We start from the raw sequence: 130,511 nt of genomic DNA on the forward strand, positions 1-130,511 counted from the left end.
ATTCAGGAGAATCATCCAATGTGAAGGTTTGATTCTTCATTTTCATCTTCATATTCATTCAGACACGACCACTCCTTATGACATGACTGAAAGTTCATGTTCAGCTTTGTGCCAAAGTTGGTTTGTTGTTTTCAGAAATGATTCCAGTCTTGGCACTGATCTGGGTTTAATCTGTAAACTGGACCTTGACTCTGTCTCATAGTGGAAACCCTTTTATATTACTATTTTTGTAAATTCATCCAACCTGACTAATGGACTTAAAAAGACTTGCTGTGGTTTTAATGCTGATCAACGAAGTGACAAGCTTGTTTTAAAGGAGCAGGAAATCATCCTATACATATATTTTTTGTTCACAGCCCTGAAATCTTCCTTTTTGTGTTGTTCATGATTTGTTTGTGCAGCAGAGCTTTTACAAACACATAGGGGAGAGCGGGGTAATGTGAGACGCCATGAAAGAGAAGTTGGTGCTGGCGCTGTGGTAATTATGTTTTTTCACAAAAATGTGTTTTTTGCATTTAAAAGTTTTTTTTTTGCTTCGAACCTAATCAACTGTTGTGTCAAAACAAATTGTTTCAGGTAGAAAAACTTATATCATACATATTAAACCGTGTTATTGATGCTAGCTGAAGATTATCCTGAATTGCTAAGAGATGTTGTTTTTTCTAAAATGATGGCTGTCGGGTAAAGTAAGACAAATGCTGTGGGGTAAAATGAGACATGAAGCACAAGTTAAGTTTAGTCTTAAACATATTTTAGTGTAATATTACATCACATATGTTTTATTTTTAATGTCATAAACATTGTAGAAAAGCCATCATGCCAAGATACTACACCAGGAAGACAACCTGGGACCAAACACCCCTCGCAGAGATGGAGAGTGCATCCGCTGAGGTCATGCAAGGAAAGAAGTCCTTAAGAAAAGCTGGAAGGGATAGAAATATTGATAAAACAACCCTAAAAAGATTCATAAAGAAAAAAGAGAAAGTAAAATCAGTAGCCTGGGCTGCAGTAGCTGAGGCAAAGAGAATATTCACAGATGAGATGGAGGAGGAACTTGCCAAACACTTGAAACAGGGACATTGTAAAATAATCATATTTTCACTGCTCTTTGTCCTGAAGACATTCTGATAATTTCCATTGCTAGGAAACATCCTGAATTAATGGGAAATGTGTACATTTTACTGATATATCATTTAGCTAGCCTAGAGGGGAGCAATGTAAATGTGCTCTCCCCTATTGACCCTATATGAAGCAACTTTGTCAACAATACAGTGTAAATAAGAGTGCTCTCCAGTCTCGACTCTGGGAGAAGAGATGATTTGAGACGGAGAGAGTCGGACGTCTGTGACACTGTGACGATCCGTCTGCAGAAAACAAGCTCGACTGAGTCTTCATGTGGCCCCGAGGAGCAACTGGTTAATAAAACCAGTCGGACAGACTGTAACTCTGTGCGGCCCCATGGGGACGAGCTGGCTCCACACACACACAAACACACACACACACACACACACACACACACACACACACACACACACACACATACACACACACCCATACTTACACATTTATAAGCACATATAGCCACAGGCATGAGGGCAAACACATGGGTAAAGCCTTCTCTCTCTCTCTCTCTCTCTCTCTCTCTCTATCTCTCTCTCTCACTCTCTCTCTCTCACAAAGGACCACACACACACACATACAGACACACACACAAAAACTTAGAGCATCTCAGGCCGAGTGAAGATTTTCATTTCTATCACACAAAGGGACACAAACCTGTTTATATGATATATAGGGAACAGGATACCTGTGAAGGATTTTAACTGTGAAATCTGAGAGTTCAACTCTTTTAAGACTCCTCTGTGCTCATGAGAAACAACTGTGAGGTGTTTTTAGACAAAACATAAATCGTGCATGGTTGTCCACTGTCTTCTTTAGCTCCTTCAGACTCTTAATCTGGGTTTTTCCTCCCTAATATATTGAAGATTGCCCAGATATGACATTTACTATCAAGACTATGTCTAAGTGGCTTCAGTCAAGTGTAATTCACTCTATAAAACGTTGTCTCCCTGTTGCTGCGTGGGAATTTTTACAGGGTAGTGCCGTCCCAAATCCAACACAGCCATTGAGCGATCACCAGAACGACCTTCATAGCACATGACACATAATCGACATTCACCAACATATGTGACGGCTGCTTCGGTAACTAGACTCAAATATAATTCTTGTATTTTCACATGTTTCACATTGTGTGGAAATCAGTGCAGACAAAAGACTGTTCAGCCGTCATTTGCACAAGTTTAAAATGCGTTGGTAGCCCCTCACACCCTCCATCACATACAGTAGGCTAGATTAATGCATTAATTATTGCATTTAATTTATAATAATTGTGCAATGCAATCAATAATAAAATTGAGTTTGGAAGTGTGCTCAATGGTAATATTAATATTGAGATCAAGATACATTTATGCACATGCACAGACATGCACAGGCACACCAATGCAATTGTAGGGAAATTTAACCTCTGCTTTTAACCCATCTGGTGCAGGATGCACAGAGCAGTGAGTGCCTTGCTCAGGAGCACTAGTAGTTGGGAGAATCCTCTTGGATTTTTGGACAGATCAATCCAGATTCGTCTTTTTGTTTTTCCTCCGTGGAGTCGAACCAGAGACGAACCAGAGACCTTTTCTGCCCATAGACCAAATTTCTGCCAGTAGTCCACCGCCTCTCCTACTATGTTTCGTGTTCATCGTTTTCCTGTTAGCATTCAAACCTGTATAAACACTAAACACATTTTTGGATTACATTTTATGTCATGGGACTCTCTTATTTTCTCATATTTTTCTGGATACTTACCATAATAATTTCTTTAAAAAGCTGGTACTGGCTGAAATGACCTCAACATAAGCCTTGTGTAGATATATCCTTCTAAATATTAATGTAGAACTGTAAATATAAGCTGGAGATAATGATATTGATATTTTAGTTGTCGTCATAAGCAAAGATATATTTTTGACCTGATGATGGCACATCATGAAAATTGAATGAGTCACCAAAAATATTAGAGTTACAATTTTCAATTTTGCGACATCCAGCAGTGAGCTTAATGTTATATGACTGGCAGTCACACACGCACACACACACACACACACAGAAACATACACACACACAAGCACTCACGCACACTTTACACACTTTACAGTTCACATATTTAATTTAACTCAGCTACGAGCAGGAACACAGACTTCCTGACTCACTTTTTTTTGTGCAAAGAGGGCAACAGAGGCCTACAGGTTTAAAAAAGGGCTTGTGATGGAGATTTATATACCAACTGGCAAACGCAGAGGGAGTGTATGAATGAGTAATGGGCTACTCTCCCGTACTGAATATCACTGTGGTGCCTTTGAGCAAGTCACGCAACAGTGGAGCCCTGTGATGTTGCCGGGCATCTCCCATTGGGCGAATGTTTGTAACTGACCTTAATTTTTTCGTGGTTTCATTTGATTTCCGTGTCATTGCTGTTTTCCACCATCTGTGGCACAATAATGCTCATTGACTTGCCCGTCTGAAACCATTCCTTGGGTTGTTTGTGCAGAGCCAGCAATCCATCTACCCATTGATTTAGTACTGAAACAACTATTCACTCTTCCCTTTTCACTGCCTGGAAACCAGCCGTCACAAACATAAATCGCTCACCTGTACTCGAGCATTAAGTGTGTGTTGTAGCCTGATTATGTGCGTGGGTCTGGGGTCGGCTCACTAGGTGGGTCCACCCCACTGGATGAACGTACAGTATGTCACACACATTCATGGTTCCATCATAAAGATGAAGACTCATGGAGATGATGAATCCCACTGACTTTGATGATCCGCTGACTTTTCATCGAGCAGCTTTGGGGTTTGACTGATGTGTCCTGCAGCTGTTTGATGAACTGCAATGAAAACAACATTCCAGCATTCATGTCCCCCACAGGATGAATCATTGTGACTTTAGAGATACCTTTACTTTTCATCTAGCCCCACCATCAGTCCACTTTGTGCTTCTTGTCATCACCAAATTTCTGCTGCATGGACGAGCCACCCAACCCTGTCTGCTGCAAATTACATTAAAAAACGTTAACATATTTTGACAGAATATACTGGTGAAATGGTCACTGACAACATCCTGTTCCTTAATATTCACTTGTATTAAATATAGCATATTCTTATAGTATATACAGTAAGGTATATACTCATAGTGTTTTAGTACTTGTAGTGTTATTGTTTAAATATTGATATTGATTATTAAACACTGCCGATAGACGCACTTCACCAAATCGAGAGTCAGTCTCAGCTGTCAGTCATGACGTCTCACCCTGTTTTCCTGGTATCAAATGGCTAATCATGTCATTCATCTTTATTTACAGTCTAGTGCCTGGAAACAGCCCATGGAGCTGCAAGCTTCGTCTTGTTACTACTGCACTACTTTGCAATATGGATTAACTATTTAAAAGTGAACTATTTATAGACACAGACATGGAGGTTAACATGAGGCTGCTCTAGGTTTTAAAAAAGAATAATTGGTTTGATGTGTTTTGTACGATTGTACTGCTCAAAAAAAAATTCTTCAAGTATTCTCCGATTTATGAGCTCATCAGCCGAGATATGAAAATGAGAGTGAACAGGACATCCAGTGGTCAGTGGGTCACTGCTGTTTCACCCACTTAGTTGAAGTGACAGAAAATCCCCTCATTGTTGCTGAGTGTATGTCCAGCAGCTCCAGCAGTGACAGATATATAAATATTTCCGTGCTGTAGTTGAAAGATTCACCATCTGGAGACCACCACGAGCTCTCCAGCTGTGATGACACAGAACTGGAGACCGTGACACAGAAAGAAGCTTGCAGAGATTGTATCCTAATGGGTTAGTGTTCCAGTAGTGTGCCTTCGTGCACCAGGACTCATGTGATGTGAGCTCCACTTTCAGCCGGGGGTATCATCGTGCCCTGGTCATCGCTCATGCACTGATAACAGTCCCCTTGCATATTCATGCGCCGAGGAAAAAGGATTTTGTTGCTCTGAGAAAGTAGTAAAAGTCTGCTGGTTAATGTTTGATGGCCGCTGCTGTGCTGAACTTTCAGGATGAAGAGCAGGATGGAAGAGAGACAGAGTGGAAGTTTCCTCTGAGGTTTTATTTCTTAAAATGTGAGAGCAGAGGGAATCGTGACGTTATACATGTGAATCTTCTTGTTTGAAGTGCTTCCTGAAGATTGTGGTCTGATGTCATCCTACGTGATTTCTGGGTAGATTAGTATTAATTGCATGTGCTGTTTTCTGGAATTGTATTGTATTTGAATCAAAAGTGTCAGGAAAAAAGTTTTATGTATTGTATAGGTGGCAAAACCTTCCAGTAAACAATATACACGGACCATGTGAACCATCAGACACATTCGGTTTCTCTTGGAAATTATGTTTGCCCTAAATGTTTCACTTCCTGGTTCCCTGGTGTGTGACTCTGTCCGTACCCGGTCCCTGACCCTGACCGTGAGCTGCTGACCGGTTGTGTTTTCTGGATTTCTGTTTTCTGCCTTTCCATCCACACACCGCAGCATCATCGGAACAACCCCACAACTAGTTGATGTATATAAGAACCAGTTATTTCCCCGTTGTGTTGGATTTTACATTACATTTCTCATCCCAGTCATTCCATCCTATAATATGTTTTGAAAGGTCGGTTTGAAAGGTTGTTCTTACAGTATATGTGAGCTGGTAAAATGACCTTTTGACCCCAGCTCTGAAACAACAAGCATCAAGATGCAGCTTCCTCTCAGCAGGGAGGGTCACCGCGGCCCGACGGTGATATTTTGAGGGTCCTCGTCAGCTGCATTCCTCTCTTACTTTAGTCTCGGCTTCACCACACTGGGTTTGTTCTGGCTCGAATTGGAAGTGCCCTCTAATCGCCAGGCCGCAACAGCTGCACCGGCTCTGGGCTGGGCCGAGCCAGGCCGAGCCGCTCCAGCGGGGGTTAAAGTTGAAGGCAGCATCTTTAATTAGGGATGAATCTGGGGGAGTTAATCACAGAGCGGAGAAAAGCTGAGGTCAACTAAGGACCAGTTATTACCCACAGACACACACACACTAACACACACACACAGGCTGTATGTGTGTGCATACATATACACTATCTAACACATGCGTAGGTTTTCACTTCAGTAGAAAAACATGTGTGTTCAGTTTTAGTTTGAGAAGTTATTTCATTGATGTTCATGAGATTTAAAATATTTAGGTTTCACACACACACACACATCCAGTGACACAATCCATTTCTCATCATGCGTCTCCAGTACTGCTGCTGCTCCTCAGGGGCCGTAGTGACTGTCTCATCTCATCCCATCATCCTCTTCCTCTTCCCCCTTCGTATTCAGACTGAAATAAAGGGTCTCATCCTCCTCTTTCGCTCCTCACCGAGGAAAAGGACAGAAGGAGTTAAAAAACAACACCAACCTGGGAGTCATGTCTAAAGTTTGTGGCATTATTGCAAAGGATTTCTCCTCTTCTGAGCTGATGTAACACAGAGGCTGCGGTCGCAATACGTCAAACATCCCCAGAGCGTCTGCACACAGTGATTATTAGAGTGGGATGTTCTTCAGAGTGGAATAAATCAGAGGATGCAACATAAAGTTAAATGGTTCTTTACTATTCCAACACCCACATTTTAGAGAGCTGAGGTTAACTGATGTGTATAACTGATAATTATGGTTTTAAACAATATGAGTCTTAAAAGAGCTAGAGAATTAACTTTAAAACTCAATATATAAAGGACTAGAGTACATTACTCGGTACCCAATTAGACAGTTCCTCCCTCTGTTGCACAGACAGATACTGAGGCACTGTCTCTCCTCCGTGACTCTTTCCCTCCTTTTCGTGACACTTCTCCTCCTTCCCCCTGCAGCTGTCCCACAGTCTGCAGGCAAATCAGCCTCACTGGAGTTAATGTTATTCCAAAAGTCTTCTCCTTCCTCCTTCTGCAGTGAATTGATTTTGTCTGTCGGAAACTCCAGCCAGGATTTAACAGGTTTTAACAGGTTCTAAATTTTTATCAGTGTTTTTAGTGGACACCCAATTACCCAGGGACCAGTTCGCACAGAGCGTGAGGGTACGGCAACAAAAGCAGAATCAGGTCACACGTCAGGTTGCACTGAGCTCATCCGAGTCAATCAGAGGTGAACACATTTTTATTAATAGAATATGCAACATTTCTTCACTGATGTTAATGAGTTTGTGCAATTTGGTGCAGATCCAAATTCATGAGGGGAATGTTGGGCCTTGGCAGAGATTTGCACTCTAGGTGACCGTATATTTCACCATAAAATATCCCTGTTCCCAGCTGAACTTAAACAATTATAATCAATCTGCAAGTTACAGGAACAAACTTCAACAAACAAATAATGTAATTCAATTATCAGCATATTAATAAACTCATTTTTTATAGCTGCTCCCCTGACAGACAACAAAAGAAACTATCTATTTTTATTTCACCAATGTGCATTCATCAGCGTTTGCAGACAGAAGCTTCAGCCCCATGCAGCCTTAAACATGCAGAATTATGCTCCTTGGGAATATAATATTTTCTGCAGTTCCCACTTAGCTATTCTAATTTAGTGCATCATCATTTGCATGAAAATACTTGGATGTAATAGACCAAGAACTTGACACGGCAAAGCTCTCACTTCACTTTGCAGCAGAGCGTTGATGCTCATGTTCATGCTCCACTCACTGTGGAGTGTGGAGGAATAGATGTGAGTTTCGCAGCAGGCTACTCGTGACCTTTAAGCTGTGACTATCAGTTCTCATCAGACTGCAGTGCACACATTTTGTGCTTTTTGCTTTGACTCGCGGCGGTTGTGTTGCCAGGCACAATGGGTCTGGCACAGCGATGCAGAACCGAGGAGAAAGGGAAGCAAAGATGGAGAGGACAATCAGAGAGGAGAAGTATGGCAGGAGGGAGGGAGGGGACTGTGAGAGGAAATTGGAGGATGTGGAGATAAAGGGGAAGGAGGAGAAAGTAAATGATGGGTGGTGAAGGAACTGAGGCGAGGGAGTATAGGTCAGCAGCAGGGTTTCAAATCAGGGAAAAGGTGAATAATAAAGCAAAAGAGGAGAAGAATATTTTGTCTCAGGGTGCTTTTAAATCATGCTCACCTTCTTCCACCTCTATGAATTTTTAACAGTGCATTTGGCTCAGGGAGGGAGGGAGGACACTGAGAAAGAAAAAGGGGAGGATCAGGGTCATTGGGAATCTGCTTAATCAGGCAGATGACTTGAGGAGAGACTAAATATTGAGATATGTGATATAAAGAAGCACAGCTCAGTCAGACCCTGACCTCCTGGAAGAGGAAAACGTATGCTGTGCATTCTGTATCTTACCTGCTGTGTTTCAACGCACACTATCCACCATTGTTCACTGGTTTGATTCCGAGGATCACCGAGTAATCCGTCAAGAAGCTCTTCATCCCTCCCTCTCCGTTCCTCGTCCCTCTCTCTGTGGAGACTCACTGATGCAGAGCCGATGCTCCAGTTTGCATGATGAGCAGGACTTTTGGTTGCATTTATTTTTTGGGCCACTCATCTACAGAGAATAAGCTGCAAATTGTGATACCAGAGGGAATTGGGGCCATGATTGTTGAGTCAGTCCCTCGAGGCAGAGGCCTGGATGGGGGGGGGGGGGGGGGGGGGGGGGGGGGGAGGGGGCAGTTCAACTCTGTCGGATACAGATTAAGTTCATCTGTAACTATTCTGCATTAGTAAGTTACAGTTCAAAGTGTGTCCCGTGCAGGTGGACACATTGTCTTTTTTGTACCAAACGTCAACAACCTGACCTTATGCAACATTTATTTTAGTTCTATTTGCAAGATTAAGTGCATATTTTGGGCCTCAGGTCAGCCTGTATATTCTGTCTGTCATCTCCTCTTTACTGTGAGCATGTGTTTTCTTTAACAATGGAAGGAAGGGAAACACTGCTCACGATGTTCACTGCCCTGATGTTTTCTCTTACTTTGCTTGTATAATGATGTTCTATTTTAACTTTGGGCTCCTTCTTTGCCCCGGCTTATTTATCTTTCGGTTGTTTTTCATGTCGCAGTGAGTATTAATGCTGTCATGCTGTTGATTTAAACACTGGTGACGCATGAATACTAATATATTTGTGCACAGGCTGAATTGTGGGCTGATGTTGAGTTGGTCACACTGTGAAGCTTTATATTAGAGGCTGGTATTTATAATTAACTTCAAGGTTTCACAGCATCACTGTTGTCTTGCACTTTGTTAATTTTTCATGTAATATTTGCCTCAGGAGACACTGTCCCATTTTTATACCATCTTGACACACTTAATATTCGTCAAGCGTTTTAGATCATATGCATGAGGCAGCATCCTTTATTATCTAAATTCCATTTCAAGAACTGAAATAACGTTTCTGTTGGTAGCCCATAGCCTGGATCTGCGCAGGCATCTCCCAAAACTATATGTTCATGAAATGTGTTACAGGAAAGATGGTAGTTCAGGTATAGGAACCAAAACTGAAGATATTCTGATAAGGACCTGCTTTTTGAAAGTCACTATTTAACCATGCAACATAAGAAAAGGCAGAGGATTAGTTTACTGCCTATAGTGGTTGAGGAAGTGCTCAAATCCTTTAATTAGTAAAAGTACAAAAGATGGTTCTCCTGTAAAATGTCCCAAGTGAATGAAGTATTTCTATATGACTTTATCAAAGGTTTTATCCTGATTCTGTGATACATGTTTTAAAGCCGGTTGAGTTCGTACTTTATCGTACAGGAAATTCTACAAAGACCTTAAGGTTAATGCATTTTCAGCTGCAAAGCAAAAGGGTCATGACCTGGTGCTGTATATCAGACACAACTCTCAGTCCATTTGTTGAGAGGAAGCGCTCGCCTGAAGAATATCTCTCTGTCCATCCATTATCAAATATGTATATTGAGAAGAGCAAACTCCAACCTTATAACCCGATTAAGAATTCATTCGGCAGATGTTGTAATTGATACAGCCGAGGGAAGCTGCCTCCTCTGTCTTGAGCTGTGCTTTAGCTTCAGCCTGGAAATACATTCAGTGGAGTCTCTCACTCCCACACCATACATTCCTCCTCTGATAAATCTCTCCTGGCATCGGGACGGACGTGAAGGAAAATGTGTGGAGACAGCGAGTGCAGTCTGCGTAGTCCATTTTCAAGAGGCCGTTTTAGCAAAAATCAACTTTAGAGTGGCTTCATAAGAACAGACGTTGAAAAACCAAGGGTGAATTTTTCATTTTATTTTATTAACATGCCCCCAGTAACAGACAAACAAAATGGCTGTGGATGACGAATTATGTTGAGTAACAGGATGCAGCATTAAATAACTGTCAGTGGGTGTGAGTCAGAACTGGAGATTTGGCTTTAATCGGGATTAATGATGACGCCGCGCCCTGATTGGCCCTCAGTTTATGATTTAATGAAAGTAGGGAGGAGGCGGACCCCCTGTGGCGGCGTGTGCATGTGTGTGTGTGTGTGTGTGTGTGTGTGTGTGTGTGTGTGTGTGCTGGAATGAACGGAGAGGGAGAAATGAATAGCAGTGGTGGAGGGAGTAGGGATCTCTACTTAATGTGTGTGTGTGTGTGTGCGTGCATGTGTGTGCATGTGGGTTGTGTGTGTGTGTGTATTGTGTTTATTGTGTGTAGCACATACACTGGTGTTTAAAAGAGAGCAAGTGCAAACAGCTCCTTCATGAGAGCAGCACCCTGCAGAGATAAGAGCGGCTGAGTACAAGTCTCAATTATTTACTGTTTGAAGGGTTTGGGAGAATTGGAGGGGATTGGAGGGGCTTCGTGCAAATTGATGCTTTTGGCGCTGGGGGGGAGTATAAACGATGGCGGCCGAGCCATTAGCGCAGGTCACTGTGCCTCGGTAACAGAGGAGGAGGAGTCTCTCTGTCTGACTGGCAGAGACAAGGAAACCAGCTCCTGTTGAATGGTGATGAACAATCTTTTGAAGGAATTTGAAGGCTTCACGCTGGGATGTGAAGCAGCATTTAATGACATGATGTCTTACACACTGCTTGTGTGACTAATGTGAAATTAACTGGCTGATAGGGCTGCAGCTGAACATCATTTTCAAATTTATTTCCTTGATATTTATAAAATAGTGTAACTCGTGCTGCAGTTTCTCTTTGAATTCAGCTCAGAGGTGATTTCTTCAAATGACTTATTATGTTTAGTCAACATACATAAACCCAAAGATGTGTGGTTTACTATTTACAAAAAAAAAAGAAATTTAAGTTCTGTTTACTACTTCCTTCATTGGTCAAGTTGCCAGTTCTTTTATTACATAAATCAGCTGATATATCAGTAGTTTCTCCTCTTTTATATCGGTTCTTTATCAGCCCCAAAAAATGTACCGCTTATCAAATCAAAGAGCTTATAGACCAGTGGTTTCCACAGCTTATAGACCAGTGATTTTCACAGCAGAATAAAAATCGACTGTATATTCACCGGGATCAAACCATCACTGTTTCGGATTTGACCCCCCATTAAGATTATGGGCCGAGCACAGCAGGAGCCAGAGCCGACAGCCCTGAAACAACAGAGCAGCAACTCGGCCCTCTGTCTGTGGTGGAGTCAGAGACTCTGGAGCAACATCACACTGCATTTGTACAAATACACGTTGAATTCCTCAGATTTCGCAAAAGACTGGCAGGCAGGACGGGGATCAAAGTGTGGAAACATTCCTGTGTGTTAGGTTCGACTGTCAGAGCGCTTAAAGACATCCATCATGGCTTCAGAGGAGGGTGGTCTGCAGGGAGCTTCATGTTGCAGTCGCACCAGAAAAAGAAAAGAAATATGAGGACGATGAGAAAATGAAAAGGTGTAGTCAGGGTGAAATATGGGTTTCAACATAAGATCCCTGTCCAGAGACACTTCCCCTCTGTTGGAGAACATAAGATAACATTCAATAAATCAACATGAACAACAGCACTGCCTATTTAATGCCTGAATTAAAACTGCAAAGAAGAAGAGAAACCTGTGCACATTACAATATCAGTTTAAGCTGATAATTCAGTATTACCCTAACTGTCTTTCAGCTGATGATTTGATAGTGCTGTCGTTTTTCTAAATTCTGTTTCCATGTCAGTGGTTGAAAGAAAAGTCAACACATTAAATTGGCAATGATCATGAAAGTTAGTTTGTAGAGTAATTAACGATAACTTTTAAAGATTTATCCATCTGACGTACAGAGACTAACAACCTTTTACATTCACACCTACAATTTAGATTCTCCAATTAACCCAAAACCACCATACCACACCTACGCAGGTATGGGGAATCCGTGCCAGAGAGCCCCCCCCCCCACACTGCCGAACCTTCTTCCAAGAGGCGACAAGGCAAACCACTGCACCACCCAGTTCAATTCATTGTAATGAATGTTCAAACATTGTAAAACAAGCGTGTAATATTTTAGCACAACTCAATTATTCTTGTTTCGATTGAGCAACAGTCAAAAGAAGAAACATATTCCGTTAACTCTCTTAAATAACTTAAAGAAGAAATACGTAGTGAGCACTGAACCATTCTGAAGCATTTGTGTGTGATGCTTTGCCCCTTTCACCTCATTACAAGCCTGTTTGATGCAGCGTGGGTTCGTGCCAGTGAAGTCCCACTTTGCATGCATTAGTGGAACAAGGGAGTGTGAGACTTATCCTGTACGATAAGCGTTGCTCTGCAAAGCTGCCACATGTTAAATCTGCAATAATTCGCCCTGGATTTAACTCTTTCATTTATCTCTCTGCCAAATCTGGCTCGGGCTCTGTGGCTTCAAGACGCAGCCTTCCATGTCCAAAAGTAGGGTTTTTTATGTGCTAGTGCAAATGACCCCCTGGTTTGGCTAGCTTTAGCTTTTGTGAGTGTGTGCATGTGAAGACGTCTCGTGTTTCTTGTGGGAACTCCTCGCACAAAGCCACGCTGAGTGACGACTCTGGAATTTTAGATGCTGACGATTATAAAAAGTGAAACGCGAGCGCATTCCTGAGGTCCGAGGTAGAACCGTGTGGCTACAGCTGAGGACTTATTGAAAGACGAGCGCTGTGCAGGAAATCATCCCACAGCGGGATCCAGAGGGGTCACAGAAACAGACATGCACACGCATTAATGCTTCCTCATGAACTTCATAGACGTCCTTGTTCCCTATGCGCCTCCACTCACTCATAAAATGATCCCTTTTATACATGATCCTCTCATTACCCTCGTCACTGTGTCCGGTCAATAAGTCACAGTCGACTGATGAATGGTAACCGGGCCCAGCCTCTGTGTTCAGCCCTGCTACAACTCTGACTTTTAAAGTACTTCGAACCTTGGTGCACTCGGGCTGTGCGTGCCCCAGATTTGGGGAGGGAGTGGTGTTGTGAGGCTGTGAGAGAGCGACAGCTGACTAGCCGGGCCTGGAGAGGAGGGGAGGGAGGGAGGGAGGCGGGGAGGAGAGGGAGGAGGGGGTGGTGATGGTGGTCAGACAGTCAGCGTCCACTGCTGGGATCCCAAGGGAAACTGAGGAAGAAGAACGGGGACTACAGCTGCAGCTGTCATTGCTCTCGCTCTCTCTCTGTCTCTCTCTCTCTCCCCCCCCCCCCCCCCCCCCCCCATGCACACACATGCTCACACTTCTCTCTTAGTGAGGACAAACATTGATGAAATACAGTCTCTTACCCTTTAGTCTAACCTTAACTATAATAATGTAATGACTAACCCCCAGTGCAACAAGTGTGTGTGTGGGGGGGAGGGGTTCCAATTCCAAATCTAAAGCTTATTCTTATTAAAATCGGGTCTCAACCCTCTAACAGGGCCAGAACGTGCACTTTTCCAAAATGTCTTCACTGCCTAGGGTTTATTACTCCAACTGGTCCTTACAAAGATACAAGTACAACTACACACACACGCACACATACACACACACAGACATACACTGATTATTCTTAGCTCACCATTTTTTTAAATCTCAGATAGTCACTGACCTGTGTGTACCGTGTTACTTAAAGTAATAATACAAGATTATCAACTATTAGTGTGAACTTTCATCGGATTCAAACTATGATCAAGTTTTAAAATACAATGTGAATTTTATTTTTAGCTGGGTAATCAAAAGTCCATCTCCTAACCCTCTGACATTGTCTATTTGCAAACTTTTCCAAATCAACACCTTGTTTCCACATAAAAACAGTAATTCTTTACTTTAGATAAGTAGGAACATGGAATAGTTTTGTCAGGACTGATCGATGATTGATTATTTGATTACTCTATGTGAAAGGAAATGTGCTTTCATTATAGTGATCCGGCAAACCTAACGAACCCCAACAGGGAAGACTTTGTTTAAAAAGCATCTTAGATATAATAATTAAGAGCCACAGAATTTGATTTTATAATAACTTGTGGACCACAGAGCGTGTGGTCCTCTGCTGGAGGTATTACTTGCTTTACTTGGACGAAGTGCTCGGGGACAGAAAGATGAACCGACTGATGCTGGTCTGATGTGTGTCTCGTAACAAGCATCTCAGGGATTGAGCCTCGTGAAGCGGTCCTGTTGAGCTGCAGAGTTCAGGCTGCTTTTGTTTATTTATTGAAGACACTGATGGAGGTTGTGCTCCAGATTTAGAATCAATTCAGTGCACATTTATGCACACGCGGCCGGGGAGTGAGTCGCCTGCTTTGCCCTCAGCGAACCCGTCAGTCATGCAGCAGCACTTTGCAGTTGTGAGGATGCAGAGTGGAGACAAATCACACTAAGAGCTGAGCTGAAAGCAAAAGCTGGAAGTCAGCGTTTGTTATGTTTCCTCTCTGTCTGGAAATGATTTTGTTTTTGTGCTAAAATACAAACCAACTAAAAGGTTGAAGAAGCATTTATTAACTTTTTAATTGATTTCAACCCCAAAATTATTTGGTTTGTGCATAGGACATTAAATTGACATGTGAATTTGCATAATTATGCATATCAACAAAATTATTTTATTACCGCTGCAAAAGAAGTGTTGTTTTGGCTGCTGTCTGTTTTTGTTTGTTGGTGTGTTTTTCTGGATTATGCAGGATTACACAAACTAACATTACGTAAACTACTGAACGGCTTTTCCATGAAACTTGGTGGAAGGGTGGGACATTGGCCAAGAAGGAATTCGTTCACTTTTGGAGCAGATGCAGGCACATATAAGCATTTTTGTGTCATTTTCATAGGAAGTAATTCATGGATTTCATGGTTTAAAACTATGTCCAAATGAACATGTTGCCCAGCCTTTTTTTTTTTATCTGGATTCCATTTTCCAGATGCCTGATGTGAAGTTTCAGCTTCACAACAGAACAATTTACATGTTGTTTCACATATAAAGAAACGTTAACACAAGACAAACAGTGACATATCTTTCTGAAAACACATTTAATTAACAAAGAGTCAGATTTACAGTGCACGCGACACAGAATCACTACCGAAGGTTCGCAGAACCCTGGTGAAAAAATATCAACAACAGTTCTGTAAAACACACAAATGTAAATAGGAAGAAATAAATGTCTTGTTTACGTACACATACCGTGTAATAAGTTATCTCAGACTGTGTCTCATGGCACAACTGACCCAGCAGAAACTTTGTGTGTGTGTGTGTTGGACCCTCTGAATATGTGTTATGTATTGACCTGAATACTTAGACGACACCATATGGATCGACCGGCCAAGACACTCGAAAGACCCAAAGCCTAATCCCCTCAGACTAAGTTGATTGGTCCAGCTTCACATTTGAAACTTGAGTGAATTGGACTGTCTGTTTTAAATTACAATATAATGGGGTATCAGATTGTCTTTGCATGGTCCTCAATAAAAACAAGCGTTTTAGAGTGAGAGCGGGCAGTGTCATCTGTAAACCTGAGGGAATCCTGAAATTTGTAACTGTTATGAATCTGCTTGAAATGATAGAAACACTGAAACAGATTATTAAGATACAACAGAATAGAAATTGTAGGTTAGAGAGGAACTTGTCAGTCTGTGGTTTGAGTACAAGTGTGGTGGCTTTGTTCACGTGTCATGTAACAACTGTAATGTAACTGTAACACACATTTATCTGTGCAGAATAATGAGAATCATGCGATCAGATATTTCAGAAAATGTCTGTTATTGCTGCCGGTTGCTTGATGGCAAATATGTACAATGTCTCAACCTCCAGTCTCAACCGTCTCATCACTGTTCTTGCCCTGAAATGTCTTCACCTTTTAATATACAGTTTGTAACACAATCCCTGTAGTTCAGTTCATCTGCAGAGCTTCGGGATTAACTGTAACTGTTCTGTGTCTTCTTCCAGTGTTCGGCGGAACAAGCTTTACATAATGTCCTGGTACCAGATGGCAGTCAGTCGGTACTCGTGGTTGGCTGGGCCATCTTAGCCCCCCCCTCACAGTTAATGTACAATGTACTGCGTCTCCACTGCGGCGAGAATAAATAAAAGTGTTTTCTAAAAATGACAGCGAGCAAAACTCTGCTGATCAAACTCTCCAAGCTGAATGTGCAATCTTTGGACGAGGCATGCACTGCGTTGCTGTTTTACTGGGTTAAATGAAATGAAGGAAGACTCCTCTACACTGTGTATAAACCCCATAGAAAATGTGGCAGCGTCCCAGAGCTTCCTCCTGTGTTGCATTCAAACCCAGAGCAAAGTGAACGAGACCGACAGGATGAGTTTAAACCTGAGTTTCCGAAGTTTGGAAACAAAAGGGAGTGTGTTCAGTGGCAGTGCGTTCAGTAACAGCTGTTTGTAGCATCATCTATAAAAACAGTAACCATGCAATGCGACAGTTGGCGTTTCTATTCATAGATGCAAAGAAGTGAGATATGGGCGTGTGTCCTGTAGCATAGAAGTGAAAGTCTGTGGACGTCTTTTATAAAGAACCGTAATGAGGCGACATTCTGAGAAAGATGTCTTCTCCGCGTACCGTCTTATAAGAACCAGTCATTCATGCATACACACATGATAAACATTGAATAATACAAAACTTGCATAAAAGTCTTTCTCTCTGTTTCAGTCACGCTGCAGCTCACGCTCACATGCTCAGACATACACAGCAAACAAGGTTGAAGTTTTGAGGATTGTCAGACAAAGTGTTGCCCTGATTATCTCTCGTTCGCAGCAGAGTCATGTTGCGGACGTGAAGTTCAAAGGTTTACTTTTGGAAGATAACTGTATCCAAGTTTTGCAGTTGTCCTTTCAGTCATTCATTCATTCCGCTCCCGCTCAGCCAATTTCCCCCAGCACCTGTCACTCACTTGGTCTGGCCTCATTGGCGCTGAGTTGGCCTGAGACTCTCAGACCCACACAGCTGTGTTGTAGTCAAACAAGGGCTGCATTTTGTCCAGACCAGTCTCTGGCTGTCTCCTGTCTAAATAAATCCCTGCAAATGGCTGCTGGCAAAAGTGGGGGAAGTGATGTTGGTGGTTCCTCTCTGCTTCTGCTTGAAGTGGACAGGGCCTGCCTTTGCCCTGCTGTCCATTTGCCCAGAACGGCAGGTAGAAGCTGCCTTTGGAATTCTTAGGAACCACTTTTTTGGGTCTTTTGAAGAGGTCGCCCTCTGGCTGCTCGGGAGCCATCCAGCCCGGCCTCTCCTTGAGCAGCTTGTCCCTGTCCGGCCGAACGCTGCGCAGGAACTTCTTGAAGATGTTCGTGGTTAGCGAGAACTTCCTGCAGATCTCCTGCGAGCGGCTGAGGCGGAGAGGATGAGCTGGGGTGTCCGGTCTGTCTGCCTCACCATCTGCTGTCCTCTCCTCTCTCCTCTTCCTCCTCTCCTCTTCTTCCACCTCCTCCCTCTCCACTTCGGGCAAGTCCAGCCAGTTACCCACAAGGTCGGCGAAGACGTTGTCGCCCAGCACTAGCGGTTGACGGTTGCGGCTACGGCTCATGAGCGAGGAGGTCCAGTCGCTGGGATCATCTTTGCTGTCCTGGGAATAGTCGCTGTCTAGCGAAGGGCCCTCCCTGGAGAGGCTGTACAGGATGCCAGGCAGATCCACCGCCGGAGCCTGAGCCTGAGCCTGAGCATGAGCATGAGCCTGTGGTTGAGGGTAGGGCTCAGGTGGGGGGTTTCCCACCATTGGTCCGTAGAAGTCCACTTGGGGGGCCATGTATCCTGACCAACGTTTGGGTGTTGAATCAAGGTCATTCTCATTTCTTGCTGTTATTGAGTTGCTCTCACCCTCACTCTGCAGACTGGATGCCGAGGAAGACGAGGTTCCCATGCTGCTTCTGCTAGGGCCAGCCCTGCTGAAGGTGTTTCTGCTCTCAAGAGACATCCTTGGACTTGACATTGGACTTGAGCTGGGCTCCACTGGCAGGCTCTGGCTGAAGCAGGACCCGTTAACCGTTTCTGAAGCTGTAGTTGCTGCAGCTGATGCGTTGGGAGCAGCTGATGGAGCTGGATGTGGCATCCCTCGGTTAATAGCCCGACCTGAGATGTCGAGGTTGTCGAGAGCTGTCTGAACCTGGAGGAGCTTGAGTTCCTGGAGGGCTCCCATCATGGAATTCATCTGAGCGTGGAGGCCATCTCCGGCTTCTTTCATGGACAGCTGTGGGGAGACAGAGAGAACAATGATGAGATGAGGGATAGAAATCAGCAAATGTGTACTTGAGCTTAACGATAAAGGAGCTTGTAGAGCTCATCAGTTAAATCATTTGACTCCTGCAGCAGCCATCTCATCCATCAAAGATTCATCCCCACTATTACTCATTGTTTATCTTGGCACCCACACAGATTCTAATCATGCACCATCAACTGACACTATCAGAAGCAATTAAAAATGTGTTAATCAGTAGAAATCACAGTAGATTACATTAATACTTTTTGTCTGTCGTCCTGACTCATGTTTTTCCTGCTGCACCTTGTTTAATTATGGGTCATGTGACCTAGTTTTGGATGACAGGCCAGGGTCCCATATGGCCAGCGCATGAGACAGGATCCAACCCGTGGCAGCTGTAAAACAGACGATCGGGTCGCTTCTTCTCTCCCCACTCTTTCTCTTTCATGTGTTTTTTTCTATCCTTCCACTTGAATTCACTTGATATTTGCTTTCTCCTCCGAGCTTTTTTATGCGTCACTCGTACTTTCCTCCATGCAGCAGTGATCACACACTCTTTTATCTTCCTCCTCCTCCGCCTCCTCTCTTTCCGCTCTCATCTGTTTAAGAGCCCGCGTCATGTGACCTGACTAACCGTCTCCTCTTGAAGGCAGACAGAAAGCCCAGAGGCAACATCCTGACCTGCAACTCGCAGGCCTGAGTCACTGCACACCGTGACCCAGACTTTGACTTGACTGAGTTCTTGATCCAGCAGGTTTATCCTCTAACATTCATGAACTTGCACATTTGTTAAGGTAGCAAATTAATAAAGAATAAACCTGACACGAGGTGAACCCCCTAATTTTCACTTTTCTTAAGCAACTGGAGAAAGACGAGTGAAGAACAGTGTCAGGTTGTGAGAGAAACTTGTAAAGCTCATCTAGAGCGGATTACAATGTCTTTTCCATATAAATCCAGCTGTCAGAACATTCACACCACAGCAACTGTCAACTATATACAAATAATATATATATATATAAACACATTAATGCAAATAAAAGCTGCAACTGTGAAAAGAATAAATAATTTGAATAAAATAAACTTCCTAGGGGAAAAAAAAACTGACCGCCAAGAAATATGAAATTACTCTAAATCAAACCGCCACACCTTACCTTCTATGAAGCAGTGGTATAGAAGTCCCTGTGTGTCTCTCTGTTGTTGTTAGTGTGCACCTCTAAGGGCCTGTCACCATCTCTCACCTTTCAAACAGAGCAGTCTGCCTGCCCCTATATGTATCCCTCTCCAATCGGGGGACACCGCTGGGCGTGACAGCCAATCAGCGTGGGCCGTCTAGAACATAATCCCCAAATGGCGGCAGGAAGGTGGAAGGGGAGGGGGGGGGGCGCAGTTTACTCAAGCGGAACGGGACTGAACAATGAGAGGGGAGATAGTGAGAGGGCTGGTGAGAGTCAGCCGGATGAGCAGGGACGGAGGGAGGGAGGGAGGAAAGGGAGGAGGCGGGGAGGGGGGGATCCCTCGCCATATGTTTAGATGTCGGAGAGAAAACTGTTGATGGATTCAATTATGGATGACACCATAAGAACACATGAGGGGTGAGAGAGATAGGTGTAACACCAGGCTGTGATACTTAATCTTGGGGGAGCAGTGATTGTGTTTTGACCCCCGGGTGGGAAAAGTAGCTCAGTCTGACAACTGGCAGTATAGCATCGCAAACAAAGAGTCCCATAAGCGCCGTGAGAGAAGGTAGGGTTGTTATAGAACAAGTGCTTTCTGGGAAAATAGCCAAATGTTATAGAAAGGTAAATCCTTGAGCTACATATTAAAAAGGCAAATGTCTACAATTTTCAAAGAAATTAAATATCATTGTCCAACCTGTTACTGTTGTTCAGACGCTTTTGGTTAAATGTTGAATCTTCTGAACCATGATTATCATTTCCTAGTTTTAGTTTGGGTCTAAAAAAAACAATAATTTTTCTAATACAATTTTTCTATATCTAAGAGATTTAATCTTAATTGATTTATATTTATATCTTAGGACGCTATATGATCTATTTAATAACAATTGTTCACAGCCCATTGTGATGTCTAAAAACTTCTTTTTTGAACACGCTTAAATTAAAAGTGAATAAAGCACATATACCTTCACTTAGTTTAGGCCCCAGTCCCCTCATGAAATTACATTTAAATTCACTAGATCTGGATTTTCATTTGGAACTGTACCAGATTGAACAAACCCATAACTATCAGTCCCATAAACATGTCCTTTATATTTGGGAAAAGAATCTGCATCCCAATCCAGTTCTGAATGAAAAATAAATGTATTTCTTTCCAAAACAATACAACAGCCTTCCATCAAACCAACAGACAAAAGAAAATGTGTTAAAAACACAACCTTGCTGGCGGAGGTGAATGACAAGAAACAGAAAAGCAGAAAACATTAAATCAAAGAGTCAGGTGTGGGAGAACGTTTGACTTTCTGCTTTGATAAATTGCTTAATTCATCATTTAAATGGTTCACGGCTAATCTTCTTTTTTTCACTTGCAGGCTATTTAACTTGGCCTGTGCAGAACCGTGACACTTTTCCAATACGCTGCACCATCAACAGTAAACCTCAGGGTTAAAACACTTGGCTCATCAGTACCATAAAGCTGAGTAGGTGCTGGGGCGGGCGTCAATAGCCTCTGAGATTAGATAATAAACCTATCAGTGCACATGCTCGGAACAAAAGAGCTTCCCGGTGGCTCTCCAAATTAGCCAGAGAAGGTACGTGTAATTAGCCCAATCAGCCTGTCTCTTGTCGCGGTGCCTTCCAAATATGGCTGACTTCATTAGCTGTAGTTGTCTGCGCCCTGGGAGAGGCCGGGGAAAAAGGGCATAATTATGGTTTTCTTTTCTGCACATCAAAGGTCAACAAGTCTGAAGCCGGGGATGACGAGTGTTATCGACACGTCCTCACACACAGAGATGCACGGCTCCTGTGAAAGTTGCTCCGGGATCATCTGAGGGATTTACCGCACCCTGAGCCGCTGCTGATATCTGCACCATTTAAGTATTAAATTTGTTTTTGTAATAATATCCCCCCAAACAGACCCTATTCATGCAGCCTGAGCCCGCACCTGTTTGCACATGCTAACCCAAAAAACACCCTGATTTAGCACAAGCGCCTCCCCCGGGTTATTTAAAACACACTGAGTTGTTTACTAGCATTTCTATTCTAAGACCACGTTAATAATTCATATTGCCTCCTGGGGGAACAGAGGAACAGTAGTTAACCAAATCCCATTATTGCACCTTTACCCTGCCGTCTGACTCCAGGCGCTGCCATTTCAGGGCTGAACTTTGTGGCCCAGATACGTCAACCTTTTCAACCCTCGCTCTGCCTCACGCTCTCTGTGTTCAAACTGAAACCACGCAGCGGTTTGCAGCTCGGACACAGATTCTGTTCATCCTGAGACGTCTCATTTAATGTGTGAATCAGCTGAGAGCCTCATTAGGACAAAGACGCTGAAGTGACACGAGCACCGAGAGGTCTTAACCAGAAGAAAAGAGGAAAGAAATGTCTGTCTGATCAAATTAAATAAGAGAACAGGGATGACACTGGAACTGCAGGGGAAAGGCTGCATCATTAACCCAGTCTTGTGAAGTTAAACTAAATCTTTTCCTTTTGAACCAAAGCCTTCAAGTTTTATGGCCATTTAATCCATCAAGCGTGTCTTTCTATAAAAAGATGATTTTAACAAAGCGTGCAAAGTGAAAATCTGTTGAATGAATGAAAGAGAGACAAACTGGGACTGTCCAGATTCCCCCCGCCCCCCCCCCCACCTTTTTGCTTTTTCTTCTTCATATGGTTGCGGTGACGCCAGCCAACCAGAAATAATTGCCAATTAAAGAATGAATGCTTCAAAATTGAAGCACAAAGGCCGACAGTCTCGACCTAATGCTGAATGCAGGGTTATTAAAAAGTTCTGGATATTTTAATTAAAAGGAAATAAACGAGTTGATTGTTGATTCTTTATTTTATATCCTCGTGTCAAGATCCATCTTGTGTAAAGATGCATCCACGGCCCGTTCAATATGCAAGCGAGTGAATTAAGTACCTCAAAGTATAAATAAATCAATGCCTCTCCTCCGCTGTCTGGTAGGATCCAGCTCTCTGCGTTGATATCACCTCCCTCGCATTCGCTAGGAAAAATAAAGTCACTGCGCAAACACGCTGCTCTCACACGTCCACACACATGTCCAGACTCGCCTCGCTTCAGTGAAGTCAGTGTGTGTGTGTGTGTGTTTGTGTGTGTGAGCATGTTGTGCTCGCTCATGCAAATTGAATGGCTTATTAGGTGGAAAATAAGAAAATCTAAAACAAGCCGCTGCTCTATTCCGGTGATGAAATGCAGGTTGTTCACTGTTGTTGTTTGCCCGTTGCTAGAGGCGGAGGAAACACTGAGGCCAAGGTTATCAGGCCCAAAAGGTCTTCCTGTTTAGAGGGAGCTGGCCAGCAGCAGCAGCAGCGTGAACTCCACCCTCCCACCACCTCCACCCCTAATTAAAAGTGAATGGTGGGCTGTGTGGGTCAAGGACAGGAACAGGGGTCTCTGTCCGGGGGATACAGAGAGGGTCTCTGTGACTTCAGTGCTGGACACGCCACAGACCGCTGTGCACAGCCAGGGGGTCGTGATCAACAGGCCAATAAAGCTGTGCAGCAGCCACTGAGAGGAATGAATGACTGTGGACGGGGCGGTGAAATGCCTCTTTGATATAAGACCATGAGGACGCTGTCGTCCTCAGGGTCACGTTCAAGAGCTGAACAAGTGGGAATAATGGTCAACCAAAGAAAGTGATCGATACATGTTGAACTGTACAGTATAATGGATCCTCTCAGAGAACTGGATCTAAAGACACCTCACTGAATCCAGCCATTCTACACTTGCTGCCTTGACTGTGATTGGATGGTCCTATGAGGGTCAGGTACAGATCAACTTTCTGTTGATTTAGAAAAGCAAAACTATTTGTAACGCTACACAAACTCGACCCGAACCTCCACTCCCTCACTTTCACTTTCACTTGAGCTGAATCTTGAGAAGCAAACTCCTCCAATATGGATGTACTTCTAGGACTATTGTAAAATATGGTGAACTGTCCCTTTAAAACCATATCTCAGAGATAAAGTGATATATTTGTGTCAGTGACCTACTGCCAGGCTAAAGACTCCCTGATGACCTTTCTCGAGACGGGAGGTGGTTTAATAACTTGTTTCCTGCTAAAGCTCATCTACGCCATCACATACACGATGCTGCTGTGGGAGACGTGGGATGATTAGGATCCATATCGTCATCTTTGGCAGACGATATTTAGAGACAGTCTGGGACTCGCTCTGTGTTCTGCTGTAAATCTTCTCTGGAAGCACTAATTGTAAGATTGTTACTTGATAACGCAGCAGTTGACGTCAGCACCTTGTGTGTGGGCAAAGTGTTCGGCCAGTTCTACAGTTGTAGCGTCTTGTGTGAAATTAATTTAGCAGATACTTGCAGATACTGTAAAATCACAATGTGTGTGATTGCTGTGCAGCATGAGTTAACATATGAATGTGTCTGTGATAGTTATAAAGCATTGTATTGGCAAACTCACGCTATGTGAAAGTTATTTATCAAGTTTAGAATTGAGCTTGTTTTGTAGTTCAGGCTTCATTTATGTACACAATCCTCAATAGTTTCAGAAAACTAGATTGAATAAAATTAAAGGTTGTTTGAAATCTACTCAGCAGTGTATTTGCTTTCGGTTCATTGTTTTGTTTTTCAGCCTTTTTCATTTTCTTCTGTTATTTTTGTGTTTCCAGTCGCTACAGGCACCGAACAATACACTGTTATAAACCAGAGTGGGTGGAGACCAAAGTGGAGGTAAATGGAGAGGGAAAATGATCTTGCATATGCAGGTGGTCAGAAAAAAAACTCCAACCTAAAGTTACTGTGATTACTGAGTAAAACACAATCTTTATAACACGCTCATGACACTAGTTTGGAAATATTCTGTTTACAGCTTGTTCCACTGCCTGAAAGTGAATAAACACTCACTTAACTTTTCCAATATTGGATGTAAAACATTTCCAGATTCTTTCACCCACAGACAAAAGAAAAACCCTTGAAACCAAAGGTAATTTGAAGAACCCTAGGAAGCCACAATATTGACCTAAACCCCAGTGAGAGCAGCACCCATGAGAAATGAATCTCATATTTTACCTCCAGTGAAGCAAACACAGGAGAGGACTCACCAGCAGGGGCCACATGTGTGGTCACAGCCACAGACTAAATCACTCTGCTGTGTTTAGAAACAATACATCTCAAAATAAATCTGCTCTTTGTGTCGTCTTGGGCAGTGATTTCATTTTCCATTGTGAGAACCGCGATACAACAGCTTATGTGCACGTTGCCACAATGAACAAGAAGCTTTGCAAGAGGTCTGTGGCTCCGTCACCCACGCTGAAACCCCACAGCTGCCACTGAGAGTCGGGCCAATTTTAGCCGAGGGGAAGGAAGGGCAGGTTGGAGAACAGGAGACGTGAGGGACCCATGAAACAAATGAGCCTCAAGTCAAACCACCGCTTTGTGTTGTGTACACTTTTCTGATCTCGTGCCATAAATGCACCAAAGGACATTCAACGTTGACTCACTGCCTCTAGCTTCTCTGTGTGTTTTCTCAGATATGCTGACCTCAGGTTTGTCGTCTTCGGTGTTGAATTCCACGATGACAGACGAACCGGCCTCAGGTGTGAAGGGGATAAAAGAGGCCGATGCTTGTAAAATCAGTTTCGTCAGTGACGATATGAAAAGCTCTGATTTATGCTTCAATGTCTGGAATGACGCTGCTGAGCAGGTGTGAAACCTGCATTTAGCGAAGGTGAGTCAGTGTCTGTACCATCGACACGAAGCCGGCAGGAAAGACTTTGTCCGTCTGTCTGTAGGAATAATGAGTCACACCTGCGCTAAGAGGTATTACACTGTGGCCATTATACACATAAACCTAAGGATTTCTGTGGTAAAGGAACCAATGTGGAGGCTAACAGCCTGTTGACAAACTGTCTTCAGTTAAAGGAAGATGAAAAACGATGCAGAATTTCTGACCCTGAAAACGAAACGGTCGGGTTCGAGTTTTAGTGTCACTGCTGCGTCGGATGTGGTCAGCACAAACGAGAAATAGCTTGGAGATCTTGTCAGGTCAAGGGTCAAATGTTCAAGCGTGACCTAACACTGCACCACACACACAGACTAGACCCCCCACCCCCCACTCACACACATATCTCTCCAACCGCTCAGACCCCCTACACACTATTCTCACTTTCATAAAGCACTGCTATTCTTTTGGAGCCGATGCTGCATTTGGTTTTTAGCGGCGTCTAGTGTGAGTTTACAGATGTAATTTACTTTGTGCAGGCTTTGAATGCCACACTCACATCTTCATAATACTATGAACACTATGTAAACTCATGTACACTTTCATTTATCAAACAAAAGACAAGATTTGACACTTTGGATTCAGTAAAAATCCCAGAAAATTATGATAAAAAGTGCCGTTGGTCTGATTTGACCCTCACCACTGATCGGTTCAGGCAATAATAAGAATCCATTCTGAAAGAAAATACCAAATAGAAACATAGCGTCAGGCTTAATAAAAAAAGAAGACAAATGAAGTGGCAGCTCGGGCAGTTAGTCGAGCTGCTTGAGAAATGGACACGAACACCAAGTCCATGTAAATCTCCGTCTCAGTGGCATCGAGGTAACGTAGTGCAGTCGAATCCAGCTACACTCGAGCTGCGTCGTGGTGCACGACGAGGTTAGTTTGACCAAAATTAACGGAGACTTGATATCAAGATCAGTCATTGATTTCCATATAGTAAAAGAACTGAATGTGAAATAATGAATATCTAAAACACATGAATTGCAAATTGATTTCCTGTGTTTTAAGGTTTTGTAATAAGTCTAAATGGTCCAGGATATACATAACAACGGCTCGGGTCCTTTAAAACTACAATACAGTCTTTGAATCATAGCTTTTAGTGACACTGAAGAGCCCCTGGTCTCATCCTCGCAGCTGCAAGCCGGTTATTAGATGTTTGTGATGTCTGTGTTGCAGATGGAGCCGGTTTACCGCTCTCCAGTGAGCACTGGATGAGACTCAGTGCAAAGAAAAGTGACAACCTTGGCTTGCACACCCTTCGTTTTCTGAGCGACAGATTGCATCCCACATGGTCCCGGGCAGGGGGATATGGCCTCGGCTGTTTCAAACCATGGCATCTGCTCACTGCTCCTCCTGATTGATCCCCGGCGTGGCACCACACTCTTTTCTATTATGTTACCAAACTGTGAATTGGCAGCTACGACGCAACACGTCTGCCTGGCATCGTCGTCCGCTCCCCTGAAATCGTCACGAGCGCCACTTCACAGACGTGTGGCTAATTTGGAGCCGTGAATCAAGAAGTCACAGAGAGCAGATTATGTAGCAAAACACACGCCGCCATGCGATGATGCTTTTTACTGTGGCTGTGGATAGAAAGAGGGAGGAAAAAGGAATCTGTGGCCGCTTTGAAGATGGTTCCAAATGAAATCTGTGCCAGTCAAAGGCTCCTTTGAAAAAATGGGTCTATACAACGTGTCCCTGCCAAATGATTTGGGTGCGCGGGTGCAGCAGCAGCAGCCTCCAGACTTAGTTTGTACATTTCAAAGACGGGGATGGGATGAGGAGTGGGAATCTACTTGACCAAATTCATTTGGGGCAGAATAATGTGATGGAACTCTTGAGTGGCTGTTTCCCTCTCCCCCTCCGGTGGCAGCCAAGAGCTCACATCTACTGCAACACATGATTTATATCAACTACAACAAACCCCAACGATATGTGGTTCTACCTTAGGAAGCTGTACAACCAGACTCAAACAGCACAGTTTAGCAGAGGAAGAGCTCATTAAGCTTACACATCTGCCCCAGATGTGTGGAGGAGGAGGAGGAGGAGGCGGATACTGAATGTACACATGTCTCTGGTCCAAAGCTGGAGATTAATGCGATTAAACATCCACATGTAAACCCCCCCAGCTGTAACATTGTTACAGTACAGTCAGGAACATGGAAGAATCTAATGAAAAGGAAAATGCAAAGGAATCGTCTCATCTGAGAGGGAGATGTATATTTAATGATTGAATGCATGTGTGTGTTCGTGCGCCCTGACGCGTGCCAATTTACCCTGAAACATCTGCAGCTCACTTAACAACAGACGTTCATAAAGTGGTTCATCATATTGTTGATATATTAATAAAAGTGGATTCAATAGAAACATACCACTTCTTGCTTCAGTCGCCTCAGACACGCGTCCATGTTTTTGCTCTCTGGCTTGGAGAGCTGCTGCTGCTGCTGTTCCATCGTCCTGATTTCTGCCCTGGTTGAAAACACGAGGATTTCAGAAGAAACGCGTCTACAGCCTCAGCTCGAGCATGACTGGTGTGTGGAAGCCTCCTCCCGGGCAGAAACAAAAACCTGAATAAACCACGAGCCGCAACTGGAGATGCGCAAATCCTGCTAAGGAATGCGCGCTCGGCTCGTAATGACGCAAAAGGCTGGAATAAATAAAAACAAGCCCCTGATGACGAAAACGTGTTTACTCCAAAAAAATAAAATGATAACGCGCTCCTTGTTGTGGCTGCGTCCACAGACTCGCTCCGTGTGTCTGTGTGTGTGTGTGTCAGTGGCTTCTGTCAGTCTGCCTGTGTGTGTGGGTTCCTCTGCTAGTTTCTCATTCAAGACGAGCGCTTACGTTACCCATATCCAATTTCCTCCAATGAGAAGCGCCTCTCGGGACAGACCACACCAGATCCCATTCGAACCTGTACGAAAACGTGGATGCATCATTTTGTGATGAAGGAGCAGATTTTTGCAAACTCAGCTTCTAAAGAGTTCCCCAGAATGTATAAAGAGAAAGTCTGACACAGCTGGAATTAAAAACTCAAACATCAAACAGTTTGAGTTTTTTTTAAAAGAGCATAATGAATTAAAGTAAAATGATCCACTCTGTAAGTCACACAGAAGAAGAATAGTTTCAACACGAGGGAGGACGTTTATGGAGGATGTTTCTAAATGAAGACAGATGTGTCCCGAGCAGAGCCACGGGAACAGTTTCCTTCACTGCTGAGGCCACAGAGGAAACACCTGAGCCACAGGCTTCTGCTGTGTGACCCGGATACAAAACGGTGTCAGCTACGGAAGGAAGCGTTGCATATACAAGATGGAAGATGTTTACTTCTGCCTCACTCAGAAAACAGATTTGAGATTTCCGAGAGTTTTGTGTGTGAAGTTTACAAACACATAAAATGAAGATGTCAGGGAAACTGAAGGAGGCTTTGTTGTTCAGAAACGATCCTGATAAAATGCTCACATTAGAGAAAATGTGATGCTTTGTAGTGTGTTCTTTGCAGTGTGTTATTTGAAGTGTGTCCCTTTATGACATGGAACCATACAACAGCCAAACTTGAGCTAGGTATTGAATTTAAAGACAAAGTACTAATCACAATGTCTCCATATCACATTGTCTACGTTTTTCAAACAAGTGCTTCCTGATTTAAGGGCAAATTTAGCTAATTTAAACCATTTTCTTAAGAGTTTTTGAAATTCTGCATTAGGTAACCATCTGTTAAATGTTAAAAAGTTTTATATTTGATGGCATGGGATGCATCAGTATCATATCAAAGTCGACCCCGGATGACATTGTGGGAAAGAGGCGGGGCCGAACCTGGACAGGTCGCCAGCGAATCACAGAGCCACAGATTAGAAACCAACAACCAGTCACACTCTGTGTGTCAATTTGAAATCTCCAATGAACCCAACTCCACTCTGTGTCTTTGTACCGATGGAGGAGGCAAGAAGGAAACACACACACTCAGAGAACATGAAAACTACACTGGGAGAGACCCCGTCCAAACTGGGATTCGAACCAAAAACTGCTTTGCTGTGAGGCGATAGAGACAGAAAATACATCAGAGAGTTTATATAATATATGAACAGTCCATAGTGCACCAAAATAATCTCTTACTCTTCATCCTCTTCCTTGCTGCCAGACCAGGGAAGACCTCAGTCAGGAAGCCTGTTGCCCTCTGACCTGCTCCTGTCATCTGGAAGTTGTAATATCGGGTCTGTTGTAATATCGGGTCTGTTGTCTGAGAATCATCAGACGTGTGAAGATCAGATCCTTTGTGCCAAATGCAGCTATAATACTCAATGAATTACTTCTTTGGGAGCACAGAGGAAGTTTCATTATCTCAACATTCAATGTCATGCAGGGTTGATACTCAATTGCTTTGGGTTATTTTTTATAACACATGGTAGGAGCATGCACTTAATGTAGCAATGAATCATCAATTTATCTCTTTTGGATTCTTTAGTCAATATCATTTGAAAAAGTAAAAAAAAACATTTCAGTTTCTCAAGTTCTCCTCTTGTTTGGTCCTTGTTTATTATACGGCTGAATAATGTGGCAAAATCTATATCAAGAAAAAGTTAATATATATATATATATAAATACCTATCACATTATTTTTTGATTTAAAGTCATGCAAACAGCAAAACATATTATAAGCGTTATATTGATATATATTGAACTGTTGTGATATTGATAATGATTACATTTCCTCAGTATTTGCTTTAAAAGTTTCACTGGTTCAAAGTGGGCGTGTTCCCATTGAAGAAAGGTGGTTTCATAATGTTCACTGCACCAATCAGGACTCTGCAACATTTGAATCTGACACGTGACAGTTGTGTGGTCGTCGCCTGATGTTGATTATCAAAAGTTTGATGAAAACCACACCCAGAGTATTAAAGTGTTTCATTGTCAGACTATGAACTGATGCAAATTATTATCTTATTCATTTGTTCTGAATTTAGTCATTAACTAATCCTGCAAAACTGAAACATTCAGGATTTGGAACCAGGCCGTGTCAATGTCTCTGCTTGTGTGTGCATTCTGAAACCAACCACAGGAACCCAGTGTTTACACCCTGATAAGTCCAGTTGGAAACCAGCTCTCGTGATGGTGCTGCCTCACGATTTTGTCCCGATTGTAACCTGGACCTGCAGCTGCTTCTCGTGCATGAGTCCTCTTCCTCCCATGCAGCTGTCGGCGTTAACACACTGTGGATTATAACAAATGCCTCCTCAGTTCACCCGGCACTGAATCGTAGGCGTCACATGCAGCAACAGAAACTGTCTTAATCACTGCACACAGAGAGAATCCTAATCCTCTCACTGACTCAGTGTTGTGACTTGTCTGCTCTCACTGAAGTCCAAGAAACTACTACACACAATTGTTCCTGTAATGAAGCCGCTCTTTGTGTGGTGTTGGGACTCGTGCTGTATTTTGGTTGCTGCAGATCCGTCCTGTCACAGAAAAATCAACAATGGAGATTAAACCTCAACCTCTGCTGCTAAAAATGTGCTGCAGGTTAGATTTTTGAGTTTTCCCCTCGGACCCACACATGTGCATCACTTCACTTTTATGAGCCAGAGGTTTGGGGAATAATGAAATTGTTAATTTGAAGTCGAGGATAGAGACGAAAATCATCTGTTTGACATCAGTCCAGTTTCTTTATCAGCAGCCGATATTTCATAAAATGATTCACTGGGAAGGAGAACGTGAAACCTGACGTCTGTGCAAAGTAATTCACACCAGTCAGCCTTGTTTAAAGTTCATTCATATGATGCATCAGTCTTATCGATGCTCCTGCTGTGTCTGTCTCTGTTGTAACTGAATGAGACATCAGGATTTCAGGTTTGAGAAGAAACAGCAGATGATGTAATGTCTGCGTGTCTGCGTGATGACTGTCCTCCCTCGTGTCTGAAATATGAAATAAAACCACATCCGTGTCCTGAGCTTACATTTAACACCATAAAGAAACATCTGTCACTTCATAAACAGAAGCAGATAAAAGAGGGAGGCGTGAGAAGAAGGAAATAACTCAGAATTATTACCCCTTGCTTGTGATAATGTTACCAGTCAAACATTAAATCCTGTCTGAAGCGGCAGTTTTATGTTTTATTCATTATTAGAAACGTTTAATTGATTTGTCAAATGGCAGAAAACTAATCATACAACATTTTGGTGATTGATTTAAAATCATTTAGAAGCAAAACATGACAAATTCACTGTTTTAGCTCCTCATACGTTAATAATTGTGGGTTTTGTTATCGTCTTCTATGTTAAAGATTAAATATGTTTCTAAAAAAAGGGCATTTGAAGAAGTTGTACGAGGTTGTTGAAGGCAATTTTCATGATTATGTGACATTTTATACAGCTTTAGAATATTTTCTATATTAACCCTGAATACATTAGAGTAAAGGAAAATAAAAAACAGAAAGAATGCACATGGGGAATTATAAAACTGTTCATTCTATTCACCTACATCAATGAAGGGATGGAACAACTCATGTTTCCTTTATTCCTCTATTTTCTCAATACGATGAGAGTTCTCCTTGTTTTACCTAAAACCTTAAAACTGTGGGGAATTGGAGGTTAGGTTTATAATTATATTACCATTTTCCATAAGCTGACCACAGCAGTTATACTGGTTTGTTATTGACGTAAAGGACATATGTGGTACCACTGTTAATTTAAATAATTGACCTCTAGTACAAAAATATATGAATAAATAATAATAATCCTGATAGATGAATTAGTCTTTAGGTAGGGAAGGATGTTAGGACAATGCCATCTATAGCCCAAGATGTGTCACTGCAGCCTCATTGTATGTAAATCAAAAATAATAAACTTCAAATGCAGAGTTTAGAGTGAAAATAACGTAAAATGAGACTTTATTAATGTATTTTAGATTGGTGATAGTAATGTTGTGTACATTTTCCTTAATGACTGTATTTAGGCAGATTGTGAAGGTTTTTTTCCTACTAGACTGGCTGGAGGAGGAGGAGGAGGGGGAGGAGGAAGAAGTGGAGGAAGTGGAGGAGGAGGTGGAAGAGGAGGAGGAGGAGGAGGAGGAGGAGGAGGAAGAAGTGGAGGAAGTGGAGGAGGAGGTAGAAGAGGAGGAGGAGGAAGAAGTGGAGGAAGTGGAGGAGGAGGTAGAAGAGGAGGAGGAGGAGAAAGTGGAGGAGGAGGCGGAGGAAGAGGCCATGATTCCAGGTATGAAGTGTTGTGGTTTGGCCCTTGCAGTTGAATTTCATCTTTCCTGCAGTAGCTTGTGAGGCTCACGCATTCTTAATTTTCACTCTACTGGGTTTAAGTTTCTACTGAACATTCGACATGCAGAATATTTAGTAATTAGTCAGATTATTATTCAGAGTGAAAGAGACAAACTAAAGTTTCTGACCCTGAAATAAGAACTACAGTTCAATGAGACAAACAGCAGGATGTGAGGTGAGTAAGGGCAGAGCGAGTGAAAGATAAGAGCTTGTTAAGGTGTCAGTGAGCAGCAGACTGACATGTGACCTTCTCGTCTGATTGAAAGACGTGCTGCTGCACTCAGCATCATCTGAAAGCTTTTCACTGAGCTTTAAAAGAGCTTTGCAGTGGGGGCGGTAGAATAACCCTGAAAGGAAAAGGTGAATGTGTTAATACTCTTTTCAGATTTATGAAAATTCAAGGATGTTAAATTAAATATTTTTTCTGTTCTCAGCTGGTGATGACTTGGTTTCTTGTCCTTTAGGGGATGTCCTCTTGTGTCTTTACAAAATATTTAAACATATTTCTCCCTCAGCTGATAAACACACATAATATTTCACAGTTTCAAGCGTTTCAGTTTCAGTTCTTTATACGATCTGAGATAAATCTGTGATATTTGACAAAAGCAAGAAAATGTTTGAGTCTTTTCTTTACAGTTGGAAAAATATAATTTTGTGAGTTACTGAGTACTGCAAACTACAGAGATGAAAGGTACCTTTGTGGAAAGTTTCTTTACAAATGTCTCTAATTCGCTGTGTGAGTAATTTTCCCTCCAACAATGGAACTAATCTGTGAAGCACTTTGATGCGTGGGTTTGTCTTGGAGTGTTTGAGTCATCCAGCTTTTCTGTGTGATGACATCAAGCAGCAACTAATATCAGCTCGTCAGGTGTGAGGGATCGTCACAAACTTATGAGGCGATCTGATGGTTCAACACACGTGAGGGGAAGGTGTTTAAGAGACACAACCTGCCTCAGACTTTGTGCGTCACATTGTGTTTCAGTGTTTCAATGCTGCTTTTGTTTGATTCTTCAAATTGACTCATTCGTTGGCTGAGGTTTGGCTTTTGTTTCATATTGATGATCATAAAGTTAATAAAGTCAGAAAACAAAATTATATCAAAAGTTAGTAAGTGGGGTTCAACTGATTATAAATTGATATCATAAATCTTTTTGATATCATAACCTAAATTTTTTAGGAGAGCATGAGATAAAAAAACAGAAACAAGGAAATATATTCTCATTTATCTAACTTCTACAGTTATAAACACACATGTTTCGCATACTGAAAGTAACTGAATAAAGTTACTTTCCTAACAAAAAACATGTAATTAGATGAGATAATAAGATATTTAACAATGGTTTGTGGAAAATGTATATTAGTAAGTTTTGCCATATACTGGAAAGTCACATATGCTGCACTATACTGCCATCTAGTGTGGAAAGTGCGCATGTGCAGGCAGGGTTGTGCCTTTAATACTGGGAAGGTGTGAAGAACGTGACATTTAGAGACATTTTTAAATATGGGACATGATGGAGCCACAAAAAAGCAATTTTGTAGGATTGTGAACATCACATGTTTCAGCCACTTGATTTAAAAATAATACCAGGATTACTTTGTTATTGATCAGTTTACAAGCTGCAGTAAACAGAGACAGATTCTAAATTGTTCTCTAAGACTCCTGCTGTGTTTGCAGTCGCTGTCACGCTGCAGAATGAAAGTGGAACCAATCGGACGCCTCTCTGATGGAACCGTAGGATGGATAATAATTTGAATTTGATCGAATGTTATGAATCTAAAAGCTTTGCAACGTTCTCTGTATATAAAGCAAGTTTGAGACTGTAAACTTTTAATAACAGAACACTTGAGTTTCGTGTTGCAGCGTTGAGTTTGAAAATGAATCCGTCAGAGTGATGATTAATGTATAAAATGTTTCTTGTAATCCTTCAACTCTGTGGAAGAGCAGCACAAAATCACTCAGCCCCATTTGGAAGTAATTGTCCTCTGACAGTATTTCCTTGAAATAGATTTCATTTTAACTTCCCTTCTGCCTGACTGATAAAAATGACTAATATGACACAAAGATATCTGCGTTTTCTTTTCCCAATTTGAAGATAGTTACTTTGCAGAGTAGACGACAATGCAGATAGTATGCGGATGAATATCGACATTTTACGTTTACATTTTTTGTTATTCAATTGTATATTTTTGAGTGTATTTGTGTTTTTCCATGTAACTGTAAAACATCAAGACTAATTACATTTCTTTATTTAAGGGGTTAACTACATCACAGACCATTCATTAACGAGTATCGAAATAATATTTATCTCCATTACTTTTGTTATCAGCACCTCCAAATCAATTGGGCTCCAGTTTAAAAGACAATAACTTTTTCTCAGGGTGAAGACATCGATGACACTTTATTTTCTGTGGCAGGTTTTAATTTCCATCTGACACTTGATAGTTGTAACAAACAAACTGACAGAATACTGAACACACAGCAAACAGACAGAAAAGCTCAGATCAACAGGATAAAAAGATAAGAAACAACGAGAACAGCAACGCCAAGACTTTTAAAAAAAGTGATCCCCTGCAATGTCCTTTGAAGTCAAGTCCATTGTGCGATGAAGAGTTATCATCGTATCAAACTGGTGTCAGTGGAATGTCTTCTCCAAAACACCATAGGAGCCTGATGGTGCTCTGTGACCCTGTTGTGCAGATCCATGTTATGAACACCAGGCCTGAGCAGACGCTCTTTATTTTCAGCAATAACATAGAGAGGGTAATTATCTAAAGGGTTGTTCATTTTTTTAAATAGCAGCATAGAAAGTACGACAACTCACAGAGGATGGCACAACACTTTCACCTCGGTTTTCAAACATGACAAAACACAGAAACGCAACACAAAGTTTACGGATACAGCAAAAAACGACTTCACTTTCATGATCCGAGTTCACATGGAGGGAAATTATAGTATTTTTCTTTTTTTAAGGAGAGGACAAATAAACCCATTGTTTATTTGATACAGAGATTCACAGCACACAAACTATCCCATACATCAGGCATCTATCAGCTTCAAATGAGGAACACGTAGCAGGGGTGCAAATAACAGGTTCACGCAGAACTAGGGTTCAGATCGTTTCTAATACGATTTTAATGATAAAGATTCTTGTTTTTCGTCAATTATTTTGAGTGTTTGAGATAAGATCAAATATTTCAAACAAAATATTGTCAAACTGTCTTATTTACACATTTCTACACTTTGGCAATTCTTTACTAATGTCATTTTAAAGATGTGAAAAGCATTTTAAAGTTTGTTTAGCTGTTTCAAACTGTAAAAAACAACTCAGTTAGAGGAAACATGTGTTCGGTCTAAAATGGCACCTCATGCACCTCATTCAGTCTTTTCTTTGAGGATCACATTGAGTTGAGAGACAAAATGGTTCAAATGAAGACAATGTATATAACTGGGCACCGAAGGAAACACCAGAAGATTTTGTTTTGAAACTTGCACGGCTCAGAAAGCTCCTGATCCCCGTGTGTTCAAGGTTAAAATGGCATGAAAAATAAATTGTTTCTAGACAGTGACTGGGCGCCAAGAACTATTTCCACATTTGCATATTTAACCATTTCCCTCCATTTCTATACCAGCTTAAAGTGAAGACTCTCAGTTTCCGTCCAACTTGAACATGAACTGTTTCCTCTGGTGGTTGTTTGATATCACAGTGGTGCTCTGCATTTTGGCTCCCAGGCCCCGACATGTCCACTCACGCTCAAGATAAATACACACAGTGTCATTTTTTTGCGTTTCATTTTCTGTCTCGGCCTTCGATCCTCGCCGAGTGGAGGCAGCATGAGGAGTTGCAGCTTTAGATTTTTCCACAGAACAAACAGCACCAGTTGCATTCACACAAACGGGATCATATAGTAGAAAATACTGCATGTATTTCATTTCTTTAAAAGGAGAAAGGTATCGTGTGTATTTCTTATTGTCAACAAATCCCACGACAAGAACAAAACCAACAAACTGATCCTGAACGTATCAGCTTGATAAACTGATTCTGGGCCAGAGACCTCTTTCCAAAAACTATTATATTGATGATATCTCACTTTGCAAAGGTTTGGTGCTTGAATTGTCCAATGAAGAGTTTGACACAGACACACACTCTTTTAAACATTTGCTGGAGCTTCAACGTTCTGACATGTTCCTCCTTTCTGATAAACATGGACACCGTTTTTCTATTAATCCAGATCTTCAAACGGCCTCAAGCGAATACACGACTTCCTCTTGTTTTTGTAATGTTTGCTAAAAATTGTGGTTCTATCAATTGGTGACGAAATTACAGAAATGTATGATGTGTTGCATGAAGGGGCTGGAATGAGGAAGCAAAAAGATTTGAGGGACCATTGATTTTGGTTATTTTCATGTGATTTGCCGTCCGTAGGAAAAATGTAGAATAATTCTGGATTCATCCTTCAATGAAAACTTCAGACAGTCACTTTTGTCAGGTTGAGAATCACTTTCTTGTTTCTCCTCAGCGTGAACACTTTTTTTTGTTTTAGGTCAGGCTCACTTCATCTGTCAATCTCCAGTCAGGAATTTAAACACGAAAGAATTAAACATTTACTTTAAGCCTTGATGTAATAACCACATATTAATTTCAAACATGACTTAAAAAAGAAACCTTTCAGTCTCACACATTGAATCCAGCGATGTGATGTTGGCATCAGAGTTGTTCAAAGGACGCTGATAAGGAAACTGTTTTTGATTTCAGTTTTTTCGTCAAAAGACAAAAACACAAAACACAACAAGACGGATCAAATTCAAGTAAACACAGTCGCTTCTCTTCTTCTTCCTTCAAGCACATTTAAAAGTCACGATTTCACACTTTGAATTGACTGTTAATCTGTGGAGCGTCTGAATCGTCCTCAGTACCTACAGGGAAACATCCGTCCTGCTGTTAGAAACTATTAGAAATGCAGCGGTCCTGTCTGTATCTACAGTAACTACAGGATGAGAGCGTGATTCTCTGTGCTCATATTTACAATCCTCTGCCACAGTAACATCTCAACATCGTCCGTCCAACCCCTGACGCCTCTGGAGGACAGTTGTTGACCCTGTGAAACGGGACATGATGCGTCCATTGTTGTAGTAGAACCTGCTTCTTCCTCCTCCTCCTCCTCCTCTTCGTCTTCACTGTCCTCCCGCTGTGCACGGTCACAGAGCGGAGACTTTCACGATGTGGCAGCCAGCTGAGCTCGTTGTGGTCTGGATGGTCTGGATGCCCGGGGCCACAGGGTGACCAGGTGGCGGCCTCCTGTGTGAAGGCCCGTGGAGCCCGTCTCCGTCGGGGCTCAGAGCAGGCGGCGTCGGGAGGCTGATGATGGCCGTGGTGATCCGGCCGCTCTTGCAGTTGATCCGGCCTCTGTCGCTGGTTTTCTGGTTGAGGGTTGAACGACTAGAGAGGAAAGAAACTTTACATTGAGTCATGTTGGAGGTGAGGATGCTCATGTGTTATCTTCCCAGGATTTTCCATGGTCGAAACTTATTCAATCTACTAGAGCATTGCTGGTATGTTAATGCCAATGAACTATGAATGATGATGAATGACACATCGCCACTTCCTGTCGTTGTATGAAAACATATCTTAAACATCCCAGGTACAGGTGTGTTCATATATCTTCTATCTTGATGACGACTCAAAGAGCTTTTCAAACAAGACGATGCATGAATGGACGTGCTGAGATGACTGCTGGGCCTCGGCGGATGATTGTGCTGTACTGAGTCATTTTTGCAAGTTGAATGATTTTGAAAGGGCTCTGATTCATGTTCCCTCTTTTCCAAGGCTTCAAATGATTTCAGCTTTTCTTCTTAAGACAGTTCTCTGTTCTTCATGCTGGTTTATCTTTTTTGAAACGACTGGTGTAGACATTCAGAGCCATTTGATGTTCTAACAATGAATTGAAAAGACAACACTTTGGCAACAAGAGACAGCTTTCAGGTCTTATATCCTATTTTTTTAAAGGGGACATATTATAAAAATGCCACTTTTGTAGTGCTTCTACATGTTAATTTGGGTATCCTGCATGTCTACCGTCCCAAAAAATCATGAAAAAAACAAGTCCTGCGATTTGTTGTGGTTCCTCTATGTCAGAAACGATACGCTAGAGGGCAGCGAATGGGATTACGACCGAAATAAAAGTCATAGTCACACCATGCCCATGTAGGGAGTCTCGCTACATGGCCTTGGACGAGCGAGCTAATGCTAGCCGGGGCTGCGCATGGGGCTATCGCAGCCAGGCTTCGGCCCACCTGACTCACGAAGTTCAAAACGAAATGGTTGCAAGATTTTATCTTTGTCTTCAGTAGCCATATTTCTACAGAGGTAATGGATAGCTAAAAATCTGGGCGCTTGTATCTCGTGAAGGAGGGAGGGGGGCGCGGCACTCAAAACAGGTCAATCTGAGCAGGGCTGTTTTAGACAGGGTAAAAAGATGCTGTTTTAAATGATCCTTGTGGTATTTTGACCAAAATATGTTACAGCCATTTCATTAAGACCCCAAGGAGCCATATCAACTGTGGTGAAATGGGCATAATATGTGCAATTTAAGGGAACCGAATGTCATTCACCATATTTAACTGATCCTCAATGTGGAAAATATTGTGGCAGCTCAGCTTTAACCTCCCTCACAATTTCGGTGTCATTAAGTTACCAATCTCCTGATCCTGTGGGTGTTTCTGCTGTTCAACTTCACCTGGCCGGGTGCGACGGAGCGTCACTGCACTGCATGTGGATGGCGCTGAGCTCCTGCAGGGGGCCGTGGCGGGTCATGGGTGTGCTGGCGTTGGGCAGAGCAGTGTTTCTCTTCGCCCTGCGGCCACAGCAGGTGCCGGCCGAGCTGTTGTGGCTGGAGGTGGAGGTGGAAGTGGAGGGGCTGCGTGAGGGGTACGTCTGCAGCGACGTGTCCAAACAGTTCTGCTCGTAGATCAGCTCGTCCACAAACGCATGAGCCTGGAGAGAAGAGACGGATTATGGAGAGAAAAGGAGAGAGGGAGGAAGAAGAGAGGACAACGAGCGGTAAATAAAAGACAGACACAAGGGAGTCGATCCCCGGAGTAATACATCAAATTCTACAAATAAATAGACTGGACCAGATAATTAATAGTGATTATAATAATAATCTAATAGTAGAAGTATCATTTAAATACTGATAAACATTCAAGCCAATTTAATATATTTGACTGCAGGGCAGATTTGGGAGCTGCAGGGTAAGAAAAGTGTGGATGTTATAATTATTTTATCATGGTGCAATTCTTAAATGACGATGACTACATATTTATTATATAACACCATGAATGAATATGTAATTATTTACATACAAACACAAAGTATCAAGGTAAAAGTGTTGTGACTGTAGTAATGTGCACTCACAGTTGTTTTCTCCAGACAGTGCAGCAGGTGGTGGTGTTGGCTCTCTAACAGAGACATGGACTTGGCCAGCTTCTGCTCATCTTCGTCTGTACCCTGACACACACACAGACACACACAGACACAGATTAGTCAGGACACTGTTGGCGTCGGGCCGTCACTGACTGAAGGCACTCAGTAACTTTGTGGACGTGGATAACTCGGTGCATATAAACATGTTGCTGAAACGCCTCTGTGCTACTTCCTGAGGAATCTGAACATCAGTAATGGAAACTCAGTGATTCGATTCTTTCCTTCTCCCCATGTAACTCATTTTCTGCAGAACTCTCTTGCTTCATGCTTGTTGATTTCACTCTCATTCCCATTACGAGCAGGTAGCCAGAGACTCCTGCTGTTGGCTTTCAAATAATTTACTGCCCAATTACTGACATTACAGACCACATCTCTGCTTGGTGTGAATTGATCTCTCGGCCTTGGGCCTGCAGAGGCAAGTGCTTTGTTTACAATACATTTCCTCTGTGGGTCCTCTCTTGTGTCATTAGCTCTGTTATTACCTTTGGTTTGGTAAGCCCGCCCCGATTGACCTCCTCTCACAGTTTATTTAACTTAATATATACATTTTCAAACTGTGATGTTGCCAGCTCTTACTTATCCTCTGAGTAGGTACCACTGAGTGATATTGAATGCTGCAGGCAGCTGAGCAGTTATTGATGTCTGAGCTTCAGAAAGAAGAAAAACAGCCGAGTTGAGGAAAAAACCGAGACATAAACTTATGGAGCCCTTCTTCTTTTTTTCCCTTCCAAATGGGACTTGGTTTCAAAGCTCGGGCTCCGGTAAAGCTTCTTCTCCAAGTAATCACAACTGCCAAATAACATGAAAACTGAAAACAAATTAATTCTCTCCCCGCAGTGCACATCGTCCCTCAAAGGATTCGGGTAGGAGGCGATCCAGCCCAAGGACTCATCATTCAGATTCCGCACACATGAACAATAGAGAGATGTAAGCAGGAGAACACTACGCCCCTCTGATGTCTCAATGTGTGGATTTACCCTCTGGCAAAGACGCCATCAGAGATATTCCCTTCATCTAGAGACTGAGGCTCAGTTCTTCATCATGCGGGAAACAAAGTTGATCTGTAACTTGAGCCTGATCACATAAACGCAATCACAAAGATGTAACCGCTGAGGAGGAGTAATACATTAATGAGGGCAAAGCCAAGTTATGAGAATCTTTATTCTTATGTAAGTGAGAATGGATTCAACCTGTCATGGCACATTTTATAATTCATTATGGACATTTTAAAGTTTCTAATATAGACAAAATATTTAAAAGGCTGGATGTTTGTGTCTCACCCAGTAAAAAAAATCAAAGTAATTCAAATAGTCTGTATCCCAACTAATTCATGCTCCCACATTACCACCTCAGTACCAGATCCACCATCATTACTTTTCTGTTCCTTTTCTTCTGTAAGATCTTTTTGTAGTGAGTTAAACAAAGGACACCTTCCTCTCTCATGATGACTCGTGTCTTTTTAGGCTTCACAGCAGCCTGACAGTTTTAACAAGATATCCAATCATCCAGGGAGGTTTTTCTTTTTCAAAAACAAGTTTCACAGGCAGATCTGTGACTCAGATTAAACGAAACTCCCGGGAGAAATTAAAACTTTGAATCGTAGTATTCAGTCCCGGATCGACGGTGTTCGGCTGACGGATGTTTTAAACGTCAGTGTGCACCTTAAAAATCAAATACTGTCATTCATCTGTCCTGCTCTTTGATTTGTAGAAGTACCCACAGCGAGACAGGCACCTTGATGATGAGACTTTTTCAGTAATAAGAAAAGTCAGAATTTTTTTTTTTTAAATGAGAAATAGGTAATATCGTAGCACAATATCGTGAACTTCATATTGTCCAGCCGTCGCCCTGATGCTGTGGAAAAATGACGCTGTTACAAAAGATGCGAAAATTTCCACTTGACTGAATTTCCATTTCACCACTGATTTCACTGGGTTCACTTTAGGAGTTGTTATTCCTGTAGTTCGACTTGTTATGGGTCGGTACATCATTCCATTTTTCTGTATTGGTGACAAACACTTTCATCAATCAACAGTTTGTCGACCAATCTTCCAGAAAATTATATACTAGAGGATTTTATCCATATGACTCATTCCTACAGCTGTGTTGATTTACTGCCAACATTACTTTTCTGGTTCCTCACAAAGGAACATGCTCCGTCCCGGCAAAGATCTCAATGGTTATCTGCTGCCAGTGAACTCAACACCAGACCTGTTTGAATCACTGTAAACAAATTAGTGAAAGGTGAACATTTTATAAAGAGAACCCAGATAAGAGACATTGGAATTAATGTCCAACCAATCACCCTCTATGATAATGAGCCTGCGATCTGGGCAACAAATGAGGAGCTGTCGAAGGGGCGGGCGGTCGTTCAGCAGGGAAAACTGAGAAAGACCTGCAGTAAACTTCTAATTCAACTATAGGCAATGAGAGGGACACTCACTTTGTCAAATTTACCCACTGCAGACCCACGCAGCGCGAGCGACTGACTGACAGCAGTGACACCGGCATAATTTGATGTGCCAGGACGCTGGCAGCCTCATCACAGGGACGCAGAGGGATGGGGGTCACTCAGCACTCACAGATGGCATTAATATGATAATGCTAACCACTTCCAGACACCCATGAGCCTTCACACTGGACTCGATTAGATCCAAATGGATTTTAGTAACCATCTGCAAGGGGGGGGGGGGGGGGGGACTGAAAGCAGGAGTGATGGAAGGCATGGGAAGGATATAGGCAATTTGCTCATGCATTTCCAAACACATTTTCTCCATCGTGGTGACAAATACAAAAAAAAGAAGAAGAGAGGAGTAAAAGTTGAAGAAGAACAGTGGAGGATGGTTGATGAACATACGGAGAACAACGTGACATTTGAGGTAATAGCTATTTGGAAGCAGAGAGTTGTATTCTAGGATTGACTTTAATGTGTGCTCATAGGATGTAGTTAGCTTAGCCTATAGCGTAAAAACTGAATTAGGGGTAAAACTAGCGTTTACCCCTTTCATCCGACTCAGGTCGGGTTTCAGATGAAAGCAGAATGCCTGTCATGTTCGGGTAAAGCTCGGTTTCATTTCTCTCCGTCGGTCGGGTTCAGACAGAAAAGAGTGGCCTGACCCACATTCTAGTGTTCGTGCCCTGCACTGCCTCACTATTCACTGGTGGAGCTATGCCACTTGGCTCCAGCCTCTTCTATTGCACTTATAGTGTAATTATTACCCAAAGCTTCTCAGCAAGAAAACAACTGTAGAAACGATATCTGGTGTCTGCAATTGCCTCATTCACTGAAGTCTGGGACTGAAAGATTTCCAGGTAAAGTACTTAGTGTGATTACGCTGATAACACCCACACAAAACTCCTTTGCTTTCATCTATGTTTCATCCCTGGCCCGTACAACAACAAGAACGTAATGGCTCCAGCCCCTGCTGCTCTTTTATTGCCTCTAAATAATTTTTTAATTATCCCTCGGTTAATTATTGCAGTATTTGTTAGTTGTTTGTTATGTGTGCGTGTGTGTACAGATGCTGGTGTGTGTGTGCATGCGCTCTGCTGTTGTGATGTTGCCGCTTCCACCGTATTGAGTAGCAGTGAGCTGAAATAATTAGTGGATGGCTGTTTGACAAGGAACAATTTGACAATCTCTCATGCTGGATTTCATGTCAGGTCATTTTTAATGAACACATTTGAAATTACTTCCTGGTAATCATCTCGCCCACTTTGCTGTTGATGGTGGAGAGGGTCAGAGGTCTGTCTCACCGTCAGCTCCAGCAGCTCGTTGATCAGCCCGTTGCGTTTGCTCTGGATGAAGGCGTTGGCGCTGCTGGACTTGGCTACTCTTATCCTGGCCAGCCTGGCTTTCTGGGCGTGGGAAGAAGAAGAAGAAGAGGTCACAGTGTCAGACTGAGTGGGAGGGAGGTCACAGAAGATGTCTAACGCCTTATTTAATGGTGAAAATCTGCCAACTCATCACCCTAGCTGTGTAGTAGTCACCCCAGATACTACTGTACTGCTCTTCCCACCACAAATCATTCTTTAATGCATGAGATTGGAACTACACAGAGCTTTTCCTATCTGATATTGTATTTTGCTTTTTGGTCTATTGTGTTGTGTTGCATCTTTGAACAGGAATCCTCCGTTTGTTGCCTTTCTGAGCTTTCTTCCATTTTTCTGTGTTTTTCATTTGAGTTTCTTTCCTGCATTGAGTGTCTCGGGACAGAGGCTGTTGACTGGATTCGGGCCTGAAATATTACCCGACAACATTCAATAGATGGGCGATAATATGTTGACACCAAAACAGTGAGTCCATATGTGATCGTCAAACACTCAATTCCCCAACCATGGGCATTAATGTGCTGCTGGAACTGCCTCCGCTCTTCTGGGAAATCTTTCCACAAGATTTTGCAACCTGGCTGCAGGCTGCAATTGATCCCATTCAGAGCAGTGGCGGTGTTGTGCGACAGGGTCCGACTCGCAATTTGTGTTCCTGTTTCTCCCAAAGGGGTCGAATTGGGTTCAAGTCTTGGTTTCGTGCAGGTTAGACGGGTTCTTCTACATCAAACTCTTTAATGTATTTCTCCATCAACCTGGATTTGTGTCGTACCGAAACACAAGTTGATCAAATTACCTATAATATCACAGGATTTTGGCTTTTTCTCAAAGGATGAAGAGCCAGAAGTATAAGTAAGAGGTAGAAGACTAAAAATATCAAACATCCTTTTAGCTTTTTGTTCAGAATCACATCTTTAACGCTGGTTTCGATCTTTCGAAGCTTTAGACCGTTGGACAAAAGACGTCTGAGGATTTCACCTTGGAGGAAAGAAACCTGCAGTGGACATTTTTCTATGTGTCTCATACCAAATTGACAAAACAACACTTTGCCAAGTGTCAGATTAGTCAGTGATTAAACTACAATACATGTCTTCAGCAAGGCCAAACAGTCCACTAAGAAAACACATTCTAAGTCACTAGATACATATTTTCATTTATTGCACCTACTCATAAATACCAATCCGCTAAATATGGCAGATTTTTTTCATTACAGATAATTTGCAGCACCAAATTTGATGGGTTATATCCTGACCCACACTGTGTCATCCACCAAGTTTCTCTATATTAATTTATATATTTTTTAATTTTAACTATCATATTCTGTTATGTCTGCATCATCTTGTTCCATTAATGCCATGTTATTTTTACACTGCTATAGTTTTTTTTTTTAATAATTATTTCATATGGACCCAAACAAGACAATAACAAACTCACACCAATGAGGTTCCAATTAAATAATGAAGGATCTTGAAACAAGTTCCCCTCAGTTAAACCTGTCAAACCAATCTCTTTAAAATTAGACACTGAAGTTTTAAACTGAAACATAAATTAATACCCAAATCAAACATAAATTGACAAAAAGAAGAGAAACTACACTGGACATTATAAATCAAATATGATCCAAAGTGAATGAAACCAATGAGGAACACAGCTAATGGTTGGTTTTCTGCATTAGTGCGTATTCTGCCTATTAGAGGCTGAACAGTTTTTTAAATTACCCTTTTAAAACTTCCGGACATAGTGTACATTCTCCTTTCTGAGAAGCAGTAGAAAAATGATAGACCCTTTAATAATACAAATATGAGAACAGAAAGGAGTGAAGGACACAGAGAGAGACAAGCTGGAAATGAAAGAGAAATCTTATTGAGAATTGCGAGAGTGTATGTGATATAGCTCGGCCTCAAGTGCTTCTGGACGCGTAAGATGAGAGACGTCTTTAACCTTGTCCCACCGCTTCCTCTCTCCCTTATAAATGCATTTGAGAAACATGAGACCTGTGGAGCAATATCGACTTCCGAGGCGTGAATCAAAAGTAATGGAATTAGCTCGGATACCTGCGAATGTGTGAAAAGCCCAAGACGGAGATGTAATAATAACGATTGTGGATGGACGTGTGCGGTATGTGAAGTGGAGAGCAGAAGGGGAACCTCTCGGCACAGCTCTCGTTAAAGATTTGAATAAGCTCAAAAGTGAAAGCGCTGTTATGAGCTGCCTGATTTTCGTATTGATCAAAGCCTCCACTCGACCCAAAAACATGACGGGAGAACTAATTGTGCGAGTGCAAGAGCAACTGGTTGCACCGATGATAAGCTCAGGTCTCGTCTCGGAAACCTTCATTTTTAAATGCATTCTGAACTGATGAAACTTTTTCCTGTTTCGAGTCGTGGCCGAGTCAAGTTTAATCACATTCAGAGTATTGAGGCAGGTTTCAAGTCACAATGATTTAAGATCAACTCCCCAATTGGCTCATGAAGGTTTCACAGGAGGATCAATATTAGAAGGGAAAGTTATATATCTCCGACCGAGCTCTACAGTGTCCATTTAAGAGCTGAAATACCATCACGTAGGCTGTCGACCGAAAATCAGGCTGCTCCCTCACAGCTTTTCATGACCTCAAAATACTAATTACCTCCGCCAAGCAGGTTATGGTCCCATCCCAGTCCATTTGTTTGACGGTTAGTAGAGTAAATATGACATTTTGCAGTTTATTTCTTCAACGACACGTTCAATTTGTTAAATGTTTTGTAGGACTATCAGTTATCCAACCAATTTTGTAAACATTTATAACTCCTTAATTGTTTCAGCTTATTAACTCCGCCAAGAAGGTTAGTCTTCAGGAACTTGTTGGAAGGATGCGATATGGGTCGAAATCATTTTCTTTAACATTGCAAGATAAGCCATTTCTAATAGAATATCTAATGGGTGTTGATTATAAAAAAACATCTGCCGTATTATCAGGACTTAAATCTTTTAGTGTGATATTTGGTACAGCTTGATTGAATTAAAGGAGGACCATTGAGCCTCAGTGCAGGTATGTGCTCAACAGTGTGTCATAGTTTTGTCACTTAAAGAAAAAGTTTGACTATAATGACACAAAGATGAGTACCCTTATATTCAATGAAGGCAAATTGCACACACTGATGGATCCAGGGGAATTGGTGTAAATGGCAAAGCAGTTTGCCTTTGCTCTCCCCATCTCTTCCCACTGTGTGGATCTGCGCATCAATTGAAAGAGTTCTTTCTCGGCCCACATCTCGTCTTTCTGACAAATTTCATGGAATCCTTTCAGTAGTTTTTGCGTAGTCGTGCTGATAAAGAGACAGAGAGGGCTGAATACACAACCTCCTTGAAAGAGGTAATGATTTCGATTTTGTCTATTTATGTGAGCATTAGAAGTATGATATTTTTTTACAGAATGATGACAGGAATATGTCAGCATTTTAGTTCAAATTCAAAAAAGAATTTGTCAGAGCTCATATCAAAAAGTAAGAGACGAGCTAATTCATGGTTTGAGAAATTCTCTGATGTAAACTGCTTTTTCTAACTAAAGTTACACTTTGTCCAAAGCCTGGTGATAATGGATTCTCATAATTTTACTTTCTCATCTTTGGTCTCTTGGTTGAATGAGCAAGTCAAGTCATTGTGCTCGAACATTGAACAACCCTCTGTCGTACAGTGAGACAGCCAGTGTGCAGCAGTCCAGGGAAAAAGGCACAAAATGTTCACTCTCCTCAGACAAGTGAGCCTTGAAACTACTTCACATCAAGACCTTTCACTCCTTATTCTTTCTTTCTTTCTTTACCCCAATCAGCCTCTGTCACTTTTCCCTCCTGCGACTGTCTCCTCTGCGTCCTCCTCCTCTCTTTTCCCTCTTGTCTGTCTTTTCGCCTCCTGCTTCCATCGCCCCGGTTTGACCTCAAGTCCAAATTATTTCCCCCCGCTTTTTACCCCCCACTCGTCAAACCTGCCATCTCTCAGTGTGGTTCCACTTGACTTTGCTGTTCCATTACGAGTGTGACCTCAGTCCATTGACTTCCGCAAATCTCCCCGACACCCTGGTGGTGAGTCTGCTGCACCGCTGATTTGTGCGGGAATAAAAAAGAGACCTGTCGTCTCCTTCGGGGGGGGAAGGGGGGCACATTAGATCCGGGGGTTCCTGAGGCTCTGTGGGTGACTGAACATGAAGAGGAGACGCTGTACTCCGGAAGAGGAGACACTGTCCTCCGCTCTGAAGAGACACACACTAGAGGAGTTAGTATAGGGGACGACTATCGCTATACCTTCAATTTAGATTCTCTGTGAAGATGCGACAGGGACATAGGAGGACCGTTTTGTAAACTCAAATCCCCAGATGTCTACGTAAGTGTAATGGGAGCCTGGAGCAGCCTGTTATTAGAAGAGCATGAAGAGGGATGAGACCCAGGGAGGAAGAACATATGAACAGGGTTAAATCTCCTTCTTTCCCTCTTTTCCATGTCTTTCTGTTCTCAGCATCGTTCTGTTGGGAAAAACAAAGACCACATATGGGGATAGTAGCGGGGGTTCTGTGAATCGGTGAATGAAAGTAACTCACACGTGCTGACTTAATAACCTTTTGTATCTGGGGTAATTACTAGATAAATACCCAGTAAGAACAGAAAATTACACAGAGCCCTGGAGCAAAGCAGTTCCTCCTACACACTGAGCGACAGGTTTAATGTGCACCTGTGAAACGTGCCACACTCTCCTGGATGGGAAAAGCTTTCCCTCTGTGCAAGGAGATTATAGTGTTTCCAGTATTTAGAGCGGCAACCAACCATTACATTTCCAATCGCAGCATTAAATGCAACTTTCTATACAGTTGTTTTTTTGTATGAATTCATACTAACATGTGCGGAATTAATTTATGTATTCCACTCATACATTCCGCCTCTTCTGGATCTTCATCAAAAATGTTTAAAAGCAACATCTGTATTGACTGTAGAGCTTGATTGGTCGGCTTTTATGCTTCCTGAAATGCTAGTATACAATGCAGAAAGATGTGCATTCGTGATTACATTTAAAATCTTCCCCGAACAAATTTTAATTTCTACATCCAAGTTCGTCATATCTGGTTGTATTTGTTTACTTTTATATTTATTTCATTTGTAATAAAGTTAATGATTAAACTGTCAAATGAACACAGAGCGAGAACAGAAAGGAAGTAACAGAGGAAGGAAGAACAGAAGAATAGGAGTTATATACATATCGCTTTGTTTCCCTCTTTTCCATTTATATATATATATATATATAGACGGATACATTCTCAGTATCAGATGATGGATTGTGAATGTTAAAATGTCTAAAACGAGTGATGGTTCTTATCCATGTTGGCTTCAATCTGTAAACTTTGAATCTTGGTGTTTATGCCAGGAGAAGTACAACCATCCTTAAAATGCGAAAAAATAAAACATTACAATTAAATTAGATAACAATACAATAAGAAATGGATGATATGATTATAAATTAGAAACGGCTATATTCGCCTTTCTCAGCAACTGTAGTCAGTTTGAGTTAATTCTGTGACCCAGTTACTGCCCAGTCTACTGTCTCTACCTGAGTGAAGGACCAATAGTGGCCTGATGCATGTGTCATGTGAAAGGCTCCTCCATGACCACGGCATAAAAGAAAAAGTTGCATTAAAACGTTTAATTTGTTTTAATTTTCATTGAACAGCTCAACCATGTTTTTGTAAATGATTTCCTCCTCGATAGCTGCTTATGTGTTTCTCCTCTCACTGATTTAATCGGACGGGTAAGCCCCAAGGAGCCTCTAACGCTAAAAGAACTTCATTAGCAGGAGTGTTACGGATGAGTTTTACTGTCCCGTTGTGTTCCGAGACAGGTTTTACAACCACGGCCAAGAATGAGGAACATTTTTAAAAAAGCCTTAAAAATCCATATAAATAACAGTTTGTAGCGAGAACATAATCAATGTCGGACATGGTTTTTTAGATGTTGTATCTGAATGTGAATATTACACCTTTGTGGCTCCTGTAGCCAGTCAACAACTAAATTACATCCTCACATCACTGCATGTTTTATATGGAGGATGAGTCTCAACAGTCTCAGCAGTTTCTTTAGATTCTATGCCTCACAAGCTTCAGCTCCATGTGGGTCAAGTTACCTGGATGAGAACGGGTGCTGCCAGGTTACAGAGACCAACATCCCTAAGGATTCAAATCAAAATGTCCTCCTCAATTCGATATCAGCAGCTGCTCTAATTTAACATCTCTCTTCTCTCGGGTTGCAGAAAGGTCAATCTCACTGGGTGAGTGCTGTGAGTGGATAGCTAACATTTGGTACTTGGATCTGAAATGTGTGTGAGAGCGACAGGGAGTGTGTGTGTGTGCATGTGAACGAGGAGAGTGTGTTAATGTGGGTCTGCAGGGCAACAAATCCTGTCTATGTGTGGTCTGGTGTTAAAATGTGGCTCGATTTTCAGCTCTTACACGTTCCATCTCTAATCAGTATCACCTTTTTTTAAGTTTGTAAATGTGTCGTCTGTACATGTTGTGGTGAAAAAAAGAAAAGTCCTCTGTAACCACAGCCATTATTATAATGATGAATATAAAAAAGGCCATTGAAAGGTCTTTCAGGCAAAACCATTAGCATCCACCCACCCAGAGTTTTCAACACTTCAACCTCCCATTCACTCTCATTAGCTTGATAATGTCTAATAATCCTGCCACTTTGGTGTTTTGAAAAGTGTGCACTCTTAATGGTCAGGTTATTTGCATGAGCACATGCTCAGTGGCGCACACACATATGTGACCTGCACACAACCTTCGACCGGGCCTATGAGCAGGGGACGCAGCCGAAGACTGTTACCTTCTGAGCACGGCGTTTGTCCGCTCTCTGGTTCTGGTGGTAGATCCGGCTGAAGTTGGAGACGATGACCGGGACGGGCAGAGCGATCACCAGCACGCCGCTCAGGGAGCAGATGGAGCCGAAGATCTTCCCGGCGATGGTTTTTGGCACCATGTCCCCGTAACTACGGGTGAGACAGACGAGAAGACACGAGTCGGATTCACAAGGTCTGTTAACATCCACTTATTTTTCAACAAATAAAAAAAGTAGGTGTAAAATCCAGATATAACAAAATACTGCAAACTACAATGTCACCCAGTAGAGTGCAAACCTCAACCAAGGCCCAACGGTGTATTCAATCAAGCTTCATCGCTCAAAGGCCACAGCTACACATCGTGAGTTGGAGGGAAAAAGTAGGCAGCAGCTATTTAGTTATTTTGATGTGAAACATTTTTGATTTAAAGCAGTTTTACAAAATGAACAGAGAACAACAGACCTCTTTAGAAAACACTTCTTCATTACTTAATCTAAGCTTTAATTTGATGTGTAACTTGTTTGATTTGTGCAGTCTTACCAAATCTAGAGCAGGTGGTGTTTGCCAACAAAGAAACATATTGTGTGGTAAATGACAGAAACAGAAACACGAGACTCTCAGAAAGCTTCAAGCCAAAAAAAAACTTCACTCTCTTTAACCAATCAATTACAGAAATATTTTTGTGCATAAAAACAAAGAGTGAAACTTTTAGCCATTGCAAAACAAGGCTCATCATGAACGCAGTGATTGCTGCACATCTTCTTTGTCTTGGAGAAAGGATTCACCATGGCGTAATGTTCTGAAAATGTTACCACTTGTTATTTCTTTGGTTTTGCTGTTACCATACAGTTGATGACAAAAACCTTGACCTCAAAGAAACCTCATTGAAATCTGCCAGATCCAGATTCTTATTTGAATTTGCATAAATTCTCATAGATGTCGGTATCAAAATATGCCTCATCAAGATTCTTTTATTATTTAATGAGAAATTAACTATAACCTTCTTGGTACTTTTTTGGGTTTATTCCTAAGATTTTTTTAAAGACACCATAAATGGAAAAAAAGAGTATCCGTATTTAAATACGCCTCGACAAAGTGGAGCTTGTTTCACAGCCTGTAGACAGAAATGCATTTCATGCTGCCTGCCACTCATCAGAATACAGAGGAACAGTAAGTGCTCTCATTTCAGGAGCAGGCGGGGGTTCATGCTGCAAATCACCTCAGTGAAAAAAAACGCCATCGTGTCACATCCTCTTATCGTCACAGTAAAGTCTTGCACACTTACAGCCAGTTAGCAGGGCTTGTGTTGTTAGCATAGCATGTGTCTAGCTCAAAGACTGTATAAAAAATGATGTGCAGTGGGTAGTGGTGGTGATATATCACAAATCTGCTGAAGCCTTCTATTATATCATTTTAATGACAACATCATAACAGGCTCTACAATCACCACACAAAACCTTTCCCTAATCTTACTTTGGCAGTTTTAGTTCATTGTAGTTACTCCAATACCTGAAGGGTTTCAGCTACAATAACATCAACCATCAAATTCAAAACCACGCACTGGATTTGATACATTTAAAAAGCAGTTGTGCACCACAGCTGTCAGCGAGGACACAAAGTTGTTCCTTTCTAATCCCTGCTCTCCATAGGATCAAACTTGTTTTTTTTATTATAGGGAGAGGACAAACATTAGGATTCATTCAGCTCTGTCAGGGTATAAAAAGGCCCTGGCAGTGGGATCCAGGGCCAGGAAGAAGGTTTGACTCACTGGCTAGTCCTGTGATCCCTGTTGGCGTGAAGTGGAACAAATCGATTTTTAAAAAAGAGAGAAAGAGCGACTTGTATGGCAAGCGTTTGAGTGGGTGGGAAAAGATGGTAAAAGTCGTCTCCTGGAGAGGCTGCGGGCGTCACGTTGGACAAGTGTGATGGGAAGTGATGTTTTCTGGTGCACGATAGGTGCTGGTTTTTAGAGGAAAACACAGCAATTAGAAAAAGGGGTGGAGACGACGAGCGGGTGGAAGAGCGGCTGTTCTACATGCGAGCAATTTCCTCGAGCGCCACTTTAACAACACAGATCGAAAAACAGTGGGTTTGACTTTCATCCTCAAAGTTTGACTAAAACACTTGCTCTTGTCAAAAACACATTTATTTCTCTTCCTCTTCAATGACTTCCCCCCCCCCACATGCTCTGTTGACCCCCCTTTCTGCCCAGACTTGGGGCGTTGCTAGGTTTTACTGTTTTCTGACTGTTTTTTTGGGGCAAACCTTCCCAATCTGGATGGCTGAAAAGCGCAATAATCACCAGACTTACCTACTTCCTGTTTACTACCCACACACCGGAGAGCAGGGGGATCGGCACGAGCCAGGCCTTCTGCTCCGCGAGAATAGACACGTTGGAGAGGGAACGCGATATCTCACGAATCCTCTTTGAAAGAATAGAGACAAACTTTCTCAGTAGAGATGACGCAGACCATAACTAATGACACAAATGAGCTCAACAGAGCGGTTTCTGTTCTTTTTTAATAGAAAAAAGATTGACTGGCTTTGATCACTCACCCTTTCATGCAGAAGATGTATTGATAAATGAACAATTATTATCCAGCCATAGTTTTTTGTATCTTAATTTGGTAGGGACATCTTTGGATTGCGTAAGGCTTGAAAAGGTTGCAGAAAGGTTACGAGTTCTAATCTAAAGAGTTTGAAATCATGAACTAATTAAATCCTGTCAGGACCAGGGAAATTTAGTTTTCTGTCTGATTGAGCTTTGTACTGATCTGGAAAAACTGACACTTAGTCCAGTTGAACCTGAGATCATCTTAAATAATCCAAGCACACCGTCTGGTCTTCATCTCCACAGGTTGCTCTCTCTACCTTTTTGTTTTGCGTGTGTGTTTTTCTTTACAATGATCATCCAATGTTTGTTTCCCATATTAATTAACATATGATCAGCCATGAAGCTTTAATTAGCGGCTATGACCCTATTACAGACATATCGTTAATGTTTAAAGATATGACAACTTTCAAATGTGCAGAGCAGAAAATATGTGCATTTATATTTACATTTTACATTAACGATATGTTTATTTTCTTCAATTAACTTCTATATAGTCAGCTGAATATATGTTATCTTTTTTTCTACCGTTATACATAGTGAGCTTAAACTGTAAAATATCAAGTCTTTCGGTTCTCTCTGCAGTTGCCAACGAGTTCATCTCACAGCCTGGCGTGTCTGCCTGACTCAAAATGTCATATTAAATAAGGACCTCTGACACAAAGTAGTGTGAATTTACCAGCAGGCTGATATTCGGGGGAAATATATTCAGGTTGGGTCAGTTATGTTGACCGGGTTGATGTTTTACATGCATGATTATAATTAGGGGAAATGAGCAATAAGCAAATGTTTGAGGAACATATGCATTATCTGCATCAGTCTCAGGTTGAGTTTGGACTCACAAACTAATCTTTGTTCATCAGAGATATTCAAGATCCATTCAAGGTCAGTCTGCTTGTTTTCTACCTCTGTGTGAAATGAAGGATTTCAACATTGAAATCTTACTCTATTATGACTGTGGACGCTTTGTGTGATGCTGACAGACGTACGAGTGACGAAAGGAGGCTTGAATCCTCTCGAGTTTTTAATAAAGTTTGCAGCAAAAGAGAATCTATTCTTATTTCTCCACCAAACTCCATCTGAAAGTCACTCTTTTTCCCCTGGATAAAACTTTTTTAGCTTATGTCAGGCTGATGTGCACTGTACAGGAGGTACAAAGTCAAAAATAGGAAGGATTATTAACAAGCGATGGAGATTTGACCACAGGGCTTGTTGTTTTTGTGGCTGAGTCCTGCTCCTGGCTGCCACACAATCAGACAAATGATTCCTCAGCCTGCTGCGCTCTCTGTCTGTCGGCTGATGAGACGTGACACTCTCCTGGCTGTGATTGCTTGGTTGTAACAATGTTTGACACTTCACACCCGCTACGACGTCTCAGACATCAACACAACTGCCTCACGGTGTGTGAGCTCACAACGTGGGGTCATATTTAAAGGAGCTCAGCACTAAAACACTAATGAATCATTATGACTCTGATTATTGTGATTACTTTTATATCAGGACAAAAGAAGGTCATTCTTGAGTCGGCCCCTCGTGCGGAGAGGTAATCACCTGTTGTGCCTTTTTCTCATTATAACATTTAAATTGTAATCAAGAGGTCGTCTTAACACAGATCAGATGCTCTTCAGTTTAAAGCTCTGTAAGAGTTTTAATTATTTTTCCATTAACTCAACGTCCAAACTAGAATAGCACTCAGTGGAGCGCAACAGTGTCCTTATGAAACCACAGTTAGATGTGCAAACACTATGGATCTGCACCAAAGTGCCAGAATCTTTTGATGTTAACACATGAATTATTACATGGGGCAAAAAAGTCCCAATCTCACAATAATACAAAATTGTATCCATCCTAATATTTGATTTGATCCCTTCCTTTCTCCAGGTTTCATGGAAGTTTGGATCACACAGAGTAAAACTCATCGCCCACTGACTGAAGCTCTGCAGCATGTGTTACAATCGTACTCTACAACTGTATGTACTATTTATAGTGTAAGAGTTTGCCATTTTGAATGTTGTTCTAAACCAAAATATCAATCTGGAATGGATTCATCTATTTGGAGATATATCGTAAATATTATAAATATAATTATTTTGTGAGGCATTCCAGCTATGGTAAGTATGTAGAGTACTTTGAATAAACAGATATAAATTTGGATCACTTTCTCTCAATTCACTTGTTTACTCTTTAACATGAGCAGCACAGTTTCCCAGATCATCTCACCAAACGCCATTCATTTCTGAATGGCAGTGTTAAAAAGCCTCACTTTCAGTACTGACAAACATACGCTGCCTTACCTGCTTCCCACCAGTCAGTTTGTCTCGTGATGGTGTCAAATGAACTGAATTTCTTGTTACACTTGACATATTAACATAAAAGCTGTGTGAGTCCCCCCACGACAGATACAATCAAACCGTGATGCTACGCAATGATGCAACAAGGTACAAAACACAGCAGTGGGGCCATGTCTCCACTACATGATCTTCGACAGACATTAATTATTTAGCTTTTCCCATCTGCTGCAGTTAATGCAGAGAACTAAATCAGTTGTGAAGGGTTTACTCAGTCGTATGTTTTATCTTTTCCAATCTCCTGCTTGTTGTGCAGCTGCAGTATGTGAATGAGGCTAGTAATAGATCTACGATGGGCAGCAGAACAGAATTGGATTTTTGCATCAAAAAGACAGTGCGACACTTTGAATGGTGGGATGCAAACCTGAAAGAGTCAAACCAAGGTAAACTTCTTTACAGCTGAGATGAAGCTTAAAAACAGCTATAAGACGGAACCAGTTTTTACTTTAGTATAATTCAGGGCCTGTACTATTTGTGTTTGACCGGTGTAAACAACTTTCCCTGTATTCGGTCCGTCCTCATCAGTTCTTGTCTAATCTTCGTTCTCCATGTCTCCGCTACATGATCTTCGACAGACATTCATTATTTAGCTTTTCCCATCTGCTGCAGTTAATGCAGAGGCCCAAATCAGCTGTGAAGGGATTTACTCAGTCGTGTGTTTCATCTTTTCCAATCTCCTGCTTGTTGTGCTGTTGCAGTATGTGAATGAACGACCTGCTCATGATAGATCTACGATGGGCAGCAGAACAGAGTTGGATTTTTGCATCAAAAAGACAGTGGGACACATTGAATTGTTGGCCAGTGTAATACTGTCAGTTACATGACTCATTTAATTTGTTTTACACATTTAAACAGCCATCAGCTTAAAAACAGTTTGATCCTTTCATGTTCTTTGTCTTTTAAGGATTAACTGTAACAGTTTTATACAAATGTCCTTAATAGTTGCTAAGCTTCTGAGTCCTGATTGCTTTTTTGTCAAAGACACATTTGCTGTGTGACGGTGCAGATTATTAGGGGATCTCTTTGCATGATGTTTTTTTAATCTTCCGTGAATGTGAAGGCCTCTTCCTTTACCCTGATTGAAGCAGGATTGGATCATCTCATTGTACAGACTAGTGCAGTTTGAGGACATGACAGAGCGGACTGACATTCTCCACATTCTCCACATGTGTGACCATTTGAAACACGTGGAAATTATCAAAAGTTTCTGATGTTTTAGGCAAGTAAAGACTTGCCTAAAACATCAAAATAAATGAATTCTTATTTTATTTCCCACCAAGGAGGTAATGTTTCACCCCTGTTTATTTATCTGTTTGAAAGCTATTAGTTTTTGTTTGGTTGAATTGTTTCTCTATAATTCTGAGGGTCTCAACCTTACTTTGGAAAGTGCCTTGAGATAACGTATGTTATTATTTGGCGCTAAAACAATACAATTCAACTGAATTGAGAAACTACTGAAGATATTTCCCTTAAACCTGATGGAAGGATGAGAGAACCCATTCAGTTTGGGCACAGATTCGTACAAAGGGGCAGATCCAGGATTCTTTTCCAAAACAGGGCATATTTTGACATTTTCATGGATTTCCGAAGGAATAATTAATGGATCTTGATGAAAAAAAACAGGCGTATTAATGGAACTGATATATATGTGTATGCACTTTGGTGCAGCTTGATTGACTGTCGGGCCTTATTGGCGGTGGTATCCGCTCTAGTGCCTTTAGTTTAATACTTGATTTAGAAAGATGATTTGTTTTTCTTTCCTGACGTAGGTAGGTGAGGAGAACTGGCATTTCTTAAATATCACAAAGATCTCCAAGTTATAATCCTTTCGATTCAAAGCCTTGTTTTGATCGCGCATTTCTGTTTGTATGATTTAACCTCCCTGATATTATCCACCCTCACTCTTCACTGTCTTCACGCTGCACCGGAGCTGTGTTAAGTCACCGTTCATGCCGAACATTTCCCTCCTCTGCTGCTTCACCTTGAAAGGCAGAAAATATTGTTTTGTTTTTTTCACTGGATGAGTTTAAAATATTGCAGCATGAAATCCGATCTCAGCTGGCGGAGATGAAACGTGCTTTGATTCAGCTTCACTATGAAACGGGAACAAAGCTGCTGATTAAAGAGTTGGACCTGTATAGTAAGTTATTAGTTTGTTGTTTTTGTAACATAATGAAAAGATAACTCAAAGTCAAAAAATAGCAAAATAAAATGCTGCAATTCAAATGGTATGAAAACGACACATACAAATTTATTCCAAGTCATTTCACTGTTTAAAAATCAATTGCAAAGTTGCTGGCTGAACTTTAAATTAGTGGACATAAACATACACTTCTCTTTGCCTCCAGGTGAAACAGCGTTCACAGGTCAAACACATCCCTGCGGCCGCAGCGCTTCACCCATCACGACACATTTACACGCTCTCCTCTTGTCTCATCAGCGCAGAGACGACACAGAAACCAATCTGCAGAGAAAGTGAACGTGAGGAGTGGCTGACATGACCATCTATCTCGCGGGACTGAGAGGGTACACACAACCTGCTGTATTGGACATCCACACACACAGTCTCACCTCTGTTTTCTGCTGAATGTAGTAGGAGGGGGGGGGGGGAGACGACGCTGGGATTAAACGGGAGGAAAAGCAAAAGCCTGATGTCTGTTATTACGCTCTGGCCTTTGAGGGATATGGGATATTAGGTTGTGTGACCTGCTGCCACGGGGGAAAAAAAGCACCATCCATCATGACCTTTGTGAGCTCCGGTGTGGATTAGAGGCAGCGTTTTCACAACAAGGAGACTCGACATCAAGGGCAAAGCAGTCTGCCACAGAGGGCTGCAGAAAAAACACCTAAACAACGGCTAGTTTATCTAAAAGCATGAAAAAAAAAACCCGGTTCAACTGAGGTTCATTGTCGGCCAGATGATGATGAATGAGAGAGCAACACCTGCACAGTAGCAGAAAGCAAAAAAACAACTGTGAATAAGGTACCCCCCCCCCCCCCCCCCCAAATACGTGCTCAGGAAAATTTCCCCTGAATAAATAAAGATTAACATTTCAACTCAACTTAATATTCACACAGCTACAGTGTACAGATGCTGCCTGGTAATGTCACTGTCCTCTGGTTTTCCCAGCCAGTTTCCCGCTGATGGTTTGGTTTGTGAATTTTACACATTAACACAACAATCTGATTTGAAATGACAGATATTTGAGTTGATTATTGTTCATAAGCAAAGCCTAATAAAGAAGAACAGTCTAAGATGATATACGTGATGCTTTTTATATAATGGCAAAGGATTAGCAGCTCAATCAATAATGTCCATCATGTCTGACTCTATCTCACCATTAGTTTTTATGTTTTCATTTGAGTCTGGCAACTGAATGTGACTTCATTTTCTGTTTGTTTATTCCCCTGCAAACTCGTATCTGTCTTGAGAATTATAAAATGCCTAAATCTAATTAGATTCATTAAATATTTGGCGTTTAAAATAGCCGATGTTTCTGAAAACCAACTTGATTCAACACTGTTTGTTTTTCTGCTGGGGGGGGATCGGGAGTGGTGGAGGGATTCAGTTGAGAGTATTTTATTTATATATATAAATACTTGGCATCAGAAACCTTCAGAAGCTGTTAGGAAAATTCTCACACACCAGAGATTGCCTGAGGGTTTTTATGCAGGAGCTCTGAATGAATTCTCTCATCCATCTCTGCGACTGTCACGTTACCCCGACCTCCCCCCCATTCACCCGTTTGTTATCTGTTGCCTCGCTGACTAGTTTTGGCATCTGACTTCATATTGTACTTCTCCTCTATTCCTGGGACTGTACGGCTCAGAGAGGACACAACTTCAGCAGCTGTAATATCTTCTCATCTCTGTGCCTCCTTTACTATGACGACTGACCGGGCTGCACTTTGTAATGATATCATTTCCTCATTAGCAGCAGCAGGAGTTTAAGCCATGCAGGCCAAAGTGCTCCTTTTCACTCTTTGTGAACAAAGGTTTCCCACAAATGGAACAGAGCAGGTAACATAAGAGTGTTTACACAGGGAGAGCAGCATGTGAGCTGAACAGCAGCAGCTCTGATGTGTTCAGGTTCAGACACACTGTGGGGTCATCCGTCTTCTGGAAGTACTCAGAGCCCATTACACAATTTTTGATAGGTCATTGAAAAAACACTCTTGGTCGTGTTCAGTTCTGTCAAACGCACGTGAGACGAATAATAGAAAAACTGCTGAAACCTCTATGGATATTCTATAATTAATAAAATGAACTTCTCCTGAACAGGTCGAATCTGACAGTCGTGTGCAAAAAGGTCTCACAGACAAAAGACATTTAGGATAATGGAACTCAGAGCACCAAGCTCCACTAATGCCTCGACACTTCTCTTATGAAACCACATTTAAATTGGCTCAATGCATATTTGTATTTGTATCCGCACCACATTGCACACACCCATATATATCAGTCCCTTATATAAATCAAGTCCATGACTTATTCACTGGAGAAATTGGTGAAAATGTCTCGCAATGTTAAAGAAAGTGTAAACAAACATCCTGGATCCATTCCAAAATTTAATGGGTTCTTTCTTGGAAAGAAGTTTCCTGTAAAAATCGATGAAGTAGTTTTTGTGTAATCCAGCTGACACACAAACAGGACGGAAACATAGAAAACAGCACCTCCCTGGCCGAGGTAATTAGTTTGTGGTTATATCAGTATAATGCTGCATCGATTTTCAATTCCCCCCCTCCCCCATCATGGATTCCATCTCCGAATCGTTGCTGTTTCATCTTTGTTTGTCGACGCTGCCCGGGCGTCTTCATGGATTTTTTCTCTGTGCTGTCAAACAAGCTTCAATGACAATTTCAGCTGCACAATCATCAGAAGTAATGAAGCACATTGTATCGGGGATGTGACAGGAAATTCATATTTGTCTCTGGCTCTGCTGCAGAGATGTAGCAGCGTCCGCAGCTCAGTGAAGTGCCGGGGCAGCAGAACATTCAGGGAACAATCAAGTATCACTGCTGAGCAAGGCAACAGGAGGGTATCGACTCGTTTTTAATGGGATAAAAACTCTAGATTAAAGCTGCTAAACCTCCCTATGGACGCAGACGTTGTCACACTCAATTATAAACACAGCTATAAAGTTCAGTGTCGTTCGATAATAGGATTTGTTCTAAATCACAGTCTCGCCCAACAGAGGATTTACAGTGTTGTACCATCTGTACGCTGTGAATGGTCGACAGAATTATCAAGGCTCAATAATTCAATGTGTTTGAAATGTTTGAAATGAAGAAACATTTGGTAAAATCTGAGCAAATGTTTGCAAAGACTCTGCAAATGTTTTAATCAGGTGTGTATGAGTACAAATCCTTCAAATCCTTTTCTGTGCAAAACTTCTTTACCTTGCTGAATGAGTCAGAGCCTCTGTTCGGAGTTTCCTTTGTTTAAAGCCACTCCATTCAAAGACACACAGCTTTATCCACCACACAAGTCTTAGCTCATAGGGCTCAGTAGCCAAAGATTTGATAGGATTAGGTTTGGCATAGCACAATATTGTTTATACAAATTCTGAACATCTCCTTAAGTATCTGGAATACTAAACTAAATGCCAGGACACTACGCTATGAAGACATGTATTTGCAGGTCCTCAAAGAACAATAAAACAAATGAGGGGATTCAATCTACAGAAACGCAAAAATGCTTTTACTTCGAAATGGGTACAGGAGGTATTGTGACGTATTCAACATTGAAATTGTGGTGCAAATGATGATCCATGTGCTCTATTCCGAGAAAACAGTTAGACCCAGGCTCTTTAGAGCAGCATGACTCACATGCTGGAGATGTGCCTTACACGCAGGACTCAAGTCTGCTGTGGGACTGCTCTATCCTGATAATACAGCCACTCAAATGAAAAGCAAGATGCTCCACGACGCACCAGCAGCGCTCAGGCCTCCAGTGTGGCCCAGGGAGAGTGCAAACCTTCATCAAGACCCAACAGTCGATGAAACTGTATTTATGATCTTTTTATTTATTTGGATCTTCTTTAAATTGCACACGTCCCCTGAATTCAAGATCGATCAATTATTCTCCGATAAATTGACAAAAAAGTGTCTTATCTCACAATGTTAAAGAAAGTGAAAAGAATCTAGGCTCAGCTCCCTGATCCAGGTCCAAATTTGAAAGAGTTTATCCCTGACTCATCCCTCCACCGAACTTCGTGTGAATCCATTTAGTAGTTTTTGTGTCATCGTGCAAAGTAACAGAGAAACAAACGCAGATGAAAACAACCTCCTGCGGGAAAGTAGGTAACAATGAAAATGTAATTTATGTATGCAATCTGATTCACAGTGAACTCACTCAGCTTTATTTTCTCCACGTTTATATGTCCCTAAAATCAGGTACCAAACCTGAGTTATTTGGGACTCTATTGATGTTTCCTTTAAACCGTCCAACAGCAGAGCCTGTGACATCTGGTGAATCTAAAGTTGGACAAGTAGATTCATAATTGCAGCCAACGATTTAACTCACATCCAATTATTTTTTCATCTCTGCTTGAGTTCTGCATCTCTTCCTCCTCTTCCCCTGCGTCACAGGGGTGTATTTAGTGGAAGGAGCTGCAAGGCTCTTGATCAGTTAGACTTGAAGTTTCTCCGCCATGATGTGATGGAATGGAACACAATTAGCGGTGCAACTGGGGAACTTTCCTCCCATGTCGTGTCAGTGGCATGGAAATGAAATGGTTTCAATTAATAAGCAGGAAGTGTCGTTCTATCCTAATGTGCTAATCTGTTAATTTTGTGACTGAGAGCGCTGGAGCGGTGGCGCCCGGGCCAGAGCGAGCTGATCGACCAGTCACTGATCCGCACTTTACATTTATCTTTGATGTATCACGTTGTGGACAGATTAGGATCCACTTTATTCTTTAAGGAGAGTGTCTATCTTTTCAAAAGCAGAGTTACTGATGAGAAAACTCCAAATCAGTTCGAGGCTCCACATCAGACAAGCTCCTTTCAAAGAGTTTATCAGATTCTTGTGGATCGTAAAAACATCAAATCTGATTCCACACTTTTAGCATTGTGAGGCATTTCAAGACTAGCTCTGAAAACCACCAAATCAGTTGGAAAAAAAGGTTCATGGTGAACAGGGAGTAAAAGCTGACACATAGGCCTGAGGCACACGCTACCTTTATATGACTGCAGGGGTGTAATGACCTTGGGGAGATTTTCATACAGTGTTAAGCAGCTGTGGACAACAGATGTGGTCAGAATGAATCATTAGCTTACTTAATAATCAATGCAGATATTTAATAGTATTAAATGTTTTACTAGTTTTTGATTAACAATATTTTAGCATCATCCGGTTATGCTATTTCTGAGCACTCGCTGGTAGCCTGTGTGTCTTTTCAAGCCTGGCCCAATGCATTATATATTAGAGTCTGTGTTATGTGCAAGGCAGGAGCAGAGTGTTGGGGTTTTCTTTGTCCTCCTGTTTCTCCTTCTCTCCTCCTCCACAGGTTCTATCAGCAGGATTGATCTCATGGCCGTACTGCTCCTCCCCTTCTTTTTTGACCTCCACTTTGGATTGCCATCCGTGACTCATTATCTACTCACCACTATGCTGATGTAGGGGTTGGTGAAGGGTTTGAGTTCACAAAACACTTTTGGAATTTCAGGGGTAACAACAGTGTTGCAGCCAAATTCAACACAATTGAAGTAAATTGTGACGAATTCTTCAAACGTCGAAAAACAACACTTGGCTTCATCCAAGTGTCCAAAGCCCGACATTTAAACGGACTCAAAAGTTGTTGTTTTTTTAAGATAAGTGTCTGCTGTCGTCCTCCTCCTAGTTACTGCTGCAGTTCTTGCTAGGGCTCATGAGTAACGTGAGTTCTCGCTGAACTCGACCCCTTCTAGGTGGTGAGTTGATATTCGGTGAATTAAACATTTTGGGTGACCTATCCCTTTAAGTCCTGCTTTGCAGCATATTAAAGGTATGTGGAGGAAGGTTGAGGGCTTTGCGTAAGTTTGAGGTGTTTTTTCAACTCATGTAGTCTGTTCTTTTCTAAACGAACAAGGTTATTGATTGACACCGCCCCCTGCATTTGTTTTGGCTCAGCAATTTTGTGGAGAAGTTAGTTTTTTTAGATAGAAGTAGAGTCAGGCCTGTGATTCTTTGTATTTATTTAATTTTATTTGGCACAAACCCCCTGATCCCATCATTCTCCACATAAGATACAGCTGGTAAATAAAATATTCAATTTAGATGTTAACTCTCTTGTAATATTGATTGCTGCGTGTTACTGTCTCCAGCTACAGCTACATTCTGGGTGCAGAGAGGAGTTTGAATAATGCAGTTTATTGACACCCAGGGCTTTAGAGGATGAGGATGAGAGTAAGAGAGCTGGAGAAGGAGAGAGATACATCTGGAGGGTCTTGTTGGATTTGTGCGGTTGGTTAAGGTGTATTATACTTTTATTATACAACCATTCAAATATCAACGGGAAACGGATTCCTTAAAAGTTTCAGCATAATATTACAACCATCAATCGTTTACGATTTAGGATGCTTGGCGCCCCCTGGCCGCCTAAATGGCTACAGCACTCTACGATTGAATCTTCAAGCCTCTCTTCCAAATATTTTTTTCAGCTTGACGAGGCGTCTGCCAGTCAACCACTGGAGCTGCATCATGACATGACTGATACTGAACAGACGACTCAAAGAGCAGACTCTGGCAGGAGAGAAGAGATAAAGAACGAGATGATGTGAGTCAGAGATGTGAGACCTACACCGACCACAGATGGTCAACCAGACGCAGCTGTTTACCAGTGAGTAAGACGTGTGCTAAGTGGCTCACTGGATTACAGCCACCCTTCTGGAGAAGACTCAAAACAACATTTCGTCTTTAAAGAAATCTGAACATGAACTTTAACGAACCAATGAAAGACTAAAAAACCCAACATTTCTCTCTTTAACCTCAACATTCAACCATTGTTTCTTGATGGACTAAAGGAGCAGGAGAAATCACACATATTAGTTGCAAATGGAAATGTATTAAAATGCCCAGATTCAGACACCACAGGAAGTGAATTATTTTCTTATTGGAAGATGAGACAGAGATGAGATTTTGAAAATTCTGATTATTGACTACTGAGAGTAAAATGAGGCAACACGCTGTTCTTCTTCCACAAGGCAAATTCTCACAATTACCTTCAATTCACACCTCTCTTACAGACCTGTGAGCTGACAAGCTTCATATTTAAACAGATTCCATTTTGTGCATTTACGGTCCTACTGTCCAATCACACAACCGCTCCACCACGTGTCCACCTTCACTTACAGTATGGCCCTCCTCGCATCCAGCCACGAATCAGCCGTCTCTCCATCTGGAGAACGTGAGATGAGAAAATAAATGAAGGGGCTTTCTTTGGGATCCTTTTAAAAAAGCTGTCTAAGTAGGTTACCGGAGAAAGTAGGCTGCCTGAGAGGCTCAGGAGACCCAAGGAGCTACTGATGTATCACTCGAGAGGAGAGGCATCCCACTTCAGAAGTCCACATAAAGAGATGGAGGATGGGGAAGGGGGAGATGTCATGTTTGTGACGCAGCAGGTAGACGGGTTAGAGGCCTCAGATTAAGATTAAGCTGCATTTATTCATCCCAAACACATGCACAGACATGCACAGGCACACTCATGCAGGTAGGGAAATTTAACCTCTGCTTTTGACCCATCTGGTGCAGAACACACAGAGCAGTGAGCGACCATGTACGGCGCCCGGGGAGCAGATGTTGGGGGAATAAGGTGCCTTGCACAGGGGCACAGGGTAGGGAGAATCCTCTTGGATTTTTGGGCAGATCAATCCATGTTCGTCTTTTGTTGTTTCTCCGTGGAGTCGAACCAGAGACAAAACCAGAGACCTTTTCTGCCTATAGTCCAAGTTTCTGCCACTAGACCATCGCCTCTCCCTCAGATGTATCCTTAAACGTCGGGGGGGGGGGGCTTATTTGGCAATTTTCAACCACCATATAGGTCATATAGGCTCCACAGCAGATGGAGATGTGCCTCAGGTGAGTTGACGAGTTACCTTGTGCAAATGCTAGACTTAATTTTGTATTCTGTGTTTTGACTTTTTATTCCCTTCAGATTTATTTTTTTTGGTGCATGACCAGAATCTTGTTTTCATTATTGTAGCTACGATAATAATAATAATAAACATAATTAACACAGCTCTTTTCTTAACAAATTAAGTCCGAAACTTAAAAAGGGGAATTGTAAACAGCAATTGAAACATAATTAAACCAGATTGGTGAAGAATTATTTTTGAACAGAGGTTCCTGGTGAATTTGAAAAGCGAAGACAAATTATGTCGACCCTAAGCGATGTATTTTCTCTTTTCATTTGAGGCACTTCAAGTTGAAGGGCTACTAAAGTTTCCTGGTCCGATTTGTTTTCACTGATTACTAATGCATTAACTTCTGCAATGTTTCCACCATTAGAAGTTACAACAACCTTAATATATATAGTATTTGTTACTATTGAATTTATACTTTGAATTCACAATCTCACTAAAGTCAAACCAGAAAATTTTACATTTTATTTCAATGAAGTTCGTTGGAAACAGTCGAGTCTTGACAGAAGTTCCTTATGTTGTTAAATGATCCAAATTGCTGCAGTCATAAATCGAAAGGTCACTGCCATGGTTAACGGGTAAGTAAGTAGCAAAAGACTAACTCACTCGAGTAAGTATTAATGTTTGTACTTCATTTTTATTTGATTTGTGTGCTCAGCCATGACTGAAACTGTGGCTCCGTTGCTAGAAGCAGAGCAGCGGTAAAGGTTAACTGTGTTATCACTGTGTTTCATCCCCGCTCTGTGACTCTGCTGTAAATGTAGGGCGAGGTACAACAAATCATCTTGTTGAGGGACGACAATAGTAGACAGTGACCAAGCGTCAATTCATCTCTTGTAAAAATGTAATTGAACAGAAATACAATAGAGAAGCTTATAAACACATAGAAAGAAAAAGCCCAGAACTTGCCGACAGAATCATCTTCTTTTGCACTCCACAACAAAATTCAGATTATTGACTTTTTAATTAAAATAAGAAAACTGAGAGATAATCTAATTAAATAATAACTGCATAAGCTGTTTGGAGAAAACTAATTAGAATGAAGAACAATAAAGAACTAAGAGCTACGTGCCTGAACAGCACAACAAACTTCAGCTTTATACAAAAACAAAAGAAATCCCTTCCTCTGGAAATTTGTATTCACACATGGTTCCAGAGGAGTTTAATAAAACTGGAAGGCAACACACTGAACAGACGTGTTATAAACACATCTGGCCTCTGGGTTTGCTAATGCTGCAAGGGGGGGAGGGGGGGGGGGGGGAGAGAGACGGGAAACAGAAGCATTACTTTATCAGGCGTGAATGCAAAATATTACTGAGTGTGTTTCCTCCACAGGGGTCAAATATGCACCAAAAATATTGCTTGAAATTTCATCATAAAGTCGACTTTGAACACACTTTCCAAGATATTTAGCATTTCAGTGCTTTTTCGTTGAATATCAGAGAATTGGTTCACTTCAAACAACATAGAAAATGACTAAATATATTTTTGGGCCATGATAAGACACATATTCTAAATTTGGTCTGGCAGCTTTAATAGAATGAGATATTTGGGCAGTTCGTGTGTGTGTGTGTTTGTGTGTGTGTGTGTGTGGGCGGGTGTGTGTGTGTGTGTGTTGGTGTGGGTGTGTGTGTGTCATTCGACAGAAGATGAACACAAATTAACGAACTAATTCCATTTTTCCCCACCACTGGGGATTAATAAAGACATATAGAGCACCCATGGGCATCCACACAGCTCAATCACAGCAGCCACAGCTTTCTCTCCTCAGATGTTCTTGTTGTAAGAAGTCTGGGCTGCTGGCGCTGTGTTTCGCTGGTTGGTTCAGTAAACCATGGCCCCGGGTTGATGAATTCATACCAAGATGGAAATAATATTAAATAACACAGCAACACAGGGCCTCCTCTCTCCGCATAATTGTTTTTCAACATGAAGGAAAAGGTGGAATCATTTTTTTCCACTCCACCAAGCAGGTTATGTTTTCATCGCCGCTTGTTGGTTTGTCCGTCAGCCAGATTCACGCAAAAGCTACAGAACAGATTTTCTTTCTTTGGGTCAAGGAAAACCCCCGGCACTTTTGGATCAGATTCAATAAAGAGGACGGATCCAGCTTTCCCCCCCACTTTCTTTTACACTGCTGTTTTATTATTGCAAATTTCGAAGAGAATGAAGAGATCTTGACAATAGGGCGTGTGTTGAGTGATAATTAAAAGGTTTGTAAATTTGGTGAATATAATAGCTTTGGATGTATTCAATCTCAATACATGTAAATGGATATATGGTGATGAAGACGCCAATCAGTGAGATCCTCTGGCTGAGCATTCCTAATCATTCCTAAGTCTAAGCTGAAAACCAAGGGAGACAAATCCTTTTCCTTGAGGGCCTGTACACTTTGGAACAATCTGCCGGGCGAGATTAGACCAGCAGAATCGTTTTATCTCACTTTTTAAGACACATCTTTATAAAAAGCTTTTATCATGAGATGTCTGTTGCTTTTATTATCTGTATCTTTATAATTACGTTTTTTTTTATTAGTTTCATATAGTTTGCTGTTAAGCACTTTGTAACTTGTATTGAAAAGTGCCATACAGATGAAGTTATTATTATAATCGATGACAAGCAATATATTGTTTTGTATTATATACAGAGCATAAAGGCTTTAATTTGAGAACTCTAAAGTGGCTATCATCGGTGTTAAAGCGACAATTAATCAAATGTCAAAGTGAGAATAATGTGACAACGTGAAAGGGCTCAGTCATAATGAGGAACTTACAGAGATTTATTAACCAAATCTTACTGACCTTTAGATTCAGCTCATTTTTAAGCTGCAACGTTTCTATTAAAATTCTCTCATGCTGTTCCCTGCTACAGTTTCCATTTCCCCACAGTACCTGCTCAGCAGCAAACAGCAGCAAGAAAGATTTAAAGAAGTTGAGTATTTAGCTGTACAGAGGTATTTCCCTCAGGGGTTGCTGAGACCAGAAAAGAGAGTTATTGGACGTGCATTCATCAGGTGGCCAGAAAAACGACTCCCCATTGTTCCGTTACTGATGATGGTGACAGAATTTTTTTTTAAACCACTGGTCTGGGCAGGGTCTAACATTTACTGCAATCTGTCGATGCACAGGGCACTTAAAATAATGTATTTGTTGCCAACATATACCAGTCTGGATGTCACAAAGATAGATCACAATCGGGGGAAACCGTGTTAACCAATAATGTGTGATGATATCAGAGAATGATATTCAGTAAATGCAGGGACCATCTTCTATTCTCTGAGAACAAACAAAGACCCAATCAGCAGGCAAGTGTCTGCGTCACTGTTTTTCGGTCTTCCTGCTCATCCAGAACAAAACGCTGTGCCGAGACTAATGGGGGGCAGCAGCGTTAGAAACCAAAACGTTGTAGTACAAACTTCAGAGTCAGCTCTATATTCCACGAGGTCTGTCAGCCAGGGTTCAGCTGAGGGGAATATGATGACGGGTAGCGAGAAAGAAGTCTGGCAATAAAGGCAGAGAACTGTTCAGGATTGAGCCTTTGACGCTCTTCCTTATTGTTTCCTTATTGTCATAAATGAGGGCAACCTCAACAAATGTCTTGAGTATAAATAACAGTTTGACTCAAAGAATGAATGAACTCAATTGCTATTTCATTACCAAGCTAAACCAATACAGTCTCATACAAAAAACTCCACTCACATTATATTACTTACATAAATTACTTTGGAGAGGTTTGATTTAACTTTATGGTCATTCTGCACACAGCTCTCTGTGGTGCTGTTGAATTGTAATGTATAATACTGAGAAATGACTCTGCCCCAGTAATATGAGTGAAGGCAGACATAAGTTTTAACATCTGAATAATGATTCGGAACCCATAGGGTACATCTCCACTTCTCGTCTACTTTCTGTTTTTGTTGAGTAGAAGTAAAACTAATGACCAATGTGTTATTCACGCAGTAATAAGTACTTATGGTGTAATTATATATCTCTGGTGTCTGAAGTGTCTGACCTGATGACTTGTGATGACAGCGAGGACAATCAGTGGTACAGATCAGGATTACACACAGTAATCCCCACCTTCTACAGCGGCCCCATTGAAAGCATCCTATTCTACAACCTGACCTCCTGGTTCACAATCTGTGAACAACACCAGCTCAATCGGATAGTGAAGACAGCAGCAGGATCATTGGTGCCCCTCTCCCCTTTCTGATGGAGCTATACCAGCAACGCTGAATCCACAGAGCCACTGGCATAATCAGGAACCCTCATCACCCTTCTCTCGGCCTGTTTCCCTGCCTGCCTCCGGGGATAAGCAGGGGTACAGGAGCATCTGCTCCAGATCCAGCTTAACAGCGTTTCCTCCAAGCGATCAAGCTCATAAATGGACTGGGCCCCCCTCCCACTTCCACCTGCAAGCCCCTCCCCCATAAACACACACACTCTCACACCCTGAAAATCAGTCGCATTGGTCTGGACTGAAATGTACTTACACAAAAAGCACTTTAAATGCAACTAACCAATTGATATGTGAATATGAATGGGATTAAACTTCTTTCAACATTGGTTTTAAATCTATTTTAAATATTAGTTATTGTTGTTCACTTCTTATTTTTTATGAGGGAAATGCTCTGGATAATGTTAATAAATAAATTTAAATCTTGAATTAAAAAGGTAAACATATGGAATTATTTAAATTGAAATGTAACATCTGCTGTACCTTTAACTACAACACAGTCTCTTTTTAAATATGGGCAGGGTTATATTCAACTGGGAGATTTAAGTCTTCATCTAACAATTTCCTAAAGCCAGATCGAGAATGTAGTGTCCTCAAGGCTTCAGGCTTAATGAAACAATACGTTTGTCACTGTGAGAGGGATTGAAGGTCTCATAGATCTGCATTACACAGTGAGTGTTATACTCGAAGGCACAGGTGAAAGAACTCTGCTCAGAGTGTCATGTCAGGGCAGATAAGTGACACACAGACATGTCATATCACTTACTTTAGCCAGCTACATGTGAGGCAGGGTGAGCGACTACACCCCTGACAAACATTTTGTTATGTCAGTTTTAGGCGTATGTTCAGGTAATTCCAAGACTATCATCATTACCACCACACAGTGCCACTCTCCCATTTCCCGGGGCTAACATCTGCTCAGCTGTGATAGGTTTTAAATATGAGGCAGCAAAGCTTCCCCCAGCGACCTGGCAGTCGCAGAATAAATTACATGTGAAATTTTCTATGAGGGTAATAATGCAGGGATTTTTTTTTTTTGCCATTAGGAAAATCTGTTTAGTTTCATTGTTATTTACATACTGGTGAATCTCCTTTTATTTGCTCAGCCATGCATGAGAACTAAATTTTGACTGAACAACCGAAATCAATACAGTGGGTTTTCAGAGTAGGTGTCCCTGTGATTTTCAGCAAATCTCTTGAATTTGTCTCTCAGCTTGTATTTCATTTCCACTCTTCAATCCCTCCAACTGCAAGCAGACCTTGTGTGATAGAAATGTGATCGACCCATCAGGGAGAGAAGATGTAGATCGGACACATAAAGATGGTTTACCCTTTCTGGTTTCACGCTATATACCTGTCTCCTTGAACATAGAGTTTTATTTGAAAATAGCCTTTACTGCTGACATGCTTTGATATATGTATTTAATATGAGCATGTTAACATCCATTCAAGTTATCCTGTTGAGGTTATGTCTGGTCAGCATGAAAACAGACAAACCTATGAAGGTATGAGAGCAAAATGAAATAATATTTTATGTGCAGGTTAAAATGAACTGATGAACTTGACTATACCTCGCTGTTTGTCAAAATCAGAAACACATGTCGCCACAGTAATTTGAGGTTTATTACCATGCACATGTTGGCACAGCTAAAAACACGGCAGAGACTGATGAAGATTGACAAGATGAAAGTTTAAATATAACACTAGAAACAAGAAGTTATTTTGAACAGAAAATACCAAGAGATCACAATTAATGGGAAATAACAACCCAGCCGTTCTATCAGCTTCACCTTTCAGTTATTGGTCCAAGTTATAAATATGTAAGAATAAATCAAGATGATCTAAACAGGTCGGGTCCAGGCTGTTTGTATCACTTTCTTTAAGATTATGAGGTCCCTTGGTGGATTCATGAGCTCCACTGGGCACCATGCTATTGTTGTTCACGTAATATTTAACCTATGAACTCTGAAAGTTTCACCAGTGCCGAAAGACATGTGGGAAACCCTATGCAATACATGTAGTCATGTTTAAACACATCTGATTGAACTTCAAAATCGATTGTAATAGATTGTAGCATGAGTCGATAAGCCCCTAACATTATTCTCTTTTGTTGCACTGTTTTGACACAACAACATTTTGTGGATGTTGTTGGATAACGAAAGTCTATGAAATTTAACAAGAAGATGCATTGTTTCCATTTAAGTACTTCAATACTCACTCTGATTATTTTGAGGTTGTAAGTGGGTTCACACAAGAGAGTCTGCCAACATCAACCTGGATGAGACTCAAAACTGTGAAAAAGTTACCTGTGAAATACTGGACGCTTCTAACGTACAGGCCTTTTCACCCACAGGTTATTTGTATACTACACATGTGCTCATTTGTCTCATTTGACTTGTAGCAAGACCATTGGGGGCAGGACGGGATATGTGTCATACCATCGCCATCTTTACTGTTCTATTAAGTGTTTTGTCTCTTTGTCTATTGAGCAACACAACTCTGCTCTATACAACTGTTGACTGACGGCGGCAGCTCCATGGCAACATAGGCAAAAACAAAGTTGATTTTCAGGGTCGTTAAATCAAATAACTAAAACTTTCCCATCTCAAATGTACCATCGCCATATCTATGATGACCAATGATGTTAAACAACTATAACTATCTGCAGACCGTTACTTTCAAAGCACAGGAACACCACTGCACCAGTTTACTCACACTGCAACAGACAAATGATGATGATCCTTAGGTTGAGATCAGAATGTGAAAACCTACACCTTCGATATTTTGCATACAACTATGGATGGGATGAACACCTCAGAGACAGACTCAAGGCTAGATCTGTAGTTCTGAGAGAGAGAGAATCACTTTTTTGAAGTGATGGAGAATGTCTCTTGAGAAGAGGCGAGATTCCGAAAGGGTCCGGAAACTGGAAGGGAGCTGATTCTAAATGAAAGGCTGAACAAAAAGGCAGCTCTATAGTAGCAGGACGATCAGCCGAAAGAAACTAAAAGCATGTTACAGTATGTATGAAAACATGTTATTGATTCTCCAGAGGGGCTGTGTGTGTGAACGCCAATGTCCCCCTAGCCCCCTTGTATAAAGTCAGCAGAAAGTCCAGAGGAGCCAATGTGAGAACACAGCAAGAGATCCACCACGATGAAACAAATATCTCACGAGGAAAAGGCGGAGCAATACACATAGAAGACAAGAGAATTTGTGGTGATAAGGGCCAACGTCGATGTGCTGTAAACAAAAACATTTGATTTCCATAGCAAAATCTACATCCTGCAAATGATTTGTTGCTGTTGTGAACGTGTGCAGAGATCCCTTTTGTTCGTATGTAAGGCAAACCGCGGAGAAAGTCCAAGCCTCAGTTCTCAGGAGTTCCTGCGGAGGATATGTCTGAATACAGCTCATGACAAAAAAAGGGAAAAGGCTGCACGTGTTTTATGTATGTCCCTGTCCGACTGAAGATATTAATAAAAGAAAATGGTCTGAAATATAATGTTATCGATTCTTCTGATGCTCCCTGCTTCACCCCACGCCACGTCTCTTCCATCATCCCCCTGCTTTCATCTCGTAGAGGCTGGTGAGAGAGCACACAACATCTTTGTGCCTTGCAGAGACCTCAACCTACCATCAACAGAAAGCTTTATACAACCAGCTTCCAGTTTCTCTGTGTTTCCAAAAAAGCTTCTTGCATCAAGCTTTACTCTAGTGTGTTGTAGGTTTCTTATTTATGTAAAACAGAAATACAAAAAAACCTAGCCCATGTTTGCATTACACACACACACAGGCTTACAAACCCTCTAAAACAGTTAAAGTGATAGCAGAGGCCAGAATCATTATAGAGTGGTCCAGCTGGCCAATCAGAGCAGACTGGGCTTAATCGGGGGGTGGGGGGGGTGGGGGGGACCTTAGAGGGAACCTCAAGTACTACCACTAATAAAAATTACAAACCTTAATATGAGGGTAATACATCTCTAACAAAAGTTCCATGTACTCAGTGAGACTGTACTGGGACACATAGGTGCTTTGAACTAAAAGGTTTATTGAGTCTCATTAATATGCGTTTCAACAAAAGGTGCTAACCCACAAGATGGAAATTAACTTGTACATCGTGACTGTGTTTAACAACTTAGTTTAGCTTTCTAAAACTATTTGATTAGCACCAAACAGAAAGTAGCTTACTACTGCAATTGGTTAATGTTTGGTTTTCTGGGTATTTCTTTGGAAAATGAGTGTTGAGGGTTTAGCAGGGACATTAATTATTCAGATAATCTCCCAAAATGAACCTTATGATAGTTATGACAGAGAAGTCAGGGGATCATCAAAATCACAAGGATACATCCTCTGCGATCATAAATATCTGTAGCTAACAGAGAGACAGGAATATCCCTAAGCCGACAGGATTTATCATCTGGGGACCATGAATGTCTGTACAAAATGCATCCAATAGTTGTAGAGATAATTCAGTGGGGACCAAAGTGGGGACTTTATCATTATCTATGACCCAAATGTTAGTGGAAGCAAGATTTTTCTAAATGTAGCTTTTCACAAGTGGAAAATTGCTTTTCAGCAAATAAATAAAACACAAAAAAGGCATCTCAGTCAGTGGTAGTGATACAATACAAAGTACTCGTAACACAGGCTTTGACTTCCAATAAAAGCATTTGAACTTTAAGTTTGTTCTTTTGCACTCCATCGAGTAGCGAGTGGTTCGCCGAAATCAAAAAACTCAACCTTTGCCACCACTCACAGGTCCTCGATGCAATTCACCTACAACAGGGCCCTGTTATTTACAAAATCACCTATGTTTTGCTGTCTGGGGGCGTCTTTGGTGTCCAGCTGTCAGTGACTGAAAGAGACGTTTGTTTACCACAATCAATCAGAGCGAGCAGAGGTAGCGCAGATCCCACAAATTACATTCAACCACTTAGCTCCTTCTCTCTCTCTCTCCTCTGTCTCTGTTTGGCAGGTTGAAAAAAACCCAGCAAAGTGAAACATTGAGTTCACGGCTCTAGTATGGAAACAGAGTATGAACAAATAAATAATTTATTTATGTTATATACCGAGGAAACAGAAATTAATCTCAGGACACACTGTACAACTGAGCAAAAAGTCACAGGGGAAATAAACTTTTTTTTTCTTACCTGCCTATCTCCTCGCAGAATTCAATTCTACTCTTTGGTTCAATACCAGACATGCCCCTGTGGAATGTGCTGGTCAAAATGATTAACTTTTAGTCGAAGCCGCTCGCTCACCAATATCTCTATTTTCCAGTGTTTAAAGTGTGTGTACTGTGTGCCCACAAAAGATCCATAAGGCTCTACATTCAACTCACTAAAAATAAAGACTGCTCTATTATAAACTCATGGAAAACAAAGGTGTTCCTTATTTCTCATTCTATGGAGCAGTTGCACAATAACTCCTGTATGAAGGAGATGTATTTCAGAATTTGATGATGAAATAAAATGACACATTCAGAAAAATGCTCCTGTAACAGATATTGTATAGTAAATTGCTCGATTATGTATACTCCTTCATCAGTATTCAAGAAGAATGTTTGCAATGTAGTTCATTGGGTGGGAAGCCATCTAACTAGCTGTAAAATGTTAGGTAGTTTGGTCCAGTGGTTCTTGTTACAAGATCAGGGTCCAACAGAAAGACAAGTTAGCAAGCAGCTATTTAATGGTTGTAAACTAGCTAAGCAGTTACCTACAGTTTCCAAACTGACACTTAACTTTTTCAAAATCTTTTCACAAGGTAGATTAGATCTGTGATTCTCAAATGAATATGTAACTATATATTATAGAATAAAGCTATAGATATGTTCATTGATCATTAAAGAAGAGCGTGATATTACTTACGTTTTCTTGTTCTACATGAGTGAAGGACCGTTACTGTATTCTCCAGGTTACCGCAAGCTACTTCAAACCAGATGTTCTAGACGTTTTTTTGAAAAGGGTGCAGTGCCAAGTCGTACTTGAAGGGCAGATAAGAGTAGCTGTATTCTCAACTGGCCTTTTGTGTCAATTCCTCACCGAGAGAACTTCATGTACTGATCTACACTACACAATTGCAAGCACCTTCAGATCACATGTTCTATTACCTATTCACAAATTCAGAAAAGGTTTGATAGAGATGCACGTATTAGACGTTTCCAGCTCATGCCTAATGTACAGCGATGGCCTTTTAGTAGTATTTGTCATTAATAAAACACATCAATGACAGAAAATTGTGAACCATAATGCAGTTGACCAAGTTGGCTGGTGAATCATTACACCAGCCAACTCTTTTCAATTGATTTAAGCAGCGGGGCGAGCCACAGTGCAGCCTGCTGTCTGCTCACACATGGGGCAGAAACATTTCAAGTTTCAGAGTCCAGCCGGTAATATTTATTATTCAAAAGCTTGGCATAACTTCCACTGGCCTGCAACGTACAATATATTCCGTATTATATTACACAGCATATTTTAAACTTTCATAGAATCGCTTTTATTTCCAGTCAGATGCATTATCTATCGAGTCCAGTGTGTGCACACATCTCACAGGATCGTTTTGTCTTTATGGTCTTTAGTGCGAGAACAGTTCATAAATCTAATTTCACATTAGCCGTGACCATTATGGAAATCACAAGGAGCCTGTGAGGGATAGAGGGCTAAGAAGTCAAGGAGGAGAGCACATTGCAACTCAGACCACATTGAACTGGGGGGTCCCCGGAGGACCACCTAGCAGCTTGACCAGGTACTCACCTGACTCAGCCTCTGCCTGCAGCTGAGGGAACTGAAGCCTTATGTTAATACCATGATACTGTATGCACACTCCTCCACCTCAGAGTTAAACTCATACTAACAGATGGCCTGTTCGGCTGCTACACTTTAATTAATACCGACGAGACATTTCGGTTTCCATAGAGTGTTATGTTCTATGATCACTCCATTAACTATGCTTTTGCATATTTAGTTGTCAAATGGAAGTTTGTTTTGCACCTGCTTAATATGTCCCGTGAGACGTTCTCTGTGTTTGACCTGATGGAATTCAAGATGAGCTGTGATTGGCTGGGACTGCACACCCATGTTTTTTTGTAAAGATTTAGGCCACATATGGCATTTTCTGTTACATCATTTAGTAAATGACACAGCTGAACACCTACAAGGGAAGAATATGCAGTGTTTGTGTCACTTAAATCTCTACAGGCCTTTACACAGCAGATATTCTGAAATGAAATCTTAGGAAAAGCATTAGCTTCAGTTTTAGAGGGCTGGTGTTTTCCATGCTGGCTCAGTGTCATTTATTTCAGAAAAAGTCAGCCTTCTACAATAAGTCATAACAGCCCAATTCCAAATATCATGTTATAATCGTTGTATTTTTGCATCCAGCCACTGTATTTATTAATTTACTTACTGTATTTTGGCAGTAAACAGATTTATCTACATTCAACTGCCATTTGGAGTTTCACTTTATCTTGAAGCATTCTGCACTGCTATAGAAATCCTAAAACTGCACATTAAGTTGTTTAACTGAAAACCGGGTCTCTCTCAGAACAGAGACCCAATCAATGTGGGGATATGTTTAAAACATATCGGACTTTCACTCTGTGCTGAGGGAGAAACTGTGAAAAACAAACAGGTTCAACCATCCAGCATAAACACTTCAGGTGTTTTTATGCTTTGGCAATGAAACAGCATAAATTCCCGGCTGCATTCGAAAAATAAAGTCAGGAGCTGTGGACTGCCCATCTTGGCTGCTGTTGAATATCTCCCTTCTACGCAGTTTCCAGGTAATTCAGTTATTTCTTACCACTGTATGAAGAAGTCACAGACTGGTAATTGTGATGAAACGTGTAACTTCTGTGCTATAAACACTGCTCTATACTCTATACTATATTACACTTTTTATTATTATTCTTGTATAATAAACCTTGTTTTAGCAAACTCAAAATCAACATAACTGTGACGCATGTCATAACAGTTTGTGAAGAAGCTCTTCCTGGACTCAAAGTGAGATAGTTTGAGTTTAGTTTTTGGAATAGGATACATGTGGGCACTCTCTTTGTAGATATTAAAATGTCTTTATTGTTACAGCATGCTCCTGTGGACTTAAAAAAAAAAAGAAGCTTTGGGTCATTTCGGCATCTAGCTTTCGTCAGGGAGTCACACAGATGACTTAAAACAATGGTTCCTTTTTGTAGTGCTATTCAGCCACCTGACCCTGGCAGGACAATACCAGCCTTTCAACAGCTGCAAAGAGATTGCCTTGGAGTTTTTTGTAATTTTTCATAACTGTGATGCAGTTGGTCTTTGAATGAATGTCCTAAGTTGTGTTTATATTCATTTGTGCGGTTGCCGACTCCATTTAAATGGCTGTTGATGTTGATTTATGATGAGGTTTGTGGGAACATCTAGATCCATCAATGCACACATCCATCAACGTTCACAGGACAGGCCTTTGAAAAACATGCGGTACACACACTGAAATGCAGACGGAATTTTTGTGGGCAGAGGACGTTATTGATGAAGTTGTGATTGCCTGCAGGATGCCACCTGTTTGGACGCGGGTGGACATCCATCACTGACGTTGACATAAAGAATAGCTATCCTCAGTCCTCGAATCCCTCCACTAGAAAATAGTTTTCCTACAGTATAATGACATTAGGCGTTGATATGTGTATCTGTGTGAATTTGCTTTAGGTGGCAGAGCTACAAACTTGACTCAAGGGAGTGGCGGCTCTCTGCACCCCATACTAAATGGTCTGGAAGGGAAACAAATGTACAGCTGGGACTATGAGAGCCCTTGGAGTCAGCTAGCATCACAGATGTTTACTGGTTTGAAACTCGTCCTCTGTTGTTTTCATAAAAGGCTAAATGGCAGAATCAATGTGTTTCTGAGCACCAGCTGCTTCATCTCTCCACCTGTTTGCGACGGTGCGTCTGACTCATCATGTTAGAGATTATGTGAGAGAGTAAATTGGGTCTGATGGCAGAATGGGGAGGGAACGAGTGGGAGTTAGAGGGACAGGCAGGAAGAATAAGATGTGTGGAGAGGTGGAGTTGGTGGGATCAATGAGATCATTTGAAAGCCTGGAACATTCATTGTGCTCAAGTGGTCATCTTGTGGCTCACTTATGAAAAGGCTGAGCCATCGTCAGCCGCTATCAACGTCATCAACCACTCAGTCATCAACACAATGCAGCGCCCCCGCTAGTCATCTCTTGTTTCTGACATTTTACAGTGTGTGAATAAGAGATGTTGACAGAGAAATGATGGGCGGATCGACAACACTAGATTTGTTTGACCACTTAAGCACAAGAAATCGAAGTTGGCTTGTTAACAACCATCTTTTTTCGGCCCTGCTGAATGCCAAAACAATCAACTACTCTGAAAGCAATGGTGAAAGACAACTAAGCACATTCACTCAAGTACTGTATTTAAGTACAATTCAATGGTACTTGTGCTTTGTTTACGGTCGATATCAAAGTCTGTACTTTTGAGGGTACAGACTGAAATACAGTGCATAGGCACCACCCTGTGTCAAAGTTGATAGTCATCTGATTTATGTCGATATTACAGGGTATCGATTCACATTAAATGTAACATTGCCAATTTTTGATCCCAGAAACTTCATCTTGGTAAAAGAGCAACCGAAAACAGAGAGGAGGAGCATTGATGGTAAAGCACCCAAGAGCCAAAGAGCAAGCAGAGACCAACATGACTAGTCAGAGTTATCAAGGGTCAAAATCGATCAGAAGTGTTGTTAAACTTTTCAAAAGTCATTACACACAGCGCTCACTGCAGGATTTCATTCAGACAACTCCCGTCTGAAATGTTTACTGCAGCAGCAGCAGAAATAGTTAGATCTTGGCGTCTAGGCTCCGACTTCATCACCTCCTCAGGTTTAATTACGGAGACATAATGAGGAGTCATGACAAAATACTTTAAACCCCTTATAGGAGCCCACAGGTGGAAGCCCGGGTGTTGGAGAATCAGCAGGCAGCATTACTGACGCAGGCCAGCAGAGGCATTGGCAAGCAAAGGGAGAGATGGGAAACCTTTGCAGCTTAACTAGACCGACAATTTGGTACAGTGTGCGTAGAGGACTGTGGGGAGTGTTGCATGTCACATGATTAGAGCAGTGCTGCTCGAGTTGACTCCCTGAACTACAAGCATCGCTCCATTTGTGATGCAAAATTGAATTCAACTAATACCCAGGGGATTCAAAACCGTCCATCAGTGTAACCCCACTTTTAACAGCTGTAATATTAAAGTGATGCACACATGTAATGCATCAATAATTACCATGCAAATTAGGGAAAGGACCATTCTGCTCAATGAGTGCTTTGACCTCTGCTGAACTGTCAAGTTGTTGTTCTGGTGCAGGACTGCTGTGCTGTGGCTCCTCCTCTAACCAGAAGGTCAACGGTTTGATCCCAGTCTCCCCCATTACCCATGGCAAAGTGTACTTGGGCAAGAGAGTGAACCGCAAATTGGTCCTGTGTTTGAGTGATGTGTAATAAAGTGCAGCACATAGATGCACTGTATGAATGTGTGTGTGAATGGATGAATGGTAAGACTGTAATGTAAAGTGCTTTGAGTGGTCAGACTAAAAAAGTGTTAAAAACAGAGCATTTATGAGTTGTAACTTTTTTTCTACCTTAAGTCCATTGTCACTTTCCATAGTAAAGAGGCAGGGGGATTAGAGGAGGGGTGATATTAAATGTAATACAGGGCCCATGCAGGCGGAGGAACAATGCAGATACTGCTCCACAAAATGTGTCTTTTACGAAGCTTCTGTTTAAAAGTATAAACTTTGGCAGATGGGAACGGTGAATAATTGCTGCATCTTTTTTATCGATGCTGACCACTGTCCAGCAGTGCAAATTAAATACAGCTCATGGAGACATGCAGAGAGAGGGGGGGAGAGAGAGAGAGAGAGAGAGAGAGAGAGAGAGAGAGAGAGAGAGAGAGGAAACAGCGAAAACATTTTCCTACGGAGAGATGTTAAAATCATGTATCATGAAGATCATTTTAGGTCACCAGAACAATGAGTCCTATACAATACAGTAATACTATTGAGTAATCAAAAAATGGACCTTAAAGTCTACAGTTCAGTTCAGTATATTCAATTTACCCTCTACTCACATGATGACCACATGATTTTACTTCCGCAACTGAAAGTGTCCTTACATCATATATTCCAGTTATTCAGATATTCATTTGCAAAAATGCATCAGAAAAACAACAACACTGTTCTATTGAAAAAAACTCCTTGCACCCCTGACAGTAATTCACATCAGGGTTGCTAAATAGTCCCCAGGTGCGTTGCTATCAGCACAAGAAAAATCAAATTGTTCGCTTTCAAACTGACCATATGGTAAAATAAAGATTTAAAAATTTGGACGAGTCCCTCGCCATCAGATTAACCTGATAATTGCCATTTTCTTTGCGAAAAGTGTCGAGGAGAGGATGAGCACGGTCTGACAGAGAATTTCTTATGGCAACAGTGATTCTATATCTGAGCCAAAAGTTTCCACAGCCAAAAGGTTTTCCAGGACGAGCACCAAACAAGACAGTCTGCATATTGTGCTGAGGACAGTAGAGGAACACAATGCTGACAGCTCAAGGGGAAGTTAGCATTGTGCTGCTGCCTCGACTGAAGAGACAATGACAGGAGAGAAAGGGCCACAGGGGACGATTTAGACTGAGCTGGTTCATCTCCATGGTGACTCCTCACTTTGTAGGGTTCCTCCACTCCTCTGTGCCAACTCAATATCTCTAACCAGGTCAAGTTATTGGAAATCTAGACCTGTGCATCTCGATGAATAATACTTAGGCCCCACTCTTCTCAAGGCTTTTTTGGGTGAGCACAATTAAAATGTTTTCAGTTTTGTTTTTCATTTAACTCTCATTCTTAAAAGCTCATTTAGTTTTGTTTCCTCTTGTCAAATATGTTTGCAATGACAAGGTGCCACATTTACTTTTCAAAGAGGAGAAATAATTATTGAAACAGTGGTTTGCTGAATTGAGACAAACAGACAAAGAAGTTTTGTTTCTAGTCATCAACCATGTTGCGTGCTTATTCTAAGAGCCTGACTGATATGGACACAGTTTTTATACGATGTATATCAACCAATAAATATTAGTCGAATCTACCAGAAAGTTGAGAGGCAATATTTGTCCATTGAGATAAATTGCGAATAATGGGCAGTAATTAATCTATTAAAGAGGATTTGCCAAGTCTATAGTGATTAAAGCAGCAGATTAAAGTGCATGAACTCATAGTCAGTTAACAAGTCTTATTCTTTCAGCCACAGTTGAAGGTAAAATACTCAGTAAAACTAACACTGCATTGTAACTTACAACAAACATCACTTAAACTGAAGTAAACAGATAACATTTGTGTGTATGGAGTCCAACATTCAAATACAAAGAAGAGGTTATCTTTGTCTTTGAGTGAATGCCTGTTCAGATGAGTCACATACTTTACTTTCAGGTTTTTCCAGTAGGGACAAGGAGAGTGTCAATGATTACATACACATCAGCTTATGTGCACTTGAAGTTGCATAATGATTACAACTTTGTCTTGGCTCTAGAAACATCTGATGAGTGTGAAAAAAAATGCAGTGTTTTTTTGAAAGTGCAAAGAGAAATTTTCTCTCGATGATGAAGGAAGTTCTGACAAACACAACATAACCAGCTGCTGTACGGTTTCTCATAGCAACTGAAGAGGACAAAGACTTTCCAAGACATGCAGATCTTTCATTGTATTCTTCCTGTGATTGAACAGCATGGCACAATGAGACGTGGCAGAATTTACAGTAGGTTTGTGTACGCAGACGTTTGGGAATTGGAGGAATACATTTCCACAGCATTGGACATGGGCATTCGTCTCTTTAAAATCGATGCACTCTAACTTCTCCTATGATGAAACTAATGCCCTCGGCAGCGGATCTTTCTGCCGCATGTACCACACCTTGAATGAAATGACCCTGAGAAGAAACAGCACATTTTGTTACCTTGCCACTGTGTCCTGGGAGAGTTATTCTCCAGTGAAACTATTCTTGCCTATTGATCGCCATGAAATTTGTTACTAATATCATATTCCCTGTTATTCCCCAACTGCTCAGCAAGTACCACCATGGGGTCAAAAATGGTTCTCTAATATGCAAAACCCAAAACCTTCCCAGGGGCTATTCCTCCTTTGTGGGCTTCATAGACCGCAAAGGTCAAACTGAGATGAGGAGGTCTGGTCTTCAGATGTTTTCTGTGATTTGCATCGTTAGCTAGTCCCGCCCTTACCGCTGTCGCCTAGCAAATCAGCTGCAGTTGGACATGACAAGACAGTTTCAATGCACCTTGGTTTTTAACAATTGTACCATTAGCAGTTTGGTTGAGTTGAAGCCCGATGATACGTTTTGGTCGTGAGTTTGCCTTTGTCATTATCTCTAAAGTTTGTCACTGAAGCACAATGAATCCTGGGATAGGTGGACCTGAGAAGGATCCACCCATTGGAGTTTCCGTTGCTTGAGCATGAATGGACCCATTTGTTGACTGTGTTTAAAGGAGCCTTCGAAAGAGGACATCCAGTTGCGTTCTGAAGGATGCAGCCCCTGGATTTGGAAACCTTCTAAACATTTATCAATCAATTTATCTTAAAGCACTACTGGGCTTACAGAGAGACTAATGTGGCTGCAGACGTGTAAGACTCTCAAGCTCTTATAGAACATGTTCAGTCCACTTATCTGTGCAGTTTGCACAAAGAAGGCACTTTTTGTCCTTGGACGCTCTGCAGTTTGTACACTCCTCATCCCAGAGGTGACATTTTGGTGTTGTCAGTGATGGCCATTTAATCCTATAAATAGGCTCTTTAGAGTGTTTTACAAAGCTAACTCTCAATTCGTATGTGTCTATCTGTAGTAAGACTTAATGTCGGTACAGCTGGAAAAATCCCCTTGGAGATCATGGCACTCCTGAAAAACGCTCCGTATATGTAATTGAATTCTGTCACCCGAATAGATTCGTCATTATGGCATCAGTTAAATATAGAGGTGAGAGAGGCTCTAATGTAACCTCATAAAAAGGATGTCAAGGATTTCCAGGATGGAGGAGTAAAGCGGCTGAGGAGAAAAGGGCTAGGAGGAGAGAGTGACATATTACAAGAAATGAGAAAAAGAAACCACCGCCATGGTCACAAGTGCAACAGGTTGGAATAAGACATGTTGAGAGCACATTTCATCTAGACTTTCTACTATGACATGATTGCTAACTTGAGCAGATTGTTCAGATAACTACATGAAATGAAAATGCTTTTCTCTTATATTAAAAATGAGCAAGTGTTTGATGAGTAAGCTGCTTTTCACCTCCAGTGACTGGTGGTTGTTGTCTTTCTTTTCTTTTTCCCTGTGGGACCATAAACTATGCTGAACAGGATAATCAATCAATCGTTTTTATAGCATACGTTCACTTCATGGATTGACTGTTTAAAACATCAAAATACTGGTTGTCAGACTTTTGTATCAGCACTGAACTGAACGGAATAGTCATAAGTTGATTAGTTTATCACCGCTGCACATGAAGATCTAATACTCCCTGAGAGAGTGCTTTACCTTATTTGCCCAATAAAGGCCATGTGGATTAACTAAGCACTGTGTGTTTTAGACGCACTGTGCTCCTTCTGTGTGTGGTATTCATCAAACTGGCACACCAGCCTGGAAGAACAGTTGGCCTGACATCCTAGGCACACTTTGTGAGCCATCAGTGAAGTGCACAGATCTTTATGCATATGCATAAGGGAGATCACATTATAGCCACGTTGTAGCTCGCATGAATTATTGGCACAGCTTGTGGTTATTTCTTTCACTGAACTGACGTTTGTGAATGATGGCGGTTATTCTACAAGTGAGTTCTTTGAGATTATTCAGAAAAAGAAATAATGAAGGGACACAAAAACGAATATGAAAATTGTGAGGTTTATCGGTCCTTAATTAGTATGGATGGATTGATAAATAGATTTTATAATAATGTGGGGCAGCTAATGCTAACTTCTTCAGGCCCTCCCATCATCCCACCATCATATGATCACACCATCCTGTTTAAGGTGAGACAGATTGTATTGTTGATTTCCCAAAATGGAAAAGATAAGCCATCTGTAACTTAACGCCAACTCTTGCAGATGTCACCACAGTGAAGAAAACAAGTCGCCTGTAATATGCACAAATTACCATTGGGTCTGGAAGTAAGGTCAATGGAAGCTCATTCGATAACAGGCAATTCAATGCACCTCAAGAAATTTAAGGTGGGAGCAGCACTGAACTAGTTTACAGTTCTTAGAGGGAAAATATACATTATCTAAAAATCTTTTTTAAACTTCATGCATTTTAATGTTACTATTCATGATTCTATATGATTAATATAAAGGTGACCTTCAGTGTTCTCGTACAGCTGAATCTGAGATGCATTAACTTTCTGTCAATAGAAACCAAACATGTCTTATTTCTGCTGCTGCTTCTTAATCAATAACAAACAACTCACAAAACCACATGGTTCACTTTACTGCGACAGACTTTAAGAACTCAAAAGTTATTGAACACTGTTTTATATGACTGACATTTGCCCGAAACTGTGAATATTGCTTGTCAGCAAACTTCAGTCTCAAATTATTTAAACAAAACTGGTGCAGATAGCACAAGCGATGAGCTCTCCAGAGGCTGCGACCACGAAGAATCGATAGTGGCAATCACTGTTAGATGTGAGGTGACAACTGTGTAGAAAACTAATCAATGCAATCTCCTCAAGAGTTTTATAAAGAACTGACAAACACGTTGGGGGCACAACATCGACTGTATATAAAGATGGATAAATATATATACATCTTTATGAACAACTTCCTCACTTACTCTCGTGTACTAAAATTAAGCTTAAACATCACAGATACAGTTCCCTCCATTCCGCGCTTTTGACATTATTTGGAGCCAAAGTCTGCACAGTTGTGTTCGTGATGGGGAGCCGGGGAAACGCGGCTCGACCAATCACGAGTCAGTCTCAGCTGTCAATCACAAAGTAGTAAAATTTATGAAAAAATTAACAATTCAATTGAAGAGCTCACTGAAAATCTTCTCAGAAATTGTCTTTGAGAAGAAAAAGAACTTTTGATTTTCATCCATGTTCCATCTTCTAACATGGAGGATGTTTATGACATGTGCTGAAGTCATCCACTAGGGGGCAATCCAAGTGATTTTGACTCGCTGGTTAGTTCCATTTTATGAGCAGCAGCGGGAGACTAGTGTGGCAACGGTTTGAATATAGTGACCAGGCGCTGATGCATTTTACACCACTTAAAAAAACATCTGAAAACACAGATTCAAGAAGAGTCTGTAATATGATGTCAATAATGGCTTTAGGTCCTAAAAGCAAACTCCTAACATGGGAGTCAAATCATCTTTCCGTAAAATGAATCCAGTTCAGTGCTGAACTTCTACTTTTGATGAGAGACAAGTCTACTCTCCAGATATCGCAAAAAGCACAGTGAAACAGTGCAGGTTTAATCTGAGGGAAGAGGCAGGTCAGTGAGTTTTCTCAAAAATCTGACACAGCTTCGGTCAGGGAGTAAAACTTTCTTTTTCTGCTACCTCAGTAGTGTCAAGCCTATCTTTACTGCATGTAAGACATTGACAGCCGCTGTAAATCTTTGCAATATATTTGAAGTGTTCTGTAGAAAAGACAGAAGCAGGGCTGAAATCTAAAGCCACTCCGTGGGAAAGACATAGAACTACTCAACACGTGTTTGAAGGATGAAAGCAAAGTGATGCTTTGTACGTCTCTGAAGATGAACAAATGACCTGGGATCGTGTCCGTGAGCATTAAAAACAGCTCAGTCAAGCTCAAGTAGAGTAGTAGAACAAATTCTAGCATGTGCTGTCAAATAAAACTCACTACGATTTCTCTCAAAACTAGAATTTCTTAATAAATAACACTTGTGCACATAATAAAGTAACAGGGACAAATCTATAAAACAACAAACAACCTCTCTCACAAATTCTTACTTTATATTTTTGAGGTAAATAACAGTGACGTGGAGTAACATAAGTTATAATTTAATCAGTTTAATACGCAAAGTGGACAAACTTTCTGATCAGTAGCATTCAAAAATATTAATATTGGCAGTTTCAGAGGATGCTGATTCGTGAGAAGTCAAGAAGAAAACTACTAATATCAAATTCACAGACATTACAGACCTATACTCAAGTTAGTTTCTCTCTCTGGCCACTGTATGTATTGGTACCTTTGCCAAGGAAGTTATGTTTTTGCCTCAATCAATTTTGTGTGTCTGATGTATGGTTGTTTTTTTGTAGGATTATGCAAGGCAACTTACTAAATGGATTTCAACGAAAGTTGGTTGAAGTTTGGGATATGGGCCAAGAAAGAAACCATATACAATTGTAGATTTGGGAAAAAGAGGCGGATCTAGGTGTTTTATTTCACTTTCTTTAACATTGCGTGGTGTTGTCTTTTGTTTTTTTGCATTTTACATTTTGCACCAATCAGGCCTTGGTTGAGGGACGCACTCTCCATGTACTGTGGAGATGGTCTGTGGATTGACAAGTGGTGTAAGCGGCTTGTCAGATCCCAGTATCATTTCATTAAATTTGCTGATATTAAACTCATCTGTAAATGTCTAAGTAATCTGACTCCTGAGGTGCTCAGTGGTTCCTCTCAGGTTCAAACTACACAGAGTGAGTTCGGGGGGGAATGGTTAGGTTCCCACTCGTAAACCTAACTTGGTCAGGGTTTTTCTTTTTGTTCAGGGCTCAACATGCGGAAGCTGTTATCCACAGAACTCAAACTGGATCAGGACTGGGATCATTTTAAGCAGAATCACTGGGATAAGTCCAGAATGATCTGCTGCTTGCTGTTTTATGGTACTTAATTGCATTGTGTTGTGTACTGCTCTGTGTTTTATACAGTTGGGTTTTATATTTTTTTAAGGATGGACATTAGAACCAGCTTGGACTGCAAATACTGTGGAATTATGCATCGATTCATGCTGCATTCATCATAAATAAATGAGAGCTTTGAAAAACACATCAGACTGAGTGCATTTTAAATCGTTTGAACTATAACTATATGTGAACTATCGTTTGAGACACTTGATACAAAGAAAAGCAGCAATATACAGTTCACAGCTCATTTTGATAGGTTTAATTAATGGTGAGAAATAGTTTTAAAACATTTTGCACAAATTTGCGTCATGTGAACATTGTTTCATTTGTTGTTTTATGAATTTAAAATGAGAGGCTGACTGATTTGGGATTTTGACGAAAACATAAAGTACATCAGTCAATTTAGTACCGTCATACAAATTTTCAGATACATTCTGGATGATATTCAACATGATTTTGCCAAACAGAAGTTCACCATTGTCATGCGGTGTGTGTTGTATTTTATTGTTTGCTTCTAGTGATCAAATTAATGTGCTGGACAGTCCTGGTGTGATTATTCTTTTGCTCACAGAAGAACCAATCTGCCGGCCCAAGCTGCCGTTTGTTACAGACTGCCCAGAAATGGATGGAGCCCTTTGAAATACAGAGCTGATATGCAAATCACTTGGTCAATTTACTCCTCCAGTCAACCGCTCATTTATGTTGTAATGGCTTTGAAAACGTTGCCTCGGTTTCTTATTTTTTCATTTCCCCCCAAATGTATTTAATAATTATGGAGAACATGAACACTTATTTGAAGTTCAGTGGAGAGACTGAGTTTTAGTGGATTCACAAGTTGTTTCTATGCTTGTACAGCAGAAGGAGTGACATCAGAAAAGCAAAAAAAAAAAGGTGTGACAATCATATCAACAGGCCTGACAGCTCAGTGGCGATGTGTAACAATCCTGTTCAAATACACTGCTCTTGCCTCCGTTTCATTTCTCTGAGTTCTGCGACATCTCTTCCCCTGCTAGGATTTTGGCATTCATAAACAAGTTGAGCCCAGCGTGGGAATTCAGTACCGACGAGGAGCGAAGGTGGCTCACTGTGCAGGGTAAAAACATGCACTCTTCTAATGTGCACATCGCTGTTGTGCCACTGTGAAGATGTGCCAGTTGGTTTCATCTGGGGTCCTGTGCCGGGGCAGAACTCTGACTCCCTGTACGAGGTTTGAATCCCATTTGCTTTCCATTTATTTTTCTCTCAGCTATTCTACCTGACTGCTGTTACACAAACTGATGGTTTAATAAAGTTGGCTGAATGCAATAGATGGAATTCAAGTCACCTGATCATCGAAGGAATTTGTAAGCAACACTTTCATTCCCATCCTTTTCCATTTTTTCTCATAACATCTAAACACAATAAGGTCTCACGTTAAACGACTTCCAGATGTCTAGAGTCTAAAGTTTACGTCTTTGTGGTAAATGAAACGCAGAGAAGAAAACAAACTTCGATACGAACAGAGGCAGAATGGAGAACTCCAGCAGCTCCTCCCTAATCGCTGATCTCTGCAGTAATGATAGCTTAGCGCTTCGCTTCACCACCTCCACCTGAACTCAACACATCACAGCAGTCATGAAGACAGTAACTGCACTCATGTGAGAATAACAAGGTTTCAAGATGCTTCGTATTCTGCAAGGACACCGAGAGGTCGTCGTAGCCTCCAGATGTCAAAGTAATTGGAATCCAGGACTGCTGGTTCACTTCAAGAGCCATGTGTCATGCCGTCTCGTTTGACGGCGGGCACAGTTCAAGGTGGAGCCTTTCATCCAGGTCTTGTGTCTGATAGAATAGTAATCTTTGAAATGCTGCTGGTTGTTTATTTCTACTCTGAATTGTGCTGTTGCTGTAAGGTTTTGTACTGAAAGAAAACACCTGGAAAGTTTCTAACTGAAGGCAACATCCTGGGCTTTTTCTCTGACTGAAATTAAAGGAGGCAAATCAATTGTATTTATGGGGTAACCTAATGGTTATGAAGTGCTTTGGAAGTAAATAAATGTAGTGCTTATTTTAATAGACTTAACGAACCTGAAGCGAAGCACTTTTAGGGATTCACAAAAATACTTGTTTCTACCGTTTCCCTTATCCTACAAGGAGCAGATTGTTTTATGCCATGGTTTCAGGTTCATGTACATATGAAATGCTGTTTTCTTTAAGTTAGCTCATCTTATGTTAGGTAGGATGTTTGTAATAATAACATTTCTAATTTCAACTATTTCTTTAATCTTTATTTTTTAAAGGCGATATTATTCTTTTTCAATTTGTCTCATTCCTCTGGTGAGTTGGTATGTATTTTGTGAACGTTAAAGCTCTTCAAAGTAAACGTCTGACTGATGCTTCCTCAACGGGATGTCACATGTCACGTGACATAACATAACGCACGCCTAGCCACGAGTATGGCCCACCAACTAACAAAGCCGAGAAAAGTGGGAGTGGAGGCACAAACTTCCTACAAGCGCTGGAAGCGTCTGACCAATCCAAAAACAGTGAGCCAGTCAGCCAATAAGAGCAGACTGAGCTTTATGAGGACAGGGCCCTTAAAGAGACAGGAAGAAAAAAAGTGTTTCAGACAGAGGCTGAAAAGAGGAGCTGCAGCAGTGGACAGTTCAAATTAAAATTATGAACCTCAGCAAGCTTGTAAAATCTCTCCTTTATATAAATCAATTAATTGTTTTATGTGTGACATTATAAAGATTTGTGCGACTAGACAAAGATATGAACAGATTCTCAAACGGTTCAGACGGAGAGAAACCGCTTGTGACTCTGACATCACACCAACAGCCACTATTTCTATGAATTTCATCAAAGAGGCTGCAGTTCAATCTACTCACTGGTCCAATATCACGGTGAAATTAATCTGTGTTGACCGTCTCTGCCGTCATCGTGTTCAGCAGCAATCTGAGAGACACATCTGTTTCATTTTCATTCTTCACTACCTTTCACTTTTCAGGGGCTCTCATGCAGAAAATCAGTGAATATTGTTCACTCCACTTTTGGCTCACAGTCAGTTGACAAAATACCCCAGATAAACAAATAAACGGCACAGCTGGGGGCACCAAGCTGCAAATCCAGGTCAGGCAGTGGAATTGTCGTCTTACACACCTCTTTATGCCGAATGTAAGTGACCACAGCTCGAGTCAAAAAGCAAAACAGATAAAAAAACAAATGCAGATAAAGATTTAGTCTTATTATGACATCGGATCATTTCAAAACATACTGTGTTATGATGCAAACGTATCACATTATTTATAGTAACAACTACAGTTAGTAGAAATTGTTTCCGTAGCGTGTCATTCACAAAGGATGACACAACATAGCCGTAACACACTCTTGAATATGAATGGACTGTGGGTCTCTATTACAGCGAATCCACCAACACCGATTGCCATTGCTGTCCAATCAGAAAGCTCATTGTGGTTAATGGATGTCATATCTTGCTCGGAGAATGAAAGGCAGCCGCACGGTCACTTTCAATTCTGATACAGAAGAAGAAGAAAAAAAAATACTGGATTCAAATAAATGTGAGAGAACCTGCTTTTCACAACATGTGCCGAACCCTGCGCTGCATATAAATTGATATTTAAAAGGGAGGTGGAACGGGAGGCGTGAAACCATATCCTACAGCTGCATTCAAGACTGTATTGGAAAACATACATAAACATACAGGTATTATTTATAACGTCAGGAAGGCAAGTGCACCCCCGGCTAAGGTGGACAGCACAGGCGGGGAAACATGCACTTACTTGTTATTTGATATCAGTTTTCCTTTTCTTGTAAAAAGTAAGAGACGATCAAAGGTTTCTTGTTTCTTTTTCATTTTACTTGATATGCTTCATTTACTTTCTCTTAGAAACAGTAACTTCTAACTGCACCACTACAGTTTCCTCGTCTTTATCCTCCTCCACAACGCTCTGAAGGTTAGAAGTACATTTTCTTTACCTTTTCCCTGAGCCAAACCTTTGCCGGCTGTGTAGTGAGATAAGGACCAAGCATCTAAAAATAACCCACTCATTCCAGGTACAAAGCATGCTGTGTCATTCAGGGTTCTCCTTTGTGCCCTGATACAAACATCTTGAGATAGCACGTTGGAGCCTGTACTAGATAGTGTCACATCTCCTCTCTTCCTCGCCGCCTTCGCCTTCCTTCCTTTTCCCCTTTAATCCTTCCTCGTGCAACTCTCACGCCTTTCTTTGTTCTTACCTCGTCGCATCTATTTCCACTTGTTCTTCCCAGTGTCACATTGTGAAGATTGTTTTTATACAAATGTAATCACATACATGTTCAATCACATGCCAGCTCTCCCCCTCCACCGTGCTAACCGAGAGCAACACCCCATTGATACAGTCTCTAGTGGTGAGAATATACGGGAGGCTTCAGAAAATTGTCAAGAGCTAAGTTATAAAATTGTAAAGGAGCAAACAAAACATAAATTACAGTTAGTTACTGACAAATTAGAAGATAAAGTCAGGGCCGGCCCTAGCACATTTGGCGCTCTTGGCAAGCTTCACTCCTGGCGCCCCCCCCCACCAAAAATAAAATAACGGCTTTTGCCTCTTCATTATTTCTTTCTTTGTCGAAGTTGCTTGGACACACACACTCTCCATACGCCTCACTGTGCTAGCATGTTATGACAACACCAAGGAGGTACGTACCCCTTCCATTTTCGATTTTCGGCTCATTTTACCCTAATATTAGTTATTTTTTTAATGTGAAAATATTGGTTAGAGATATAGAAGGCTCGCAAAAAACTCTGCTGGCCACAGTTTCATTAGCCTATTTCACCTGTAGGAAAGACCAGCCCTAGATAATGTGGTTTAAAAAGGTGCTAAGTACATCAGTTTGTCTTTCTCGAAAAACAAAAAGTTGCTGTTGCCTCTTGCTAGTTGGCACACACACTCTCTCACACACTCTCTTACACACTCTCTCACACACTCTCACACTCACACACACATGCACGCACACACACACACACATACACACACACACACACACACACACACACACACACACACACACACACACACACACACACACACACACACACACACACACACACACACACACACACACACACACACACAGACATACACACTTTGATTTGGAGACCGAGAAGAACATTGTGAACATGAAATCAAATCCAACCCTGTTGCATTAGACATTAGTATTAGACCACTTGTCCTGCTAATCTCAATTAAAAAGTTACTTTCACGTGTTTATTTTAATATTTTCATACAACCAATCCCAGGTCCTGCTGTCTGGAGGCTGTCATAGTTATTGCAGTGTTCCCACCGTGTGAAGAGAACATGCTGCTGCTACAGCGGCTGGTGTTTACTATAAAGTCTGTAGCACTCTGTGATTTGTTGTTTCAAGTCAAGTATGAAAACAATCATTATACCTTCACTAGCAAATGGAGAGTCCTAAACAAATTGGGCTTGAAGGAGAAAAAGAGATGAGACAAAAAGATGAAAGAAGATCATAAGCAGAGAGAGAACAGTTCGGCCTTTTTGAGATGGATCGCTCGAAGGATGAAAGACTGTTCACTGATGCCAATTGCTCCATCTTAGATAAGCGAGAACAAAATGTTAAAAAAAACAAATGTTGATACACTGATGGTGTTAATGAAACATCAGCTGTTTGGGAGACTGACCAAAATCTTACCAACACCAATTGCAAAATAAATTAACTTTTTATTTCTATTTAATTAAAATTACAGTTTTGAAAACTAACTAATAATATTTTAAAACTAAGAATAAATTGTGTGACAATGTGCAGTTTATCTGAGCACTGGAAAAAGCATATTAGGGTATTTCAGCTCATTGTTTTGTTGTTGCAGGTTTGGATTGGTATTATCACAGTTTGCAGCCACAGTGAGCAGCAGGAGGTTGGAAAGCTGCACGCTCGTGATGGAGAGTGGTTGAGACATGATAATTGTTTAACTTTGGGGACAATGATGCACATTTCCACATTATCTGTCCCGGTAGAAATTCATTGTGTTGCATACAAAGTTCACGAAGGAGAAGTTAAAAACCGGGGAATTGACTGGTTGCTTCTCATGTTCATCAAGGAGGTTGGGTTTTTCCTCCCGGTCCATTTCTCGGATAGTTTGTCCACAAGATCAAAAACTACTGAACATATTTCCACACAACTTGGTGGATTGATGGGATATGAGCCAAGAAAGAACCTTTTCAATTTTGGTAAAGTTTAAATTTTTACATAGGCATGTGGATCGGGACAGAGCGGTGGATAAATAAAATTGCGATCAGGCATTTTATACATTTTTGCTGATTTCCCAAAGAATGTTTTATGGATCTTGACTAATTTGGCATTGATCAAAATAATTTATCGAAAAACAAAGCAAAAAAACAATATCATAGTGAAGTAGACTTTTCCCAGCCACTATACGGAAATAAACAGGGCTACAAACCATTAACTACCACCAATGTGTAGCTGAGATAATGAAAATTCAGTTGAAAATCAACTGTGTATCCGTTATAGTTTTAGAACTATGTTATAACAAACATTTGGTTTTGTCACTTAAGGTGACTGCTGGGCCTTGACTGAGGTGCGTGCTCTCTGAGCTCCCTTGTAGTGGTACATGTGTCGTGCTGCTGCTCGACCTTGAAAGGAGAACTGATGGCTCCTATGCAGGTTAAATGCACAAAAAGAGAGAAAGCACTGCAGCAATACTGTCCTATAGCTGTCGAATGAGAGGTCAGCCTATGAATGTACATGTGTGTGTGCTACTGATTGTGCATGTATATGTGTGTGCATTGAGCACAAGGTTCACTGGGTATGCTTGGTCATATTACCGCACCAGACGTACAATGACAAAACATGAAAGAACATAGATCATTCAGCTTTTGCAGACACCACCATCTTTGCAAGTAGACTTTATTTAGGTGTTAAATGAACCCATGTTGGAGCTAAATTAAATTCCCCAGCCATCGTTAGAAAGGTTTCTATTGAAGAGCCTTGTGTCGGGAAATTGGCTCTGAGAGCGCCTTTGGCCGATAAAGGCAGGAATATTTCCAATTTCCTACAAGCTGCGATCGTTTTGACCTCACAGGTTCAGCAAGACACAAAGAAACAGAAGATTAATTCCGTCTGAAAGCCGGTCGCGTCAGAAAACCACAAAAAACAACTAAATATTCCCACTTACAAACTACACAGCTCTTCTTCCCAGTTGTCTTTCAGCTCGGCACTGAGTTCCTGAATTATTAACTAAACAATGTACTTCATTCCAGAATTAATTGGCTCTTATTCCTTCCTCAAACACTGACTCTCAAACTCACTTCTGTTACCAATTAACCATTATTCACTGTAGATGTTACAACCCCCCTCACACAAATACTTTGAAAACTATATAGACTCTTTTACATAACAAGCAGCTCAAAAGGCAAACAAACAAAACTCGTCCAACTTTTCCTCACACAGAGAAACCATATTGATAAAAGGGTCTTTAAATATTACATGTATGTTGCAAAAACGAAACCACTCAGTCAGATTATGAATTCTCTCCCAGCACAAGAGGCTTTGTTCTACCCAGTGTTAATTAATCCCTTTACACAGAGCAGGGTGCCGAGCTAAGAACGCAGTTAAGAATACCTTTCATCAGAATCAGGATCATCGCTTTCTTCCTCGTGACCAAACTCGCTCATTGTAGTTAAGAGTTAGACAATTAACCTCATTCACAGCACGCTCTAAAATATTCATGAGCAACGCGAACTTCAAGGCGCTCGCGGCTCATCGGTTGTTGATGGATGTGTTTTGAAAAGACGCCACTTTCCAAATGATCAAGCTGAGCATCGATAATGTTGACGCACGAGAGGGACGTGTGAAAATGTGTTTCGACGGTCCCCGTGGAGAAATACATCAGAAAAGCCTGTGAGTACATGTGCGGCGCTGGAATGATGAGCAGATTAATTTATCAACAGTAGCTCTGATAACTAAGTCAAACTGTTTTCTGCTTTTTCTGTTTCCTAAAGCGAGAAACAGATAATCTATAAATATTTAAAGTGTTGGTTGTAGATAAGATAGCTTTTTGATGATATCGCCCGAGGCTCAAGAAACGCAAGGTGGCTATATTCTCACTATTTCTGAACATTTTGATGAAGATTAAAGGCCACACTGCTCCAACACTGAATTTGACAGGGGTCTCCAAATGAAACGTCAGTTCTCTGTTATTGCCCTCCCGAGCTGCACATGGAGGCGTTTTCTGATCCGACACCTCGATCAGCTCGACAGCACCTTATATCAACTCACAAATATCCAGCGCTGCCTTAATGTCAAACGGCTGATGATTTGTTGACCCCCAACATCCACCATGACCACCATGACCTCCTCAGTCTGCAGACATTGTTGCTCTACAACCGCATCACAATAACCTGCATTGGCATCTGCACGCAAAGATTTCTTAACACAAATATGTCAGTATACAGAATTAATAAGTGCACACATTGACCTCATGGCAACTATCTGCTAATATGAGTTGCTAATGTTAACCTGCCTTAGGCTAAAGTTGTTATGTACAGTAGCAACATACTTGGTTCTTTTGTGTTTCCTTTTAATTCATTATCGATTTTGATGAAGTTTATGGTTATACTCTAAATATTAAGCCTAAATTACATCTCTTTCTCATAAGGGCTTGAATGTATCATCTTAAGAATCACCGCCAATTTTCTTTTTGCAATGAATCTGCATATATAATGGTATCAATAAAGGTCATGGATACTCGATACCAAGACTGAAACCAGAGTTGGATAAAGTATAAAGGAAGTTGAGTTTGGCCTTTATCACCCACTCCTTTCTCATTTTGACCAAACTAGACGAACAGAGTTTCCGTGAACCTGAAGCATGATTTGTCTGACCCCACACTTCCTGCCTCTGGCCCCTGGGCCCAGTCCACTTTGTCTGATAGAGATGTTGAGCGGAGAACACAGAGGGGAGCGAGCCACAAGTCTCTCAGAAGAAAGAAGCAGATTATATATAGCCACTGATTAAGGCAGGGATGGGAACATGGCCTACTTGCATAACCACATTTTCTCTCACTTTCTGCTACAGAAGGAGCCTCTGTCCAGGACCAGGACTCCACAACTGGGAGAATCACTCTAATTATAAAACCAGAGTCAGATTTCAATGCACACCTCATTAATATTTCTCTCATTATTGGGTTAATAATGTTTTCAGAGGTGTGGGAGACTTGGGAGAGCTGGTGGCGTGCCAGTGAACCTTCCAGCGCACCTGTCACCAAGGTAAAGGCGGCCACTCTCAACCATTGTGCCTGAATAGTGTGTCAGATTATAGTTGAAACAGATAATGATAATTCTCCTTCCCATGCAGGGCCTGTGTTCTCAAAATAGCTGCTCCCCTGGGAGATTCATGGGGGACGAGGGGAGGAGGTCCAGAGAGAAAGACAGTTAGAGAGAGAAAGAGAAGAGGAAAGAGAGGGGGAGAGAGGGCTTTCTCCTTCCTCATCAATCTCTTGAATCTTGTCCGTCTGAAGCCAATGACCGTGTATCCGGCCCGACTCCGACAGCGGCAGCGCCTGGAGGCAGCCTCAGGGAGCGGAGCTTGCCGAGATTCAATCCAGATCCTTTTATCAGCCACCTGAGGTTGATTTAACACCCCGGTTCCTGGACAGTGAAAGCGACTGATTATTCAGTCTCTTTCCTCCCCTCATCTCCCTCAGCTCCAGCCCATTACCCAGAACTGCTGCGCAGTCTGGGCTCAAGCAGACACGGAGAGGACACGGAGAGGCAAACAAAATGTTGACAACCGTAACGTTCAGCTGTCAATGTCAGAACTTTTAGCAACAAAACGTTTTCGTTCTCCATTTCCAGGTTACCTCAGTTATCAATGTGTCTCCATGTTTTCCATTAAGTTATTGTTTTTTTGCCAAGAGCCACATTTGTCCTGAAGTTAAGATGTGAACACACACTGTGCAGCCTCTCGTCTTTAACTATTCATCTTACAGCTACCAGACGAACATCATGACAGCTCCCCAAAAGTGAAGCCAATGTGTCTTAATGCCTCCTGGTGGTTGGCTGCAGTATATCCACAATTTGTTTTACACATTGCAAAAGAACCACAGCATAGTTCAGTTTGATCTGGACCAAGACCATCTCCTTTGTCCTGACAAAATATTGGTCCATTGGTGCGGACCATGGTTTAAGTACATTTTTTGTACTAACTAAACTGAAAAGCCTGAAGCCTTGATTTGCCGAAGATGAATATACAAACTACAGTATATGGTGAGGCAAATTATAGAGTAAAATGTATCTTGTCTTCCATTGGATGATGAAAGCTCGCAGTTCTTTGTGAAATGGAAATAAAAACCAAAACCAATTTGTAAGAAGAGAGGGCAATTTGTTTTACGTCAGTTGAATTGGAATAGTCAACACACACACACACCCACACCCACACCCACACACACACACACACAGTCCAACCGTTGGAGATTGGTGATGTTGATGAAGAGAGACCACTTTTAGAAAATTGACTTGAAAAGCTGAATTAAAGCTCAAGAGAGCAGAGCGAGTGTTTTATTAATTTATTTTACTCATCGTGTCTTCACTCTTTAATATCTCTGACAAAGATGATCTAATTTCATTGCTTTATTTATCTGTGTGTTTGTTAGTTTGTTCGTCAGCATGGTAACACAAAACAATTGAGCCAATTTTCTTGAAACTTGGTGGTGGGATGCAGTGTGAAACAAGAGAGAGCCTTTCCAATGTTGGCATTGATCTGGATCTTTATAACAACGACAGATAGGGAGGTTTTGTTTGTTTATTTGTTTGTTTGTTTTCTCATAGATTCCCAAGGGAATAATACCTGGATCTTGATCAAATCTGACATATTTAGGGGATTGATATCTATGATTGTTTGTAGGTTGTTGCAGCTTTATTAAATTGAACAGGACTGTTAAGACCTTGCTGGAGGTATTCGCTCTACTGATAACATTTAGTTTTGAATGGTCAATGTAAGTTCACTTTTGGAGAATTTAATGTTTATCGTTGTTTGGATAAAGGAGTGTACCTATATATATTTTGAAAATTCCAATTTGAAATATTCTGGTTTCATTAGTTCTTCTTGATTTCTGCGATGTGAGATAAACGACAAAAAACTGTGATCAGATCATATTTGGAAGTAAGAAGATTAAATTTTGTCCTAGTGGCGAACATGAAGTCTGCATTTACAGAATGTACCTTAGTCCTGAAGAATTGGTTTTGGATTTTGGCTTCAGAGAGAAAACATCCTGAATATGAACATCCTGAATATGAACACTGATAGTTCTCCTAAATTGCAAATGACTGTCCTTGGTTAGTGATGTGGATCACTACTGTTGAAGCTGCAGAGAGACTCTCAGTGCTGCTGACTATTGTGTGTCAGACATAATGGCTCCACACAAACTCATTGCTCAGGGCTCAGACTTTACATGAGGCTTTCACGTTGGCATTTCTATCCTTTCCTTTTGTGTGTGTGAAACAATAATGATGCCCACCCACACACAAACACACACACACTGCAGCACAGGTAAGGCCCAGCAGCCTTTTCAGCACAAGCTGCAGTTGATAGACTCACAGATATTCTGATGCCGAGATTTAATGTGATTTCACTTTTCCTTTTGGTGAAAAGACAAAACTCTGACACACTGACCTCAACCAAATGACTAAATATGATTCTGTGCCACTGATGTAACAACTGTAATTCCGCCTTAAAGGAGACAAAGTCTCCGGTCTGCTGGTCAAACAGGTCACTCTCCTACAAGGAAACATACGGTGGCCCTGAGAGCTCAACGAACAGCAACTTAAGAAAAAACATGCAAGTTGACAAAAGACATGCAAGTTGACAAAACACAAGCAAAGTAAGAAAACATCTTCATCAATTTCACAACACAACACAACACATTACAGAAACGCGCTGCAAATAGACAAACGCGGTGCAAATAGAGGTGACAACACAACGGAAGTGTTTCCAGAGGACAGCTAAAAGGGATGGACACGGCTGCCACAGGAGACAATAAAACGTCCACTACATCATACAAATTCGGTTCTGCACAGGGGTTGGCAACCCGCGGCTCTGGAGCTGAATGCGGCTCCACAGCCCCTCTAAAGTGGCTGTACAGTACAGTGTTGTGCATATGCCGACGCACACGCACGCACACACACACACCCACACACCCACATCCACGCCCACTCCTGGTATTTCATGATGGCCTGATACGATGATGATTTAAAAAATGAACGTGACGTTCACTCACGTTCATCGTTACCTTCACGTTAATAATATGAAAACTGATACGTTAAGTTTAGCGATCGCGAAACATATGCACAACACAGCGTGTAAGGCTCCAGAGCCGCGGGTTGCCAACCCCTGTGCGGAACCGAATTGTAGTAGTGGACGTTTTAGTGTCTCCTGTGGCAGCGGTTTCCATCACTTTTAGCTGTCCTCTGGAAACACTTCCGTTGTGTTGTCGCCTCTATTTGCAGCGCGTTTGTCTATTTGCAGCGCATGTGTCTATTTGCAGCGCGTTTGTCTAATTGCAGCTCGTTTATGTAATGTGTTGTGTTGTGTTGTGAAATTGATGAAGATGTTTTCTTACTTTGCTTGTGTTTTGTCAACTTGCATGTGTTTTCTTAAGTTGCTGTTCGTTGAGCTCTCAGGGCCACCGTAGAAACCAGACCCACAGTAGTACCCAAGGGAAAAGGTAGAAGGTCACATCAAATGGTCTGGGATGATAATGGTAAGAAGAGGAGCAGCATGACAGCCCACACATTCTCCTGTCCAGTATTCACATTAACTCTCTCAATAATGAACAACATGGGAAATACAACACTTCTGACCCAAAATATACAGGTTTACACTTTCCTGGTCTATCTCGATGAAGCAGGTCCTATTATGATGTAGATATACACTATTCAAAACATAATTATGAATACGAGCCTATATTACATTACTGCTGATCACTCCCCTGAAACCTACACACTGCACCTTTAAAACAGCAACCAATAACACTGGGTTAATGGTTGCTGTTATTGTCCTTTCTGTCCATAATGACTGTGAACAGATCCCTACCTAAAGCAATTTCAAGGTGAGTGATGAGGGACAAAATTTCCTTCCAGTGCAAAAGTGTATTCGTATGTTCAGCAGAAGCGAATGTGAGGCTTCAGCAGTCTTAGGTCTGAGTCTTCTAAATCCAAAATTCATTCCATGCGTTTCCACAGGCAACATTTCCTTGTTGGTTGGAAAACAACAAGGAACATTTGCACTAAAAATCCATCCAGAAATCAATTAGTTTGGTCATTGATAAATTAAAATACACAATATTCACCTGTTTCTTATTCTCAAATGGATCGATTGTTCCACTGTGTCTGAAATAACATCATAGGATAATAGAATAGAATAACAATAGTCCATCCATCTAGCTTTTCCACTAAGTGTCAGAGGGGGGGGGGGACCTGGAGCCAGTTCCAGTTGATATTGGATGAGGGGCGGGGAACATCCTTGACAGGCCGCCGGTGTAGCTCAGGGCCAACATAGAGACAAACGACCAATCACACTAATATTGACATCTCCAGTCATTGTTAAGTCTCCCACCTTACCACTATTTGCATGTAGGAATACCTTGAGAAACTGTGCGTGTGCGGGGACAGTGCTAACCACTACACCACCGTGCCGCATTATTGAAATAATGTGAGAGGAGAATTTTTTCCAAGCAGGCACTGACAAGAGGAGAATCATATCGACCAAAAACCCTTTCAATGAACAAATGCACATGTCAGCATTGATTAAAGACCCTGTGAACCTTTCCTTCAATGCTTTTCCTGTTTGGTCATAATATAGACATTAGTCTTACAAAATGCATAATAAATACTCATTAGATTTAATGTATTTTTGTGCCATGCTGTTTTATCCCAAAAGGAGGTTTTGCATTTAGTCATACAGCAGCACCAGCATAGAGACCCTGATTGAAAAAGTGACTTTTAGAAACTCCTAACTATTCTTCCACTTCACAACACAGTGCTTTACTCAGCCAAACTTGGGGGAACACTTTCAAGCTCCCCCTGCAGTTCATGGTGCTGTATCTCAGAGAGCTTGTGTGAAAGATTAAGAGCAGAGTGGAATCATAATAAAGGTGACAGTAGATATCTCATGGGACATTCGCCTCCAGGCACACTGCAGAGAGATCTGACTATATAATGCATTTACACATTAATTCCTCTTGAAGCATTTTGACACCGAAGGCTAAGAACCACAAAAATGGTGTTTCAGTTCGGAGAGACGAAATCAGAGATGTCAGAGATACAGACGCAAAGTTATGTAATGAGGAGTCCACAATCCGTTAATACACTGTATCTACTATTCAAGAAATATACAAATGACCAATTTGCTCGTCGATTGAAACAATCTTTTAGAATTTGGCCGGTAGACTCGCCTAAACAAGGCAGTGAGAAAAAATTAAATGACTGTGACCAATTTAATCGACAAGATAAATTATTGTCTGATTAAGTGTATTTAAGACTCAACTGGTTATATCCCAGTTAAAGTTACAATACTATACATATACAGTATAAATATGTATGTACAGGAACATTTACATCATTGATTATCGGGAAATAGAGTGCTGCAGTCTGTCGGGGTGGTAGCCCCCCCTAGTGTTGGGTGGTTATGTAAGATTTTAGACACATAGGTTTACTACCATTGTGTAATAATGAAATACAAACAATTCACTGGCAAGTATTTAGTCGACTAATAAAACAATCTCTCGTTTAGTCTTTTCTCTGTCAGGAGTAAATCAAATGTAAATTCAATTTCAAAACTAAACTTAAGATAAAGCGCACACAACCCTGTAAAGCATCCAGGCATCTAAACAATACTTCAGTGTAAAGTATCAATTAAATCACTGTCCCTGTATTTGGCGAGCTCTAAGTGAGGTAAACAAAATGCTGCGAGTGTTTGTGTTGGTAGATAAATGCTACGGTGCCCACCATTACCCACGCTGGCAGCTTCAAGTAAGCTGTAGTACTGAGTTCTATGGGCAGGCTGACTCAATGCTCGTTTAAAATTTAAAGTAGTTTTCAAAAAGTAGTCGTAGGAAAATACACTAGGAAAGTTGATCTATTAACATAATAGCCAATCGTTTCAGTTCTACAACATATATAACTACAAGTAGGGATAAAGGATTCTGACCATCTATGTGTGAACGGGTGCACATACGTTTGTTACTCACCCCAGGGTTGTCATGGTGACAATGGTGTACCAGAAAGAAGCTGGGATGCTGGTGAACTTGGTGGAGCTGGAGCCCTTCTCAGCGTAGAACATGACTGTGGCGAAGATGATGATGGCCATGGTGAGGGAGAAGAGGAGGAAGCCCAGCTCTGAAGCGCAGCTCTTCAGTGTATAGCCCAGGATCCGAAGGCCCTGCGAGTGACGGGAGAACTTGAAGATACGAAACACCCGAAACACGCGCAGCGTCACGAAGGCGCCGCTCACATCCTCGTTGTCGGCCATCACCAGGCCGATGTAATACGGCAAGATGGCCACCACGTCGATGATGCTCATCACAGAGCGCATGAAGTGGTAACGGCTAGGCGCGGCAAACAAACGCATCAGGTACTCCACTGTGAATATCATAACGCAGGCGGTGTCCATGCAAAAGAACGCCACGGTGTAGCGTTCACCACATGGCATGTCTTTCTGGTTTGGAGCGGAACCACAGGGCACCGTCTCCACCACATTAGTGAGGACTGAGATGGCGATGAAAAACCCAGTAACATAGTAGAAGACCAGGGCCATGGTGGAGGTGTGTGGGTTCTCAAAGGCTCGCCACATGGTCTCCCTGTAGTTCATGTGTGGCAGCTTCTGGTCCTTGTTCTCCTCTTGATCATCCTGCAGCCGCTCTAAATTCTCCCTCTTCCTGTCCTTGTACTCTTCGTAGCAGCAGTCGCCGATGATCTCAGGGATAATGCCGAAGAAGATGAGCTCCTCATCGTAGGCTGAGATGCACTCCTGTCGGGGGTAGTGGAGTTTCCCTGTCCGGTAGAAGTTGAGGATGCTTCTGAAGGCGTCAGGGTCCCGGTCAAAGAAGTACTCCTTGATTTCTTCGTCGTAAAAGAAGTCTTTCTCCGAGCTGCCCAGCAGGGTGTCTGGGTAGCGGTCCAGGGTGGTTCTCCAGGTCTGAAAACGGCGGCCGCTGACATTGAGGATGATCAACTCGTCCTGTCTCTTTCTGTTGTCCATGGGGGCACCAGGCATGGGGCAGTTGGCAACAGGCATCCAGCCAATGGCTGCTGCCCTGGCAAAAGGGAGCCATGCTGCTACTCCAGTTGCCATTGTGAAGAAGAGTCTTCAGAGTAGTCGTCCTCACCTTCAGTCTCGACTCTCCATAAAATGAGCTGGCATCTGAGAGATAAATGTCAATGAGAAAGAAAAGAGGAAACAGCTGAAACCAGGAGCATGCTGGATGAGCAACAAAATAATCAGTTTGCCAATCACAAGTGCGCTGCATGAAACTTGTGACATTTTGACTTTCATATTAGTCGTCACCCCCCCCCCCACCCCATATATTAAATTTCCAGTCACACTCCCCTGCTCTCTTTCCAAATCCTGCACAACCGTCACGAAAATGTCATCCTGTTTTGTGGAAATCGCTGATACATGCTAACAGCTGAAGAGCGAGTGCAACCAGAGAGGAACGGGTAGAGGTGAAGTCTGACTTCAAGCACTTTCATGCTCAGGTCTCTACATATATACCTCAACGAGAAGTTTATATGAAAGGTACACTTCAGGATTTCGACTGATATCTACAGCCTGCAACAGTTTACTTGAGTTGCATTCGTGAACCAAACGAATTCTGGTTTCTAAGCCTGTATTTGCTTTGCAACTATAATTAGATGTACACAGAATACAATGCAGCTCAATAGCTTAACTTGAACATTGTGAGCAGCTCCAGTAAATACACAAGCCCAAAGCAGCCTGATCAGCATGAGAACAGAGAAGCGCTGACTGAAACGGACCTGTTGAATCATATTAAGGAGGTGACCTGCTCCACATTAACCTGGAAAATGATTACACAACTCTTTGAAAATACACATAGTCATGACCTGGGTTTGTTTCAATAACCTGTCTCACCTGGCCACTGTAATAAGCAGCCTGTGTTTATACATGTCCTATAAAACAGTCAAAACGTGACAAAGGTGGGAACGTTTTGCTCAATGAAAAAAACACCTTTTCCATTGCGCGCAAAGACCTAAGTTCTGCAATAGATGCGCTTGTTCACCAGACAAGTGCCAAATCTCAACGGCATCTCGTCTTTTCCCCTCTGAGGACAAGACAATACGAATATCAATGAAACGCTCACCGATGGCAGTGGAGGAGGGAAACAAAACCCCCAGAAACCAGAGGAGTTAATGATGTGGGAGTCCTCAGTGAGAAGTGAGCGAAGAGGAGCTTGGATCCATCCAGCGGGAGGAAGCAGCGAGAGGCACCTCTCCTCCTGCGCCGTGCGGAGCGCACCGGACTCAGATGATGGAGCAGAATTGAACCCTTCTCTTTGTCCGCGTCTCTCAGAGGACACGCTCTGTAACCGCAGGATTCGTTCACATCCTCCAACTGATTCTACATCGTGGCTTTTCTTTTTTTTAACGTCCTCCTCAGTGTTTGGAAAGTGTGATGTACAGAGGAGCGGCGCGCGTCCCTCTCCGCGGCACCAACTACAATGTGCGTCTCCCTGACTGTGCCAGTGTCATCAGCCCTCCTTCCCTCCGCCGCACTTTACCATCATGTGTGACACTCTGTCACTCCAGCTACGTCCAACACTATACTGCTGCATTGCTTACCTAAGCAGAAATACTATGGTATTGGGAGAATATCAGACGGGTACTGCAGTGTAGAAAACTGGCTGTTTAGGCTTTATTGGAACATGTTGTCTTAATTTCTTATTGAGTAAAACCTATATGTACATTTATGTATTCACAAAATACATTACCCTCATTTTTGATATTGGATTTTAACGTGACTGGAAATGGGTGCCATTGACTCTCTATTCCTGAGAATCTCTCTGTCCATCGTGTGCTGAAAGATGATCATTCACTTGAATACATTCAAATAACTTTAAAAAAAAGTAGAATTAACACTTAATCAGACTAATCCTGTTTTGAGAGTTTCCCAGACATACTATTAGTCCATGCCAGGATGGTCCTTACAGCATTGCTGTTTTCCCCAGAGACATAAAACACTTTCATTACGTGTTTTTGACTCAACAGGGATTCATTTTCTCCAAGGTGGCTAAACTCATTACACGAGCTATCAGCAGATGGACTTCCTCAACACCTCCAGGGCAGGCAGAACCCTCCCTACATCAAGACAAGAATGTTAATGTCGGATTATTCTGCCAAACTGCACAATATGTTCAAGTTAATGTATTTTAAAGATCTTGGTCGCAGGTGGGACACAAAACCTGGTTTTCTGCATGAAGGTTGGAGTCGTTACACATCATGCTGACCTCCACACTCTCATTTTCCACCTCTCTGCCTATATAGCACACTCTACGTCACACACTGGCACTGAGCTTTGGAATTGGATGTAAATGCAAATGTAGAAATGTGCAACATCGACCTAAGGTGCATAAATGGGAAGAAAAACTTGCACTGATTTAAAAAAAATCATAATGTAACACTCACCCATTACTCTTTTCCACGCATGTTGGTTACGTTTAAATTTACTAAACAATTGGATTCAGACAAGTCAAACAAACAAGTGGAACTTGACCGATTAAGTTTTTTAGGGGCTGATTCCAATGACTGCGCCGATATTAGGAAGTAAAACATTTCAGATAATGATAAACCATGACCCTGATAATAAATAGCCAACCAAATATCCAAAAATCAAGAGACTATTTTTTTCAAGCTAAGTGTAAACATGAATGTAGAGCCTTTCTGCATTGCTTATTTTGCTTAATAAGAGTTTTAGTTTGGGCATAAACAGTGATACTGATGTTTGTGAAAGGTTAATCACGGCAAATTTTTATCGATCCATGAATCGGTGGACCTCTAAATACAAGCACTAAAATTAAATCTTAAAAAGGTCTTAAAACAATTGTTTGACACTGTGAAGTCCTGACAAAATAAAATACTTCATGTCATTTATTATTCTTTATTAAGACCTATTCCCTCTAAACTTTCAACAGACTTTTACACATACCAGTTGGCGCGTAGTGAAGGTGTCGAGGCTGGTAGGTAATGGATCCCAGAATTTTGGTCTTATAACAGAACAAAATAACAGTGTTTTTGTGCTTGGTGAGTAAAATTGTTATGTTGAGAAATGCTTTACTTTTATAAATCACACTACTCAGTAGGGATCTCATAGTAAGCAATGAATTAAAAAATGGGCTTCAGTTGTGTTTTTTCTATTTTCATGGCCAATTGTGAATCACATAAACAGTACAAAAGTGTTTTCCAGAGTCTGAACTACCCAGCAGCAATGAGTAAGTGCTGCTCTTTGTATGGATAAGTGGCCACAAAGTGTCAAGTATTTAAAAAAACTCCACCCGCTTTCGCTTTTCCTCCAAAAAGCCTTCATCGTTTAACTCTGAGAGTGGGTGTCAGAGAAAGCTGCACAGAGCCTCGTCATCAGAGAGGAAGAAGCTATGAGCCCCACTGGCTCTCCCTCACTTGCTCCCACTTCAATCCCAGGCAGGGCGGTCTGTACATTGGCACCTTGGGGGACTGCTGAGGCTGGTCTTTGAATGGACGGCCTTGTGCGTGTGGCCGCTGGAGGAGAGAGGGAGAGGATGAGAGGGGGAGACGGAGAGAGACGCTGTGTGGTCCCGGGTGTTAAGACAGATAGGCTATTGATGGACTCCAGTACATTCAGATGCTCAGATGAAGTTCTGGCACATCATGTAAAATATTCATGAATCGAGACATTTTCGGACTTGCAGCGTTTCTCTGACTAAAGGGTTCGCTTTTGTTGCATCCGAGGTCTTATCATGCTTCAGCGTCTGAGGGTGAAAACATTTTAGTTTTCTTCTCTTTCTTTCCCCTCTTTAAAGAAGTGTCTTTTCTTCATAGTGTAACCACTTCTTCTTGATGCATAGAGTCACACTGATGCTGCTACTTAAAAGAAGAAGCGACACAGACCCGTCTCGTTACATCACCATGCATAAATATATATATATATATATATATATATATATGGTGATATATATATATATATATATACCTTTGAAAGAGATATCAGCACATGAATCTTAAAAAGATTATGAATTTTTTATTTTTCCGTGACTGTCTTCAATACAGTCCCACCCCCCCCCCCCCCCCCCTAATTTTTAACATATCACCTCAATCTGCCAGATGCCAATATAGTCCTCTCTGTGCTGTGGATCATTTATTCCACTCATACTCCTCTCAATGACATGTACAAACCTCTGGGTTGGCATTAAAAAAACACTTACATGCAATTCTTCACAATGCTTTGCACCACACGGTGACAGAGACTCTCTGATTTTCAAAAAACAAGTGTATCGTCACAGACGAGATTATAAGAAACATGAATACACTGCTTCCCAGACAGGAACACCATAACATACAAGGAGTTTTAGAGACAAATAATTAGGTCAACCGCTTTTTTTTAACACAACTTTATCTCAAACCCAATAGACTGTGACTCTGAATGTATGAAGGTCAAAATATCATAATTTTTCAATCATGACATTGTGACATTGGCGAGACTGCTGGCAGCTCTCCTGCTTTCACAGCTTCAGCCTTGTCTCCTCTCGCTTGTCCTCGAAACGTAGTCAAAACAAAGTAATGTACCCTTAGGTCAACCTTACACAGTCTTTAAACCCTGATCAAAAAGTCTGTACAGAACAGCAAAATGAAAAAAAGAAGCCAGCCGCAGCAGCACCCCCAATCACACACAGTAATTCCTCTCATTCCTGAATCACTAAATCATCCAATTTATCAGAGCTTCGGCAACAGCTGAGATTTTGAAATGTTTTCCCCCTGGCTGTCCTGCACCCGGGGCCGCTGCTCTCTGACTGAATGAAAGCCAGAATGAATTACTTCCCCCAACCCACAAACTTACTCCATGAAAGTGCAAAACATGATTCAGCCTTCATCTGCCAGCCTTTATCTGGGCGGTTTATTAATTTGATTGAGGAATTTAAATTAGATTAGATTGTTACAATAAGAGGTTTGATCATCATTATTTCAGAAACTGTCTTTCAAGGTTATTTCTCTGATCCTTGCTTCATGAGTTTCATGGCCCAATGAACAAATAGGGAATATATAATAACTAGATTCCTAAAAGCGTATAAAGATGGTTTATTGGAAAAAAATATTAATTTATAAGAAAGCACTTTGAATTCATGATAACTGTGCCTGCAACAAACTGTCTGTCACATTCTCGCTATACTACGTTTGTTGTAGCTCTGCGGTATATTTCATGAACAGCTGACATTTCATGACGGGTAGTAAGAAACATTATTCTTCAGCAGAATGATCGAGGTTTACAATCCAAGTGCTGCACAATATTCGGAGAGAAAGAAGGATCTAAGAATCCAACAATGGCTGAATTGACTTTAATAACATGTGCTATGAAGAGTGACACCTGTAATGATAAAACAACAGTAAATTGTCAACCTATCCCTCAAAATTGGCTGATGATAGCCTTTCTCAAACATACCGGTATCTGCGTTAATATCAGATTTTCTCCGCCAACAAGAAAACCTTTATTTTGTAGCATGAAAATTGTGAGAAAAGATGTGCTTTTGTGTTTCCGGTTCACAAAAAAATACTTTTATTTTCAATATTATTTGTGGTTGTATTTGTTTTCTTCTCATTAACAGTTATGTTTATGGTTACACTGCAAAATATCAAGTGTAATTTGCATTTTTTTTCATAAGGGATCATGACAATATGTTAAGAGTAATTAACATATTTTATAATTCGACATTGGAAAGGTTTTACTATCATCACCGGTCGGCTTCCAATTGTCTTTACAGCTTGATCTGCTGCCCCAAAGGCCAAATAATTAAATACGTAAAGAAATTAAATTAATTTATTCAATTCAAGTTTAAACGCCCTATTTAAATGTTTGGTAAGTCTCTCTCCACTGAACCACAAGCTACATTCTTGCTAATAGCTGACTGCTAATAATTATAAAAAAATGACTGCATACATCTATCTGGAGGCTTTGTTTCTTTCTCACAATCATTAACTTAAATCAATGATAACACTGTTGTATCCAACAGGATTAATTGTGAAGCTGCTTTCACACATTCGCCGCTAAACTAGCTCCTCTCATATTCTCCTTGAAAACCTCAGTCCATGCCAGGATGACGTTCAAAGTCATTGTAGGACTACTGCTTCATAACGGACTCAGCATCATGTTGCGCTGAATAATTTATAAAGAACATACCAAGCTGTATGACCCATTATGATTTCAAACGCTTTGGAATCTTTAGTATGTTTCTGCTAAGCCCATGTCTATTGTGTATTTATCACGAGCAGGAATGCTGTAAAGAAACCATTATTTATATTCATGCCTTAGACTCAGACTGAAATTCAGGTAGAAACTCAAGGTGAAATCCAGGCAGATGTCACTTCAATGTTAAAGAGGACAATGTAATGCATCCCGTTCTAGTAGTTTTATAGCTACATGTAAAGAAAGACAGATACAAGAAAAATAGAGTAAAGGTGATGAGGTGGGACATGGGCCACAGGTGTCATCTGAACAATTACAGTGTATGAATGTCCGGAGGAGCAGTGAGCCTGAGAGCCTGGAAAAACTCAAAAAAAACAACAACAAAACAGCGAGCTGATAGAAGGACGGTGCAGTCTGAATCATTGAGAGAATGAACAATAACAAGTGTGCAAAAGAGGGAAAAGCAAGAACAGACCTGAAGACACAGTGCAGGTGTGGATAAATGAGTTTAGATGAAAGGCAGCAGCACTGATTATGAACTCACTCAAAGCCTGGACTTCATCACACAAAGAAATATAAAGCACGGGGAGACACACATGTTGATCAGCGGACGGAGTGATTGCTCAAAAACTCAGACAGATGCAAGGTTGAGCTGGGGCTGCAGGCTGATCGTAAAAGCCCTCCACTCACACAGAAATGGCTCTGACTCGGGGCACCTCTCAAAGCTTTTGAGCAGCAAATCAACACCAAACACAATCTAACGTGAAATTCATAACAACCCCGACAGCGCACACAAAATTCATTCGGATCTAATGGGGAGTGTTCACACACACCCGGCCATAAGTCTCACTGGAGGTGATTGATAAGAAGCTTGGAAAGTCATTCGTCGCCAGCATGTGGATCCAGAAAAGGCAGGTGCGCTAAAGCGATGAGGTATTAAACTTAATTACACATGGAAATGGAGTGATACTGCACTCTAATGTACTGTGTGGTTTTTTTTTATCAATCTACTGGTTTATTTTCTACTTCCAAGTGTCCACAAAGATGAAATAGGATAAGATAAGACTTTACTGATCAGACACAAGGAAAATATACTTGTTATAGAACAAGGTTGACGAGAGAAATAAAAAAGGCAATAGAATAAATATAAATCAAACACAAATACAGAATATGTACACAATATATACCTTTCTCGACAGAAATATTGTTTTTTACAGAAATGTACCAGAGTAAAGGATGCTTGCACAAGGAAGAGAACTGTATTTGTGCTTTAGTATAAGGAGATATTTCAATAAATAGCTACAACTATATCTCAGTGTATTTTAAAAAGTAGCTCTGCAAAATTCAAGGTATGATTTCTTCTGTCGAGATGGACAGCACAGAATATTCCAGCACAGTGAAGTGGCCCTGAAGTGTTGTGAAATCTGCTGATACTTTGTTCTGTGCAACACAAAAGAATGTACAACTTTCTCCTCACACTTTATTTCATTGCCCTTCAGAAAAAAAGCAACGTTATCATAGTTCAGTGTGCTAATTAAAAGTCTAACGAGCAGAGTGAATGGTCCGAGGACTCCAAGGCTGATTTATGACAAAGTAATAAATTACATACAGTAATGAATATTTTCAATTATAGAAGTCCAGGCTGACAAAATCGTCAGGCTCAATGGCTTCCATTGAGATAAACTGAATCTGACGTGGAAGCAGAGGTCTCTTCTCTTTAGTCCATTTATTATTTAAGGTTGCATGTATGCCCTTGTGAACACCCCCCCCCCCCCCCCTCCATACACAAACACACACACCATAATTTGAATGATGGAAAGACTTGAGGAGGATGTGGGTGTCATTTAGGGAAGACAGGCTGCTGGAGACAGGCTGTTGGAGAGTAAGCTTAAAGACACAAAAGAATGAAAGATCATGAAAAAATGTAATAATAAACAGGGACAGTACCAGTGTGTGAAAACTGGCCAATCAGCCGCGGGTCAGTGGTTGTTCACTCTCTGAGAGATGTAAGGTGCGATGTTGTGATGACATTTAGATGGTATTTTCATGGAAAAGGTTAATTCTTTGCTTCAAAGCCGCACGGATCCTGTGAACCTGATGATTTTCAAAAGACAAACAAACAATTTTAATGAGACTTTGATAAAGGCAGCACGGGTTTCAAAGATAATCGTCTGCTCAGCATGTAGTGTGAAATACTACATTCCTGTTATCAATGGAGCACTTCAATCCACGGGCTGTCTTTAAAAGGTGATATATTCACAAGATGAAATAAAGGTTAATACAGCAACGAAGAACTGTTTTCTACGTAAAGCTGAAGTGACTTATTGGCATCGTGTGTGCAGACTGATCGCCAATATGAAACCTTTATTTTGCAAAATAAGATAAGACGTGGATTCATTTTTACATTTTATGAGAAAAAAATAATATTTTCTCCTTGAAGTTTTATACATTTGGTTGTAGTTGTTTATTCATTTATATGTTTTCATAATAAAATGGTATAACTGTAAAATATCAAGCTCAATTACATTTCTTTGTCATAATAAACATATCGTTCAATATATCGGTATTGGAAAATGTCCAGATATCAGCCTTGGCACCGCCCCCCCCCAAAATCCAGACATCAGTTGAGCTCTAGTCTTGTGCAGGGAATGAAGTCACACTCCCTCTGTGCTCAAGCCTTGCACATCTTTGTTATATTAGCCAACTGCCCTCTCCATATTTACAAAGAGTCAAACAGCTACAAACGGCTTCTGACATAGAGCTAAGATCAGAGTCTGAACTGGTCTGGCTTTCCTAGGGGGAGCCCCACAAGCTGCCAAAGGGCTCAACCTCAACTACTGGATTTTCTTCTCTTGTGCAACTCATGCATATTAATGTTAGCTAACCTGCTGTTCACGATATTTGGAATAAGTCCGGCAAGTGATACCAGCACTTTGTTTATTGCACGCATTGCCATGGAGATTGTCACAGCAATCACGGCTCACATGGGTTTATGGTATTTTTTGGGGGGGCTATTGTGTGATTACACGTCACTTCCACTGGGCTTCACGACCCATCGCTGAGAAAAAGAAGGAACGTTATAGATGTAGCCTACAGAGTATTTGTATTCGGTGCAAGATGCTGGTGCTCTAGTGTGACACCTAGTGGCAGTGACAAGCACACATGTAGTCTTTAAAAGAAAATTATTTAAAAGACTTGCATCACTAGCGTAGAAGTACTGACATATTTTATCTTTAAATGTGGTAAATTGTTTGACATTATAAGTGGATGCACATGTGGCTCAAACACACACACAATAATTGTTTTGTGAAACTGGCATTTCTCACAAACACTCGACACACATTATATTTCTGTGTCTGAGGGTAATCTACTGTCCACATGAATCGGTTATCCTAAATCTGACTTGATGAAATCATTACCTCCAATTTTCTTTGGCTATTATTATACCTCATTTATAAAAGCTCTGTCACTAACCTTATTCTGGGGCTTTAATTTCCAACTCAATTAGATTAGAGTGAAGTGTGACTGAGTACTTGAAACTTTTTGCATAGTGGACTTCAGGCGTTTCTTGCTGCGCCCGATTCCTCCCTGGTATGTGTGTGATATAGGAAAAATACCATATACCTTAAAAACTTATTTGGTTTTTCTCCTCAGGATTGACTTTTTAAAGCCTCGTCTCCCACCTTCTGCTTGAATTCATTTTTAAAGCTTTAAAAAAAATTCCTCCAATTATTCAAGTCTCCTTCGGATGCTCCTGCAAAAAACTGCACTTTACAATTTGTCTGTCGTCTCAAGGTTTCCAATGTTCTTTTTCACTGATGAAAATAACAGAATACGGTGGTTATTCTGAGAAGATTTCTCATCCTGAAATTGTTTCATAGACTGAGCAAAGACACTGGTCAAAGAATTCCCAAAGCAGGAGAGACACATACACAAACAATCTGGCTCAACTGGCCTGATTGGGCCTTTAAATCAATCTGCCAGGTTAGTGATAAGGACAACGCTGGAGGTAAACACTGCACTATATGAGCAGCCAATGGTATAGACTTCAAATCACAGAGAACTACTTTGTTCTCTGCTTTGATTGAGTCAATAGTGTTCACCTGACTCAAGCTACAAATCATATTGATTGTGTAACTTCTCCGTTGAGTTCAAATCATCTTGTCATGAATACAAACACCATCTTCCTGTAAACAGTTACTGAATAACAAATATTAGTTGACATCATGGGTAGATTTCTGGAGAATTTGCTCAGATTTTGTTTTTTCTTACAGGATAATATCCTCAAATCCCCTCAAACAGATCTCTCACGCACGGGGGGGGGGGGGGGGGGGGGGTAGAGACGAGCTTTGAAAGCCCACACCGTTCGCCTCTCTGAATCTAGAGTGCTGCCGCTTCAACATAAAAGTGTCTGGCTTTTAAGAACCGCGCCAGCTGAATAACACCCTGCCACGCTTTGTTCTGTGGTATACTTCCACCTGCTCCAAAAGCAATCCGTCCTTTCACTATTGATTAGTGACTGCCAAAATCTGTGAGCGGGACAGCACGCAGGACTTCTGAATGGAGTTCACCGAGAGGATAAACATAGAGAATGTTCTTAGTATAAAAAATGATGGAACAACCATAAAGAACCGACTTTTTGAGTAATAGAAATTGATATGTGTCACGCAGAACTTGAATGAAATCGCAATATAAATATTTGCTGACAAAGATGTTGGTGGGAACTCTTTTACATTACATTAGTTAAAATACTTAGACGGTGCCAACCCTTACCTGCAAGCTATAGAGATTTTGTTGTTGTTGTGAATCGGTCTGAGCAGAGACCCTCCTGTGTATCAAATGAAGATTCCAGAGAACTTACTGATCCAAATCTTTGGCCGAACTCCGGGGTACATATGGAAAAAAAAACGACTTTAAATTTTGGTTCTAAAAAGCTCAGCTCTGTTACAAAATGGATTTGATGAAGTCTACTGGCCAGTGTTAAAAATATAGCATTACATTTGTCCAAAACATCAATTTCTCCTCATTTTAAACACCTTTCCTCTTGTAACTCTAACTAAAAAACACCTCATGGTTGTACACCTCCACCAATCAGTCGAGTTACAGGAAATGTGCCCACCATCTCTGCCTCTGTTCCTGTGTTATGAGCATGTGCAAATCATTGTAGAAAGCTACAATTATAAAATCTGGGCTCCTTCATCAACAGTGGGCATAATCTAGGGTTATTGTAGAACATGTATTGCCTGGTGATAGTGTTGAATGTGAAAGATCGGTTTGCGTTCCTGTGCAGACAGCTGCTAAATGATGAGTCTCGCAGATGGAATGAATTCCCAATAAGCCATAACTCTACAAAAAATACTGCATGGACACGAACACCAACAGCAGCAGCTTTAGATTCACTTCATGCTGGAACCCACCCCTCACAAAATCATATCAACTGTCTCCTTAAATTCTTAATCTCTGCAGATTAAATACTTGAATGTGCACTGGACAGTGGGAGGAAAAATGATAAAGAGCCATTCTTGAGTTCTTATGGACTTAGATATGTCTTATGAAGATGATCTAACTCAATTTTAAGACTGTGGTCATATCAGGCATGCGTATCTGTGCGCGCTTCTTCGAGTCACTTTATTAAATCTGCTGAAGATAGTTTTCCATCAATAACGAACAGAGTAGTCTCAAATGGAATAAAACCATTGTCCTTAATACCCATCATTAAAATTCACACTGCATACAGCGGAGCAGACACAAGGAATTAGACTTTTTGGAGAGTGTGGGAGCTTTTATGTGATTAAATTACCATTCATATTTTTTCTATCTGGTGCTTTTAGGCGGTCTGAACGGTTGTCTGCATAAACAGGCTGCCTCTTTCAACAGAGATGTGTTTTCTTTATGTTTGCATTATTTATTCAGAGAAAGTTTTTTTTTTTAGAGACTTGATATACTTTCACAGTCACGTTGCCACTTAAGGTTTTCAATTGGGTTTTGGGCTAAGAGCTATTGGGTTGACCATAATCTCTGTGTCTGCAGAGAGTTGCATACTCGTTTTAGCCACGCGTACATGGTTCTATTCGTACTAAACAAGGTTTGCATCTTCCTGGAACCTGGAGCATGCGCAGTCGAGTCGCAGAGTCAACGTGGTCACAAACTTGGGCTGCACACAGACGTCCACGTAGGGGTCCGTGCTTTCGCTAGAGGAAATGGGTGGATGACAACTTTTATGTCTCGCGGAGACCATAGCGGACCCCTTAAGCGCTAACCCTAACTCTAACCCTGAATGATGAATGACAACATTGTATGAATTTTTTGCTAGTGTTGCATTGATGCTATCTCTGCAGATAGGAAGGTATTCTCCTTTTAATGCCTGATTTAAGGTAAAATATTGGTTGAGCTGAGGGAAAGTAAAATCCCTTGCAATGTCACATTTCAAGGTTTCAAAGCTGCTTAGGTTGAAGAGTGCTCGAGTTCAGGATGGCAATCATTTCTCTTTGTAATGACACATTAAATAAAACTTTGTTGGGCCATATGGTGATTCAAATCAGTCAAACACAGCCGACATATTTCTTCTCCACAGCATGGTTTACAAAAACAGCTCACCTTCAGGAAAATGAGCTGAAGCGTACTCCGCTGAGAAAGAATCATAAAGCTTCCCGAGCTCCAGGCTGATCAGCATACTCTTTATAACTCTCATGCCTCAAAACAAAGACGGCAGTGGACGTCTAGATTGATGGGGCTGGTTCGTGTAGTTGAGGAGGAGAGATTTTTGTCAAAAAGTTGGTTCAGATGTCCAATAATTCACATCTAAACAGTCCGACCCTCCACTTCTCTCCGTTCTCCTGTAAGCCTGTGATTTGTGACACTGCCCATGTTTGTCAGTTTATACCCAAGTGGGCTGTAGTTTGTCTGAGCTCAGACTTCTTGTTGTCTCAGTCATGAATTAGATTGGTTCTGTCCTTTTCAGTTAATCCTTCCGGAGATCATGTTCATCTTTTAATGACAGAAGTCAACATTCACTTGAACAACTGAAGATAACAGGGAGGAGGCGTGTTTAGCTTCGCACACTTTGGAGATTTCAATCAATGCTCTCCATCGGAGCCTTGTTGATATTAAATTGTACATCCATCTGCTGCCACATGTTTGGAAAACAGATGCACCGGTAACAGTGACACAGTCGACTGCTCCGAGGCACATCAGCACTCTGGAGATATGTAAATGATTAATCAGGACCCCTTCAAGGTCAGCCATTTACATTTAACATGGCCATTGGCAAAAAAACAACAACAATTTCCCAAAGCCTTAACCTCTGTCACAGCTCAGCATGCAATCAGGTGAGTCAAGCGAAGACAGAAAATATAATACACACGTGCTGACAGACTGAAGCACTGGTGGGTATTGAGAGGCTACATCCTCCCACACTCTGGAAATGCATCCTCAGAATTGAGAATCAAATGAAAAAAAAAAAAAAAAGAAGACGGATGTGAAGCAATAGATGAATAACTAAAACCCCCAGAGTACTGGGTGCCAGGCAACAGATGCTGATTACTGCCTCAGATTAGGTCCTAGGTTGTCGCCAGCTCCCGCCAAGACTCTGATACTATATTTACTGCCCCCTCTCTCCATCCGTCCTCTGATCATGGCTGTGCCACGGCGGTGTGTCATCTCCGCATTATGTTTGGCAGCTATGATGGAGCGGCAGGTGTGAAATGGAGATGAAATAGACAGTCTGAATGAACTTTTCACTTAAGCAGGGTATGATGCTACAGAAGTGAGAGAGAGTGCAGTTTGCAGTATATTCATTCATGTTCGATTGGAGCCCCAGATGTATCGAGGGTTATAGTTTGTAGGGAACCTTTAGAAAACACGTTCTTCTGATGGGAGCTGGGACAGTTTCCCTACAGCTGAACAGACCCCATCTGAGCAAATCATATACGCTACCAAAATATCCTTTATTCACTTTCAAGCAGTTATTTAAAAAAAAAGACGTTTCCTTTTCTTGATGTCCCCTCTGCGCTGAGCTAAATTCTAATGTTCTGTTGAGACTTGGATTCAGGACTCATTTGAAAAACTGTGTTTTGGATGTAACAAAACAAACTCCCCAGTCAGCAGATTTGTAGAGCTGACTATAACAAATAAATTGTTCCACATATTGATAAAAAACACATAATTGGCGTGTACCAGAGCGAGTATGTAGTTCTGTGTTTTCTGAGACGCATCTTAAAAATAACGATATGGATCAATGTTTTAACTTTGCATTGATGATGCCGCCTCATCAATCACTGAATCCTTGTGTTGATCTAGATCTTTGAACTGTAAGACCCCCACTAAGTAAATAACTAGCACTCAGTAGGGTGCATACCTCCACCAAGGCCAAACAGTGCCCTTATTAATCCACCTTTAAATGGATTTATGCAGATATAGATTTGTATCTGCACCAAAGTGCACACACTCATAAATATCATTCCCCTCGATATGCCTGATTGCTTTTATGGAGATCCATAAATGATTCTCTGTGAAATCAAGGATAATGTTGAAAAACAATGTTAAATCTTGCAGTGTTGAAGACGATGAAAACAAATAATCTAACTTAATGGTTTATTTTTTTGTCATGCCCCAACCTTCCACAAAATGTCATGAAAAACCACTTGAGAAGTCCTGCTAACAAACAAACAAACAAACAAACTAGATGAAAACATAATCCCCTTTGCAGAAGAAACAATTGCAGGTGATCATAAAAGAAAATAATCTGGTGTTATTAACTTATTAAGCATAACACTGTATCCTGCAATTAGCATATTTAATGACTTGAATTGGAGGTACATTTAGTGTTTTATACACTTATTGGATAATATAATCAACAGTACATCAGATTTTATAACATGAATCAAAGTTTTGTGTAAGTTTTCCTCTCTGAACTGGAATAGAAGGGGGGAGACACTCTTCTGTACCTCAAATCAGTGGTTTCATAAACTTTCTGGAATGACAGGCCAAAGATGAGCAAATCAATATGGACTGTAACATTTTAAATCACTCACCTTCTTTGCTCATTTTTTATGATTTAACCAAAACTCAACAGAGTAAACTGTTTGGAAAAAGTGAGACAAGGAACCAGGACACGGATTCTCTGCAGCAGCTGTGCAGTCAGCAGCCTGAGCAGACCTAATTGAAGAGCCTGAAATAGAGACTCTCTATTAGGGCTGCAGAGGCTCCCCACACCAGCGGCCTTTCACTGTATTCCCCTCCAGATAGCACGGTGAGAGAAAAAAAGGACATGATTATCAAATTGTGCGCGCGTGTGTGTGTTGTGGCAGTTAAGCGCTAACACAGGGAGGTTTGTTTTGTAGATTCAAGTCAAACTATCACACCAAAATCTTCCAGCAGCAGAATGACAGTGTTATTTAACTCATCATCATCCCTGAGGAGGCTACTCATTGGTGCTTGAGTGGAATGACCTTAATTTCCAACATGAGATGCTTCCAGAAATAGCTAAAGTTCTGTATTGTCCATCACAGTCCCTTCTGTTCTCTATCCATGTATTAGACCACTGTGAACTTCCACGTGAGTTGTGTGAGCATTGCGCTCTACTGGCAGATATGATGTATTACAGGAAGAGCTCCAGCTTGCATTTGAGGCGGCCATGAATTTTCAGGGTTACAGCAAAGTGAATACATCAGATTTTTCATCTGGAGCTGAATGCCTCACAGCCGACAACAACAACAACAACTACAACAGCAGCTGTATCCTCCCTATTGAGTTTCACCTGCACAGGCAACTTTCTCGGCTATTAAGACACAAGAGTTTCAGAAAGTCTGTCTCGTAAACCCTAAACAAATACAAGGTTTGTTCATTTAAAAGTTCTAACTGTTCCTCATCTGAGAGCTGTTTTGAAGCCAGATGTTAGATTAGGTCGTCTAGATTCCTGTAAACCTTTCCATTTCTCAGCTGATCTCAGAAACATTCTGACATTTCGACCACTTCCTCCAGTAAGCCCTGAGTCTTATTGTAGCTCTGCTGACTCTTCCAGTGACAGTGCCACCAGATGGCAGTCAATAATACTGTAATCCCACAAATCCAGGAATCAATGCAAGGGATGTTTTTCCTGGAATTATTAATATTGCTGGAATAATTCGTATAAATGGTAAGCAGATGGTTTGTGTGGTGACATTTAAAACATTTAACATGTCTTTTTATTGCAGACTAATATTTTTATCCTGTGTAATGCCCCACACACATTTTATATTATAGTTGTCAATACTATTTATTGGTAGACATTTAGATTGGTGTGGTATGTTTATGTTGCTGGAGGCAGAATAAATGTTCATCTGTGTTGCACTGTGAGTGGTAGAGAGTATCCTAGTACCTTTACTAAAGTACTGTCTTCAAGTATAGCTTCAAGGTACTTTAATATTCAGATCATGTGACTTTTTACTTTGAATACACTTCATATTAGAAGCAAAACATGTCCTTTAACCCCATTGTTCATCCTTATCAGTACGTTAGGCAGTGCTATTAATGCTACTTATAGTAAATCTGGACTTTCCTCCATAGATCTCAGGTTGATCCATCAATCCAAAAAAGCTTTTGTGCTACTGCACTTTACTTTGAAACATTTCTATAAACCACTACAGTGAAAGGGGTATATCTACATACTCGTAATATAGATATTTATATAATTTTTTTTAAAAATTATTATATTGCCTTTTTTTCTCTTGTCCACTTCATTCTGACCTGCCTGCAGCTGTAACAACTGCATTACTCTGGTGTGTGGATCATAAAGTTTGATATTGTATTAACCTATCGTGTTTTTATTTCTAACTATCGTCTCTACTTGTACAATCCCATCATACATTTTACTTTATAATGTCGCCCAGTTAAAAACCTTCGATATAAAGTATATAAAGTAGTGAGAACAGTCAGGAGAGAGCCTCTACGTGTCTGAGGCAGATTCTTTAAGAGGCTGGATCTCCTCAAACACTAAACAAAGAAATCCAACCAAAATCCAAGAGGTGGAACCACACTGCCCCCGCCCCTTTCCCCCCAATACTCCCCTGTCATTGGTCAACGCTTTGAGCTCGCCCTCGCCCATTGGCTGCACGCGGCCGTCGCTCAGAGCGGCGCTGTGGCCCGGGCTGTGTTCCGCTGCGTCGGAATCAGAATCGGACGCAGATCAGAGAGAAACTAAAATCTACTGACAGGAGAGAAAAGTTCATGGTGGAGTTTCTGAGGAGCGCGGAGGAGCACATGAAGGTAAGAGGAGGCCACAGACGCTCCGGGCGTCGGTGGAGCGAAGTTGGACAACAAAGTTTCTTCACTTTCACCGACACAAGGAGAGAAAAGAACATGCAGCCGAGCTCAAGTCGTCAACAGGCCAAACCGATTTTTTTTTTTTTTTATCTCATCTTCCGTCCATCTGAAGACAAGTTCAGGTGGTTTGTTCAAGCTAATAACACGTTAATGCTAAAGATGCGTCATTTGAAGAGAAGACGAGACACAGACATGGCATCTCCTCCACTCACACTCCGTTAAACCCTCTAATCTCCGTAATAATCCTGATTTATTTATGTTTTTACTGAGCAGGATCACTTCTCCTGTATGTTTTCAAACAACTTTCTTTAATACAGTCGTGCTGCTTGTTTCTGAGTCAGTAGGCAGTCAGCAGAGCGAGCGGCCAAGTGGCTTACACACAGAAATTGGTTTGTCTAACAAATCCAATTTAGCATCCAGACATGCAGCATCTGTTCAGATCCTGCTGATGAGGAGGTGGAGGAGGAGGAAGTTCAGCAAAGCTCTTGGCATCTACTTCCCCTCTGTCCACCTCAGCCTCAAACTCAGAGGTGCAGAGAAGGTTTCACAGTCTGTGACACTGCATTCGTTTTATTATTCTCGCTGGAAGAGGGCGATGACAGTTTCATGCACTGGAAAAGTCTGTCGGTAATTTGCTTGGGAGAACCCTTGAGCCAAACTATGTAAAGTGATCATAATTTAGTTATAAATTAAGTTTAATCGTAATCTAAACTGTCCTTAACTCTTCCTGTGATTCAACATGAGCAGTTGATATATGACCGATCAAGTTAAAATCAAGCAGCTTCACATATAAATATGGAGGCTTGTTGTCTTCCAGCTTGGTGATGACAGTTTCATGCCCTGGAAAAAGTTTGTGTCTGTTTCGGCGACAAGGGGAGAAGTTCAACAACTTTAAGAGATGATCCTATTTGGTGATAAATCATCATAATCTCTTATTCTCTTAACTTTTTCCTGTAATCCAACATGCTCACTTGAATGTTAACCAATCATTTAAAATCCAGCAGCAACTCACAAACCTGGAGCATCTTTCAAAGCACATGCATTTGGAGTGGACGCTGCTGTGCTGTGTGTTTTTAATGAGTTTACCGTGTTGCAGAGGAGGCACATGGCTCACCAGGCTTAAAACAAACATGGATAGAAAGGATTACGGACACAGGGAGTTTGAGGTGGTGAAGTCGTTAGTACGTGTGGGAATATTTGTATTTCCCATGCTGTTCCTGCGTGTTTGTATACCCTCATGATCACCAGCACTAACTCGAGGGGGGGGATTAGGTGAAATAATATGAAAATGATGAGGATCTAAACAAGCTGCGACGACAGACTCCTGTTGGGTTCAGACATTTCTCATCACACTGCGTGCACTCTTCTCGCCATGATTACGGTGGCCTGTGAAATTAGCAGGCGAGCCTGTAAACCCAAACCATGGGAGGTGTGTATGTTGTAGTTTAATTGGCATTTTACTCCTGTGGTTAAACCGCAGACCCTGAGTGCTGGTGAAGGCACAGCTCAAACGCTGTGTGCCCTCTTTGTGAGGGGATTAGGCAGTAGATGCAGATCACCAGGGTCACGGATCAGTCCTCCTCTCACTTCTCTGTACTGAGCTGCATGGGTGACACCGTTTATACTGCAAACACAGTTTATCTGCAAGTTTCTACTCTCAAAGTTATTTAAGATGCCTGGGAAATATTGCAGCTCAAATATGAAAGGCCGGTGGCTCCTGTCTCTCATTATGCAACCAGTGCTTGGAGAGAGCAGCCCACCCCCGTCCTGATGACTTCATGATGTGGAAAGTTGTGGCTGCCACAGGCTGCTCAAAGCACGGCCTGTTGGACGCACGCTAGTTCAGGTGTGGATCCCAGTCTAGTAAACAGCAGAGAGGGAGACGCACGTATATCAAAAGGATTGGATAATATTCCAGAGAGTCAAGCTCGAGTAATTTTCTGTCATTAAACACTCAGCCAGGTGTTCATCCGTCAAACGCAAGATGAGTCTCATTTGGAATAAAAGGATGCTGCCTGGTGTTTAAACATCAACAGCTTTGATCGCATTTCAAGGGGGGGTTCACTTGGCCAGATTGCGGTTGGATATTTGAGGTGTGGGCACCACAGGGCTTGTCAGCAGTACCAACACAGCTGTGAGATTAGAGTGCAGAGACACTACAAAGAGACCACATCACATTTCCAACATGGACCAACTGTCAGGGCACGCAATGAACGGACCATACGGAGGCTAAACAAAACAAAGTCACTTTATATTTAACATTTCAAAGTTAAGTTTGTTGGCCTCAAATATTTGTGCTGGAAGATAATGATCTCTCATTTTTAATTAAATGTAAAATATAGACCTCAACACTCACAAAATACTTTTTACTATTTTCTGTGATACTAAAGGCTCATATTCTCCGTTATTGTGAACTAAATCCAAAGTTGATAGTTTGGTTCTTTTCATATGAAGAGAAAAAGGTTTATAAAGTAGAGCATATACTTCAGAGAGTCCCCTTAAATGCAATCAAGCCACACCAGTCACACTCATAGATATCAGTTACCTAAATATGTCTTGTCCCTTGTCCCATCCTTCCATTAAGAATGAAGAAATCCGTAGTTATTGTGTGATCCTGCTGTCAATCAATAAACAAACCCGCTGACGTTGAAGACCTTACCTCCCTGGTCGTGGTAATAAGTCCCTCCCGTGTTAATAAGCGCTTATCCACATATAAAGCTCATAAACCAGTGGGTTATATCAGATAGATCAGGTGTGTTTCTGGGGGTCTGATTTGGGGAGGAATGGGAAACATGGCTTTGTTTCAAGATGAAATGACAAAAAAAATCATAATTGCGCGAAAACACAAGAATCAGTGCCAATTAGTTCTTCGGTGATTCCCTATTTTGGTGATGTAAAATAAATTAAGTGCAGGTGAGGTATTCTTCTGAACATGAAACTGTTACTAATGCGCATTTTAACCCGTTTAACAAAATAAGACCTCAAAATCAATTTGTCAACCCTCTTTCATCATCTGTCCTCACAGCCCAAGCTGAACATGGAAAGTTTGAGCAAGCCGGAGTTGCTGATGCTTTTCAGCATCCTGGAGGGAGAGCTGGAGGCCCGGGACCTGGTCATCGATGCCCTGAAGGTAAAGAAAATCTGTCACTCCGCCGCCTTGAAAAGTTCTGCAGGCTTGAAAAGTGGCCGTTTGAAAGGCTGTTAGCTGGGTCAAGGAGAGCAGCAGCTGTGGTCAGGTTGAAGGTTAATGACAGTTCCAATAAAATTCATTGGTGACACATTATCACAACAGGGAGTAAGAAGAAAGTGTAAGAAGAAACTACTCAAACCACTCCGACAAGAGATGATTAACATGGACAGCTCCTAATGTTGGTCACACAAAATAGGGCAGTGGTCTCCTGTGTACAGGTCGTAGATATGTTCTCGTACAACCAAACTATCACTCACTGGATCCTTTCCAGTTTCATAAGGAGTAAAGTACATGAGAAGGCTTTCAGGACTGATCCTTTATTACTAGATTTTGGTTTCATAATTTTGATCATTCTGTACCTTATGGAGTCAAAAAGATGTTTGGCCCAATCAAAAAGATTTAATATGCTGCAAATATTTGCTTTTTGTGCTTAAAAAGCTACTATTTGTATTTTGAATATATAGTGTAATTATATATTGTTGTAATTGGACCTAAATTACAGAAAGAACTGGCATCAAATGTGGAAATAAAATTGGTTGAAACAATTAAGATTAACCAATGTTACTGTGTCCTGTTACTCACCCCAGTGAACCTGAATAAAACCCAATTAGAAAAGGAAATCATTTAGAGTGTACAATCATGCACACACAGACACAGTACCGGCAAATAGCCACTAGTTCAAACCCTAGGTTGTCTTAATGTGGCAGGATTAGTGCTCCATTTCAATTAAAGGATTCTCAGGCTATTTCCCCTCACTGTATACTTTGTATTGCAGAGTCCTGCAGGCCCACATACTTAAGCTCTCAGTGACGATTCACATGGCCTCAAGAAGTTTCATGAATAGAGCTGTATTCTTTCTCCAGTTAAATTGTCTCTGTAGTGCCATTCATAAAACATAAAACTAAAGAGAAGCACTGAACAAATTAAAGTTGTAGCATTTCTATTAAAGTTAGTCCTACCTTTCTGAAACATTCATACAAAGCTGCAAACTTTACTCTCAGTATAAATATTTGAGTTTTACAGCTGTTTAGCTCCTGGGATGTAGTTCACTTTCCCGGCATAAAACGCACCATTGAAAGGACAAACCAGACATCAGCCGTCTAAGAGAACACTGATGAATGTTCGTGTGTTGTGTCTAGACCACATTCCTACATCTCTCCCGGGACCTGGCCATCTAAGGCAAGAAGAATTACAGCACGCTGGGTGCCTGATGACTCAATGTGAGCGAGAGTAGGAGTGAACAAATAAACATTGGCCTTAACTGGAGCTTGAGGGGAACATGGCTGTGCCTCTTTCATGGCTCTACCAGGACAAACTGTTAACCCATTCAAGTAGGGGAGTGAATCAGGGCTGCAGTGTTTACTCGGACGCTGCTTTAATGAGCGTATAACCACTGACCTGTAGGAACTTAACCACAGAGCGTGAGTGAAAACTGATCTCCTCTCTGAAGGACTCATACCCCAGTGCTTTTAAGGAATGAGCGATGGGGGGATTTGCAGTCTCGCCTTCATGTGTAAGTAGACGGTTATCAGCAAAACATCACTTCGTAATTCCTGTGTATGTGACCAAGCTAGCTGCTAAGAGTCTATGGATGGCAAGGACGTTGGCCAGTGGGTGCACTGCATATCTGAACAATGACAGGGTGGTTTGCCTTATGTTTTTAGAGGCATTCATTGTCCCTGGAGGATGAAGCTTATTGACTTCAGGGATCCCCTGACCTTTCTTTTAGCACCCCCTGCAGGTTACAACGTGCATCAGGTTAAGTATATCAACAGCTAACAGCTAGTTTGGCACAAACATTTGTTGAGATATTTATAGTCCCCAGAGGATGTATTCTACTGAAATCCCCTAATGTTTCCTTTAGCACCAAAATGTGGTTCACATCTGTGGTCTACTGAGAAATGTCTCTGCAACAATTGAAAAAAGAAGGGTCATGAAATCTGATTCAGGCAAATATAACTTACTTTGATCCCTTTCAAATAAGACAAAGTCTGAATTTGTCATAAACTTGGGTTTATGACCAAACATCTGTAAAACTAATGTCTCATCACTCTTCTCTACTTGATTTTCTTCCAATGACCAAACGTTAGCATATTAACATGCTAACTTAATAGAATGACCACAGTGAATATTATATCTGCAATACATTGACTTGTTGGCACCGTCACTGTGAGTATGTTAGCACGCTGATGTTAGCATTTTAAGTGCACTGCTGTGTCTAGGTACGGCCGAACAGAGCTGCTAGCGTGACCAACGATAGGATTGTTGGACCTAAAGTAATTGGAGAAGTAGGTCCAGTCATGTTGCTCACTGGCTGACGTGTCATCGCTTCACCCAGTGTCACACAAGAAGTGTTAGACTTAACCACAAATCACCATGGTGATAACACCCTACAGCCATTCCTCACATGAGGAAGTGTTCAATTCTTTCTTTGTGATCCAGCTTATTATAAAATCTGACAAGTTCCGTGTGTCGTCTGCTTGAAAAGTGTGACTTTCTTGTGTCAGTGATTTTCTGCAGGATAAAGTGTAGGCACAGGATGTGAGGTAATGATGTGTGTTTTCTATGGGTGGCTATACTTAATTGTGCAAAACTATCAGTGGCATTCTAACCATCCGCTGCATTTTTCCTCTTGTGACTCACTTGTGCAGCTGCTCACGCTGTGGCTTTTAAAAGGAAGTTAAGTCTCTGGCAGTGCTCGTGTTTGGCATAGAAAGTCCTGCAGGGATCCAGTACTCTCTTAGCTTTGGGATAAGAATATGTGTCTTTACTTAAAGTTCAAAGGGGGCTCAAATATGGAAATGAGCCTTTCATTAAATATTGAGTTCACATGGCTCCAAATGAACAAGCGTTCAAAAAAAGGGGTTTACCTTTGTTAATGGTGAGCGCTGGAAAACCCAAAATAGCTCGGAGATGCATCAACTGATTGTATTCGGTCGGCATTCACAGCATTTCGCCCACAGATCATGAGGATGGATAGTATTTTTCAGATGTCCTTTGAAGATCATTTTTAATTTCAGCCTATTTGCTATCTGCATGAGCAGCTGTGAAACATATAGGACTCTGGGGTAAGAAGTTCATACATCACCCTGCCTAGGTTTTATACAGATTGTGGCGCCAACATTGCATGACTGCGATTTACCAGGCATGTGTCAGCAGAAGATAAGCTGGATTGAACCAGTGCAGTCATGGCACAAAGACGGCTTCCCAAGCAAAAACCCGCAGGTTGCCAAGAACTGTAGTCAGCAGACAAAAGCATGAATAATAGAGGTACTGTAGACTGCAAAGCAAAACAGCCCTGTGCTGAGTGTTAATGGGTATTGTTCGTGTACAACAAGATGTAATGAATAAGCACTGGTAGATTTGGGTGTTAAGTATTAAGTAACCCAAAAATGTGTTTCCTGTAATCCCTCCATTCACTTCCTTCAGCAGTGAGGAGTGATGCAGAGGCAAACAGCGTCTCTTTGTGTTGTGGACAAGCACATGTGTCTGTGGACCTAGGGTCTGGGGAGGGAGGGGGGCAGGGTCTACATTTTTTGAGTGAACTTGTGGAATCGGATTCCTGTTAATTAGGTGAAAGAATGAAAATGTAAAGGCCAATAATCCAGTTAAGGAAACAAGTGCAGACTGGATTAATAGAAAAACAATTGAGAACATTTTGTAATTTTTTCTCCCTACATTTCCAATGACTGTCCCCTGCCTGAACCAAGATGTGAAATCAAGTTTTTTTTGCCCACCACTGCAGCAGTGACAGTCAGGCTGATTCTATATCCTTGAGCAGCTTTGTGGAGAATTGAAACTCTGGTCTTAGCTTATTTAAACACTGAATGTAAAGTGACACATCATAGCAGAGTGTCACTGCTGGGAACAGGAACGAGCTGTAGGCCAATTCTGTAGACACACGTCTCTTGACTTCAAAATTAGATTTTAACCTTTTTCTAAAAAATTTTAAAAAATTGAATAATCCTAACAGATTGGTGGACAGCATGCAATGAAGCTCAAGGTATTCTATTTTAACGTTAGCATTAACATAAATCACAAGTTTGCATTCAAAAAAGACCATGCAGAAAAATGTCACGCCAATCAGAAGTGAAACCGTGCACTCAGGACAAGGACTAAGGGCGACATCCACGAGATTATCGGAATCGCACACCAAACTGTTGCAGAGCTGTCGAGTGTTGGCGTTGCTTTAAATGTAGCGCCCATATTTGAGACGCATTTGTGAAATCTCATGGGCACCTTGTGTTTTCCTGTTTCACCACTTCATGCCGTCTGATCCGCCTTCAGTGGACTGGATCCAATAACAGCAGCAAAGCCTTGCAGCCTTGCCAGTCTCTCTTTGTTCCAGATGAGCCAACACTCAAGATGCAGAACAATGATAAATCAAGAAGCCTGTAACCTCGAATGGATTGTGTGAAGTTTGACTTTCTGTCTGAAGTCCTCCATCGTCTCTCACCGCCCTTTTAAAAAGTTTTTTAAATTACAGTTTTAAATTAGTATTACAGAGGCCTATAGATCTGAAGTGAGAACCATTGTAAATGCTTGTGCTTTTATTTCTTGTGTTCCGGGAATACACTGAACAGATTTGTACCTTATGAAGTGCATCGGATATCGGCACGTTGTGACTGATCCCCATTAACCTAGAATGTCTCTCATTAGAGCCATACCTCTGCCAAGGCCCAGCAGTCCCCTTAAATTCAATCAAGCTGCACCAAATTGGACACCCTAAAAGACTAGCAGTCCCCTAAATACACAGCAAAGTCCTTGTATGGGTAAACCTACTCTGCAATAAACCCAGATTGTGATTCAGATGTCCAGTCATACAAAACTGTTTCAATGAGCTCTTTACAGTGAGGTATATAAATCATAAATCAAACTTTTGAAAAAAATAAAGTACTGGTATCCAATCAATATGATCAGAATTGGTATTGGAAGATAAAATAGATCAATGGTCGTGGTTCTGTGAAATGGCTGAATATTGCTCTGCAGGCTCACCCACTCTCCTGACGACTCTTTGAACTTCTAGATAATCTGAGTATCAGTCGTCAAGAGTTCTGTCCTCGCACCTGCCCTTGAGGATACTGTTCTCTCTAATCTTTTGATCCTCTTTTGTTGCAACCTCACTAAGACCAATGGCAGCTCCGCCTCAGCCCCCCTCTTCTATCTTCTCTCTATCTTCTCTCTTGATGTGCTGAACCTGAAATGCCGTGCTGCCATTATCCCTCCTCTGTCATGAGTTAAACAGAACAGGTCTGCCTTGGCCGAGGCCCAGTCCGAAGAAGCTGTCCTGCTCCAGACGGAAA

The 130,511-nt window shown here is 41.3% G+C and overlaps 3 protein-coding genes across 3 annotated transcripts in view; 1 reads left to right on the forward strand and 2 right to left on the reverse strand.

Annotated features, from left to right (window-relative positions):
• Positions 1–15,463: 15,463 nt before the first annotated feature.
• inka2 (inka box actin regulator 2) lies at positions 15,464–28,279 on the reverse strand. Its single transcript, XM_062405825.1, has 2 exons — positions 27,934–28,279; positions 15,464–18,603 (listed from the first exon to the last, which is right to left on the reverse strand). Exons 1-2 carry the CDS (start codon positions 28,012–28,014, stop codon positions 17,353–17,355), a joined length of 1,332 nt encoding a protein of 443 aa, XP_062261809.1. The 5' UTR covers positions 28,015–28,279; the 3' UTR covers positions 15,464–17,352.
• Positions 28,280–37,688: 9,409 nt separating this feature from the next.
• Positions 37,689–104,624, reverse strand: LOC133973629 (potassium voltage-gated channel subfamily D member 3-like). Its single transcript, XM_062411604.1, has 6 exons — positions 103,522–104,624; positions 50,987–51,149; positions 44,067–44,168; positions 40,242–40,334; positions 39,565–39,821; positions 37,689–38,267 (listed from the first exon to the last, which is right to left on the reverse strand). Exons 1-6 carry the CDS (start codon positions 104,622–104,624, stop codon positions 38,027–38,029), a joined length of 1,959 nt encoding a protein of 652 aa, XP_062267588.1. The 3' UTR covers positions 37,689–38,026.
• Positions 104,625–121,862: 17,238 nt separating this feature from the next.
• Positions 121,863–130,511, forward strand: part of LOC133969393 (CTTNBP2 N-terminal-like protein) — a gene marked incomplete in the record, with an annotated part of 11,164 nt that continues 2,515 nt past the window's right edge. Inside the window, 2 exon segments of the mRNA XM_062405840.1 lie at positions 121,863–121,961; positions 125,044–125,148. Of these exon segments, the coding sequence (XP_062261824.1) occupies positions 121,923–121,961; positions 125,044–125,148 (144 nt within the window).

The sequence above is a fragment of the Platichthys flesus genome, chromosome 2, assembly GCF_949316205.1.
Source record: "Platichthys flesus chromosome 2, fPlaFle2.1, whole genome shotgun sequence".
Taxonomy (NCBI): Eukaryota; Metazoa; Chordata; class Actinopteri; order Pleuronectiformes; family Pleuronectidae; genus Platichthys; species Platichthys flesus.

Coding starts and splice junctions, on each gene's coding strand:
- LOC133973629 (XM_062411604.1), bottom strand. CDS start 104,624: ATGGCAACTGGAGTAGCAGCATGGCTCCCTTTTGCCAGGGCAGCAGCC. Junction 40,335..44,066: donor ACGAGCTGCTGGAGCTGACG/GTGAGACAGACC, acceptor TGTGTGTGTCAG/GGTACAGACGAAGATGAGCA. Junction 39,822..40,241: donor ACTGTCTGGAGAAAACAACT/GTGAGTGCACAT, acceptor TCTTCTCTCCAG/GCTCATGCGTTTGTGGACGA.
- inka2 (XM_062405825.1), bottom strand. CDS start 28,014: ATGGAACAGCAGCAGCAGCAGCTCTCCAAGCCAGAGAGCAAAAACATG. Junction 18,604..27,933: donor GGCGACTGAAGCAAGAAGTG/GTATGTTTCTAT, acceptor GTCTCCCCACAG/CTGTCCATGAAAGAAGCCGG.